At 43.6% G+C, this 144,179-nt stretch overlaps 2 protein-coding genes across 4 annotated transcripts; one reads left to right on the top strand and one right to left on the bottom strand.

The window, feature by feature from the left end:
• Window positions 1-63,201: 63,201 nt before the first annotated feature.
• LOC133967288 (eIF5-mimic protein 2-A-like) lies at window positions 63,202-71,665 on the bottom strand. The gene is made up of 12 exons (XM_062402644.1): window positions 71,548-71,665; window positions 70,897-70,970; window positions 69,299-69,475; window positions 68,193-68,287; window positions 68,029-68,094; window positions 67,742-67,877; window positions 66,349-66,458; window positions 65,621-65,791; window positions 65,150-65,296; window positions 64,406-64,544; window positions 64,079-64,201; window positions 63,202-63,919 (listed from the first exon to the last, which is right to left on the bottom strand). The coding sequence occupies exons 2-12, from the start codon at window positions 70,958-70,960 to the stop codon at window positions 63,888-63,890; spliced, it is 1,260 nt and encodes a 419-aa protein (XP_062258628.1). The 5' UTR covers window positions 70,961-70,970; window positions 71,548-71,665; the 3' UTR covers window positions 63,202-63,887.
• A 2,394-nt stretch (window positions 71,666-74,059) lies between these two features.
• myo1b (myosin IB) lies at window positions 74,060-133,505 on the top strand. 3 transcript variants are annotated; one of them, XM_062403000.1, is made up of 32 exons: window positions 74,060-74,376; window positions 81,840-81,986; window positions 85,035-85,150; window positions 98,398-98,492; window positions 101,498-101,602; window positions 103,317-103,363; window positions 105,322-105,385; window positions 107,780-107,878; window positions 109,268-109,371; window positions 111,664-111,811; window positions 112,700-112,818; window positions 113,386-113,472; window positions 113,600-113,665; window positions 117,945-118,049; window positions 120,036-120,098; window positions 120,196-120,396; window positions 120,509-120,735; window positions 121,090-121,290; window positions 122,194-122,287; window positions 123,157-123,306; window positions 123,419-123,487; window positions 123,591-123,677; window positions 124,078-124,164; window positions 125,187-125,273; window positions 126,146-126,232; window positions 127,919-127,993; window positions 128,100-128,234; window positions 128,936-129,042; window positions 129,202-129,334; window positions 130,016-130,168; window positions 131,036-131,166; window positions 131,259-133,505. In XM_062403000.1, exons 2-32 carry the CDS (start codon window positions 81,861-81,863, stop codon window positions 131,389-131,391), a joined length of 3,501 nt encoding a protein of 1,166 aa, XP_062258984.1. In that variant the 5' UTR covers window positions 74,060-74,376; window positions 81,840-81,860; the 3' UTR covers window positions 131,392-133,505. The 3 variants fall into 3 exon arrangements, with proteins under 3 accessions (XP_062258984.1, XP_062258986.1, XP_062258985.1); XM_062403001.1 differs by lacking the exons at window positions 124,078-124,164; window positions 125,187-125,273 and having other exon boundaries at window positions 74,062-74,376; XM_062403002.1 differs by lacking the exons at window positions 124,078-124,164; window positions 125,187-125,273; window positions 126,146-126,232 and having other exon boundaries at window positions 74,061-74,376.
• Window positions 133,506-144,179: the final 10,674 nt, after the last annotated feature.

The following is a 144,179-nucleotide window of genomic DNA, read 5'->3' as shown; positions in this document are numbered from 1 at the left end:
ATACGGTGGATTTTCATATGTTTTTAAATCATTGATTCATACTTTTTTAATTACACCTCGCTGGAGTCATACTGTTCTTCCATAGCTCATATAATACATATTACTTTTCCTCCACAGTGGGATTTAATGAGGTGAAAAGTAGAAGAAGGAGAGGAAAAATTGATTGATTGGGGCGACACAGAGGTGCGGTGGGTGTGAGCGCCGTCGACTCGGTCTTTCTGTGTGACCGAAGATTCCAATTTGTCCATAGGTGTGAGAGATTGTGTGTCTGTGTGCGTTGGCCCTGTGATACGCCGGTGACCCCGCCTCTCGCCTCATGGCAGCTGGGATTGGCTCCAGCTCTCCCCTTTGACCCGCAACAGATAAGCAGTATAAAAGTGATTGATGAGAAATTGGTTTATTATTATTAATTTGAAAGAAGAGTGTCTGCAGAACAAACAACGAGGAAGTGGATCCAACAAAATATAATAAAAGTCCCACGTTGGTGCAGTGTTTGTAATGTAAGTCAGACACATGTGATCAGAACAACTAATAAACAACTGGTGTCATGTAGTCACTCATTGCTTCGCTGAATTGGAAAATCCTTCCCTTTACATATAGTAACAGAAACTCTGTGTAAGAACTCAATGGGGGAATAAATGCAGCCGTTGTGTAGCAGATAATTATTATACATCTTGGAAAACATGGTAAGGAGAAAAGAAGGTGCCATGAACACTGAAGTATTGAAATGTACACGATGAGTGAAATAAAGATGTTTTTAAAAGAAGTCAGTGATTGTGTTAGAGAAGGAGAATTCAGATGGAGAAGATATTTGAAAAACCATAAAAAATAAATAAAATAAAAGCAGACAGGAAGAAAAAAATGCTGACAGCTTTGTAATAAAATCTGATGTTAATTGTTTAGAAAAGAGTAGGTGGGGGTGGGGGGGGGACGGGGACGAAGAGAGGCAAACTCCAAGTCACCTCAGGCAAACAGGGAAACAATAATGAGGCCTGGCAGTTGTTTAAAGGAGCTTAATTATTCAGAGCCATTAAAAGTTCCGACGAAAATCATTTTCAAGGAGCCTTCTAATAATTCCTCAACGTATTTGCAGCAGGTTGCATCAGGGCCCCGGGCGGCACCTGCGACATCGCTCTCACTCACCGCTCTCATTCCCAGAAGTCATTTGTCTCCAAAAAAAGCTTTGAGACGCATTAGTTCTATATATTTAGCCGGGGAATTTCGGAGACGTTAAAGACCGGCGGTGACGGCTCGGTCACTTTGTGTCCAACGCTCACACTGCATTAAAACTGGGATATTAATAATTGAGTCATACTTTATTGTGAATGACTCCTGAACAGCCCTGTACACCTCAGACGAAAATGTATTCAGTCCATCAGCGCACATCAATTTGACGCAACACCGCAGCAATCCTCCCTCGTTGACATTCCCGGAGTCGCACGGCTCCGTCTCGAACATCATCGGCTCTGACAGTTCAAACCTATTTCTGTAACAGATGACATCACATGACACAGATGACTTAATTCCCCCGGCTGTAGGGGGGAGTCGGGCTCAGTGCCGCCGCGCAAACACATTTACACCTGCAGTGTTAGCTTCCTTTCTGTCCATTCATTCCCACTGTGAATGTCCCGCTGTCCTACGGGGGTGTTATGGCCTGTCAGTCACAGTCTGGAATAGCCGCAAAGCCTCAAGGGAAATAAATGGGCTAATCTAAATGATTTAAGTCGTCATCAGCGCTGTCCAATGGCCGACAGAGGTACCTCGGAAGATGATTACGGGGTTTATTGACGGACTGAAGCCGGGGTTTCACATTGAACTAAAACAAATGCAGGATACAGGGCGATTTGTCACCCGACAACTGCCAGCATCATTTAGCAAAAATGCTTTCTCTTCTAATGGTCCCTCATTTATTTTAAATCATCCCCTGCACTAAAAGTTTTTCTGTATGATATATTTATTAGGTGGTTTCAGAAAATGCACTCTGCTCGAGAACCAGCGATGCTATGTTGTAGACAAGTTCCCGTGTAGCACTAGAGTGAGCTGAGTAGAGCTGTGTGAACAAACAGCTCTTTCCACTGACACGTCTGTGCATTTGATATTTTGATATATGTTGCAGGTTTACACTGGCAACCGAGTGCAGCTTGGGTAACAATCTTCTGTCCGAGTCTGACACACATTGTGTTTTTCTCCAAACCAAATGTTTTCCCAGAGTACAGACACAAAGTCCAGTAAACAAAGCAGCTATTGTGTCTGAACTGGACCCGAGGGTGTCTAGCAATATAATGAGATAACATTTAAAATCTTTTGTCCAAACCCACATGGACCAATGGGTTTGGGTTGGGTATCCAAACTCTAACTGGTAAGTACAACCATAGGGTCACACACAGATTCAGCAATATAAAAGCCTCCTCCCGCCTACTCGGTTGTTTCCAGAGTTTATGTAGAACTCATTTAAGTTCTGTACGACAAACTTTCGTCTGCTTTAGGGATTAAACCGGAACAGACTGATTCCCCTCAAGACTTTCCATAAACATGTGCACTCGCTGCTGACACCATGCCGTATTAAAAATCTCTCCAAACTCATTTCCTTGGCTAGTTATTGCTGTTGGCACTTTCCATACAGGCCAGGCTATAGCCTGCACCCGGAGGAGACAACTCTGCGACATTAACACCATAGTCAATTAGATGTAAGAATTGTGTCAAAGTGAAAGAATATCAGATTCCCAGAATTATTTACAGGTCCTTATAATTGAAAATCAGGTGAAGTAGCTTAAAGAATGACCATTCAAAGGCAAAGTTATCTCAGAGACTTTAGGAATCTACAGCTTCTTGTACGAGATACATCTTGTCCAAGTTTATTTAGTTATCAGCTCTACTAGATCTTGATTGTAGTTTTATATCAAAGTACTAACGAATTAAGCATGTCCCCAAAAAACATTTAAAACTCCCTTTAAATTAAACGTTGATGTAATTAAGATCTTCCCAAAGATGTTTGTACTTAATATTTGAATATGTTTTTGAGATAATTAAATTGTAGTCTCCTTAAAATCCTGCAGGAACCCTAAAGACAGAAAGTGGACTCTGTGTGTGGAGTCTTGTCACTGCACTCTGCTTGACAAGCAGCTTAGCCCTTACTGCCTGTGTCTGTAATTTGCATTTTGATATAAATACTTATTATCTTCAAATAAATGTCCTATTAACTGCCACTGCGATACAATACGCACAAATCACTTACATTATGACGGGCTTCACTGTTGTGGCTTATTGCTTTATCTTTGACTTAGTCGAGCCAGGATCTCTTTAAATATAATTGAAACTACAAATTAAGGTTTAAATGAAAAAAACTCAAGGATTAGAAGGAGCCGCAATGGAGACACAGCGATCAGCCACACCATTAAAACCAGTTATTATAATTGTTCTGTGTGGGTGATTGGTTTATATTGCAACACAACCTTTGACTTAGAGATAATGAAAGTTTAAATCAATACAGTTTTTATACCTAATTAACCGGTGGAAAAAATAACTATTAACTAAACTTCCACAAGTTATCAGCTCTATTTCATCTACAACTTCATATTTAGATGTGGATATCAGGACCTAGGTGAAGTGTGGATTGTCACTAATCCTCACCCCTACCACTTCCACGTCTTTTCATTTAATCAGTTACTCCCCCCCCCCCCCTCCCCTGTTTACTACGGCAACTCATAATTTTCCTTGTTAGTGCCCTTTTAATCATTCTGTCCTTGCAGCTATTACACAGTCGTTTCTGCTGCAGAAAGATTCATGTGAGAAGGGCTCCACCCCAACACCTCCTCCATTTGTTCTGTCCCGTTTCTCTTTCCTGTCACTGAGGGTCTGCAGTGACGTAGGCTTAATTTTTCAGACATGGGGTCACAGCTTTACACGTAGACTTTAAGTTCAATCAGGAAGACTTTCTCTGTGTGTCTCGTTCACTCAGTCCTCTCGCACTCCCCCTGCCTCCTCTAATCAGACGACTCGAGGATGTTTATAGAAATCCAATCGGATGTTGGCATGATCTCCGTCAGCCAATCACGTCACTGCTGTCAAACTTGAAATCGGTTCTCCTGTCTCTAGCTGTCATGTGTCATTTCAGTGATTTGCTCTGACCCCCCCCCCCCCCCCCCCCCCTTAACATGTTTATTGTACAACACCGAAACAGGTTTCCTTGCAAACAAATGTGATCCCGATTTAAGTTGTGAGGATCTATTGAAAAGGAGAGTTTGGGTTGTGTGGATGAATGCTGGATTCTCACCTTTACAAATTAATTTGTCACCCTAATGAGATGCAGTGGGAGCACATCATTGTGTTTTGTTGAGTCTAATTTTGAAAAGCGCACTCATTGTCTCCAGCTTAATTAGCTATGTTTGCTAAAAAAAAAATGATTTGAGTGGGACTAAGCAATCCAAATAATAATAGGACAAATATAAAAAGGAATATAAAAAAGACAGTTTTATACTGTGTACGGATTAGCTGAATCTGGTACTGACCTCAGAACTGCCTGACTACTTTCTGGATACACTACATTTCGAATACACGTATAGACACGTATGTCCTGTTCCAATTTAGCTGTGTTATCTCTCCAAAGGAGCACAGTAGAGTTCAAGCAGAGTTCTAGTTTAAACTGAGTCATGGTTTCAAATCGTCTCAGTCGCTGGGGTCTGGGTCGGGAGCCAGTGTGATACTGCAGGTTCTCAGGGTGGGAGCCGATCACACGGTGCATCATCAGGGGTAAGAGGAGTGTTTTGAGGCCGACTGAGAGCGTCAGCTGTGAAGTGAAAAACGACTGATATCACAGCTCTGTTTTTTTTTTTTTTTTCGTTTTTACCACTTTATTTTTCACCCACATCAACTGTCTGCCAACGCTGCAGCTTTCCCTCTCTCTCTATTTAGGTGTCTTCAGTGCAACAGTTCAAGTGTTGTTGTTTTCCGAGCACCTCTTATTGTCCTGTTTTCGATAAATGTATTTACCGTTTACTCTAGTCGTGGATCAGTCAACGTTTCCACTCTAATAAGCTAGCTCTTTAATGAGACGATGGGAGGCGGCTTTATTGTGAATTTGTTAATGGTTATTACTGGATTTGGCAAGCATTTTACCAAAACTATGTCGCCATGATTTCACCTTTGGGAAATGCTGTTGAGATGCAAGCCGGATCTGACGATGTGGCTGATTCATGCTTTGAGAAGATTTTTCAAATGGTTTGTAGAAAAGAAGAAAAAAACATATGTAACAGTGTTTCATGATTTTATAACATACATTATGTAAAATATATTCGAGAAATTATGAATCTTCCACAGATTCACCATGAAGATGTGGCCTTTAAAATAGAGAAGTATTGCTTGGTGCTGATGGGTCATGTCACACCCATCTTTGAAGTGTCAACCACAAACCTATCACAGTATCACAATGACAAAATCTGTCCACAGAGGGACTGACACACACAGACATGTAACCACCTGCCAAAATACTCTGTTTCCAGGACGAAATCTTGCCTTGATGACACACACAAACATACACACACACACACACACACACACACACACAGTAAAAACAATCCTGGTCACGGTGCGGCTGGCAAATATCTGACTGTGCCACCTTGAGCAAACCATGACAAATTGAGTTCAGGAAATGTTATTTTATTGATGTTCAATCACTATTAACTGTCACATGTCCTCCCAGCTGGGAAGTTTACAATACAGCAGCAAACACCAACTCCTTAATGAGCTGATTAGAATTGAGTGAATTCTAAATTGTGATTAATTGAAGATAATTTGTGTTATAACAGTCAAACTCACACTGCATTTAACTAAATCCTGAAACACAGTGTGTAATATGACAACCGAGGTCAAACTCACCTTTTTACAGAGATGATGAAATACAAACTGATATCAACTGTCACTTTAAAATGAAGCCGGAGAAGTCTTGATACATATCAATACGATAAAACTTTTTTATTTTTCTCTATAAATTAAAACACACACCCATGTATCTCATAGCCCGTCCACAGATTGCCTTATTCACTTATTGATCTCACCTACAGGGGCTTTTTTTTTTAAACAGCCCTGCACTGTGTAATTTCCTCTGAAGAAGAAGGCTGCAGATAGCCGTCCTTCTTACTGCCTGTCTAATCTCACCTCCATCTGAGGATCAGCTGCTCGTACGCACTCAGAGAGTCGCCGGCGTCCCTGAGCAGGCTGGAGATGCTAAAATGGAGGCGTAACAGTATCGAGCAGGCGGAAGGTGGCTCCTGACTCTCAGAGCAATCTGCCCCCACCAAGTCCCTGCAGCACAATTCAATTCCGTGTCACTGCAGGCCAGGGCACCCAGGACACAATCTGACAGCCATGAAGGGTTGGCAGGGGCAGCGAGCACGAGGACACTCCCTCACGTCCACCAAGTAAAGGCAAACCTCTGCATGGAGAGTCTCATAACATTTTATCGTTATTAATTATTATCTGCTGCGAGGAAATGACAAATCCAAGTCAATCTACCTGCTGATCTCATAAAATCTCTTTCTGTCAGTCCGTGTGGGGAATGCAAATCTTGTATCGACAACTTTGGTGTGATGTGGACACGTGACACGTTCAATGTTAACAGATTGAGAATAAACGGTTAGTCAGTAATTAACAGTCAGTCTGTGAAGAGAGTTGAACGTGTCCCTTTCTACGTCCTCAGATAAACTGCCTGGCAGCAAAGTCATCTATCGGTGAATTTGATTATATTTAATTAACCACGTCGGACTGACACTGACTGTCTCAGGTTGCTGTCGGGGGCTGATATCCGCCATGTCAACAACACTAACATAATCACTTCCTCTTTATCTACAAAGTAAAAACACAGTTTATGTTGTGCTGCTGCGATGCTTTCTATGGAGCTTAATTATGGTGCTTTTATTTTGAAAAGAAATCTGAAATAACCCAAATAAAATATATGTATCAGTAGTTAAGTTAATCTCACCACACATGTGAAAAGTAGGTAAGCAAATTCAGTTTGGGTTGACAACTTTTAAATCATGGAATTCGGTTGATCATGGTTTCAGCTCAGATGAACCAGGTAGGATGAACACACAGGTTTCTCACTCTGCACCACACACTGTTTATAAAAAAGCTCTGCACACAGCGTTCTGCATTCAAACAACAAAAAGTGACAGCATATTATAGAAGTGTTCAAAGGAGGACTCACTAATGACCTGGAATCATTCTGAAGCAGCTCTGGAGCATTAACACAGGTCAAAGGAACAGCCCATTCCAAACAGGCAGGTTTAGAACAGGCACTGCACTCTGCATTAAAAATGTGCAAGAATTTAACTAGGAAGTTGAGGAAAAACAAAAAGCCTGCATCAGGGTGTCTCTTTTTTTCCTCTCAACACAGCTGCTACTAGTCAAACCTCCTCAGGCAGGGCTTTCCCAGATGCTCTGACTGTCACAGCTCAGTCACCTCTGTGTTTCCTCTGGACTGGACTTGCCAGGAGCCGCCCTGAGGACTTGAGCTTGTGAGCCGGCTCATGATGTAACCGGGAGCTGCGACAGGCTCCAAACTATCCAGTGGAAAGAGCAGGAACATCAGAGGGACGGGGGATCATTCAGTTTTCTGCCTGTTTGAATGTAGTTGAAAGCCTGTTTTGGTGTTTTAGATGGGGAAAATAAATTAAATTGAATGATTCTTTCTCAGGATTCTCAGACTTTCTTTCTCCATTTCTTTCTCCTTAAAAGCACTTTTGCAGCAGCTGCAGGTGAAGAAGATCTTTGCTCTGGACCAGTGGAGAACACTTTGCTATTATCCTACCAAGAGGAGGTGAAGATAGAAAGGTATCGCAGTTCCCCTGAGGTCAGCCCAGGATAGAAAAGACACAATGTGGAGAAACTGTGACGTAAATAAAAGAAGCAAGGGCAGACTGCTGAGCTGGAAAGTGTGTGAGTGGCATTAGAGGCCTTTTCCAGCTCTTTACTAACAAAGTCGTCAAGCAGTGTATTTTGGCTAAACCTTCAAAGGATGATATAAAGAAATGTACAAATAACTGCGCATGATAGAGTTACTGATAAGCAAACATCTCAGGATGCTTCTGCTTTTGAGAATTACAATCATCCATCCATCTGTCTAGTATCTACACCGACATGACCGACATACGGAGACAAGCCACCAATCACACCTACGACTCGATTTAGAGTCTCCAATTAACCAACTCCCGTCTGGATGTGTCTGGACTGTGGGAGGAAACCAGATACCTTGAGAAAACCCACACAACCAAGTGGAGAACAAACAAGCTGGAGAACCTTCCTCTTACTGGGAGAGGACAGTGCCACACCACTGTGTCGCACAGAATAACAGTCATGTCTATGAATTCATTTCGGTTGTTTTAAAAGGATACAAAAGTATGAATAATATTCACATAGTATAATATTTACTAAGGTTAACGAAATATGAAGAGTTGCTGAGGATCGAACAGGGAAGACCAGTAATGAGCAGTTGTTGAATGATACGAGTGGAGCCCCACAGAGTAGATAATGATGAGTTACTCGAGAACAGATTGGTAGATGCTTTATTAATGCAATGAATACTTTATAATTGCCTGTGAGAGAGAAAAAAACAACCACTTACTTTTTGTGATGAATTTTTATACCAGCATGACTCATATTCATGATTTAATCATGACCTACTCCCTGTCTTCACCTCCAACTAAAGTCACACGTCACACAGAGGAGTTCCTGAGCAGCTCCTTAATTAGGTCATGATTGTCCCGACAGTTACCTACTGTTGTGTGCTTCCTACACACAGTAGGTATAGTGATTATAGAGTAGTTCCTTGTTATGTCATCTTTATCACAGTAAAGCAGAGGCAGCAGATTTCATGTTGATTATCAAATGTATCAAAGAAACCATCCCAGAAACCATTTTTAAAATGAAGTCCTGAGCAGAGAATGAAGTCACAGAGCGTCTCCTGTCTTGTTTTGGTGCATTCATGGAGGAGCATGTGCAGTTCAGTCCCTCGTCTGTGGTCCAACTCCAATCAGCACTGTTGTAAACATCACACCTATAGGTGGGCAAAACACTCAATTATCATGTAGGCAACTTCCTCGCTTAGAGCGTGAAGGGAAGAAAGGGCTGTGGACGAAAGGTGCAGCCATTAATGCAGAGGTGATATACTGAGAGGTATAATCCCTCAAATGGATTTGACATATATCCGTGTTCCTGATGAGAACCAGCTCTGTGTGATAACGGTTGTTTGCAAACTGAGAATGGAAACCTCCCAATGGCTTGAGGTGTTGAGTGGCATGTCAGCAAACCAGAAGAGAGCCAGTGAGGACTGTGGGAGGGAACCTCTCTGCTGTAACTTGCCAAGTGAAAACAACGATCTGCAGGAAGCCAACACAACAGCCATTAATTGTGTGTTTTGGCCAAAGCAACGTCTATTGACCGCGGTGTAGATCTACCCTCGGCCTTATTGGATGCTTGAGTTTTGACATTCCTACAAATTCCCAACATTAGAGAGCGGAGGCACGATGCCAACTTTCTGCCTAAATGAAATTTTCAGTAGAAGTATTTATTTCCCCCTCTGTATATTCTACCTTGAAGGTTTTTCTTTTAATGATATCCCCGATGTTCCCTCAAGAGAAACTCACAGGAATCTCTTTGATAGTTCGAGGTTCATGTGATGCCATCGCGCTTAATCATCTGAACCACACGTTTGAGAAATGGTTTCTAACTTTTCGCATAAAGTTAGAATGGAAATGGAAACAATGTTTAAAACAGCGATGAAAAACCACAATGATTTGACATTAATGCTAAAGTCAGCTTGCTAACATTCATAGTGACAATGAAATATATTGGGTATATATAAGCTTTACCAAATCCATCACATCCATCAAGGTCCCCACCAGGATTCATCCTCTGGGGACCGTGAATCTACCGTAAGAACCAATTTTCACTGCAGTGCATCCAGCTGCTGCACATTGGAGATTCGGCTGCACTAACAATGTCGCTCTCCGCTCCGAACAAGTGATAAAGAAGCAATAACAATTTGACTTTAAATAAATGAGTAATCCTGTTATTTTACTGGTGAGGGCGGGTTTCCAGTTTCACAAACAAAACAAATAAAGCAGCGGAGTTATATATAATGTGATCTGATCCAAGTCATAAAGCTGCTTTTCACATTATTTTGGGCTGACATAATACTTTTAGAATACCGAGCTGGATCAATACCTCAGCAGAATGTGTCTAATTCAAGGTCTAGTTCATGATAAAAGTGTTTGGCAGAATCATACATTATCAATATTCTTTCTGGGAAACACCGCCTGTTGTTATGAAAGCACACACACGCACACACACACACACTAGTGTTCTCAAATCACTTCCTCCCAGCTCAGTGTTGATCCTCTGGAACACAAGACACTTCATGAATCCGGAGGCCGCTGTTCGCTGGAATAACAAAGTCAGATTGTGTCTATTTTCATGGTTCATAGTTTGAACCACACAGGGCGAGAAGCACCTTAACAAGCAGCCGGCTGCTCCTGGGTCAGCCCGTACCGACTCATGCTGTGCAGCCTAATGTACGAACTCACACAATGTTATTTTAGTTGTAGATCCGGAAGTTTCAACAGAGAACAAATGTGTGAATTGGTTTGAAATTAGTCAACATCATTAAGTTTAAATGAAGAGCATGTACTGAATATCCTGTAAATAAAGGAAGTCTAGTAGGTAAGGGCTTTTACCAGCATGGGCCCATCACTGCTAAGAGCGACTACGCAGTTCTGCTTTTATTCCGGGAAACAATCTGCAAATGTCGCAATTTCTCTTTTCAAATGAATGAATTAGTCATCGCTTTATGAAAAAGTATTACAAGAATCATATATAATTATACTTTTAAAATAAAATAAATTGGTTTCCGATCATTTAACTGGCTTCGGACTTTCAGAGAGCTGCTCTGTCCACATTTGTTCGTCTGGAGGATTGCTGATACGCACAAGATCCCGAACTGTCAAAACTTTCTCTCTTTAGCAGAAGGACGATCTATTTCCACTCAGCACATTCCAATTTATATTTCTCCTGCACAACGTGTCGCGTCTCCCCTGCTGTCACTCCCCGATCCGTCTTGCAGTGCTTTCGAGCCACTCATCCCTACCATAATGACCTCCTCTGGGACCTGGAGGCGTCTGCAAAGCCCCAGCTGTTTGGTGAGGGACTCTGCCACTTCATGTGAGACAATAAAGAGCGGTGACAGAGCGTGGTGACTACTGCCCCCTTGTTAAAAAGCTCTGATGGCGAACGAGCATACACAACCTTCGCACTCAGATGAAAAGAGCCAGAAGTCACAAGGTGAATCCCTCCCTCTCGATACAAGGATTGTGTGGGACAGAGTGCGAAAAGCCTCATTGACAGAAAAATGTCCCCTTGTCCTCTAAATATTAATATGAATCACAATATGATGAAAAAATCCAGCTGAAAATACTGTTACACCATTATGAATATGTTTTATTCAAAGTAGAGATGTTTTGAGTCCATGGTCAACCAGAGTGGTTCTCAACCGAACACATACCTCCACCAAGGCTAAACAAAACTATATCTGTAATAGAAGGAAATAATCTGCACCAAACTGTACAAGACTTCAACAGCATAATTGATATTTCCCCCAAATTCTATACTTTATTGAGAAATAATGCTTTTACCTTTTCAACGAGTTGAAAAAACATTCCTGGATCAGCCTCTCGAGCTGAGAAGGGAAGTGACAAAGTGCAAGATACTTGTAATTGTACTTCTTTAAAGAAGTAGATTTTTTTTAGACAACTTTTTACTTCTACACCCTCACCTTTTCATAACGGGCTTGTTACTCTGGTTTTTTGCACAAGGAATTGTCATTTTTTTTTTCATTTTGCGTCGCATTCTGAACATCGAGGCAGATTTCAACCTGAACCATAAGACAATAAACGCATAAAAGAAGATTCCTTGTTGTTTCTCTATCATTGTATATTACATGCAACAGACGTTACACAATGTACACGAGGAAACAAACGAGAGAGGGAGACGCAGAGAGCAAACCCCGGCCCTCCTCCTTTTTAAATTAGAAAAACTGAATTCATTTCATTGTTCACAATTTCTCCAGTATATAGTTTTTTTCATTTGACGTAAGAGTGGTTTAAGGTAAATAGTCGTTGAAGTATATTCATGTGACATAAGTCTTAGTTTACTTTGCACAGGTACTCTAATGTTTTGAGTGCATTTCAGAGCCTGTACTTGTATCCTTATGAGTAAATTGAATCGGTTGAATCAGTACTTGTGCTCAAGTAGTTTTTAAAAGCAAGTATCTGTAGTTCTACTTGAGTAAATAAAGTGTGGACTTCTGCCACTCTGCTCTTTAACCAGGATCCACACCAGGATCTATTGGTTTCCCTCCTTGGCCCCTGCCCCTCCACCCGGTACAAATCAGCTCCGTTCCTTTGGTTAAATCCTGCTGACGAATAAACTAATGAACCAACAAACAAACAATTCATGCTTTTCTAATGCATCAAGTTGATAAGGTTTTAGATGTACATGACAAAAAGCCAGATCATATTAACTCTTAGGAATTCAGACAAATCAAAATCCTCCACTCGAGCACAATTTCACGAGACTGTTGTTTCGGTGATGCCGGCCTTGCACTCCGTGGAAAACACTAAAACATTACAAGTTGAGTTTATGCAAGAGTGGTTGAGCTGAAGTCTTTTCTATTCATCAACAAGTACCGTAACAGCTCTGGATGTGAATATTTCCCCGAGTCGGAGTCTTTGTCCTCAGCAGTGGCTCGACTTTCCTAAAAGATGCAACTCCACAGTGAGAAAAAGAAAAACCCACATTTGTTCCCTCTCATTCCCTCGCTGCAGTTCTGTGGCGATTATAATCCGAGAGAATCATTGAAATCAATTACAATCACTGTCGTCTGCCTGACATCTGCCCCCCCCCCCCCCCCTCCCAATGGCTTCAGCTCTGGTTTGACTGGGCTCTATTATGGTAATAAAACTGTCTATTTTGGGGAAAGGTTGTGACAGGAGCTGCTCATGCGATTCTGACATCAGTCGGCTGGTTCGGCATTAATCGGTCAGGGGAAACAACAAATGGATGCTCAGGCGTCTTCACGTCTTCAGGTATTGCCGGTGATGGCTGCCCCCTGTGGATGTGCCTATTTGCATTTGTATTTGACATATTTCAGGACGGCGCTGAAACGCAGGGTGACTTATGGGAGAACTGAAAGTCTGTTTACAGTTTGACATAAACACTGTTTAATGATCGTGTGAAAGGGCGCATTGTGTCACACTGTGCTCTAGAGCTACTTGCCCCTGCTGCAGCTCCTCTTTCCTGCCTCTGGGGGCGTGTCCGAATAATCACCAGGAGTTAAACTATTTTGCACAATCTAAGATCACAGCATCCTTTTACTTTACATAAATATTTTCCTAATTCCTATATTTTATTTGTGTTTTACTCCCTTAACTGGTTTTCCAATGGTTATACCGGTTTCTACTTTCAACAATTTTTACCCTTTTTTACTTTGGTCTTCATAATCTTTATAACTGCACCGTTTTGAATTTAGCTTTGTGACATGATTTCCTTCGGATTTGTCTCTCTGTTGTGTTTTATGTCCCTGTATCATCGTCCCTTAAATCCATCTCTGTGTATGAAATGGGCTTCATGACTTAAACTGCATTATTTTACCTAAAGTAAATGTGGGTCACTGTGATGTCACATGATATCATGGAAGTATCAGCCGGGCTACTGAAGAGGTGTTTCAGGAGCTGAACTGTAGACTTGAGGCCTTTTAAGTTTACAGACCTTTAAAACTACAAGAGGCCCTGGAGGAAGGAAACACTGAAAAGGCATAATACGTCTGCTGAAGAATGAAAAAAGGTGACGGGCAACGCTGTTGATGTTTCCATTAGGTGCTGTACTGAATTGTATGGGTCCCTTTGTAAGTGAGCTGCTGTTATTGTGTCGGCTGCGGGTGAATTATGACTCCGTGCAGTCCAATTAAAACACAATGTGCAGCTCTCTTAACATTGAACGCCTCTCGTTTTTGGTCAATCCACGTTGTGTGACGATATTCAGGAGACGGATTTCTACGATGAAGGTCTCCGAGCTGCGATCCAGATGTTTCTCTGCTCTTTCTGTGCTTGGAACAAAACAGAAGCCATGAATATGCATGAGAAGGCGGAGGAGAGCAACCCCTGCAGGCCTCGTAAAAAGCGGCATTAAGCTTCACTAATTAACTTAACTCTCCCCTGCCCAGCAGTCGGCTCCACTTCGGGGACGTGATTCAGCCTCTTCAGGTTCTCTGTCAGAGCACCGGCCTCGTGCCTCAGCTCCACCGGCTGCGACAATCAATGGAGAGTGACTTCATGAATAGACAATATTTTTTTCTCCATTATCAACAGATGCTATTTTAAACAGGCTGTCTGTAGCGGAAGGACACGACTTCTTGCAGCTGCTGGAAAGAGCAGGAGAGACAAAGCGAGCTGGAGGTTTCACTGTGGAGCCGAGAAGGCGACTTCACCGTCTGTGCCACTGAGCTGCTGCGAGGGACAAATTAAACTAAATTACGGTTAATGTGCCACATATGAAAAACACAACGCTCGGCAATAAGGTCACGTTTCAGGCTCCGTGGTCTAATCTGGGATTTATTGCATTAGATTATATTTATTTATTTGACACTTTTATCTAAAGTGTCCTGCAACATGGGAGCGACACCGAAGCTCCGCTACAGTGAGAGAGACGGTGTAACCAGTGATAGATATGTTCAATAACACTAAGTGCGGGAGATCAGGTAAAGAAATAAAAGCGAGTAAAGCATGTTAAAGTGTTGGACGTGCTGGGAGAGGAGCTGGTCTCTGAAGTCATCACTATAAACACGTTCTACGTGTGAATCTGCTGAATCTGTGGGCGAGGGACAAAAAGGGCCGGAAGCTTCTGGTTTCTGTTTGTAGGTTGATCAATCCCATGTGAGCAGGCTTTGGTTACCCGCAGGTAAAACGTGGGGGAGCAAAGAGACTTCTCAATTTATCTGTGTTTATATGTAGATATGTGTTAAAAGAGATTTTTTCCAAAATGTCGTTAAACGCCTACAAAAGAATATCGCTGTTTATATTTGGAGTGGAGAAATATACAAACTAGTTGGACTGTAAACACCATGAAACCCAGAATATTGGCCGCTGTGCCCTCAAGCCAATTCATCATCAGACAGGTGAGATTGTGAATGAAGGGACGACTCTTTAAGAGGTTCTTGTAGACGGAGCAGGACGCCTCTGTTCTGATAGCATTCAGCAGCTCACTACTTCACAGACTCTGGCTCCAAATAGACAAGATGTCAGTGTTCGTATCAGGGATATTTTGGCTTCATTTCTGGATAGTGGGGGGAAGCAGAGTTGTGTTTTCCTCTTAAATCCAGAGGATACAGTTTCACCAGTACGTTTGACCAGCAGCTACTGGTCATCTTGGCTGCAAATAAAACAAACAGTCCATAGAGTGCGAGGTCTAGGATCAAATGATCATTGTTCCGTTTAAACTTAGTACCTGCAGCCCCGTTGCATTTTCAAGAGAAGAGTCTAGACAGCAGTCAATCTTGAACACAACCTGCCTACGCTCAGTGCTGACCAGGGGCCGGGCCTACAAAAAAACATCGCTGTTTATATTTGGAGTGGAGAAACGTACGAACTAGTGGGACTGTAAACACCATGAAACCCAAAATATTGGCCTTTGCGCCCTCAAGCCAATTCCTCATCAGACAGGTGAGATTGGAATGAAAAGACGACTCTTTAAGAAGTTCTTGAAGATAGCAATCGTCAGCTCGCTCCACCGCAGAGGAACCAAAAGAGGGAAGAGGCTGGACTGTGATTGGCTTGTGTGCTGGCAAGGCTACACCCCCCGACACTCCCTGGAGGAACAGCGTGGCTGTGAAGGAGCGAACGCTTGAGCACATGCTCGTCAACTAGACGAGTGCAGAGTCGACCCAGAAGTCGTTCTGTAGACAAGCATTAGGGTCTTGAATTTGATTCAGGCAGCCATGGGTAGCAAGTGGAATAGATTCATTCTTTTATCTTTCTTGACTCTGTTGTGTTTCCGTCCCAGTGGAACTCATAATGTGGATCTGAACAAAGTGCTGGTGAAGCCAAAGTGCACAGAGGATCAGCAGCGAGGATCACAATGCGCCGAGTTTGAATGCTGATGAAACTTTCATTAGATTGCACCATTAGCTTTTGCTAGGGAAATAATCGCTGTGCTGATAGATCACAATTTACAGTTTTTTTTAGGAATAAAGGAAAATCTAACCCTGTTAGTATTCCTTGTTGTTCATAAAATAAAAAGGCACAGTGTCATGTTTCTCCAAATAATCCCTCAGACTTTTCAAAAAAAGTACACTAAATTCGTTTTTTGGGGGAAACAAAGCTTTCATCAGTTCAGAGCTTGCCATACAGCTACACACAGACACACACACACACACACACAGGATTATAGTAGCTAACGTCACTATATATTACACATTCATGACAAATTTACAATCGCTTGTAATGAAATGTTGAAGATCGCACAGACTAAAAAGACGACTGCAGGACAGGGAGCCCGAGTGTTTACATGATGACACTAATCGTGAAGACAGTGTCCATCCCGTCCAGCTGCCAGAGGCACCACTCGCTGTCTGTCACGCATGGCTGGTTTGTGTCTTTCATCGATGCACAAAAGACAAGAAACTAAACAAAAAATAGCATCATTCCCAGTCTTCAACTCTGCAGCCAATTGATAAAAAAAATATATTTGTTATATTCACAGCAACAAATAAAAGAGACAATTAAATGAATCACTTCATGGCTCCAACTAACTCGCACTTATCTTTCTTATGATTAACAATCATCATGTTTCTCTCATTTTAAATCAGTGTGATTTAACAACATTTAAATTGGCACCAATCCCTGTTGTTACTGTTCAGTTCTTGGTGAAAAAATAAGTAAATATATATCAATATTTTCCTTCCTAACAAATCCTGCGGTGGGAAATTACCACAGCACAGAGGCACCAGAGCGGCTTTAACAGGGAGCACAGGGACAGAGTGAGGCCTTGTTGCTCGTACACTCCAAACACTTATTAAACACAGGGACGGCAGCGCAGCAGAACCAAACCATCCAGTCTCACACCGTCACATCGTTCTTCAGACTCATCCCATCCACGTATTGATCCTTTTGCTTCATTTGCATGTGGAGCACTTTGCATTGTAACCCTGCATCAAGAGAGCTATAAATAAAGTAGGTTGACTTGACAGGAGACGACTCTACATCACGCGTCTGTGTACGTGTTGTAGCACAAAATATTTTCGGAGTTCTTCCCCTCGCTGTCCCTGCTGCAGCCGCTTCCCCCTGCTGACTTTATTGAAGTTTCAATAGGAGTTGCAATCACTGAAGCAAAACTTCTTCTCCATACTTTAGCTTCCAAACAAAGTGCAGCACTCGTCAGCACCGAGCGCAGGCAGGTTGTGTTCAAGTTTGACTGCTGTCTAGACTCTTCTCTTGAAAATGCAAAGGTACAATGATCATTTGATCCTAGACCTTGCACTCCATGGACTTTGTGGTTTGTTTGCAACCAAGATGACCAGTAGCTGCTGGTCAAAAGTACTGGTGCAACTGTATCCTCTGGCTGCGAGAGGAAAAGACATCTCTGCTTCCTCCCAATGTCCAGAAATGAAACGAAAATATCCCTGATACGAACACTGCCATCTTGTGTATTTGGAGCCAGAGTCTGTGAAGTAGTGATCTGCAGATGGAGAAATAATGATGATAATACATTTTATTTATCGGCGCATTACATGGCACTCGAGGTCACCTTACAAGGCGGAGATAAAAGCTGAGCAAAAAAACAAAGTATCAAAAAGATCAATAACATGAACAGTGAATAAAACATGTAGGTCGGCCAAATCGGAAACAAATAAACTGAATATGCCAGTTTAAAAAAAGATTGGTTTTGAGACAGGATTTGAAAATGTAGAGGGAGTCGATGTTAGGGCTGTCTGGTGGGGGGGTTGGTTCCAGAGGCCGGGAGCAGAGCGTCTGAATGCTGTGGATGCCATGGTGGTCAAGCGGGCAGGTGGTACAATGAGGTGGATGGCAGAGGAGTACGTGAGAGGGGGGGTCGATGTGAAGGACTTCAGAAAGTATAGAGGAGCGAGATTATGGGTGACCTTAAAGGTAACAATAGCGAAAGCCCGCCAATGCATGCGCTCGACCAATCATGAGTCAGTCTCAGCTGTCAATCACAAGGTTTTATATAACTTTATATATACAAGAGGATGCATCAAATTATCAGGAACATGAAAAGCAGCAGTGTGATAACTTACGACAAACACGACATAAACCATCTCTCATGTATATTGACTTTTCAGTTTTGTCCACGTCCCATCAACCAACATGGAGGAGATATATGGTTTATCAACTTTACTGCAGCCAGCCACTAGAGGGCGATTTAGACACTTTGGCTGTCATTTCATTTAATATCCCTTTCTTATGTTTGAAATTACAGAGAAATAATTCATTGGGATACAAATCTAAATGATATCTTCTGTATTCAGGATGCCATTGAGAGATTTCTCATTAAAACAGTGAGAGGTCAAACAACTGATGTTGAAGTGCTGCTGAAGCGTGAAGTTGGAGATCCTCACACAGCTGGAAATTATATCATTATCCATTCAGGTCAGTCCTCCTGTCACCAATGAAAAGATAGAAAAAGAGAAATGAATAACATTCAGTGTCTCTCTTTGTAACTTGAGGGCTGAAATGAGGAAATGTGTGAGTAGCCTCGGATGCAGTGGAGTTGTGGTGGAGACACAGCAGAGAGCGGCTCAGCTCCGACATAGAGACAGAAGACAAAAGGAAATTAAGAGTTTCTACAAACAAAACTGGCCGAGATCATTATGACTGATATTGATCCAACCCCCCCGAAGTCCTTTCTGTTTGGTCAGGTTTCTCCTCCGGCTCATAACCGCCTGCTGCGACTGTTTATCTTGCAACTTCCTCAACTATAATGACTGAATTTGGCCCAGACCTTGTGTTGAGGGACAGAATGAATGTTGTCCTTAAGCCTGAATATGCATTGGGACACACGGCATAGCCACCCCCCCCCCCCCCCATGTTCTGCAGCTTTCTTTAATATTCAAGCCTTTGTCTCACATCCTTCTCATCCTAATGGCCGACTCATCTTTTCCCTGCTCGCAGTTTGGTCCTCGAAGGTTTTCATAACACCGTATCTCTATGTTCTGCGTCTGATACCGTGACCTGGAGCTTTTCATTAGTCTGATCTACCCCAGGTCCCCCCTTCCCCCCTCCGGCACTGAAAAGACGAATGAAAGAAGATTCATGCTGAGATATCTCGGTATTATACTGACCAATTTTTCTTGCTTATTTTTCCTGTGTGCAGTGTGAGGAGCGCTCACTGCATAAAGAAGAAGAAGTTCAGTGGGGGAGAGCCGAGGGCATCACACCTGTGGGTGTTGTGGGTGTTGCAACACCTGCACTCTCATAGAAACATGAGCTTATTTCTCGTTGTCCCCCCCCCCCCCCTCCTGCCCGTTCTTTGGAGATGCTTTTCTTACACCTCCGGTTCACAGCGTCTCCTTTTTAGGAAGCTGCCAATTAGTATGCTATTCTCCTTTAGCAAACTGATGTTGAAATGTACCAATATGTGTTTGTGTTAGTTTTCTGGCAACATCCGATGATTACAATACACGTATGGGTGGATTGTCACAGAGAAAACTGCAGGCTTCTTCATGGTCATGTAAGAGGGGTTCATGGACCTTTGAATCTGGAAGATGGTGGAATTCATATCGGATAGTGGTGGGAAGTGGACATGCTTCATCCATCTTTATATACAGTCTATGATCTCATCCATAACACTGCGGTATTCTGCTACTATGGTGTGTAAATAGTCAATATTATCTGTATATGGTGATAACGTTGAAATGCTTGGCAATCATTTTGATTTGGCTTGTGGTAAGGACGGTGTACATCTGTGGAAAAAACACTTCTCAGCCCCTGGTTAGAGCAAAATCTGCTAAACCTGCATATTCAATGTTCATCACCCACACATTCCCAGCTGGATTTGCTTATCTTACCTTTTTCCCCCCATCTATCACCTGCCAACACCATTTCATTTTGAAGTGGGTATTCCAAACTATTCCCTTTGCCAATTATATAACTGGATGTTTATCTGAAAAATTTGAATTATTTTAGGAGTGTGATGCATAACATCAAGGTATTAATTCTCACCTACAATTATTTCTATGTGTGGAACCAGGTTCCCTCCTAATTAGGGCAGAATAATTACTTTGAAGAGTTATTTAGGTGTTGACGCTGGATCCATCTCCTGCACTCGGGCTTCATTAGGAACTCTGTGTCTGTGTGTGTGGAGAGAAACAATGAAACCTCACCGTGATCAAAACAAAGTAAGTGTGAAAACAGTTTTACTGTCTAACACTTTCAAAAGTCATAACTCAGAAGTCAGATAAAGTCAATATATTTCTATTCACTGTTGAATTGTTCTGTCCGAGCTGTTAGCCACTGACCAGAATGCATCTTAGTTACATAACCACATCTTCTACCACATTCATCTGCGGTTGTAACAATACTTTGTATGGCAATAGTTAACATCTACATACTTGTTCTCTCACATGTCTCCTTAGCAGAATTTAATCTAACTTTTTTAATAATCCAAGCAACTATAATCAGTATTTCTATATTCAGAACAAATGCAAATTGTGAAAGGTTCACAGCAAGCAGCTGCATCTGCTAAAAACCAGAAGTGTCATGCATTGCATAGAGTAGACAACGTGTATAAAGATGGATGACATGAAAGCTAAAAAAAAAAAAGTAAAGCCAAAGCATCAGTCCTGACTTCCTGCTATTACAAGAAGTTATCACTTTTACTCTGAGTAGCTGTCACTCAGAATCTGTTGAGCAGGAGCGTGACCATCATGAATGAGCATTTGCCCTCAGATATCGCCCTAGACTGAATTATCACGCAAATGTATGCAAATGCTGCACACCAGGACCAGTACTGTGTGAGGTGGCAGTGTTCATTACCAGGGCACTTTAGCTTATTTTTGCAACTTCAATGTTTACTATACTGGCCTTATATTTGTCAGTCGGGCAGGAACATTACAATAAATAAATGCTAATGTTTGTGTCTTTTTTAACTTATTGGGAAAACTTTAGTAAAACATTTGCCACAAAAACCTAGGAAGAGAATCATTGCATTATATTGTGTTTACAGCTTATCTCACTGTCCCCAAATGGCAAAACAAATATATGCACTTAGATCAGACAATACGATAACAGCAAATAGTACAAATAAATAAAAGAAAACAAGGAGAAAGGGTAAATGAATGGGAAATAATAAGAAGCCTCACTGTCGACAGCAGCTGAGAAGGTTATACGACAAACTTGTTCAAAGAAACGCTGAGGAGGAAGGATTTAAAGTTTATTTTTAACGATTTTCACATTTCAAGCTGCTCTCAGGTCCTCAGACTGTTCCACAGGCTCGGAGCACAACAGCTAAAAGCTTCCTCATCAAAGGTTTCAATTCTGCACTTTTAAACAACTACGTAACTTTGACGACCTGAAGTTCTGCTTCATGCTCTTGTGTAGGGACATACTGTATATGTTAGCGCATACACAAAGTTCTCTAAAGACAAGACTTTTCAAATCAATACGCTGGACTTTGTGTGTAATGTGTTTATCCTTTCTTTGGTTGCTAAGAACTCGGGTTAGAACTGTAAGTTCACATTTGAGTCAAAGACCAAACCAGGATTTTGTCCTTGTTGGCTTGACCTCCAATCAAGTTTAATATCGGAACCACTGTCTCTCTCAGCTTTGAAAACTATGAATTCATATCCATGTTTTCTTTGTCAAGCTGTAAAATGTTTGGTAAATGTTATAAGGTGAAAGTTTTGTGTCATCAGCATATTGGAGGAGATTCTATATCCCCTGATGACATCACAGAGATATAAATAAGAAATGGCCCAAAAATTCAAACTACTTACGTATACTGGGACTGCCTCAGTGCTACAATTAGCTTTGAAAACCAGAATGAATCATTAGCAACTTATTCTCTGAGTAAATACAATTGATTTTATAAAATGTGATCTACGTTTTTCCACAGTTTGACCTAAAAATGGAAGAGATTTGATCAAGGCAACAAGGCTACTTAATAAAACAGGCTGCTTTGCCGTCCTATCTGCACCTTATTGAACCGAATGAGTACAAATTGCTAAGACCTCCTCAGACACTGAGGTTGGAATCGGGTCAAGGAGACATGTGGAGTGTTTCAGTTCTGTTTCCCTCTGCCTGAGTATTACAGCATCAATCAGTCTTCAGGCTGAATGAAGTGTTAGAACTACTGAAGGGGTTCTACAAATGCATCATATTTAACCAAGAAGATGCTCATTATGGCTCTTTGATGGCATGTTCCTTTATGGAGCCGGTTTTCTAACAACACAACATCGAGGGCTGTAGCCGACTGATTGTGAAAAGCATCGTGTGTCGGCTGAGGAGGGAATGGATGGAATCTGATTGTCGGGTGATATGTGCTGAAATCTGAGGTCCCCCCATTTGTTTAATATGAAACAGGAGCGTAAAAAATGAAACATTAAACTATACAGTGATGGTCAGAGAAAGCCAAGTCAACAATAGACGAGACATTAACGTTTTAGCCATTATGAAATTACTAGATCCCAAGTGTGACCCAGATTATGAGTCGGCTAGTTAAAATCCACACACACTAATAAACTCCTCCACTATTTTATATGTCTTATTATAATGTGTAGACTATGATCACCACTTAAATGAAACTGTCATATTTACTGTGAATACATGTGAGGAATTCAGAGAGTGTTGTTACAGCATGTTGCTCAAAAGAAGAAAAGGTCGCTGGCTCTGCCCTTCAGAGATTCAGTATTCCAGCTGTTCTCCCCCCCCCCCCCCCCCCCCTCTTCTCCACAGGAACAGGAGAAAACACTATTGGGGCAATTTGGCAGTCAAACCTTCTATAGGTGTTTGTTTTGAATTTGCACTTTACCTGGTATTAATATTGCCATCACATTAATAACAGCCAAACTGACTTTGTATGTGCAATTTAAAAAAAGGTATTGACTTGATGTATGAAAGACGTATATCAAACTAGAGTCTATATTTCGCTAGGCATGCGTTTGGTCTGGTTATTACATTTTTACAAGAGAACACATCACCCCGGTTGAATTGATAAGATAAAGAAGAGGAACTCAAAGTGTATTGAGGCACCATTGCTCCCCCAGCCCCCAGCGCTCAAACAAAAAACATAAAGCAGCCGTTCTTGACCTTGAGGAAGATTCGGTCCAGTTAAGCCACAAAGCTTGTGTATCCATGACTCTGTATTTCTTTTATATTTAGTCCTTAAATCTTTCCTTTCATGTGAAATATTTTCCAGTCTGTCTTTTGAGGACAGCGTGTGCAGCGTGAAAGAATGTTGTTCGGAGAGAGATGAAGAGAGGGGGCGCCAGAGGCTACCTGCATGAATCTCTTCCTTGCATAAACAAAAGATGCCATGATATTTTCAATAGGGTGTCACAACGCACACAGCAACATGGCAACATTGACCTGTTTTTAAAAACGTCCTACTAACAGAACCACGGCCATTCTGCCCAAACCTCTTTATTGATAATCTTTATACAATAAGCTACAGCAGTGGGTCAATTCGCCGGTAGCTGGCTGGTGCTGATATTCATAATGGCAACAACATTCATAGAATCACTTCCTGTTTCGGCAATTTGTCTTCGTAGTAAAAGCACAATATTATATTTTGTTGCCTCACATTGAACTGATTGATATTGAGCTTTTATTTTGGAAAGTTGAGTGAACTCAGGTCTGAAGAATGTGTCAGTTCAATTGATTGTTTATTATAGAAGTTTTTGAGGACAACTCACTAATTACAAGGAGTCGTTCTGAAGTAGCTCTGGACCTTTAGTTGTGGCTCATATCTAAGTTGAAATAAATAAAAGATAAAAGATTAAATAAGCATTATAAATTAGTTTTATGACAATAATCAATAGTATGATTTTCTAACAGTTTGACACCAGCACATATGCCTGGCATTTGAAAATAGTAGGTTATTGCATAGTACAAAAATGCATCTGCTCAAAATAAAAGTTGTTCATTCAAACCATGTTTATGATGTTTTCAACACATCAACGGACAAACACTTCTGATGTACATTTATCATTGGTGTATTTCTGTGTGGACGGATAATCTATTGATAATCCTTAATTGATTTCCAAGGTAATACAGCAGCACAAGTGCAGAATAAATACAGGTAAAAAGAATAGAATAAAAAATCCAATCTATATAGGAACAATTAGGATAAAAAACACCAGTGACGTGCTTGTGGTGTAGACCATCTCACAGTGGCATGGATGACATGAATATATAAACAGTGGGGTGAAATGTGGTGATATAACATTATACGGTAAACAATATTTATTCCATGAATGGAGACCGAGACGTCTAACACAACCGCATTAACAGAAGACCTGAATGCAGAAGCCACAGCATAAACACAATCACAACTGAAGAGAGAGACAATGGATGTTGTGAGCAGAGCTACTTTCTGCAGTGAGGAGTCATTTGTAAAAACCCACTCAAGCCAGTCGCCACTTAAAATGTGATGCTTGTCTGTTTGAGGTGTGCTACAGGTGCTTGGAGCCTCCAATAATAACCGAATAGTAATAATAAATTGTGGTTATTTTCCAAAACTAGTTTGAAATTCACATTGTAGTCTGTGTTTGTTTGAAGTGTGTGCAGCCTCTCACCTGTGCCCACTCACGGCCATGATTTCCCTCACCTCCCTCATCAGACACTCTCTGTGGCGGCGGCTCTGTGAGACACTTTGTGTCAGACTCGTGGACCCGGTCGCACGTGTCCCTGTCTCTTTGCACATCCCGGGTAACATCTGTGACAGCTGGTTCACTCCCAGGTGAGCGGCACTATACCAGAAGCAATCTGTCCCAGCTATTACCCTCCAGGGCTGCAGATAGAGGGGCTCCTGCGCCAGGTGTAATTTGGCTCAGGTATATTTCGAGAGGCGCTGATGGGCAGAGGGAATTTCTTGGCTCCTCAAACAAACCAAAGAGCCACCCAGAAGAGAAACAGATCTGTGTGGTTCTTTGTTTTTGATGGTTTCATAGTTGATTGTGAATCCACTCTTTGCCCCCTGCGTCCAAATGTAAATGTAAATGTCCTCTAATTTGTCTGGGGTCATCTGATGCCCTTTGATTCACACATGGAGGTTTTCCTACTTCCAAAAGCTTTGTCTTTTTCCGATGACAATTAAGGAAAATGTGTTTGTCTTTGTGTTTTTTGAGTTTGTTACAATCTAAGATCAACAGACAAATGTATGAAGGACAATGACCCTGAGACCTCGAAGCAGAAAACAAGTTTTTTGCATCATGGGCAACAGCAAAAAAGTAATCAACCTGTCCTGGACCCGCTTGTTGTTTAGTGCTTTGGGACTTGGGATGATTAACTGGGACCAGGTTCATCACTGGAAACTCTCCCATCATCTGAGCCAATCGCAGCACATTCATTTTTCGCTTGTATGAGGAGCCGGGAGCGTTTCTGCTCTAAAAATAGTTTTTCTTCATTTGTTTGCAATTTGTCTATTTGCATGTTGACCTCTCACAGCAACCGTACAAGAGTAGAGAGTTGAACGCCTTCTCAAATAACCAGGTCAGAGATAGCTGTTGAATAATGGACTTTATGCTAAAGGCATGGCAACAACAAAAACACGAAGCCCAGGACACGCCTGGTATTATTGTGCCTGTGGGCTCAGTAAAAAGGGTCTGGGTGAATTAGTAGAATATCTGCTCATCATAATCCATGTCGGACAAACAAAGCTGAATCAAAGATAAACATTAGATTGACGAGCCACGATGATTTCTCCAATGCATCATCAGGTCAACAACTACTGAGGCCTCACCGGTCTGAGGCGTGTGGCATGTGGGACCACGGATCTTATTTCTAATAAAATGTAAACACAGTGTTTCGGAAATGGAACACCGCCTTCAACAAACACAGCAGGTATTAAACTTCAGGAGGAGGCTTTTCTATAGTATACAGGCTGTGGATAAGAGATATTATAAGATTCACTCACTCAACAACCAACAGTTTGCTGACTGTGATCCAGTGGATCACATCAAATGTACATTTTCAGGGTTATGAAGATTTCTCTGTAAGTATTCACTTGCTATTTGCTGATAGAATGACCAGAGGAGTGACAGCGGTGACAGACTCAGGGCCAGCGTTTATCAAACATCTCCGTGTCACTCCTTTATCAAACCAGCCACAGAGTAGAAACTCTCCCACCCCCCCCCTCCCCCCTCTAGAACCTCAGAGTGATCTATGAGGCATATTTCACTCCATTCCAGAGAGAGTGAAAGTTTTACTACGCTCCCAGGTCTTCTCTACCTTTTTTTTTTGCATCATTAAAGTGTCCACAAAAAGTGATCATTTAATCCAGTGGGTGTTGAGGTGTGTTTTTTATGTGACGTGGACTTCCTCCAGCCGAGGACTGTGGCCAAAGATAAAGTATTTGAAATGTTGTGATGACTGGGATGGACTTTTATTCCGGCTGCAGCCAGAAATCACTCACCTGCCTCCAGGTTGACGACACACTACGGTCCGTTGTACGCTTTGGGATTGAACTGTGATTTTTTGCCATTAACTTCTAAGGCTGGTCATGATCATGTTTCCAACTTGATATGTTAATCACCTGTGTACCAGACGGCGCAAAAACCCGATCTCGGAGCCCATTGGCTGTCACAGCTGCAGCTTTATCCAACCACGAATTAGCCTCCGGGAGCAACAGCCAATATTTCAGGGCTTTGTGGAAAGTGGATGTTCGGGGCCAAGACTCCGACAGTCTGACTGGTTTCCTTTATCACTTGAGTCGAACATTTCTCCACACAAAACACACACAGTGAAACCTTTTGCAGGTGTTTTTAGGTCCAAACGACATTTTGTTTAATCTCTGTAAACAGCACGATAGCAGATGCATTGCAGGCAATATCTTCCACCTGCTCAACACCGACTGTTTACCTGCTGGCAACCAAAAGCCTTCTCAAGGTTAGGCAAGCAGAAAACCAGAAAACCAGAGAAGCCTCTGTGACCGAAACCTTGTCCCTCGTCAACGGAGTCTGTGCATTCACATGCAAAACATAATTCATGACACAATCCGGCACGGACAAACAACGGTAACACTTGTTACATATGTGATGGCCCAAGGGCCTGGGCCAGGGTTGCTGTGTTATGCTGGGGTTGTGTGTTTGTGTGTGTGTTGCAGGTTCCTTGTTTTGGCTGATGGAGGCAGCGGGCTACTGCCTCCCAGATAGAATTTAAAAGACCTGCTCCTCCTGCCTTTCAGATTAGATCCCTCCTCTGCACCACACAGAGTTTAGTTTAGTGTTTACTGTCTTATTAATTAAATTAGCTATTTTGTTACCTTGGTTTAATAAAAATTACTTTTTGTTAAATCAATTTTTGCCTCTCTTCCCTTATTTGCTACGGTCTCAGAGCTGGAACACAACACACATACACACACACACACAATGGAACACACAACAGGCTCTATATAACCAGGGTTGATGAGCACACATCAAACTGTGGAGTTACATACACACAGAGACATTTAGCAGCATCCGTCTGAGATCACTCATCTCTCATGCCCTGTTAACTGACTGTAATAGTAATGCATAAAATATCCCGGCAGTCAGTGGCTCCTCAGTTCTTCATTAAAAATGTGATAATGGCTATGCTACCTTCAGCGGCGCCTCACACGGGGTAATAACAAATGGAGAATCTCCTCCAGCCTAACTTAAATGTTCATGTAAAATTAAAGTTGTAATGGTGGAAAAAAAACGTGAAGTGACTCCAGGTCTTTATAAGCAGCTGGATGTGGCCTCTGCAGATGCCCACATCATTTCCATAATTTCAATTTTATTCTGCTGAATTATGTACACACTGACCAGAGAGGGAAGTTGGAGGGAACTCTTATTGCACTTTCAGCATTACTCCCGTTTCAAATTGCGTGTGTCAGGTCGCTGCCCGGCTGTGGAGCATCCGTTTTTCCGCCGGTGATCAGTAGCACATTGGGATCTTTAAATCGACTTTAAATGTGAAACCCTGGAAGGAGCTGGTCTATCCTGCGCTCTGTGTGAGTACCCGTCATCCTGCGGTTGCTGGTTTTCACGACACTCCGGTCTCGACTCCCCAAAGACTAGAGGTGTGCCGTTAACGCGGAAGTGGAACTCTAAATCCTGCCGCTAATCCAACGTAATCCCACATCGTAATCAATACTGTGCCACCCGCTTGTTTACATGCAAATTCTCTCCCATTGTCTGATAATCTTTTAATACAGCTCCACTGTCTCAGCTGTGCACCTCCTTTCTTCTCGCCCATGTTGCCAAAGTGAGTCATAAACTTTTTAAGTTGCACATTAGCGAAGGTGGCCCCCGTGCTGCATTTCAGTGAACCGTTTAATGTACGAGTAATTGTCTGAAGCTTATTCTAATTACATCCTGGAGAAATGAAAAGAGGAGGCCTTAGTATAGGCGCAGCTATTGTATTTAAAATCTCAGGTATTCATGGTAAAATACACAGTGAGGTCTGCAGCATTTCAGTCTGAGCACCATTGTGAGGAAGAAGCTGTAAGCGGAGAGTTACCTCGACTAGTTCTGTGAGGATATCGCTGGCTGTTCCCCGGGGGCAGGCTGGCTCTGTACCGAGCACACAGGAAGCACAGCGCGCCATGTTCTCCCCGGGAAGTGACTCAGCATGACGGCGTGAAATCCACACAGCGACTTCTCTCGGCTGTGAAAGGGAAACAGAGGAAATATGTTATGAGAATGAACTACATGAAAGCGGGTCAGTTTGCTGATTTGCCTCGTAAAGCGATGCTGTGAAGCCTTTTCTGAAGAAAAAAAAAAGGAACAAGAAGTACAGATTTTAATAGGTTTAAAACAGATTCTTTGATTTTACTCACATAGGTTTTTATAGGTTTTAAATCATGTTTGGACTCAATGTTAACATTCTTACTCTGTTCAATTGAACATACAACACCCCCAAAACATTCTAAGGAGCGTTTCTCTTTGGAAATATGCGCCACCTTTAGTCAGTATTACATTTTTGGGGATTTTTCCAAAGCATTGCTTATAATTTTCTTCGCAATCAATCCAATTTCATCTGTATGGGCCCAAAACCCGACAATATCATTGAAAAACCCATCAGCTACTATCACTATTTATAACTGTATACATACAATATCCTTCAACACATTGTATTTATGTTTAAGGTCATTTTCAACAGCTTCTTACATCATCATATATTCGTTCTTCATATCCACATTCAACCTGGAAGCTTCTCTCGTCACAATCCGCCTGAACGACTTCACACTTGCAGCATTAGTGTTGTGATGCCCGTGATAAAGACTTTGCACGTCAGATCAATGACAAATGTGATCACACATTAAAGGCCCCGTCGATCAGGGATGTTTACACTGAGCTGTACAGGCGGAGACGACGATGATGTGTCGTTGGCATTCCATCTGAAGTCATTCTCACACCCTGTCTTGCAAAGGCCACCATGCATGTCAGAGCAGCATGTGAAGGTGACAGGACGCCTTGCTGTTCACCTGATTCACTCAGCCACAGTACGACTGCTGAGCCACGTTGCATACCTGACAGGTAATCTGCAAAATAGCTGTCCGACGAAACCCAAATTTAATTACGTTTAATTCCCTGGTACGGGCACAGCTTAGAATTAGAAGTGTGGGTGAATAAAGTGAGTATTTTTCACATCTAAATCATCTCTGATGCCTGGGCTGCTGCAAGGATTCATTTTATTGTGAAAGCCCAGGACAATAAACCTTTGACCACTTCACTTCCGCTCAAATTACCGTCACTGCAGACACACAAGTAGCTAGCACATCCAAATAGATCACTTAAAGACAAAAATAGCCTGTGGTAAATACGTTACCATCGACCTCACAACAGGAGGCCATGTGTGTTTATCACAGGTGGCGGGTCAGGTTGTGGGTCGACGTTTGGCGAGTTCAGGTTTGCAAAAGTGTGTCCGTGCAGGACTCTGCAAGAAACTGTAAAAGACACCTGACTCTTTGCAGTCGACTCTTTGTTCCCACCTCTAATCAGATTTGATTTCTTTAAACCTTGATCATGATCATCTGAGTTGTGCCTTATTGTTCTGTATTTCTGTCATTGCGGTTATTCACCGTCCCCCGAATGTTATCGAACGACACGCAGACAATCACCAATTACCTGCCGTTCACATTGATATCTACTTGGAGATGAACCCATCAATTACCCTCCGGTGGGTTTATACAGCTGAGAAGCTCCGGGTGCAAAAACAATCTGGTAATACAGAAGAATAAACTGAAACTGTACCGGCTAAGTCAGCCCCTGTGCATTGGTATGCATTGCATTGCAGACCCCACAGCAGCACTGGGGCATGGCGTGCTGCTGTTGACAAATAGTTAGTATGCACTGTGCCGTGCAGGCCCTCCGGCAAAAATTTTGCAGAGGACCCCAGAGAGTGGGAATTTGTCTCCACAGAGAACAGATTAAAACCATCAATCCCAGTTTACATCCCTCAATCAGCCCCCCTGCCTCATTTTTTCCCTTCTGCTCAAAATGATGCTTGTTCGCCGGCCCTTAAATGGACGGAAATGCCGTTATCACAAAACAAGGGCATTATTAGAGAATGGCTCGGGGGTGGGCAGCATGCTAAAGAGGCGACTGCGCAGAGCGGGGTGACTCAGTGTTCTGCTCTGTTCTGCACACAACCTCCTGTATTTGCATTCACGGTGGAGCCATTCCCTTGTCAACCGGCTCACACAGCCAGGCCAAGGTCAGGCGTTGTCCCGGTCAGACTTCCCAGGTCCGACCCCCCCACCCCTCATGCCAGAGTGCCTCCGCGGCTAAACGTCTCTGAACACCGCGGCCGCACCGGGCCCGTGACAAATCAACAAGTCTCGGCTGGGACGAGGGAAGTCGCCGAGCAGAGGTGGGGGGGGGGGAGAAAAATCTAAATTTCAGTCCGATTCTCTACATCCTGTTTACAGCACAGCCTTTATATACAATACCATTAAATCACGGGAGTGGCTGTCGGCACGCCGGAGAGGAACTTGCCCACATAAATAACTATAAATCCCCGTCTCTTTTATTGCTCTGGCAGTATAAAATAAGTAGCTTAGCAAATGAAGCCATCCGTTGGCAGCGTGTGGCAATTAGACTCCATCATGTCTTTGCAAGTAGCCGATCAGACGTTTTGCCAAGAGACGTCACCTCGCTGTGCTGGGGTCTGTTTTATTTCTCTGATACCTCCCGTCAACACTTTAGTAAAGTGACACGGCCAAAAGTTCCCAGAACGCGGCGGCAGAAACTTCACCATGACCTTTTCGGGGGGGGGTTGGGGTTGGGGTTGGGGGGGGGGGGGGAGCTTTACAAGGCATACTTTGTCAGGTAGGTTTCCCGTGGCATCTAAACGGCACATTTGCGGTGAATTAACGTCTTGAGCTGTTTTAATGTCTCATTTGCTTCGCCGTGACCTTGCATGAAACATTTTCCTTCTCTGCGCACTTTGATGATAGACCGCCGCATTTCTGCTTTATGAGGATTTAAAGCTCATTCCCCCCCCTCCTCCCCCCCCACCCCTCGTATGTTATACCAGGTGGCAATCTGACAACTCAACGATTTTATCCCCATTTTTCAGACGGGCCATCAGCCTAGGCTTTCTCCGGTGAGCACTCGCCAACATATTATCCCCCCCCCCTCTATAAAACTGCAATTGTTTTAACTTTTTTTTTTTTTTCATTTCGCAGACCTTCAGCGATAAGATTGACCCGTGGATAAAGTCGGGGGCTTGTGACGCAGTGACACACATGGACCTGCTTCTGTGCGAGTGTGTTGCAGTGGCATTTTACACACGGCTGGTTTGTGTGCTAGAACAGGCCAGATACTTTCAAATGAAATGAGCTGGTGATCCAGATGACTTTCAAAGTAAAACGGCAACAGAGGGATTGTCAGAGGCTTGGATGCAAATAATTCTGAAATGCAATATGCCTCTCACTCAACTGTTATGCCATCTGGAATTGTCTGGGGGGTGAAATGCTGCAAGGCGCATATTTTCAAAAGCACTAAGTGAAAATTAAAATGAAGTGTTTTTCATTGTGAGGTGTGCACTTCCTGTGTGTACTTCATGGAACTGTGTGCCCACACAGCACACGACGCACCTGCTTCCATGGTGTTCTGTCACACTTTCCTCTTTGAAAGGAATCTTATGTGTGTGGACGGCTGGTGGTTTCACTGCCGTTTCAATCGCTGCAAATACAGTGAATGTGAGTCGATTCCAGAGAAAGACAACAAAATCTGAATAATGTTGTTGTGGCTGGAATAAGAACAAACGGTCTTAACTTACTGGTTTGACAAATAAATAAACATTCTAGGGAAGCAGGCGTAATTCAGAGGAAAACTAAAACACTAGGAAACCCAGGAAAGAGCTGGATAATGATGATAGACTGATGAGAACAGATGAACTGACAAAGAGAAGAGAGACACACACTGACTGCAGGGAGGGGACACAGGTGGGACACATGGAGGGGCGGGTAATCAAGGAAGCAGGAAATACAAGAGGACGTGAAGTGACCACCATTAGGACACCGGAGAAACAGGAAGTGAAGTTCAAAATAAAGCAGGAAATCACAAAATTTCAACTTTGGGAAACAATTAAACACAGAATGAAAAACACAAATACAGAAAAGTAAAGTTCAGTCACAAGTCCATGGCTGCTACCGGACTCACCTACTGATTCACTTACCTCTACTTGACTATATAGGGTTTTCTATAATAGATCACTTTATAGTGAGCTCATCAGGAAGGAGAAAGTATTTTTCGTACATACTCTGTTAAAATGACTCACTAGTGATTAGTGAGCCCAACGAATGGGCACCAGTTATAAAGGTCCTCTCTGTGCAATGGCAGGAACCAAACCCTTATCTCAGTTCTCAAAAGTAAAATATTTAGATATTTCTTACCATTAAAAAATGAATCCTTTCATGGCACTAAAATGTCTTTGATGCAGTTCGACACCGCTGCCTCATTCAGTATTCACAGAGCTATGGATATGCAAATCAGCACCGCCCATGTATCCACCCACCATTTAACCGCTTGTTTGCCGGGGCACATGCTGATACAGTATGAGGGGTAACTCATGCAGACATCCCAGGACCAAGAGGAACTGAACCGGCTCACTCTTTTTGCCTGAATTACCTTGAAGCAGTGCAAAACATGTTTCCTAAATCCACATGCAAATTGGTCAATGTTTATCAATATTGAGTCCTTAATCAATATGCATTGTTTCCTTGTTTGCAGATGAACAACGAGGTGGAACAGACCGCCGGTGTAAACACTGTGAAACTTCTGACTAACAACAACCTTCAATCAATCAGTGGAGATGATTGTAAACACACAACGTGTGGGTCAGAGTTTAGTATTCGTTCTGCTTAAAGCTACTTTAGCCCAGTTGGCTTTCAAATTACCAATCATCTGCTACAGCATCTTCTCCTCTGTTATAGGACAAGCTCCGCCCCTCAACTTATCATGATTGACTACTTGGGTCTGATGGATGAAACCCCGGCGGTTGGAATCTGATTTAATTGACACTGTCATTGTTGAGGATGAACTCAGAGTTGACAGCTTATTTCACTCATGAAGTGTCTTGGATCATTAAAAACAATAATAATAAAGCCATATGGACATGTTAACAAAGTTAAAACACAGGATTTTCATTGGAGGGGGGAGGGGGGGGGGCTTTAAATATGCACCGAACCCACGCTGCTGTCAAGTGAAATGAAATTACAGTGGAGATTGTTCCATCATTATTCATCAGTTACTAAGCACAACAGCACAGGGTGACGCTCCCTGCATACTAATTGTAAAAAAAACTGCCTTGCAACTTTAATTGACTGCTAAAAAGACACCGAAGGATAAATTAAAGATCAGAAAACAGATATGGACAAAATGTGAAGCTCCGTCAATTCACTGTTGTGTCCTTTCAGTCTGGGGCTATTTCCCATTGACCACACTGGGAGGCCCGCAAAGTGCCTTGACCTTAACCCCCATTTAACAGCATTGGGATGAACTGAAATGCCAAGTGTGAGCTGCACCTTATCACCCAGCATCAGGGGGAGACAGCGCAGATGATAATTGTGGCTGAATGGGAGTAAATCCCTGTAGCCAGGCTTCAAAAAACTCCATCAATTGAAACAGACTGTGGGATCCAGCCACAGGTTCTGGAGGACACAATGGTGAAGGTAATGATCCATTATTTTAGATCAATTTATCGAATACAAAAGTTTTGCTTCAGGGACCAACACACTTGGATCAAAATATAACCATTGACAAAATATGTTAATTTGAATTATTGAGAGAATTATTATTCATTCAGCTCCAGCTTCATATTATGGTTTTCCTTTACATTGTGAATATCCTCATGCACTCCTGAACATCTTCCATGGTGCAGATACAACTGATGTTATTCTTACTGAGTTGCAATGCTGGGACTGCAGGTGCGAGTGATGAGCATGACATTATACTGCATGAAATTCCAATGATGCTGTGCAAGACCTTCAAAAATACAGAGTAACAGGCCCACGATGCATCGACTGGCTGAATCCAAGCTACATTATTCAGCCTCTAGGTTCAGACATACCGCTCTTTTGATAAACTGATCCAATAGGGCTTGAATAGCTGCAAATTGATGACAGTCATAAAGTTGGTTGGGATCCGACATGGCTTCGCAGCTGGTAACAACTTCTCCTTATTAGGGACATCCCCTGCAGAGGTTTTATTATATGTGCCTCTGTAATCTGTGATTCTCTTCCAGCCCAGGTCTCCAGAGTCTGCAGAGCCACCGGGGGCCAGACGCATGATGGTGTTTAATGTCACTGCTGCAACACAGACCTTATGACATGTATGTACATGCAGGGATGAGAAACACTTTATCAATCAAGCTATATTTGTATAATCCATATTCCCTCATAGGGTTTAACAAGGTGTGATATCCTCTGTCCTAAACCCTGAGGAAAAAACTACCATAAAACCTTCAACAGGGAAAAGTGTAGAAACCTCAGATAGAGCCACAAGTGACCTGTGTCATGTGAAACAGAGCACACAAGCTAAATAACAATATCGACAACACACATGAGAAAAGACAAGATTCTAACATGAATAGAGAAAAGTTTACACAAAAGAAAAGACAGTTGCAATTATATTGGTTTTGCCATATTGAGCTGTCACCAAAATACATGATAATGATCTGGAGTAAAAGTACAAAATAAAAGACAAAATGTAATTAATTATTTCTTTCCAATATACTTTCATTACTAAAACTAAAAGTACTTGCTGAATGTAGCCTATATTTGCTGATATATGTAGAGGAGTAAATAAATCTACACTTGTAAAGAACAGATACACAAAGTAAATTCACGGTGTTGCTTCCCGTCCCACGTGAACATGCACACTGCACACAGACACACAAACGCAACCCATCATTGAAATTGGGCTTTTACACCTCAAAGCTATCGACACTTCAACACAAAACACACCGTGTGCCTTGTTCTCAGCGACTCAATCACACATCCAGCTCAACAGGAACAAGTTCACACTCACAAACCATAAAAACAGATCCATCAGGAAACGACTTCTTAACCTGAAATTCATTTATCAAGGTTGCCGGCACCGCGGTGGACACAACCGACTGCAGTAATCAACGGGTTATTATTTCTCGTGTTCCTAAACAAGGCTCGGTCGACCTCTGCTGCGTCGTGCGTGGGAGGATGATGATGAGGACGCCTCGTGTTGAATGAAGACATCTTCCTCATTTCACAGTATCAATAACAACAGGGAGGGTCGAGTTCTGCTACCGGTGCAACTAAAAGCTTTACAGCCACAGGGACCGGGCGCTGTAATGTGCAGCTTACTTTAATTAAGAGCTAAATCCTGTTGGTCTCGCGGGCTTTTACATACCCCCCCCCCCCCCCGTCTTTAAGAGTCGGAGAAAACTGCACAATAAAAGGTCAGCATGTTTGAAGCTTCTAAATTTCACTCGTGTGTGTGTGTGTGTGTGTGTGTGGCTCCGAGAGTTGATTAAAAAACAAGCGTCGCACACACTCTCCGCGGGGGGTTCACCGCGATCGGTGGTTGTGGCATTTCGGGGGGGGGGGGGGGGGGGGGGTAACAGCCTGGGTAACAGGTCTCACTGCAAAATCATCTGTTTGCCAAACCTCACGTCCCGGAGTCGCAGACAAAGACAAATGGGACATTGAACTGGATAAAGTGTCTAAATATGGAAGCTCATTTATTCAGATGAAAGCTGCTTGCTGGGGGGGGGGGGTTGTGATGCTGGAAATTTGTTTCTACGGTTTTGCCAGGATGTGTTTGTAATAATCTTCAATAAATTCATAATCAAATAAAAAGAAAATGCTGTCGTGTAAATTAATCAAACCTCACGTTTCATTACTTCATACGTGATGATGTGTGTACATTGTAAAAAGAGTGCATCGCCCTATCACCCACATTGTTTAAATTACATATTATACAAAAAGTCAATCCAAACCGAACGGCGAGAGGAAAGTGGAGCTCCAACAGCAGAACCTTTTTAAGATGCTGCCGGCGCCCAGGTCGTCAGAGGAGCTCGGCTTTTATCTCCTTCTAGTGCCACTAAATGAAAGTGAACAACAGATAACAACGATCCCCGCAGATCAAAAGCCGAGGCGAGCCCTCTGAAGCCTCCTCCGTGTTTCCCCGCAGTCGCTCACCTTCGCTGTACTTGTCTCGCGCCGCAGCCAGAAGGGAAATTCATCACTAATTAACATGTCAGAGCTCGGCTGCCGCCATATGAGCTGCTACACGCTGATTGACTCGTGGCCTCGGGGCCTCTGACATGAACTATTCAGAAACGCTCTCCAGCACATCTCCAGGCACAGACAACGATGCCACAAGGGCTTATATACTATTTATACTACTTCTGCCAGCTCTGTGTGTTGTTGATGACTGGCCTTTCTGTGGATAAGATAAAAAAAAGAGAAGGATTACAGTATAAGTTGCAAGGTGATCCCAGCGGACATATGGCTCATGTGCACCTTTTTTGGTGGTGAACTTTCCCGAGACTCGAGTGGATTTAGCTCCACCCGCGCTTTTGCCTCGCTCCCGATGAAGCACGTGTGATGAGCCTCATCATTCTGCAAGCCCCCCCCCCGGATGGGACAGTTTTACACCAACGCCGCCCGAGTTTGTGTGAGCGAGCAAAAGTCCTCTCACCTCCCCCTGAGAGGAGCCGGCCAAATTAACAATGAGCAGGAGGCCTCGGCTGTTTGAATTGATTATGACATAAAGAACCGTAAAGCCATCACAGAAAACCAATAAAAAATATCCTATTGCTTAGCTGAATATTAAGTGTGCTGCAGGAGGTGGCTAAAAAAAAAAAAATTGCACAAACCTGTTTGGACTACGTGGTCTGGTCTGGCTGCCGGGACTCACACCCTCAAATTCTCTGTCTGCACAGAGCCCTGTGTTTATTTTTTTTATAATAATGAATTGTGCATGTGAATAACCATAATTTCTATGACAAACTACTAATGTGTACCCTCAAACAAATCATTTGTGTGAACAATTCATGCCCCCAAAGGCTGCACACTGCGCACCCTGCTGCTCAAGAGTACTGGCGCCTTGTTATTCAAATTCAAGCATGCACTTTGTTGCACTGAGGGCAAATACAAGAGCAAAAATAACCATAAAATAATTACCCCCTAGAGAAGAGTCTTTTTTTTCTACTGGTGGGAGGGAGAGAAAAAACTCAAACCAACAACAAAGGTGGAGAATACACACAACCATCTCATCTGTTAGACATGATGTAAGTATTCACACTCAACGAGCAGCAGCCGACACCATCTGCCGAAAGTCTGACACATCAAAGAGTCATTTTTTGATCAATACCAAGAATGTTCTTCAGCACCGATATGGAGCAAACTCAGAGTAGATGGTGGAACAGTGGAGCGGCGACATTAAGACTTAGCAGTATGCAGGGGGGGGGGGGGGGGGGTTTCAAACTTATAATTAATGGAACCTCAAGCAGTGCCGGCAACAAGCGCTGCATAAAAAAACCTAAAGCTGGGAAAATGGCCGGCAGCAGCAGAAGCCTTATCGTCTGTTTACCGACAATTAACGAGGTAAAGAGAAGATATCTCTAACAAAGCACGACGGCACATGAGCATATTAGTAATGTGACTGTGTCGTCCTGTTCAACATCATCACACCGACTGTGCTAGTATCTCAAACATATATCAGGGCGGTTGGTGGTTCCATCCCCGTCTCCTTCTATTCTGCCAGTGTCCTTTGGCAAGACACGGAACCCCAGTTGTGGTTCAGGTACATTTTCATCATCTGAAAGTGAAAAAACGATAACAACAAAACATTTCACTGAATAATGCTCACTCTGTTGTCAGGGCAAGCTGTGGCTGAGGAGGTAGAGCGGGTCATCCACTTACCAGAGGGGTCAGCGGTTCGATCCCTGGCTCCTTTCTGCATGTCGAAGTGTCCTTGGGCGGGACAGTGAACTCCGAACTGACGGCTGTGCTGGCTGTGTGTGAGTGATGTGTGATAGAGAAAGTGCTACAGAGATAAACTGTGTGAGAGTGTGTTTATATTTACTATAAACAGTGATTTCATCCCAAAATCATGTTATATTAATGCTTCTGTGGATTTGTCATCATATTGACTGAGTAATTGGAGAATACAAGGTCATCCCAAGAACACAACTGAAGGTACACATGCACATACCAACCCAGCCCTGCTGCTTATTTAATGGTTTTCCTGATCTGACTCATGATCCGTGTTGTACAGCATGCTGCATGTGGGCTGTACAAACACAACTCAAGTGAATGCATAGATTATTAATGGGGACAGCAGCCCATACATGTAAACGAACATGCTGTTACCCCACAGGTGAACACTTTGACACATGTCACCCAGCTGTTTGAATGGAAATGAATCAGGGATGAAGTGGGAAATAACATTCAAGTCGTTCAGCTGGGAGACATCTTGTAGAGTTTGTCAATATGTTTATGTATAAGTAGGTTCACTTAATTCTAATGAGATACTGAACAAATTCCAGGGTTATTTCATAACCAAGCAGCCAAAGGCAGTTTTTCACTTTCAACACGGAGCGCCTTGTGTGCCTGTCTCCGGGGTGTGTTGTTCTGCCAGTGTGTAACCCTTGTATCTTGTCTGACTCCAAAATCAGCAAGGGGCATTAAAAACAGACTTTTTGTCATTTCATTTTGTCCCAGACACAGTTTTTCAAGAGTCGGGACCTAATCAGACGCCACAGAACTAATTTCTGAAGCCCGTTAGCAATGGAAGTTGTTTTTTTTTGTTCTCCAAAGTTTCCCCTGTGAATCTGAAGCAACTGGAGCGAGACTCTGCGATGCATGTGAAGGTCGTGTGCTCGTATTAATCAGCCGCAGTCGTTGCTAATGGAGCAACGGTAATAAATATTGACACTATTGATCATTGCGACGAATCCCAGGTCTCACAGCAGCCGTGAAGCCGGGGTCAGGTTCCTTCTTTCTCCGTCTGTTATTTTTCCATCCTCTCTGTTTTGCCCTCCATTACAGCACGTCTGCCCGGGTCTGGCACGGCACACGAGAGAAGGCAGATCAATGTGCATCCGGTGTAATGGTGCACATTACACCATTATACCCCCCCCCCCGCGCCACCGTTCCTCAGCTTCACACTCCTGCAAACAGGCCTGGATACATGTTAGCCAATGAACACATAGCATACATTAAACATGTCGGAGAATCCATGTATTGAGAAATTAGCATACATCACAGCCAATTTGATTTCAATATCATTTGAGCATAACATCCATTTCAGAAATGATTTGCCAATAAAATATTTTGTACTAAAGGCCCGATGCTTATTTAAAGTTACTCGGTCAGAGCCGGTTCTAAACCTGCCTGTTTGGAAAGAAAGGACTGTTCTCTTCTCCTGTGATGATTTTCTCTAGCTACTTCAGAATTGTTCCTTGTCCTCAGTGACTCCTCCTCAAACAGTTCAACACTAAACTCACTTGTAATGGTTTGTGTGCTGGACGTTGAGTGCAGAGCTTTTTTATAAACTATGGTTGCAGAGTGAAGTTAGACTTTTGTGTTCTTCACCTGGTTTGTCTGTAGTGAAGATTTGATAGTCGATGTTTCTCATGAAATCAATTTGTATAAAACTGTGCACGTCTGTGGCTTATACATGAGTTTGAATGATTTACTGAAAAGCTCATTTGTTGCCTGTCGGCCATCTAGAGGTCTGATAGGCAGTCGGACACCACAAAGACAGCAGATTGTGTGTCTGCATGTCTCAGCGTGTGTCCGTGTGGCCGACCCACACCGCTGTAACAGTTTAGCTCATAACATCAGTGAAGGGGTTTTCTTTGATTAAGCCTGAGTAATGGACGAGACAGAAATGCATTGTGAAGCACTATGGTGTCAGCTCCTAATTGACTGATGACTTTAATTAAACTTCAGCCTCTTATTCTTAACTAATCACACAGCCTCACGGTTCCCAGCCCTCCTTTCAATGGCACTCGCGTGACTTTTTCTTTTTGTGCCGACGTCGGCGTTCTGTTAATAGGAGGCTCAGAGAGTGGCTCTTAAAACGGACCCACTCACTGTACACAGATGAAACCCACACGGACTCCAATGCAAGGATCTGTCGGTGGTACCGATGTTTCACAAATCAGCAAGAATTACACTGAATTTACCAAATGAAGTTTCAGTTAATTGCATTGAACTGTCACGCTATAAAACCTCCTGTGCAGAAGCAGCAGCAGCTTTCCTCTGAGAACTCTGCGACTCCCACAAAGTGCCACCAATCAGGCAAACAACTACATGTCTCACTACTGACGCTGTTTATACACATGGTCTGTATTTTTCGCTTTCATGATTCAGATGGAGGAAAAAAGAAAAGAAAATACAACAATGCTTTCTGCGGTTGCTGAAAGGAGAAGCTTTTATTTCCAGGGGTCCGGGAGTTAATGCCTTACTTATATATTTTCTAACCTTTAAAATGATGCCAGCTGTGTCAATATTCTGCCCACAAATTAATCTGCTCTGCCTCTAACCTTTAGAAAATTGCAGACTCTGGGCTGAAATAATTCATATTACTCATCAATAGTGTGGATATTATAATAAGTTTACTACGGGACGAAAACACACAAAGGAGAAAGAGGTGCATTATGAGGTGTGAAAAGCAGGTGGACAATTTACTGCACAATCATTTGCCTTTTTCAATTTCATGTACATTTTGCCTGATGTGCTTCACCCTCAAGACAAAATGGTTTACGGTGATGGAGAACAAAGTGAAATGTGTTGCAATTATTTAAGTTATTGTTACTTTCAGTTATAATGACTGTTATTAAATATAATGATTTAACAGGAAAGGCTACTTACATATACCTGCAGTCTCAGACTTTGAAAACCGGTGCACTCGAAACTGTCAGAGCTGAGTTTACACATTATTATCAGACTGGAGGAGGCGGAGATCACAAATAATCAACAAAATCCAGCCTGGTGTTCTCTTATGGTTCAAATCTAAATGAAAGACTGCAGTGAACAAAGCTCCTTAACGAGAGCAAATAACCTGTGAAGAGCTTCTTCTGTGTTTAATTGAAGGACTTGAGATGAATCCATGACAGACATCTTTAGTTTGGGGTTGATACGGTAAACAGATGCTTGAAACTAGCATGTTTCTGAAAGTACCAACAAATGAAGACTGTGTGACGGTGGCCTCGACACGGCAACTGCAGAATAACCCGTGCACATCTTCATCAGTTTGACACGACGTGCACCGCTAATAGAAAACACGCTGCAAATATTCACAACCTTCATCTGCTGTCAAATCGATGGAGATGTTTTCTCCATTTGCACGTGTTTATTTTTTAAATAACTAAATAAGGTGATACAGGTTATTTACTCTGGCATGGCAGCGACAGGCTTCTGTTGTACCCCGCCTCTTGCACAACAACGCCAGCTGGGATTCGCTCCAGCCCCCCCCCCCCCCCCCCCCCCCCTATGCCAACCTCAAAGGTAAAGCGGTATAGATAATGGATGGCTGGCTCAATGTGTACATTATCACCAGAGATGTTTCATTCTCCTGCGGCTCGGGCTAACCAGAGGGGTTGGCGGTTAGATCCCCTTCACCTCAAAGTCAGCACTCCGAAGTGGAGACTGAACAAGGGATTGCCTCTGACGGCTGTGGAGACATGTGTATGAATGGATTGTGAGATATGTGGGCTGTGTGTGGAAGCACTGCAGGAATGTGTGCGGGGACAGGTGAATGTGAATTGTGCTGTAAAGCTGATTCCTCCTTATATAATAAAATGATTTTCAGTTGATGTTTGTGTGAAGATGTGTCAAAGTGAAAGATGCGACTGAAGAGGATCAGTAGAATCAATGTCACTTCATTATAAGGTGATGGAAAGTGAGGCGAGCGTGAACCAAGAACCTAGAAATGTATATTAACCAGGCAGATGATTGTCTCAGGTTGAAGAACCATATGTCCTTCTCAAAGAAAACCCTGAGCTCAGGAGTCCGGATGCAGATGGAGGTGAAAGGAGATGTTGGAGGGTATCATCCCAGTTGAGGATGTACAGTGGAGACCAGTGTGGTTGTAGCTGAAGTGTCTTTTGTCTGCAAACAGACATCCAGCCCATTGATACAGATCAATATCCACCAGCTGAATGGTTCCGTGCACACAGGAGCATGTACAGTGGGTCAGATCAGATAGAGCGCGGTGATAAGGCTTTGTGCCGTGGCAGGACGTGAGAGCGCAAATGATGCTGTGACAGAGATGAGAGGAGAGAGAGAGAGAGAGACAGAGAGAGAGACAGAGAGAGAGAGAGCTCAGGAGAGGTAGAGAGAACTCACCAACAAATGGACGGGTGAGATGTGAAGGAGATCGTCAAACTCCAATTCGTCCCCCCCCCCGGCTTCACAGAAAGGCCAAGGGAATGTAAAGAGAGAAGATGAGTTGACCGAGAGTCTGAGAGAGAGAGAGAGAGAGAGAGAGAGAGAGAGAGAGAGAGAGAGAGAGAGAGATATTTGAGATAATGAGCCGAAGGGCTTCACCTCCTCCTGGAACAGACAGACTCTGACATGGAGACGAATTGGAAGCTTTGTCTCCGTGTTTGCAGGTCAAACAAAACTTTGCCCTGAGAAGAATCTTAAAACCAGTTTCCATCTTCTAAATGTCAAATGTTAGGCTTCTGTGTTTGTGTGTGTGTGTGTGTGTGTGTGTGTGTGTGTGTGTTTCTACAGCGTCTGTGTGTACTTAACTGGATGCGTTTTTTTTTAAATTATAGATATCAGAGAGCGCAGGCCACGACCTTATGAACTATAGATAAACACGACCAAGCTTTTTAACATGAAGTTCACGTTTTTACTTATCATGGAGTCAAACACACGGAGCAGTGTGTCCGAGCAGCTGGTCACGTTCACCCTGAGGCCGATAAGCTCCTCTGTGATGTTTGTCCCCGCGTCTCGTCAGTGCTGCTTCGCTCGGGCACATTTCCACGGTTCAAAGGGACATTTTCAAGTGATATGTTGGGAGCGTATTCATAATAGCAAGCGTGCCCTGCATCAAAATATTGCATCATTATTTTTTAATCACTTCTGCCACGATCAGCTTAAAGTTTGCAGATCACTGCCGAGGGGTCGGTAACAGGAAACAGGAAGTGATGTCGGTGTTCATGTTTTCTGTGTTGTTAGGTTCTCGTGGATCTTTCTGATTTGGATGAATACACTTTTCTGCAGAGAAACAAAGCAATCAAGCTTTTATTACAAATATTTCTTAATTATGATAAAACATGTAATTCATGTGGCATCAAGATTTTCTTGATTTGTCTTATTTTTATATAATTTCCACGAGACAGGGAGGAAATCTTTTTAAGATAATTGCTGCAACGCTGGAAAAAATTAAAAGCTATCGTTAGAACATAAAACTTATTTTTTAAGCATAAAACTTTTCACAACATAACGTATGACTTATCATATTATAAAGTGATTGAATGAAGATTCAAATGCTGCTGGTAAATAAAAGATAAAAACTGAAGTGATATGTTTTACATTATCACCTGAAGTTGTGTTTTAACAATAAGGTGTCACGTTATAACTTCATGGAATTTACGTTATAAGGCATTTAGTTTTATAAATGTCACATTATATCATGGTCAATTTTACATTATAACGGAAACATTTTGTGTTATAACAAGTTTTATGTATGGAGTAATATATAGTATAATAAAAAAAGCTATCACACCATAATGTGATATGCTTTACATTATAATGTGACACTTTTTTCTCTTTCTGATTCTCCCATAAAACCCCCCCCCCATCATTTGCTTTGGAGGCTTCTGGATTGCTCACAGGGTTTTTGCAATTGAGAAATATGTCTCAGGATTTACTGCTGTGTTTCTCCGCGGACACATGGCCGACAGTGGGAAAGTTAAAAGTCACATTTAGAAATGATGTAGAGTCAAACTTTTCATCGCCGCTCAGCAGAGGTTCTCTGTGATTGGGTCCCCGGAGGCGAACAGCAGCAGATCAGTGTGGAAGGTAAAAATGAGCATTTTCCAAAGCCAAGTGATTATTCTCTGCTAGCCAGTCATTACCAGTAGGTCCAGAGAACCATGAAGCACATTCATTATTTAGTGGCACCTCGCGGCTCCGAACCTCTTGGAGCAACATATCACATAAAGAACACACTGCTTAGCCTGCAGCTTGCATTGAACACCCTGCCAGAGCGGGCTGTCACTGTGGTGAATCTGGCAGACGATTCAGGGTTATTGACTTGAGGGGAGAGGTTTGGGTTGGAGAGATCCACAAGTGCCATCCGAGACCGAAGAATATCCCACAGCTCAACATCCAGAGGTTCACTAACTCCCTGAAACGTCCTGTGGTCTCTTCTCTGTTCTGACGGCAGCGTGCGGTATGAAAAATCCATAAAAAATACTTTTGGGGAAGATTTTAACGCTCCAATCGGGACTGAACAGTTTCGAAGGCGCAGACTTAATGAGCAGCCCAATAAAGAATAAAATATCATCGCATAATCAGACCTATTTTAATAGAACAAATCCAAATATTGTTGCACATCCTCTGCAGCAATATACAAACGGTTAAGGAGGTAAAAACGTATCACTCAGAGGAATGAGCCCAGTTTAAACATTTCATTAACCATTATGTATAAATGTGTTCTCAAAGAGATCGACACCACAAACATTGTCACCGACTCTCACACAAGCCAATATGACGCTCTTCATAATTCATGTTTGTCAGCTTTTCACCTCCGGCGGCTTCGGTCCATCTAAATCAAGACTATAAATAAATGTGGGATCATGACTCTGCTGTCACGCTCCATCGGGCTGATGTGTGGTCTATTGGCAGGTGAGAACCTCATTCCAGATGCCTTTGAGCTGCATATGCTTTCACACTGGGTCTCCTTTGGAAATGGTCCTCAATATCCATAGATCTTAATATGCAATAACACGCAAAAACATAAAATATGTAACAAAATACACATTGTATTCATTTTTAAAGGCCTCCCTTACACAATTTAACTTCAAATCAATCTCAGATCACAGTTCCCTTCATCGGATTTATGTTTATTCATCCACACACTCATACTGGATTCTCTGAGCAGCTGCCTCCTCTGTTCTTCAGGCTGAATCATCAACACTTTTCTTTTCACTTTGGAGCGCTGTTAAAATGAGGAGAACTGGAGCTGACAACCGACGGGGGGGGGGGGGGGGGGCTACCCTCAAAACATATAATGAGCCCACACACCGTCAGCGATGGCTGGTGTTGACACAAAGATGCACAAACACATGTCGTCAGGGTCCGTTAGTGGGGGGGGGGGGGGGGGGGGGGATTATTTGACAGGGCAGACGTTTCTCATCTGGTGGGACATAAACAGTGAGCTGTGGCACCCGGGTCTCACACGCCCCACATCAATCAAGATGGAGGCATCACAGTGGACGTGGTTAAGCTTTCATTTACATACGTGGCTCGTAAATAAAGTCTGCCGCTTCTCCGGCCTCGTTTATTCACCTGGCGCTAAAAAGAGATGGACTCCCGAAGGACGTTTGTTTGATTTAAGATGAGAGTATACGACTTTAGAAATGTCGGTGAACTCCGTCTCGTGCTGTTCGACTGAATCGTCCGAGGTGTGAAGCCGCGGCTGGAGATTGACGAGGCCACGCGCTGAACGATGGGATTGACTGACATGACCCGACCGCTCACACAGTGCTCGTCAGAGAAGAAGTTCAACTTTGTTTGCTGACAATGCTAAAAAGGAAGAAACATAAAAACTGCCTTGATCGTAAGTGTCATCGTGTGTGCTGCAACATCCCACCAAAAAAAGGGGTGGGGGGTGGCATATGGACACACAGGTGGCGTGAAAGACGTGAGCATTATGTTTTGGCTAGTATGCAGAAATAAAGAACACTAGTATTACTACAAATGTGAATTGATATTGCAGACAGGCTGATTAATGCATTGTAAGAATCTCATATTATCTCATACTTTTACTTTCTTACTGTGTAAATGCCTCCAGCCATAAACTACGTTTCCCACTGTTGTGTTTTTGCCGTTTCAGTGAGGGAAAAGATGCTGACTCTGGGGGAATCGACTCACAACTATACTTCTACTGTGCAAGACGGCCTATCAGAAATTCCTCGGGTCAGCTGATCGCTGCTCACAAGCCCCTGCTGGCAGCACGACAAACAACACACAACGAAGCTGAAGATCGGTCGGACTTGAGAGAAAGACATTTAATCAAAACCAGAATAAAACTGCACAGTGTATGTCCAGCTTTGGGTAAAGTAGTGGTTTGAAGTAGCCACCAATGAATCTCACCCTATGCACCGTGTGCCTTATGACTGCTCACTATGTTGTACTGTGTACTACGTTTGAGTACTTATTATACTGAGTACATATATGCTCTGTTTTTGTGTATTGCATGTTCTGTCTACTTATATGTTTACACCGGTGATCAGAGAGAAACGGTATTTCAATACCATCTATTTCCTGTACATATGGCAGAGTTGACAATGAAGCTGGATTTGACTTTGAATAAAAGGATTATAATTAGTTAATATTAGTAAAAACTGAAGTAGTATCAGTATTAGTATAAAACTGAAGTACAACTCAGATCAAATATTATTAATTATATGGTAATAAAATTCTTCATTAAACCAATTATCCATGACTGCATTTGTTGTCATTAATGTGGAAAGCGGCCCGGGGCTGATGTGACACAGGAATTCAAAACCTGTGGTCATCCAGCGCTGAGGCCTTTTCACCACATCGAGTTTTATTCTGCCGCTCTTTGAGTTTTGCTGCCACCCTCCTAGAAGAAACACTGGCTAACCTGATGGTGGTCCGCTTGTGGGCTTGATGTCACTGGCATCACGCTGTTTTAGATGATCACATGTTTGGCTGTGCCGCGGCCTCGCCGGCTGGGAGAGAGCGCCACGACGTGCTCCGGTGAAAGAGTGATAGTCTGAAAATATAAACAGGACTTGTGACGTTCCCCTGAGTTTATGAGACGAAGCTTTCAGCCGGGCGGTGCCAGCCGAGGCCCGGCGCTAAGAGGTTTAAAAAAACATAATAAAATTAAACCATAATGCTGTCAGAGGGGTGGACGGGAGGATATGAGCAGGTGGGGGAAAAAAGAGAAATAATGTCTCACTGAATTTATTTTGTTCTTACAGGAATAGTTAAAAATTAGCTTATTTATTTTAATCCCAGAGCGTGAGACAAGAAGATTCAAATGAATATCATGTCGGTGCATTAAGCTCTGAGCTGCTGTCTGGATTTAGCATGAAGACAGGAAGCAGCTCTCCTGCTCTCTCTGAAAAGAACAATGCCCTTCAACTCCCTCCACCAAGGAGGTTGTGTTTCCACCTGTGTGTGTGTCTGTGTGTGTCGGTTTGCAAAAGCTACACTAGACCCATTTCCAAACTGGGTGCAGGGATGTGACGCATTACATTTAGGTTTGGAAGTAGATTAGGATTCTTTAGGTTTATCAGAACAAAGGTGTGTTTTCATCTGGACCCAATGCAGCGCCCCCTGGTGGGGTCGGCCTCGTCAAGGGTAATAAGACTGACGCAGTAACTGAAACCAGTTATAACAACAGATCTAAATCCATTATGTGTAAATATTGAGGATAATTTAATACGTTTCGACAGAGAGGACATGATATTAATGCATTCTTCACATGTACTTATAATTCAACCACTTGTATCCTTCACAAACTAAAATCTTAAAAGCTCTACGTTGAAATCTAATTGAATATATAAAATATCCCCGTCTGAGCTTCAACAGTTCAAGTCTTTATTTAGTTTCTGTATATAAATGGCTTCCTCTATTATATGAATGTGTTTATAATTTATGTCTCTTCCTGTGAAATCCTCTATATCTTCTCTATGAGATTGTGCTCTGCCCCTTGGAAGCGATACATCCAGGCAGTCGGGGATCTCCGTGAGAGCAGCAGGTCCGTGGAACGCCGTATCAATATGTCTGTAATTACTCAACTTAATATCTGGTTTTTCTTAAGTGCAGCACCTTGAACCAGTGAAACACCAGCGTGATATATGAATTGATGCTGGTCCAAGTACACACTTTGGAGAGGGAACATTTCTCCAAATCGTGGCAACAGGAGCCGGCTGATGACCACATAAACACCATCTTTTTTCATACCCACCCATTTCATTCTTCCACTTCAGACCTGATATTTCCTCCTCTATTCATATCATCAACCTGCCAGGCGCTCAGGAAAACGACAACCTTTCTCCAGAGCTCACGATGACTTTGTTACCCAGGCGCTCACAGCAGGCTCACAATTAGCTCTTAGAACAGAGTTCACATTTTAACTCCTTGTACTTTCCTATTTATAAATGTATATAAATAAATGTACTTGTCCTTCAGTAGGCTCTCACAGTGTGGCTCCACCTGATGTATTAAAGTATAAGTGTCATTTTTTTGCAAGAACATAAATCAAACACACGTTTGCTTCACAACAACCACGTTAAGATGAGCTGCTCACCATGAGGGAAGCTCTGTTAATCTATATCATCACCTATGGGCTGCGCCTAGCACACGGGCGTATGTCTAACATCGCTGTGTTTTTAATTCAGTGGGTAGAAGTATTTCTGTTTGAATGGACAAAATGAAAGAACAAGTTCATTTCATACATTTTTCTAAAACTTTAATTGGATCATGGAATTGAGGCGCAGTACTTGACGATAGATCGGATGCACCAGATGAAGCATTCAATCGTCTCTGGCGGATAGTGCAATCAGTCCTGTGAGCTCGGTCAACTCCAATTCTCTCCTCTTTCTTCTCATTTATCAACAGTGGCAGAACATTCCTGCAAGTGGTTCCAAATTCTGAATGATCCAAAGAGACCTGTTATTTTGGTTCAGACTAAACTGGACTAAAAAAGTCCAGAGGTCCAGATCTAACAAGTTAGACATGAAAAACCTGTTTATAATCTGAAGCTCTTACAACTTGCTGCTGGATTCTTTTTGAAAAGAATACGAAGAGCACTAATTATTGCCTCTACAACTTGGTAATGAATAAGGATTTATTCTTTATATCTATATGCAACAAAATAAATGGGGCCCTAATAATGAACATATCAATATAGGCCAAAGTCAAATGATACAAGTTGATGTTTGATTGATTCCTTACTGGTAGTGAGGTGAAGTATGTGGATCAGAGTTAGCAGCTAATGGCAGAACGTCTATCTATCTATCTATCTATCTATCTATCTATCTATCTATCTATCTATCTATCTATCTATCTATCTATCTATCTATCTATCTATCTATCTATCTGTCTTCTCTGCTACGTCAATGTATGTGTCTGTGTGTTTGTTACAGTTCCAATGTTTTCTGTGTGTTTTCATTTCATTACAATTCAACTGTGTGTGTGTGACTCAGTCCCACTGTTCCCACTGTGCCAGCAGCTTGTTGGTTTCCTGCTGAGACCCTCCAAGCGTGTCTGTTATTCTGCTTCTCATGCATTTACCCTGTCTACAGGCTGCAGCCATTATTCTAATGCAAATCACTCATCCTATGGATGATCACACTGAAAAGCTTTTCGAGACATCTTTGTTTGGCTGCGTGGTCCCTCTGTGGTGCAGCTGATACGGGAAAAAAGACCTGAACCAAGTGTATTCAGGTAAAATACTCCAGTGGATAAATCCATGATTTTTCAGAAAACATCACACTGACGTGCTCCGTGGTATTAAAGTGACAATGAAGAGCAAATCACACTGTCAGGCAGCTTTACAGTATTTTCATATTTCAAATCCTCCATTAATTTCTATTTCAGTCTTTTCATTCAACCACTGTGCTTTCATACATGAGATACAATCAGTAATATTGCTGCTGCTTGATTGCACAAAAGGACAATAACACATCAGCAGGAGGATTTCAATCTTAAACCAGAACTCTGCTCGGGGCTCTTTTGTCTCGGTCGCAGCTCCAACCTGAAGCCTTCTGGGCCGTGTCCAAGTTATATTGTAAATTTGTGTTCTTAAATAATAAATGTAAGTGCATGAAGTTGATTCAAGTTTAATTGCATTCAGTCCGCGACAGCCAAAGTAATTTCTTACAACCAGCTTATGTGTACATTATACTGGAGTGTCCAGTAGTGATGGGCAGGAGTAGATAGGAAATATAATTACATCCAATGGTATTCTGGCAGTTTTAAAACCCCAACCTGAAATGGTTTAACGTACCATGCTACCATTTTGGGTTTTCTTTCTAATCTTGCAAACGTTACAACTCTTATTATTTAATTTGTTGTTTTTCTTGTCTTGGCACACAGAGCTCTGTACAGTACAGGTTTTTTCCCATTCACCCATTCACTTAAACATTCATACAGTGCAGCTATGATCAGCATTTTTCTACAGCCCGGCCATGAATCGAAAGAAGTTGGCGACTATCACATGTCGGAAGAAATGCTGTGGAAACTCAGATAGGATATTTTAAGGTAACTAAGACGTAAACTCTACATGATAGAACTTAACTCTGAATTCTCCACATGTCTTACTTTGATTATTGTTTATTCTGAGTGGGACCTTATTCAGAATCAGCTGTTTACATGACAGTGTCTTATTCTGATTCGTATAAATATTGGAATATTGGCGTCTATGTAAATGTGGTCGGCGTGATAACTCAAATGTGATTTACTTTTCCCTAAATTACTACTTACTTTGTACAGTATAAGTCTACTGTGAATAAGATCTCACCCAAGCTTTCCTTCATATCTGTGTTGATGTCAGTGTGATTTCACTGATTCCTGTGCTACCTCCCTCCAACCCCCCTCTGTTCTGAGGAAAGCTAACAGGCTGCTGCTGCTGCTGGTGGCTTTACCCTCCAGGCATCAGAGCTGTTTGATCCCATCTCACTCCAGCCCCAAAAAAGCCAATTACTGTCTTTTCCAAAAACGTCCAACTTTCCCTGTGAGGTGAGATTTTGTTCAGGTTAAAGTTTTTCGAGCCACACGTGACGAGGAAGGAGGACGCAGCGGCGAGGAGGATTCAAACAGGAAGTGCTCACAGGCGTTACAGGTGTCCCAGCTGGTGGACAGACAGATAGGTACACTCGGATGATTGACTGTAATACAAGGGGGCAGGGACATGAGGGAACAACGGGGAGCTAAACAGTGGAATCGACCGAGCTCACCCTGACCCACACACACTTATCACCCAAGGGAGGGAGGTGCAAATTGACACAGGCGAAACACATGAAGGGTGCGGACAATCGCAGGAAAAGTACACAAAGTCAGGAAAAAACAACCACACAACACACACACAGTATGTTTGTGAGTATCAAAATAAAACAAAAAATAATAGAAGACCAAAGAGTCTCTTTATGACAGCGGCCGGCTGTGCTCATACATAATGTATTCCCTTTAAATCTCTAAGAAAGGGGATGACACCTGTAACACACTGCTCACAGGCGCCGCTTCAGTGAAGGGTAGAAAAAAAAAAAGAAAAAGGATGCACCCATAATTGATGCAAGGTATCATGGGAATGAATAACTTGGATATATCTGCAGCGGATTTGGAAAAGTACAGACCTCCAGAACTGTAAATTCAACACACTGTATAATATAACCAATACATGATGGGATGCAAATGTGCTTTCCGACAGAGCTGCAGCTGCTGGACTAGCTGGCAAATTGGGGCTCTGTTGTAAAATTGCATGTTTGTGATCCAGTTATTAGCCAGTGGAATGGAAGGGGCCTGGAAAAGAGGGCAAGGAGGAGCTATACTGTAAATCTCAGGGATCATTTGGACCATCACATTTTAACCTATGATGTTTGGAGTTCCATACATCTGTTCATCCGATTCATAATGTGGACAGTACGGTTATAGATCCCATTTGTACCGTGCTCGCGGAGACATTAAAATCCATATTTCACATAACGACACAAGCATACAAAATGTACAAATGATTTAAAAAGAACTTTCCTCCATGAACTCTAAGTATAAAATATCCAAGTACCTGCAGCAACAGTTGCCAATGACCAGTGAATCTGAAAGTATGGACAGTTTAAATGTTTCAAATGTCACACTCATAAAAAGGTCTTCGCTGCACATTAAGTAAATGAATCAATATCTATTTATTTTAGTTAGATTTTGACTAAGTGGTTAAATGTCGGCTTATTTGGGCGTTGAAACTTCCTCCCACAGAATAATAAGATATCAGGTCCCGTGTAAAGCCAAACTGAAGTAGCATTTATCATGTGTGAAGTCAGAAATCATTTGTACGTCAGTGTCAGTTATCATTTTATTCTGAACCCGACAGGTGAACTCTGATGTGCCAGTGAAAGATCGAGCTAAGAGTTCAGAAGCTGAATAAAAAGTATAACGCTGATGTGTTTTCTGATGTGATTTAAAGATGGGTCGGGGAACCGCTGTGGTTCTGTCAGGGAACTCGGTCGGGACAGAACTACACAAGCTCAGGTGAGACGTGAAGAAGGCTCACAGCTGAGAGGTGGTTCAAACAGTGGAGAACACTACAGAGTTTCATACTTTTTACTTTTTCGGCCCTTTGCCCCAAAAATAGAAACATGCCTCTGCTGAAGATAAAAAAAACAATCGTCCACGCTTTGGTGAATTCGGTTGAATTTTTTATCTGGGATAGTAAGAATCTCTGGAACGGCAACAGTGGACAATTAAAGGTTCAGTGTGTAGGATTTGGGGGAATTCAGTGATAGAAGGGGAACATGATATTCATATCAGGCTTTCATTAATGAATTACCTGAAACTATAAGAAGCTTTGTGTTCTTATTGCCTAGTCCTCCTCCAGGTGGCGCTGTCAAGTTTATATCATAGCCAAGAATGGACAAAACCAATTAGGAAAGGGCCTTTCGTGTTTTCACGTTACCTGAAGCCCACAGTCGTTTCTCCTATTATCGGGGGTGGGTGTGTCAGTTTGTTGCAATATGCAGCTTCACCACCAGATGTCGCTAAATCCCACATTGCGCTCTTGAAACAACACTTTGAGCAGCAAGTTCTGAAGTAATTGTCAAAGAGATGTTTTGTTGTAGTAAGTAAATGATGTGCTGGTGATTGATGATTTCATGTTTATCAGTAAATATAGGTCATCAATTTAAACGGGAACTCAGAAGAGCTCCTTTCAATCTGTTGATTTTGTGCAACATGGCAGAAATCAATCAAACCTGAGGCGACTGCGACTCCGACGTGATTCATCTTTAACTTTTCAAAGGGGCCACATCTTTATGTGAAGCTGTCTCACTGCCAGAGACACTTTAAATACTAAATGCTGATTGAGGTTTCTGCATTCAGAACATATGGGCACCTCATAAATGATGATGCTTTGTTATGGATTAAACAATAACCAACAGAGAATACCAAAACAGCCAAAACAATTAAGATCGACTGAAATGATATGCAATCTACCTATTAAAATAATAGATTTAAAATGAAAAAATGCTGAATGTGAATGATTTGCTGTTAGATTAGATAATTATTTAAATAATATTTGTGATGGTTTTAAGGCGGGGTCTGTCCTTTGGACTTTTGTGTCACGTTTGGATCTGGATTATTGATAATTGATGGAATTTCTCACCATATTCTGGATATTTATCAACCAAGCCATCTTCCATTAATCGAAAAAATAAATAATCAGAGGATGAATCTATAATGAAAATAATCCTTTTTCAAAGTCCTACACAAAAGAATTAAAATGAGTTTCACTTCAACCTGCTCTGCTTCATAAGTAAAATAAAGTTTTTACATCAGAGGAAGAGTAAAATCATTTAATGATATAGTATATCATATATATCAGCTATAATAGTCATCGGGGCTATTTTGCTGCAGTGAGGGCTTTAACCTTTAGTGCATATATAACTGTATCCCAAACTAATCTGCCACTGGCGGTGAGAGCCTTGCTGAATTATGTTTTTGAGTACCTGTTTATATCCTGAGGGCCACTAACTATGAAGACCCTGATCTGCAGCATCTCCTCTGTGACCCCTGCCACATTGTTAAAGTATATGGATCCGAGGAAGGCCGGTGAGGTCAGATCGCTGTGAAATTAAACTCCTGCCTGTTCAACTCCACTCTCACCTGGACAACCCCGGGATAAACAAATATTAAAGGCAAAATGCATGCAACTGAAAATCTGCAGCCGGCTCCGTGTCCGGTAAAATTGAAATGCTTCAGTTTGACTGCTGTATTCTGCATAATTAATGACTTTGGATTCATGAAACATGTCTGCTCCGACATCCTGGATGTCAGCATGAAGTTGGTTTAATTGGAGCAGCTTTGACCTGTTTGCCCAGTGGTGTGCAATGATGCATTGATAATAGAGAGCCTACTGTATATATTTCATCCTTACTACAGGAGAAGCCCTGTGCAGATGTGCTACAATACCTTCATGTAATTGAGTAATGGCCTCTGATTCCAGCTCGAGATCACCAAGCTGGAGCTCAGCGAATAAAACCAGGACTCTGGTGTGAAATCAAAACCGGGTGAAGTACATTTTTATTCACTAAATGAAACCATCTATTGACTCATTTGATCAAGCAAAAAAAATGGTGCCCCTGTTTTTTATGTGCTGAGATGATGTGAATGCAGCCGTCATTACGGACGTGCTCCTGCTGTTGAACTGCAGACCACAATCCCACCTGTCTCTTTAAAATCTTCCTCCTCCTGGTTTATTCCTTTTCAACGCCTGCTTGAGAGGAGCAATCAATAAGGCATGATGTCTCTCACCTCTTCCATCTCGTCGGCGACAAAGACAAAATGTCCTTATTGTCTTCAGTCGGTGTGAAACAGCTTCACAAGACACCCAGCGTTAACACCCAATCTAGCAAAAGAATGCTTATGTAACAGAGAGTTGTAATATTATGTGTTTTCCTCACCATGCCAACACGTTCTGCTTTAGAAGAACTGTTAATTCTGTATCATTTGAATGAGCTGCGTTAAATATGTTATTTTACTTCCTTCATTTACCTTCATTCTCGAAGAATCTGAATCATTTATCCTGAAAATCCTGAAAATGATTGATACATTCCTCAATGATGTCCCCCTCTGGTACGGGTAGTTTGTCTCTGCGTATGACAACATGTCCACAAACACAACGTAAACACACTGCTAAACAAACAGGAACAACTTTGCACTGGTGCTTCATTTGCTTTACTGGTTTCAGGAGCTTAGTCCCAGCTTCCAAAGCGCAGACGAGCCTGGTTACATCTCAGATGAGACGGAAATGTATTTTTTTTATTTAGTGCAATAAACGATGTCACACATTCAGAGTATGATGAGGTGAAAAACATTCAAAGTTAACAGGGGAATCAGAGAATATATAATGTGCAGACATCCAGTATCTGCATGTGAGTCACTGTAGCTTCCTGCTCTGCAGATTTAAACAGATACAATAACAAGATATATTTCTGATATAACCAATTATTTTGTCTTTATCCATATTGTTCCATTGGAACAGGCAGCAGCCCTGTAAGCTATTTAATGGGGTCAGTCTGTTATTTTTCCGGTATAAGAAATCTTTCCAGACCTTGTGGGACGTCAGTGTTACAGTTAATCATTATTTTGTCTTCTCGCCATTTCCAAAGGTTCAGAGGTCAAGGTCAGTTTTACCCAATGGTGACGCGTCAGCAGAATATAAGAAAAAACTAATTTAAAACATCAATTTATTATGTCTGTGTAGAGATTTAAGAATGAGAAGTTCTGCTTTTCTCGATGAGACGACCGGTGCCATTCATCTCTGTGCTGTGAGCCGAGTCAGCTGTGCACCTGGGTTTGTCCAAAGGAAAGTGAATCTGCCTCTAAACATCATTAACACTCATTTAAACTTAGTTTTTTAACTTTTAAAAAACAATAGATATGCAAGTGTCGCCATCCCTAGGATTTTACTCTCAGCAACAAAGTGAACAATTATATCCAATTACACGTAGTCTGTCTTTTTTGTCTGTAAAGCACTGATTACTTTGTCCATAATGAGTTTAAATAGCAATGATGTTCACATGAAAACTGATCCTGTGGGCTTCACAGACTGAAACGTGAACGACAGATGCCACCTTAAAACCTGTAGAGAAACACAGTCACTTGATAAACACACGACAGATGTACAGTGGACAGAGGCTAAGAGCTGCTGAGTGTGAAGGAGACCAGTAACGTCTGGGAACCATCCCTCAGGTCATAAAACCACTGGGACTTCACTGGTCATGTTTCTGAAGCTTGGAAATCACAACTTTCCCCGTGAATGTCTCACTTCACACAGATTCATGCTTCACGACACAGACACGTCAACACACAGGTTCTCTGACACGCTACACTATCAACTGAACTCTGAAGTCCTCCCTCTGCCGTGTCTGGTACAAGTCGAGTTAACATCTAAACAGTTGTTAGAATAGTTATTAAAAAAACAATACGGTGCCCAGATTGAAGAATTTCTATGATAAAAAAAAAATAATGGAAGAAATTCCAACAGCTGAACTGATTTAAAAACCGTCAAACTGAATAAAAAAAGCTGATTACAAGCAATAATAATAGAATGAAAGCAATTTTTAAAACAACACGTTTGACAAACTAACTTCTGGATTAATCCATTTATAAATAATCAAAGCTGTGTGTGGTGTGCTAAATTAAATCATGATAGAGAAAAATAAAAGTAATAATAATAATAAAACTCCTTCTAGGTAAGTTGCTTGGCAGAATATCATTCATCAGGGTTTTTGACCGGAATTCGTTTTACATGATGTGGTTTAGCTACCACCATTTTATTGAAATATTTTGGTAAAAATCACAAAAGAGTTTGGCTGAATTTGATAAAAAAAAAGAAAGGACAGAATCTACTATATGCATTATGTATGTGGGGGGAGCATTGCAAATCAGGAAACTTCCATTTCAGTGTGGCTTGGATTTCTATCTCCTAAAAATCCTGACCATGAGTCTTTGACAGAAAACCAAAGTCCTAATTTGCTGGCCGCTCTTTTAAAAGCATCTCTTCCATGATCTGATTGAAACGTCCATACTGACCAAATTAAATAATCTTCATACTCGTGCATCCGCGAGTGATTAGATCAAAAACCCTCTGCAATTTCAAATCACCACACTGATTCACTGACTCTGTGCTGCCTCGTTAGGGTTGATCGCGAAAGAAGAAGTTCACCACAAACCGGAAAATGTCCGTTGAAAAAAAGAAACATGAGCTCATCACAGAAAGTATTACTCCCTTCATTATAGAGTCTTCAAAACAGCTTTTTCCTGCTCCTTCCCTCCTTCTGGCCCTCGGTGCGGCTCGGCTAATTACGTTTTTGAAAAAATGTCAATACCCCTTATTTTCATTGAATAATTGCTGGTTGAAAATGTAGTTATTTAATATTAAGTGGATCTCTCCCCCCCTGCTCTGCCATTCCTCACTAAAACAAACAGTTTTGTCGAGGCCTCTTCATGTCTCTACACAGCTTGTCTGAGTCCCCAGAGCCGCTGGTGCATAAACGGGCAAAAGCAAAGCTGAGAGTTGCGAGTAGACTGAGCACTCGTTCCCTCTCTCTCTCTCCCTCTCTCCCTCTACCTCTCTCCCTCTCTCCCTCTCTCCCTCTCCCTCTCTCCCTCTCTCCCTCCCTCTCCGCAGCAGAGTTACAGTCGTTCTGCCACACTTCAGGGAGACTCGTTAAAAACATTCTGGAGATGCATACTTTCATTCCGCTCGCGAGTTATCAGTGCGGTTTGTCACAGCCAAAGTGCTGTGATGTAGCTTTGGTGTTCCCATGAGGCCTCTGTCAAAGTGCCCCCCCCCCCCCCCCGTTCCCTCGCACTCCTCCTCATAGCGCGGCTCCGGCTGAACGCATCACGCCGGCAGTGGCCTGTAGATATCAGTGGAAACTCTTGAATGAGCGGCTGCGGGCTGAGGCAGGTGAGACGGTAATAACATCTTCTGCGCACGACACCCCCCCCCCCCCCCCCGAGTCAATCAGTCTCTATCAAACTAGGCCATCCGTCCTTTTTGTTCCCGGACGTTGGTACACAGCGATCAGAACCTGGGCCTCAGAAGAGGGGGGGGGAGGACAAGCCAAGAGAAAGTAATGATGTTTGTGATGAGCCTCAGTGTTGACTCAAGTCTAGCTGCTAAATCCCTGGACTCTCACAGCCAGGCCATTACACACACTCAATGTGGTCCCCGTAAGCCGGCGGAAGGGCTTACCGGGGACCACGGGATCCCGTCTGCACACCTCGCACTTTTCACCCTTTCAATTACTGCTCCTTTCGCCCCAGTTTTGTCGCGCTCACCTTTTTTTACGATTACAGTTTGCGTAGCTGCCATAGCTTGACATTATTTTTATAAGGACAGGCACAAGCAATGTTCTCGCCGCATCCCTCTGCCTTCGCCTCGCGGTGTTTAATGGCGTGTCCGTGACCTACTGGAGGAGCACAATTGCATCTGTCGGCTCATTGATTGTTGCAGATTTTCCTATTAATAGTCCATCCAAAGAAATGTATTCCTCCGGGCTCAGCCGATGGGTTTTTGGAGGATAGGAAAAGTGAAATGCAGATAAAAAAAAAAAAGCAACGTTGCAATCAATACTGTTCCCGCTGAGGTATTCAGGTGGCTGGAGGAAAAACCAGTAGCCTTGGCAATGTACCACAACACATCCACCCCTGCAGATGCCCCCTGCTGGGTGCCTCTCTGGCTCTCTGACACCTTCACCCTCCCTCTGCTGGCGTCGCCTGCCAAATCCTTCAAATACTCATGCGAGAGTTGATTTGATGATTCACTAATAGGGACTTGTTGGTGATGGAATAAAGGAGGGGGAAGGAATTAAGCTTTTCTGGAGACAAATGATGGAAGAAAGATTTAGATGCGTCAGGAGGACAAGGCTGATGAGCTGTATGGAAAGTTAACAGTTGTGGTCACATACTATTGGTCTTAATGTGGACAAATATCTGCCCTCTCACAGAAATATTGTTTCCTCACTCATCCTTTGGTCCCACGTCTGCAATGGAGTAAAAGGGACTTCCTGTTAAAACACAAATATGTAAAGACTATAATCTTCCTCTGACTCTACTAAATTAGACAATGCATTCGAAATGACCAAAATGGTTATAAACCCTTTAAACATTAGCTTGCTCTTATAATCAGAGTGAGAAGATTTAGCTGAATATTAGAACTTTAAAAATAAATTTACATAAGTAGACATATCCACTACACTGCCTGTACATTAGATACAATTATTCAGGAAGTAGTTGACATTCCATGAATAATACACCAGCTACTCTGTGTTGGTGTGGATACTCTTGTTTCCTCCCACAGTCTAAAGCCAGGCAGATTGGGGTTAAGCTAATTGGAAACCTTCGATTTACCTTAGGCGTGAATATTGAACGTCCGTTAAGTCTCTGTATGTCGGCCCTCTGATACGCCGGTGACATGTCCTGGGTGACCTCTGCCTCTTGCCCAATGTCAACTGGGAGGGCTGCCAATCCCCCCCCCCCACCACCACCACCACCCCAACTCAACCCTTAAAGGATAAACAGTGTAAATCATGAGTGCATGGAAAAAGAAGGGTCTGTTTTTGGTCACATTCTTTTCAAAATAAGGGTATGCGTTGGTTTTGGGTTCCACATATGATGACATTTACATCACGAGGACCATAGCAGAGCCCAGTAGACGGGCAGATATGGAATCTGTGAATTTTGCCTTTATGACACATTAGATCTACGAGAGAGGAAGGGATACAGAGACCGACCTCAAATGTAGCGTTCAGTACTTCTGCAGTCAGGGCGCAGCCACAGCGTAATAGGTTCAGACCAAGCAGTCACGTGTAATTAAGCTGCCTCGGAAACAAGAGTATTTTGCATGATGAATAACCTTGAGCATAATGGGGCACAACAAGGCAGCTACGTGCAGCCTTCCTCCCGGACACGGAGCTGGCGAGGATGGCGGCGACCAACACATGCAGGCCAAGTGGAGGCAGCTGACAGAGAACAGCAGCCGTCAGCCTATAACCCCGAAACACACTTCAGTCCTCTTGGTTTTAAGAGCTTAGCGGCAATATCCTGTCATAGAGGTGCTCAGTTGCTGCGCCGCTTTAGGATTTTTGGCAAAAGTGGATCCGAGGACAACCTGCCAGCGTTTCAGTGAGTCAACGAGTCATTTCCATTTCACCTGGCTGCTAAACCGAGCATTAGAGTGGTCTTTTGGTTGAATTAAAAAGCAGCACAGTAGAATAACTGGCCCGTAACACAATGCCGCTTGAAATGTGAAGCAAATACACACATCTCACTTACAATTGCCCAAAACACAAACACAGTGCTTCTATTGTGTTCCAACACATCACAGCACGGTCAGCGGGGAGAGAAGGGGGGGAGTGCAATATTTTATTTTTGTTTTAAAAAAAACAACCAAGCAATTATCTCAAATCTCTCTCCTCTCGTTCAAAAGAAGCACTGCCCTGTCCCCCTCTGCTTTGTGACAGCATTATTCAGATGAGTTCTGCAATGCAGCCTGAGCCATGTTTACTGACCAAAGCCGCAGTGTGAAATCCAGAATAATTGCTCTCTCTCTCTCTCTCTTCCCCCCCACCCCCACCCCCCGAACTCCCCTGGCATCCCCTGGCACATCGTGCCGCTCCGCTCGGCTCAAGCTGGAAATCCAACTGAGACAGAAATTTCCAGAAATAAATTAAATCTGTGTTTTGTTGCTTTTTCTTTTTTTCTGAGACATTTTAGTCATCCTTCAAAAAAGGTTACGACAAACTAAAATATGTGGTGCGGGGTATAGCTATGACAACATGTATAACACCAGTGCAAGCCTGTCATGTGCAGTATGTTTTACCTCCTACCACAAGATACACCAGTAAGCTACAACGGGTAAGCTTTGGGAGACCCCACAGCACATGTAATTGCCCTAAAAAAAAAAACGTCAGATAAGCAAAACAAACAGATGTGTCAGGTCACAGTGTGCAGGGCTCATTATACCAGAGCGCTCAGGATGTGCCACGCTCAGCGCCTGTGCAAAATGACACATAGGGAAGAGCCCTCTCTCTCTCTGTGTGGTGGGAAGTGAGGCAGCACTGGTGAAAGGCAGATAACAGTCCCAGCAAGATGGTAATGCCAGTGCTTTGCACACTAACAGGTGGGGTGAGGGTGGGGTCTCATTGCCATTCAGCACTGCACACTCCGGTGTTGCAAGCAGGCTCACACACTAATCCTAGGAGCAGCCATGTTCCCCCCCCCCTGCCGGCATGTCACTCTCCCCATACTGTGTCATGTTCTGCAGAGCAACTAAATAAAGCCAAAAGGCAAACAAATCCCCCTGAGACACAGAGGCAGAGAAAACACTATTGTCTGATACTTTGTAGTTTTAGCCCGTGTCTAATACTTCCTAGACTGGTTTCTTCAAAAATGTCATTTTCGGTTTGCCTATGCTCAGGGAAAAAGGCCTCAGTAAGAGGGGGGGGGGGAGCATCTCTTAAGGACTTACTGCCATCTGTTGGAACCGAGTGAAACTATCAGTCGTTGATGCTTGTTGAGCTCTGCCTTGACGTCCAGTGTGTTCCTGTGGAAGAAGCCGGCTCCTGTCAATCATCCATCCGGCTGAGGCCCTTCACACCCTCAAGACCTGGGTGACTGCACGGGAGCTGATGCTGTAATTTTCCTAAAGAATAAATTGTTTCTCTTGGTGAAATACCCCCAGCATGCATGGGTGGATCCTTCCTGTGCTGACTTGAGCTCAGGTCTGTAGATGTAGTATCAAATATGGGAATGTAGGATTGTTTTAATGATTTCAAAAACTAACTTGGCTGACGGTTTGATAATCACTGGAAAAGAACGGGGTCAAAATCCTGAAAATTGTCTCTGGAAAAAAACAATGACACTCACACACTTTGTAGAACGACTTGTCCTAATGAATGTGCATGGACCCTCACGTTTCCAAACATCTTGAATCACCATCTCACTCTCATTTCTGCATGCTTGACTGAGCCATAATTACCATTTAAAGTGGGATAGGAGTGAAGTGAATGAGATCCTTGTTTGCACCTCAGGTCACGCATGCCCGGCTGCCTTCCTTGATTACTTGATTAGGTGAGGCGGGAGACGAGCCAATGGACATTTTCCAGGGAGCATAGTTTGATCTGTGATGTTCTAAAATGTAATTCCTTGTTCTCTCCACATCATATAATATACATATATGAACACATATACACTCATCTCAAAAACAAGTACATTGCGAAAAATGTTCAACTCTTTTTCAACAGATACCACAATATCCTAGACTATTATACGCAAAAGCAAAATACTTCAACCATTTTATTTCAATATCGATAAGTCTACAGCTCAAAAAAAGTATCTCGACATATTCGAATACTTCATTTTAAGTCAGAGTACATTTTTAATATTTCACATAACGTGTAAATAATCTAGTTTCGAATAAAATCTATGAAGGTTCACTTTTTAAATTGAGAAAGAATACAGCAGATATGAAAACCATGAGTATCCATTTATTTTTAAAAAGTCAAAAGGGTATCGTAAAGGTGAAATAATAATAATAAATGGTTCTGGTGCATAAGGTTTATGAAATTTCCTTGTATGGCCGATTGTCGCCATCGCTGTGTTGAAACAGTCCAGCTCCATCAGCAACAACGGAGACAGAATCCAAAAACTGGCAATAAATTCAAAGTTGTCAAATAATTGGCAAAGACGTATAATGATTGGTACAAAACCAGTTTGCCTTTCAGGAGGATCAGGATATCATGGCTGCACAGATAGACCTCTGGCAAATAAGAGCTTCATGATTAAATACAGTAGCCGAGAAATATGCCTTCAAACTGGCTCATTTTAAAAGGGAAGTATCTTTCCAAAAAAAATCCCCCTTTATTACATGAAACGGGCTTTCAATCCATTTAGTTAAACTGTGGCACTGTGACTGCTTCCTGGAGAGTTAAAAGGAGAGTTTAAGTATTGATTCAGACAGAAAACATGGTGGAAATAAAAGCAGTATTAAAGCCCTTACATTACGTTTAAACTAGATACAAGGAGGTAGAGAATAGAAAAGGAAAATAAAGAAAGAAACATAGACAGGCTTCTGATAGAATCCTCCTAATGCATCTGGTGCTGTTTTTACGTCCAAAAACAAATCAAGATGGTGGCTATGTAGAGAGTGGTCCTCAGTCGGTCTCCTCCTCCTCAGACTCAGACTCTGGAAGACAAGAAAACATCAGTCATCAACTTTGAAAATAGAGGCGATACATCAGTTACATCACTTCTTTAAGATACTTCACAAATCACTGCCTCCAGCTGTGAGAGGTAGAGCGTCTGAAAGAAAACACAGAAAAGACGACAAACTGAAGGACTCTACCTTCCTCTGCGAACTTCAGCCACTCGACGAACTTTTTCATCTGCTCAAGGAAGACGCTCTTTCCTTTGGTCAGGTGGGCGTCGTGGTACCACTTCAGAATTGCCTCCTCGCTCAAGACATCCGCTTTAAAAGAGCAAAATAAATATAAGATTCTGTTAAAAATGATGCCAAGATCACAGATGCGTCTGCAGGTGGTAGAGAAACAAAATGTCGCCAGGCAGGTTGATGACATCAATCAACACAAACTTTTGTCTTTCATCTCAGGCCACCTGGCTTCATTCATTTACGCCTGTAGAGTGTTGTTTCCCACTATGAAATGAGACTTACCTTTGTAGAGCAGTACAACGATTTTCTGAAAGGCTTTCATGAAATGAATGTTGTCATAACAGTACTCCTGGATCTTCACCAGCAGAGTCAGTTCAGAGAGGCCCTGGGAGGTAAAAGCCTTCAACATTGGGCTGTATTGCTGAGGATGTAAGAGAGGGGAAATTCATATAAGTAGCGAAAGGGAGGTTGGGAGGGAGGCTCGGGATATGTTTAGGATATTTTTTTACATTACTGCCATAACTAGTGGGATGGCTTTGGGTTATTAAATCAATTATCTTCTCTGCCAAGTTCAAAGCAGCCAGGAACATCTCAGAGGCACAATTTGTTTGTACTGAAATGCAATAAGGCACTGGTTCCTACACGGCCGATATGCTTACAGGCAACATAAACATCACAGCATTTCCTTAAGAATTAATTCAATCTATGGTGTAACTGCGGTGCGTGATCTTCATTTACTTTCATGCGTGACGGATCCCGAGTGACAGGTACACAGACTAAAGAGTGAAAGATAAGTTCATGCATGAAAGAACTACATTGCAACTGCAGCTGGAACTATGAGACCTGACTGTCAGCAAGTGGCATCGTCAAATTATCGACTGCCATTTTGTGCTTTTTGAAAAGAATAGAGTATAAAACTAGTATCTGCCTCAGAAAAAAACCAAACCACACCCAACGCTATTTTAAAGTATGTTGACGTGAATGCCAGAGTCGAGAAACAGTGGAGCTTCATAAAGGAGGTGTCACCTTTAGAAGTTTGATGGCTTGTTCTGTCACTAGCTCCTCCTTCTTGTTCCACTCCACGGAGCTCATTAAGCTAGCCCAGATTAGTCCAATCATCGTCTGCTCAGCGATGTTGTTCTTCTTTAATTCCTCTCGCAAGAAGGCGATGATCTGAAAGTCCCAAGACCAGAGATGTAACACAAGTTATTAACGAAGCAGACAAACCACGGCCAGCACATGCCGAGACTTATTGCTCATCAAGAGCAGCAGAGGTGGCAGGTATGAGAGCCCTGGCAGGATACGTGGGCTTGCGGCAGCAGATAATATGTTCAGGTTGAGTGGATATCTTCAACTTGTCACTGATTAACTGCAGCCTGTATCGTCAATGCTTCTTAAGACAAAATTGGGCAGAGATTAAGAGAGAAGCAATGTTAAGTGTTGTCATACGACGAGGGTCTAGGTGTAAGAAGAAGCACGACATCCAATGAGGCTTACGTCTTTAAGGGGGTCCCCACGTGACATCTGCTCCAGGAGCTCTTTCTGCACCTCCTTACGTGCACCTAAGGACTGCTGGTTTCTGACTAAGTCCGAAAGCTCCTTGAGCCCAGCGTCAGTGAAGTACTTGGAGAAGTGCTCGCAACTGCGCTTGTTGGCAGGGAACAGCTCCTGAGAAGGAACGGACACACACAAATCAGCACGCACGCACAAACACACACTCAAAAATTCAGTGGCAGACCTTTATTTAGCAGAGAAGCCTTGTTCAGCATTTAAGAAGCTCTTGTTCCCTAATTATTGCAGTACTGGATAAAACAATAACCTTAAACTCTGGTCAATTTAAGATGATTATTAATCGACAATCTTAATTTCAAGTGTACAGTCACCCATCAACAATTTATGCTTCACCCAGGGGCAGATCTAGGAATTTTCTACATTAGGGGCAATTAAGTGGATCTCAATTTTTAGTCCTATTACATGACCAACACCCATGCACATATTAGTAAGGTGCACATTTAAGTCATTCCTTGAGTCGAATTGGCTCCATAGCTTTGATTCAAAACCACACAACTTGGACAATACTTTTTGAAATTTGCTCCTTACTTAGTCATATTTATTAATATTGTTAGTAACTGAACATTTAAAAATTAATAAAATCAGGGCATTTCAGAGGCGGAATATAAATCAAATTCTTCTGGAGATTTTGTCATTTAAAAAGTCGTTCTCACCATGAGCCTGTTGTCCATGCCAACCTTTCTGAGATTGCCAGCGACGGAGCTGATGTCCTTCTCGGAAAGCCAGGATTTGAAGAGTTTTACAGCGAAGCACGCTGAGACACCTGAACAAATGCAGGAAATTGAGAGTCAGCTGTTGGTAACAGACCTGCCAGGATGAAGTTAAAGCAAGTAACACAGTGGCAAACACAACTCAGCAGGATGCGATTAGACAGGTTTTCAATGGATCAATTCCACCGACAAAAATCAGGCTCTTAACTAAATAGGTTTGAACTACAGGTTTATTAAAATGAATATCTGTCTAAACAAAATACATAATTTCGGTGATGGCTGTATAATGTGATACAGGCATCTACTCCAATATGGCTATCATCTGTTATAAGACCTTGATACATCAAGCTGGGTAATAATCATCATCTTTCTTTCACAAGCAACAGACAACTGTCTGACAACACAAGGTCAAAGTAAAGCAAAACATCTCTTTTCAGACATTATTCATTCATAATTCATGTATCGGGACCCTTTTCACATTATTCACACAATGGAAAAATTCATTTCAACCCATTAATGCTTGATAACGAATGCAGACTGATAATTAATTATTTGCTCTCCTGCAGTGAGTAAAGTTTTTGTGAAAATCAGCTGTCAGCTTAAGTCTGCTGGATTCCAATAAAGAAAAATTCTGGCATTGGGCAATATAAATATATTTCACTGATGTTAGCATGAGCACATTTAAGCAGAGAAGTATTGAGAAGCTGCAGTAAAGATACAGAGAAAAGGTCTTAGGATTGAGAACCACATTGTATTTGCATGGACTTATGTGATTGTCAGTTGTTCTAACACTTAAGCCCCCCCCCCCCCCCCCCCCCCCTTCCAATGATCAAAAAACCTGCTAACATCTGGCTTTAGTCTGCCGTGGGAGTGGATACAATCTGCATCATCTCCTAAGTCAAATGACTCTGCAGTAGACACAGTTTTATTCGGCTTCGATCAGCAGTGATGGAAACGTGAAACCAGAGTGAACGCGCTAATTGACAGGACAGTGAGGCGAGAGAGTGCATCTGTGGAATCGAACATGATGCATCAGGGGAAAATAAACAGCAAGGCAGACTCCTCAACTGGCAACGAAGGAGGAGTCTATCGGCTTTTTGAGTGATTAATCCACATTTAAAAAACCTGCCTATACCCTCAAATCTTTGTGTAAAAGAGATATTATAGACAAATAACTGAAAAGGATATTCATTACGTTGAATATTTGTCAGAAGGAGGGTGGCACAAGATGATTCTCTCCTCTATTTATCTCTCAACCACTTCTCCCTGTGGATCCTATCTGGTAAACAACCAAAGAACACAACTAGGCGCGCCTGCAAGGCAGAGAAGCATGTACCGTCTTTAACCACGTTCTCGTTGAACAGGCTGCTCAGGATGGATGCGGAGATATTGCCGTTAGCCAGCAGGATTCCTGTTAGCATGGCCAGCTTGTTGCGCTCAGACTCTGTGAAGCCCTTGAGAAACAGCAGCAGCTGCCATAGAGCAAACAGAGAAACACAATACTTTAGGCTGAATTATTGGTCAGATGCATATATTTTTAATACTGGATTGGAACAACATGGTAATGAATTCAGAAACTTGACATACATTAGTCAGGTATTACATGTTCCTGTAAAGACAAACCTTTTTTATCTCCTCCTCGAATCCCTTTTCCAAGTATTTGTAACGCCTGATGAGCTTGTTAAAGACCTGGAAGGAAACACAGAACAGGCTGTATAATGTGTACTACCTGAAAATTGATTTATATATTTCCTGTAATACACGGCAAAAGGAGCTTTGGTATTTACCTGTGCATAAGCCTGCATTGTCTCCATGTCCTCCTGTGCCTTGAAGAGACAGAAGTCGGTGCACGTCATGTCATCTGCCATTGTGCCCCCCGGGGCTGAGAAGAAACAGGTTCAATTTAGAGAAACATTCTCTTTAAAAGTCTGATGAGCTCAGACTGTCGCAGATTGCTATTACAATGGTTGATTTGCAAGGTTGTAAGACAGAACACTTCTGATTGATGAAATGAAGTAGCCAGGGTCATCGATCATTACTGCTGCCCATCCATTGCGTGGGTAGCAATCAGTGTACGCACATTGCACATTTTACTATCTTGATAACGCATCCCTAAAATAACAGTGACATACTGTGCTGTTGACTTCAAACCAGTTTTTTGTTGTTCAACAGCTCAATCGCTTTCCACTGCGTCAAGATAGCAATGTGCCAACATGCCCGGGGGGGGCCCACATGGGTTGAAAAGTTGGCACTGTGCGGGGGAAAAACAACTGCTTAAAGATGCTTGGTGCGGCGTTGCACTGGGTGTAAACCTGTTGGTATGCTTGACAGATTTGTCATGGCACTCCCCAAATGAGAACGACTTGTTCGCTCTATAATCATCCCTCACGCTTCTTTGCCTTGACAAACTGGTTGCAGAATATTTTTTTCCATTGTTTCCTGCAGAATGCCTCGTCTTTCAACTAAAGTCTCTCTACATTTTCCCTCCTAGAGCCATCTGAGAATATCCATGCTACCTCATCAATTACTTTATCGTGGGAATATAGAGATATCTGCAAAGATGGACCTGGTTGCAGTCTCAATCAAAACTATGCTGTATGTGCTGTGTGCCAAGTAAAAAAATGTGGGTGTGTCTCCACCAGTCGAAACGGGCCTTTGCAATGGAACATATCAACAGAGATTGTCATATTGTGCATGCAAGGACGGAAACGTGAGCATTAACTTGGCTTAAGACAATGCCCTAAAAGTGTAGAGTTGCATAAAGCTTTCTATTAATGTTTCCATTGTGGTCGCCACTGTTTTGTATCAAACCCTTGTTTGCTCTCATCGTAGGTAAGATTGTAACAATTACTTTTAGGATGTTTTTAAACTCTGAAAGTGTCCTGCGACTTACCCAGCATCCCGCCGGCCACCAGGATGTCGAACAGAGTCTCAGCATAGCGACGATAGTCAAGTTTGGCACCAGAGGAATCAAGGAACTTTGCGACGGCGTCCAAGTCAGTGCCAGTTTGGTTCAGACCTTGTACGATGCTCTCCTGAAAATGGGTAGGGTCAAATCTCTCCTTTTCATCTGTTGAAAAGACGGCCACACGTTTCAGTTTGTTCATAATCCTTACTTATGATGTTATGATGTTATGATGTCAAACTTAACAGTGATAAAACCGAAATCCTTTTAGTCGGTAATAAATCCACTCTACTCAAAGTTGACAGTTTTTCCCTCTCAATTGACAGCTCCATAGTTTCCCCCTCCCCCCAGGTAAAGAGTCTGGGTGTCATCGTCGACGGCTCACTCTCCTTCAAATCTCATATCAACATCACCACCCGCACCGCCTACTTCCATCTCCGTAACATAAATCGCCTCCATCCCTCCCTCACCCCCCATACCACCTCTATTCTTGTACATAGCCTTGTCACCTCCCGTATCGACTACTGTAATTCTCTCCTCTTTGGTCTCCCCCAGAAATCCCTCCATAAGCTCCAACTGGTCCAGAACTCAGCTGCCCGTATCATCTCCCTCACCCCCTCTTTCCACCACATTACCCCCATCCTACAGCAACTCCACTGGCTTCCAATTCACATCCGTATCAACTTTAAAATTCTTCTTCATACTTTTAAAGCCATCCACAACCTTGCCCCTCCTTGCCTGTCTGACCTCCTTCACACTGCCACCTCCACCCGCTCCCTCAGATCCTCCTCTTCCATCCATCTAACTGTCCCCTCTGCCCGGCTTACCACCATGGGGAGCAGAGCTTTCAGCCGCTCTGCTCCCAAACTCTGGAACTCACTCCCACCTGACATCCGAAACATTGACTCCATCCCTCAGTTCAAATCCTCTCTCAAAACCCACCTTTTCAGGATTGCATTCTCACTGTAGTTGCCATGCTGTTTTTACTTGCACTTTTAATTTTAATTGTTTTGTTATTTGTTTGCTCCTGTTTTAAATTGTAAAGCGTCCTTGAGTGACATGAAAGGCGCTGTGAAATAAAATGTATTATTATAAGGACAAATACAATGACATACTCATAAACATACATCAGGTATGGCTTATACACAGACACCTTTTATTGTACTGTGTGAGTCTATTCTTCAGTGGCTGTGAAATAAACAATATTCATTAATGTGCATGTATTTGCCACACATCTTCCTTTAGTGTTCAAAGGGTCCATGAGGATATTATGAATATCAAGTCAGTTACATAAGAGTGTGTATATAAGGGATCAAACCTTGTTGTCATTTCCCTGTGTGTGTCATTGTTTGCAGGCAGATGAGTTGTTTAAATGAAGTGTGATGAAGACTCAGTGTTGTGTGCAAAACTAATTCCCTGGTGACGTGTCCAGGCAACCCTGCTTCTAATGTCAGCTGGGATCAGCTCTAACCCCTGCAACCCTCAAAGGATAAGCAGTACAGACACTAGATGGAAGGACTGATGGACTGATGGACTGATGGATGGACTGATGGGCAGAACTATACAATTTCCTTCAAGCATCTCACCTCTTTTCCTGGTTTTGAAGCGCTGGCCTGTTAGCGTAGGCTTCTGCTGCTTTTGATTATTCATAAAAGACACCCTGGGAAAACAAGAGGAAGGGAAATAATGACAGGATTAGGATATTACATTGAAAAATCATTTCCCACATCATTTTCTCCTACACCCCTGAACTCCCGACTCTAGAACGATTGTGTGTGTGTATAATAACAGATGCGGTTCAAACCATAGACTGTATATATATATAAATAATACAATTTTCCAACCAGGGGGGCGAGTAGTGACCGCAGCTGAGTGTAACCCTTCACGTGTTATTCACGTCAGTTGCGTAGCTACGTGAGATCTGTTGTATTCACAGCGCCTGACGTGGACGTGAGTTTCTCTCCCAGTGTTCACCGTTAAAACACGCCGCTAGCAGACGTTATGTCAACGCCGCTGATTGTACTGGTTAAACACAATCTGACGACATGTCCAGACTGATGAAGACAGGCTTGTAATGGCGGAGATCACCCGGAAGTCCGAGTCCAGCCCTGGGATAGCTTAAAGCTAGCCCCCGTGCGCCATAGCTTATCCTCCTACCTCCTCCATGACGCAGGGCCGCAGTGAGCTGGAACATATGGCAACAAACACTCGAGTAAACAAAACAAACAACGACTCACCGAAATCCTCTTGATGAGCAAAAACTGTACGTGAAATAAAAACTGACACCGTTATAGTCCAGTCGTTACACTTCCGGTGAATGCGGAAATTAAGGTGGATGGAGCATGCGCGGTAACAATAAATCTGGATCACTGCACTTGTGTGCGTGTGTGGGGGGGAGTAAAGAGCTCGTAAACTGTTTATAACGAAGGAATTGAAGTCTAGGCACTGGAGTTATTATACTAGTAAATAACATATTTAATACAAAATATATTTACATTCATCCGTAGACTTATTAACGACAACCGTTGCGAGTTACACCCCCATTCCTACCGGGAAGTTTGATGTCGTCTAAATCAGGGTTTCCCAAACCTCTCATCCCCGCGACCCCTCAAAATAACGGTGAGCATGTACTGTGAGTATGAACAGGTGCACAGGTGATGTCTGTGCGCGTTGTATGCATAACGAGCATCAGACACCTTATAGCTGCCATGTGCAAACACTTTAGGGTTATTTATTTTAACCTAAACATAACTTTTATTTCTTAAACTCACTTATGAATGAGATAGGTGGGCACTATCTGTGAAGCAGAGCAAGTCCATTCTGGGCTTTATTTAGGAGACTCTGTCTACATATTCTTACACTCATAGTATATTATATTATCTATTGTATAGTCAAATACTTATATTTATACCTCTACTATATATCATATCGTATTATATCATACTCATTGTATATTCTTTGTATATATAAGTCTGTATACACATATTTATACATGTGTACATGTTATTATTATTATTATATTTACTATTATTATTATATATACTGTTGCTGCTATATACTGCTATTATATTGTTATAATTACTATGATATATAAATATATATTATGTTATATTATATTATATACTATATATACTGTACTATTTTTATATACTGTCTAACAATAACATTACCATCATATCATCAGTACTTTTACTATCATCTTGCCACTGCACCTTATCTACCTATTTATCTGGTGTTTCTGTTTTTATTCTTTCTACCTACCTCAATATTTTTATTTTTTATTGTATTCTATTGTATTGTATTTTATTGTATTCAAATATACCAGCTGCTATGACGACTTAATTTCCCTTCCGGGATGAATAAAGTAATCTATCTATAGATCTATCTATAGAGGCGGCCCAGCACATCTCCCCGCAAGAGCAAGTCTGATATTGAGTGGACGTGTTTTTATGCAGTTACCACTTTTCATCGCAATGTCAAGAATATGTTTTTAGCTCTGGTTCAAGTGTTCTGATTGCAAGAGGTTCCCTTTGAATAATACAGTGCGTGAAATGTAAGTCTGGCGCCACTTGTAAGACACTTCCACTCTCACTTGTCCCTACAGGCACCAATACTGAATACTTTCAACTCATATTTATGTATATATTTATACAAATTTAAATGAATTTAAAATTTGTTTTTGGATGGCAACTCACGACCCCCCAGGGGGTGGGTACCCCCACTTTGGGAACCTTGGTCAAGATAACGAGTAGCTGGAGAGAAGAAATAAATAATAAATAAAATGAAACTTTAAAAAGCTCAGTTTCCTAATGGATGAAATTATATATTCAACATTTTATATAAGTACAAAAAACTCGAGCCAGAGCCATCGAGTTTCATTGGAGGATCGTAGGACAAGCGGCTGCTGTCTGGGATGGAGACACAGGAGGGGGGTGTTGTGCTGTCGGGGGGGATGTGATCTGTCTGTGGGATGAAGGGAAACCTTTAGTGATGCGTTAACACTCACCTCGTAAATCTTATTTCAACTTCTTTCAACAGTTTTTAGTTCTATTAATTTCAAGAATAGCCAGTATTGTTCAACCCTTGAAAGTACCAACTATAAAATACACTTTACTACATTTTTAACTAAATATTGAACTTTTATTTAAATTTATTCCTACTGTCCTCATAATGTTACACCAAATATATTTAAATTATCCCTTAACATTTAACTTAATAACAAGTTAATCGTTTATTCATGCTTTTTCATAAGAATTTTAGTTTTCATACTGATATGTACCCACAAGTCTGAAATTGTACCTTAACTGAACTGAACTGAACTTAAAGGTTCAGTGTGTAGTATTTCGTGGCATCCAGCTGAATGCATTTCATCCCGTAGACAGGATCTGCACCAGATGTAACTAAGTAAGAATATAAATAAATATCAAGGGCCCATTCTGGGGTAATGAAAACGACGAATCGTGCATTGAGATTAAACAAACTAATGACAACAAAACTGGGATTATTTTATTTAAAAATTCTGCCGATTCACCACTTCATCTTAACACACTGGACCTTTAACATAACTTGTGATCCTGCATGTTTAATGAAATATTCGTGTCCCTTAGGAAGTTTTCGGGAAGTGCACACCATGTGGACAAAAACGAATGAATCTCTAAAACTCCGACAGCCCATGAAGGCATCCCCCCCCCCCCCCCCCGCTCTACGGGAGGTGATTAGGGAGGGGGGGGGGACGCTGCCGCCGGACGAGCCCAGTGACGCCGCTCCGCTGCAGCCGCTCCCCACGCCCGGTGGACCCTTCCCTCTCCAGTCCACCCTCCCACCCACACGGCTCCCATCCACAGTGCTGCTGCTGAGCCCCGGGTGAGAGCCACAGCGCGTCCAGCCTCGTCCAGCTCCTCCGCGGGACACGAGTTTCAGCACGAAGCCGAGCGGGGAACAGGGCTTCTCTTTCTGTGTTAGCACCAGGGAGCCGCTCCGGACCTGGAGGATCGTCCCGGGACTCTGAGTGGATTTAGGACCAAAAACACAACAACAAGGGAGCAACTCGTGCAGAGATAAAAGAGGCAAGTTCGGCGGCTTCTCGTGGTTTTTTGCTTTGACGCGCGACTTTTCTCTGTGTCCGCTCCACACCACTCGAGGAGGATCTTCTTCCCCCTGCAACTTTTTCCTCTTTCTCTCGAAGTTAACTTTGCAGACTAGAGCGTCCGCTTCCCCAGCTCATTCATTCCTCCTCACTTCTTCCAGCAGGAGGAGGAAGAGGAAGAGGAGGAGGAGGAGGAGGGGGGGGGTTGGGTTTTTTCCTTCTTTTTCTTTGTGAGCGAGTTTCTTATGTTTGGATGTTTAGAAACTGGCAGGGACTGGGGACATCTGTGCGTCCCAGTGTAGTCGCGCTGGTTGCACGGTTCCTTAAAACCACAACCAGAGCGTCTTTAGTAATGAGAATCAGAAAAAGCCCAGTGATGGCTAATTGGCTACATCTGCGTGCTTTGTCATGCAGGAGTCAAACCGCTGCAGGAGAAGACAGCAGCAGATCTTTAACTCCAGTCCTCTGATCTGCTGCGTTTATCAAAGTGCAAACAACAAATGGCCCCATCATCGATACGTCCTCTCCACTTTGGTGTCATCAGAAAAAAACTTTCTTTAGCATTTAACTCACTATCCTTAGAGTGTCCTGAGATGGGATCTGTACGCACACACCCTGGAACTACACAGTGAGGAGGAACAGTGTAGACGTTTTAGATGTTGCTCAAGGTCCCTGATTTAAAAATTACTCATAATGCTGCTGCTGACTGGAATAAATGAGTTCTCAGCAGGGACTGCATGGATGAAACTATTCACCTCTGTGAGAAACCCCCCCCTCCTGGTCTGGACCTGTGTGGCTCTCTTTCTGCTGGGGTTCTCCTCCCAATAGTTCTGGGAAGACAAAAAGTACAGTAGTGTTTTTTTCAAAAGAGTAACAGCCACTGAATTAGATTAAAGGATTCTGAAAAACGGTCAGAGATTGTTTAAAAGTTGTTTTGGAGGATAAGCTCTGGTTTTACTGGACATGAATGTAGATGCATAAATTAAATGGATCTGCTTTTCTAAGTCAGAAGTCCACAGCCGTAACTGAAGCCATACACCGAGTCGGTGGAAACGTGACTGACTCTCCGACTGGTTCTGCTTCAAACGCTGCGTCTGCGGCTCGACTGCCATGCGATGGTTTTCTTCTTCTGTACGCTGCAGCCTTCCAACTTCTAATTCCATTTGTGAACTTTAAATCCCGAGAGGATCAGATAAGACCCCTTCTCTTTTTTTTTTTTAAAGGACTGTGTCTTTTTCTCTGTGGTTTTCCACTAAAAACGACCCCCCCCCCCCCCCCCCTCCCTCTCCTCTCCTCTCCTCTCCCAAACTCTCAGCCCTGAGTCCCAGTCAGGGAAACCAGATGAGAACTTTATTGCCCGTCCTGATCAAACAAACGGTGATGTCAGATGACTGGGAAAGGTGGAGTGTGTGGTGAAGCACAGAGACTCCTGGAAAAAAGTAACAACCGTTTAGCGCGTTGGCAGCTCGTGGCGACTGTTGGCCACTGGACCGGCTCCACTCAGTGGGAGCTCACTGGTTGTTCAAGTCGTGACTGCTCTTTCCTGAGGTGCCAAAGGCCTCTTCATGAACACAGCAGGGTCGAGATGCTATGGCTTAATGTGTGTGTAGAGGACCAAAGTCCCCCCGGCCGGGGCCACGGTGATGAATGGTGTTTGCACTTGTCTGCCCAGTACAGCTTAGTGTAGTGAGGCGTGTGTCTTGTGTTAAAACCTGCATCAACTGAGACAGACACACAAACACACACACAAACACAAACACATGTCACTGACTGGACCTTTAAAAGCCTTCAGCAGACTCTCTTACAGGAGGATTTTCTTGTCTGACTGATCCTCTGTTTCCTTTTCAAAGCAGATCTCAATCCCCTCCTGTTGCTCTGGAGTTGTAAAAGTAAAGCTCCCACATTATTTTCAAATTCACCATCCTAACGAAGCTTCACCAGTGCCATTTGACTCTGATCATTTCCCCAAACCAGTTCTACTTAGTAGCTTAGACTTTATATCCTTTGTCTGCCATGCAGCTGGGCTAATAATGATTGTGAGTCACTTCACTGTTGCTTTGTTAAGTGCGGCAGCTGCTTTCTCCATTGGCTTGTGTGAAACCAAGCCAGGCCGAGGGTTTCGCTAACTGGCTGGAACACTTTGAGCGTGTTCATGTTATGTGGTGAAAAAAATTGTTCAGTGTGCGTTTACTTTACAGCCGATAAGCGGTCGAGTTATTTCAAAGCTGCTGTTGTTACTGATGACGTTCAGCATTGTGAAACCTGAGTATCAGGGTGTTGATCATGTCAATAGTGAAAACTAGTTTTTCTTTTTAAAAGTAGAACTCCAGCCTGAAGTAAGTGTCCGATTGCAGCAGCGAGTGTGTGTGTGTGTGTGTGTGTGTGTCCCAGTGTTTAGATCTTTGAGCTCTAATGGTTTCAGTGCATCACATTCCGACTGTGTTGATAGATGGGCACATGATTGGTGTTCTGCAGTTAATGGAGCATTGCTTCACACTGCCAGTGAGATAGTGGCCCATTTCCTACTACCTTGTCTGACCGTTGTGTATTTTAATGCGTTCACATAATCTGATGGATTCACACCAACGCCACCTCAGGCTGGAACTTCTCACGTCAGCGAAAAGTGTTTGTACAGAAGACGGCAAGTTGCTGACATCAGCACTTCTAAACCGATGAACATCATTTTACAAAATAGACTCTAAACTTATAAACGGCATGTCCATCTCTCACAAGCGCCTAACACCATCACTTTTTGGGCAATGCAGATGTTTTTATGATTATCATGAATTTCTAGATTATTTGTTGTGTCGTGCAAAACAAATTATAGAAAGGGCTGTCAAAGTGTTTTTTAAACCAAATTAATAAATTCATCACAAATGCCAATATAAGCACACTGTAATAAAACTAACAACCTGATCAGTGTGAAACTTACAACTGATATTCTACACACACCCCTTTAACTCAGAAGTTAACGCAATACACTTTGTGTTATAATGTGGAAAAGACAGATGTTGTCCGTCCTTTTCACTTCCTGGTGGGAAATCAAAATGTCAGCTGTTTTTTGAAAGATCACATTTTAAGGCATATGAAGCCAAAACCTAACTGGAGCAGCTTTTAACCCGGCTTGGCCCCTCCTACTTCAAATCAATGACCAGTGCAGCCAAAGAAGCCAGAAACCTCACGTCACGTTACTCGAGCTGCTCCGAGCGTGGCAGGTTATTTTTTTGCGATCGTGTAGAATGTCATCTCTCCAAGTTAGAATCTCATCTGAATGAATGTTGACAGGGTCTAATAAGCTGGCACATCGAACAGTCACTCTTGTCACTCATCTTGTTTGCGTGTGCTCACTGGATTCATTACGTGGCTCTTCAATCCGCTGACGTCCCGGCTGCCGGCTGTAGACTCTGGGTTTTGAATATCTACCGGAGTTTGTTTGGGTGACAGGTTGATGTTTAACCAGGCTGCCATGAAAACTCAAATCCACTCTGAACCAACGACAAAACGTTTGTGTGGTCTTGACCTCATGGCAGTGTGTGTGTGTCTAAATTCAAAGTGGTCGGACGCAGGCAGTTCTGAGTGCAGACACGTCATCAGTTCACAAGTCAAGATGTTCAAAAACTTCCTTGGCGTGTTCGCTCAGTCGGCGTGCCAGCGAGCGTGTTCATCTGCCAGCCCTTTGACTGGCACAGATCTGGAGCTGTGTGGAGGACGGTGGGTTCCAGGTCACTTTCCCAGGCAGCTGCTCGCTCCCTGCCCCTCTGCACCGCTGTCCACCCCCGTCCCTGGCTGCTCTGGCAGAGCCCCATGGCCCCCGCGGCTGCTCCATTAGGGAGGGCCTTTAATCTGCGTCACTGCCAGCAGCCTGCGATGTTGTGACTCCTCTGCCCCGGTGACAAGGCCGGCCCGGCCTGCGGCGACTTTACAGACGATTACGCTGCATAATAGATTTTTTTTATTATGGTTTGTTTGCACATAGACGCCACAGTGTTCTCCAACAGCTGCTCCCAAGGTAGAAGGACAGCGATCATCTCTCAGGGCGGCTCGCACGACGCCCATTTGCCTTCCCTCAAACCACATGTCACTTTCGATCGCCAGCTTGTTTTGTCAACCACGATGCAAATTCTGACCATTTAGAAATTGATGACCCCCCCCCCCCCCCCCCCCCCCCCGGTAGCTTGTTTGCCTTTTAATCACGCACACGCATCCTGACACACAACTGCTGATTTGTTTGGCTCGTTCGCCGCTTGCATGCGAGTGCTCGCACGGCTGTTGACCTTTTGGTTTAGCTCTCTCCTCAGTGAAGGAAGGAGGAGAACACGAAGCCTCAGTCAAGGCCTTTTAAATAATATATGTACATTTAATGGTGTTATTTTCTTTTTCACATTTCGCCCCCCCCCCCCCCAGCCCTTTTAATCCTCGGGAATTATAGATGAAATTGCAATTTTCAAAATGTAATGACGTGACCTATACCCTGTGTCCTCGCATGCTCTGCCTGATCAGAATGCTCCACATACTCTGCATAAACCAATGGGAGGGCGGCCCTGCTTAGTTAAGTGCCAGTGGCAGGTATTCATGTGGGTGATGGCTGAAGAATAACGGCAGGTAGCTGTTCCAGGAAGTCCTACTGAATTAAACGTTCAGCCATTAAAGAACAATGAAGAGTTGCGCGGCACAGTCAAACCCAGGCCCAGCCATGTGTAAGATCTGTTGCTTTTAATCTCTTTTGGTCCTTTTGTAACATTAAGTCAGGATTTACTGTGCCACATTTTAAATGCCACACATAGCTCCACCTTGCCAGTCCGGTTTGGAGAGCACACTGTGGTGAAGGTGGCATCCAGGCTGAGGGCATTTGGCCATACGTTTTGCCACATCACTGCTTCACGAGATTTAGATTTGAGATTAATAGCAGCTAAACCATGTGGGCGGACGTGATGCTTACCTCCTGAACATTCATCAGAGAGATTGATTAAATCTCTCTGATGCAAAATGCATCAAAGAGATTGATAAAGTGGGGCACTTTTAATCCACTTCCTGATTCATCCACCAGAGGTTTATACAAGGGTCACTTTGATTTAGACTGATAGAATTTGAGTTTTTCTCTGTTATATAAAAAGCAAATGTTGTGATATTTTGTTTTTCTTCATGTAGCATCACAAAAAGGTTCTTTTGACATTTACCAATGAGTGGCAGAGTCGTTACATTCGTCATCACCACCACTCAGCAGTGAGGATAATCCCCTGAGTTTAATCAAGGCTGCAAGGTTTCCTCTTATTCCCCCACTTTGGATTTGGCACCACAGTCAGCAGCAGGCGGCGACTCTTATTAAAGGGATTGTGTCACTGGCTGCCTGGAAGCCAGTTCCAGATCTAGGGTAGTGGGTTATCAGCAGACGAGCTGAGAGCACATCCGGCATCCAGGCTGCAGACAGATGCAATATGTCGCTGCTCAGGATGGCACAGTGTTCTCCCCCAGGTCAGCGAGAGGCTTCGGCATCTGCTTTCTGTTTTAAACTCTTGTTTGTTCATACCAGAGAGACTAGACTCAGCACTTTCAGGGTTGCGTGTCTGTGCACTAACTGCAAGGCAGCGAGTTCGCAGTAGCTGGGTAGTTAATGACTTTATTGTAATTCACTTGACCAATATTGATTGTGGCTGGCGAGTACAAACATCATTCCCAACAGTTGGTGACTTTGAGTTTGAGTCACTTCCAGCACATTGTAAGTTTTCAGTTCTATCCATGCAATGTATGGATGAATGCTTCAGTTTAATAATAAAAAGACAAAGAAACTCGGTGCTGCTGGGATCAGTGAAGGAATCCAGAATGCTGGAGCAAAGCATCAGCGTTATGAAGCTCTAGAGAAAGATGTAGACATATGGCTTGAGATCACAGAGCAGGTGATTCCCGTTTCATCTGACCATGCTAAAAGGAAATGACTTGATTTTAAAACGGCACCGCAGACAAGAGAGGCAGCTGGTAGACATGAGCCGTCACTGGGAATGTTTTGGCACAGAGCCAAAGTGCTCCAGACAGTCGGCACAAAGTAACGGGCCCCGCTGGCATTTTCAGAGGAACACTAATACTGTTGCAACGTTGTTCTTGACCTTTTAAATGTTTGGTGATAGAACCTGGAAATGCCTTTATGGGCCAATAACACTGGGCCCACAGAGGTCAGAGAAAAAGGGGGAAAGGGTTACACTGGGAATCCCATTTTTGTTCAGGAATACCATTTTGTATGTTGATCTAGAATTCTGAATCTGCTTGATTTCACTCGCTGAGCCAGCTATTTAATCCCAAAACATCAACCCTGTCACATCTGTCTGATATTATTATTATTAATCTAATGTGGGAAATGTTTTTGTCGGCGTTAGACACATGTTCCTAACTCCGCTAAAGGAGACGTACTGTATGTGCTACAGGAGCCGTGAACAATAGCCGGCTGCGTGGCCTCATCCACTGGCTCGGTGCGGACGCTCTGTCACAACACCACACATTAGGGGTTTTGGTGCAGCAAATCCCTGAATCAAGGCCCTGAATGTGTCCCAGGCCCCTCTTTTATCTGCAGCCCTATAGCATTGGGATTACTGGTCCCAAAAGAGAGGGGCGGGCAACACTAGACTGAAAAAACTGCCACCCCCAGCACTGTGTTTGTCCCAGCGCTCTGTCGTCCACCACCAAATATTATAATCGCTTGTGAAGGGGGGGAGGACTGGTGTTGTTGGTGGTGGTGGTGGGGGGGCATTCCTCTTGATTTATAAGGAGGATTTATAAGGAGCCCTGAAACGGGAGCCAGTTCCAGCCGGGCAGACAGTCAGAGGTTAAGAGTAAAGTTCGTCAGTTATGTAATTGCCTGTGGGATGTTCTCACATGCCAGAGGAGAGGAGTGAGGAGCCAACCAGAAGCCCCCCCCCCCCCCCCCCCCCCGGAGTCAAACCACCGCTGTACAAACATGTCCACCCCGGGAGTTTATTTGCATTTGCTAAGTTTAGGACCGTTTATTTTCTGATCAGAGGATGCCTCCGAAGACATTTTGCCAGAGGGCCTCGAGAATAACGGAGAACGAGAATAAAACAATGAACCTCATAGGTGTAATAAAGTGATACACTTCTGGAAGTAGTGTTCCTCACCATGTTTGTGTGTATCCCCGGGGTCTAACAAATATGTTAAGTGTGTTCTTCTCAAGCAAAACAAACAAAAACAAGTACACACACACACAGAGCCACACAGAAAACTGTTTTAGATTGTTTTTGGTTCACAGCCGTATTTGCTCTCCAGCAGTTTTTCTTCGTCACTGACTTTTCTGGCTCACTCTGACACGATCAAAACAGAACAGCGGCCCACTCATAAACATCTCTCCTTAGCGCCACGGGCTAAGAGCTCCACAGGATGCCTGTTTAATTCGCTCAATGTGTCTGATGTGTCCCTCCTTCCTGTTTCTCTGCGCAGGGGGGGAAACCGGCAGCCAACATGGAGGTGAAGACGTCACTTCTGGACAACATGATCGGGGTGGGGGACATGGTCCTCCTCGAGCCCCTGTCCGAAGACTCGTTCATCGAGAACCTGAAGAACCGCTTCGAGCACAATGAGATCTACGTGAGTTCACCGTTGTACCTGCAGATAATAACTGTGTTAGAGTGAATGCTAAAGGAGATGTTCCCAGACAATTTCCCCCTTAACAGTACTGACAATTTTCATTTTATCTGGGTGAAACTATTATACTTTCAAGATTTGATATTGGATTGGTACATATATATTTGCGTACTTGCTGATGCGCGATCTTTTCGATGTTATTTTGCTGTTATCAGAACATCTCTAAATGGTGTCTCAGTCTGAGTGTGTAAGTATTGTGTTGTCTTAAACTGTTATGTCTGTCCCTGCTTCCACACAGTTATAGATGTCTTTACTTAGAAAACCATGCAGATATCGTTTGCTCCATTGTTCCTCCATTCATTCCTCCACTCATTTTAGTCATGGCTACATAAGTGGCACCTATACAGAGACCACACTCACCAGCCAATCAATAAATCACATCAGTGAGGAATGTAGATGATGCCCTTAAATGAGGCATGAAATCCAGAGCACAGAAACCAGGAGAGGCTGGCCGCCTGTCTGCCTGTTTATCTGGACAAACACCAGGGCTTGTTAAACTGTTATCTCCACATCACACACTTCTGGGTCTGGAGCTGCGGCTCTCTGTGATTCCTCTGCTCTGCCGGCCGGCTGGTGCTGTAGATGACAGTCAAGACGATTGCTGCTCAGCTCGGGCCGCTGTTGGCTCAAAGGGCCCCGGGGATGATGTCACCTCATTTAACAATGACTGCCTTCGTGGTGTGCTAGATTTTTTTGTTGGGATGCAGCTCGCATCCTGCCGAGGATTGTGGAATGGGGTTTTCACTGAGAGGTGTTGTTTTACTGTGTGTGTGTGGTGCTGACCTTGATGTTGTGGAAGGAGTTAAAATAACAAATGTCTTAATTATGGTGAAAAACCTTCCCCTGTTACTTTAGTACCGCCTGCACAGGTCCACGTGGAAAGCTAAATCACACAAGTCCATAATGGAAGCTTTTTGGTAGCATTAACTTCAGGACTGACGGCCGGGACAAGTTCTGAATCCTGTATTTATCCAATAAATCTGTGGTGCATGGTCCTTGCATGTGAATGGATTTTTCCCTGTGTGGCATCATCCCCTTACAAATGGACCCTGCCCCCACCCCCGAGCTATCATATGACGGCTAACAGCAGAAGAGGCATGGCTTTGTTTTCCAGAGGGACGACACATCATGTCTCCAATAAGTCAGTGGAAAATCAAAGAGACTGAAAATCACCCTGTTAATCTGTTCATGTCTGACCGAGTTAAAGGAATCACTGAGAATCTCAGTGTTTCTCAAAGTTTATCTCCTAAAGCTTTCTCCATTTTTAACAACCGAATGTGTGATATGTGAAGTGTGATTGGCCGCATTTGATCTCTGTGGCAGGAGGACCGGCCCAGTCTCATTCATTGGCATTTGCACTTTCTTTAAATATAAGACTTAATGAATGTCTTGACATTTTATAAAAAGGGTTAGGGTTAAAAAACCGATGTGTCTACCCTTCACATCTCTTATTAACCGTGACTCCAGACTCCACTTGTCTTGTCCTGAACTCGTGTTGTTGCGTGTTCTGTGGTTTCGACAATCGAGCGACAAAGAAAACACAGACATGAATTCATGTTTTTGCTTATGATGTGTCATCTGAGCAGCTGTACACTTGGTTCGGACAGATGGACTTTTAACACGCACGAAGGCAGGTGCAGAAAGACAAAATAAAGAAAACGTACAGCTGTATTGGTCCGTGCCGATGTGACACAACACTCCCTTTAGCCCTCTGTGTGTGTATGGATCTAGGGGTTTTGGTTATAGAGCACAGCAGCACAGTTTCACTTTATTTTGCTTTTGAATCTGAAATAATGCATGATTATCACGCTTTTAAGTTTAACTTTTGAAAACCGCCATAAAAATATCTTCGGATCTGGTGTGAAATGCTTAAAAGCCCTCAGGTCATAGTTATCTGAGCCTTTTTGACACCAGCTTTATGATCTGTGAGAGGACTCATGAAATACACACAAATCTCTGTTGATTATCTTAACGATAAGCACGAGAAAAACATCTAGATTTTCTTGTGTGTCTCTTCTGGTCAAGAGCGCCCCCTCATTAACACATGATACTGTGTTTACATGGCGCACACACTCTCTCCCTTTGTGCCCGTCCACTGCACTTGAAAAGGCCTCTTTCTGCCTCCAGTGGGCTATTGAACGAGAGGCAGTGGGAGGCTGTGGTGTTGCCACAGGGAAGGCCACGCTCCGCTCTCGCCAGAGTGGGTTATGCAACAGCCATAACCATGGAGAGCAAAGAAAAAAAGTGTTTCAGGTTGATGTTTGAAAGTGCTATCTGGACTGTGTTGTGCACGTGGGAGGATGTTGAGGATGATTGCCGGTTACATGTGCTCGGAAGAGGGCTATCAGCTGAACGAGCGCTGCATGAATCTTACATAAAGGTGTTCTTTTGTTTGATAACGTGAAATGGAGGAGGCGGTGCTTTGTAGCTTTTTGATTAAAACCCCGATGCTGACGTTTTAATTACATCTGTTGTGTAATTGACTGGTGTAACAATGATATTTTAATGGGAAACACTCGTGCCCAATGGATTGTTTTTTAAAAAGATCTTAATTTTTCATGCAGATGTGTGTCTTTGTTCACACCAATTTGTAACATCCAGCCATCTATTGGTTTTATGTTTGCACACACACACACACACACACACACACACACACACACACACACACACACACTCGCACACATGAACTTACTGCCCTCTTTTAGCAGCATGACCTCTTTCCAGTGTTCACTTCCCAGGCCACAGATTCCATAAGCTTTTCATTTCAGTGTCTCCAGTTTCACTCCAGGCGTTGCAGGTCTCAACAGTGAATCAGGAATAACCAGCTGAGGACAAAAAAGACATGAGCAGAATCTTCCCCCCCCCCACCTCCACTTTAAACAATTAACCCCAAAATGGAGAAAAAGTTGTCTGCATTAAAACTGAATAAATGCCATGTGGGTTCTCACTTAACGTTTCTGTATTTTCTTCTTCTTCTTCTTCTTCCTCCAGACCTACATTGGCAGTGTGGTGATCTCCATGAACCCCTACAGGACCCTGCCCATCTTCACACCTGACAAAGTGGAGGAGTATCGCAACAGAAACTTCTACGAGCTCAGTCCACACATGTGAGTCACACTTTTCAGGTCCTATTTTACGTCCTGTGCCCCCAAGAAAGCCTGGAGCGCTGTTTGACTGCGGGGTTTTTAAATTTGATCCCCCCCTTTTAATGTGGAATCTTTTTTAACAAAGAAGTTGAGGATGGCACGAGTGGTTTTGTTAGTTTTGAATGTGTGGAATGGGGCTGTCATCTGTGTGTTGAAGATAAAGCATATTGCAAAACCTCTGTAAGGATTATCAATGTGGCCCAGTGACTAATGCGGATGGCTGTGGTGGTGGAGGAGGGGGGGGGGGGGGGGTTGGCTGAGATCAGAGGGACACTAGCTCTTGTGTGGCGAGCTGGGCCGCAGCTTCTGTCGGCCATTCAGCACCGCGGCGTGCCATCTGTCCACTGGCAACATTAAGTAAGCATTGCTGCGAGGCTGCCAAGATAAAACAAAGCCCAACGCTCGTCAATTAGCCTGCTGTGTCTCCCTGGGGGGGGGCAGGCAGAGACCCCTCCGAGACACCGGCTGAGAGAGTGAGAGTGTCCTCGTCGCGGAACAGACACACACCCTCCAGACAAAAGCAACCTCCCTGCCAGCCACACAAAAGTGACCTGACACAGTTCCAGGCTGGTGTACTTCACCTTTCCTCTTTGTACTTCACTGCCCGACTCTTCCATCTTTTCTTGTGTAGGTAAGGACTTTGAGTTTTTCTCATTGTCAGTAGACCCAGTATGCTGTTTTAAAGGGAATTTTGAAGGTTGTCCTATAATTTACCTTTTGAGTGATGAGAACTTAAATTGAACACAACAGATCCTGCGCTCAGAGGAAAAGCTCTGTGCTTTTATTGGCTTGTGGCTCAAACTGAGCATTGACCAGTAACGTGGCGTCCCTCCATCGTGAATGCCTGTTCCAGGTTCACTCATGTTTAACTGCGGTTTCTATCACTCTCCGTTTCCTTTGCCCGCTTTGCCTCCTCTGACAACGTGGCTCTTTTTGCCCTTTTTGCCTGGTAGTGTTTCCACACGGTGGTTTTCTCTACCTGGGGAAAGCTACCGAGCTGCAGGCGGAAAACAACAGCTTGATCCTCTTTCTGTTTGGGTTATGCAGTGGTGGACATGAGTTCTTGGCGCCCAAAATCAAATTCATTTTGCCACGAAATATCATGGCTGCTGGGAGACAGAATTGAGTAGGGGAAAGCAAGGCGTAATAGGAAACAAAGTGCAGATGGTGGCAATCAACATTAACTTCAGTATGATAAAATAAAGCAAAAAACTCCTTACTAGAGGAAAGCCAAAAAATGGTGCATGTCCCCAACCGATTATTCTACTTCTGCAAACATTTGTATGGAATCTCAATTATCAATTTACAGTACTCATCATTAAACTCCGTCAATAAACTAACTTGTACATTGCCTGGGGGATGATGTATGATCTTAGGACATTTAGGGGAATTTAAAAATGTTGTTTGGCAGCAGACCAGCTGCATTACCACAAAACGATTTGGGTGGTTGGCAAGAGCGTTTTCATACCACACTGACATGAACTTACCCTGGTGCCTGCCTTTAAAAGGGCAGTCATGTAAAGAAACGAGGAATTTGTATGACATGTTTTGGGAAGATAGGTTTTTGGCATTTGCACTAGACTTCATCGCTTCTCTTCTTGCTCAGACTACTAAAAGGAATTTGTCTGAATCCAAAGAGCCTGCGGTAGAGGGAGATGTATAAACCAAAGAGGCTAAGAGGTGAAGCTTTGACCTGGGTTCAAACTGAACTGAACGTCCTCTTCGTTACACATCACCTCATCGTTAGTTTTAAGTAAAGCAGATTAAGCCCAGTTTAATAGGACGGCCGTTTCTACAGGACTTGAAATGCCAGTCAAAGGCCGATTGGTTCAACATGCTACATGAATTCATCTTAATCCCCCCACCCCCCCCCCACCCCTGGTCTGACCATCTGGACCAAGCTTTGTGGCTTTGCATTGATCTTCCTCAAGTAATGTAAAACCACAAGATCTGGTCAAATGCTCATGCTCATTTCACATGATCCCATTTGGTGTTATTTAAATATTTTATTTTGATTAATCTACAGGTAACCCTTATTTTTTTAACTTAATGTTAAGAAGAGCAATAACATTTGATCCCTTTGCTTTTATTGCCACAACAGTGCAAAGTATATAGGGGTTACAAACCTGTTTTTTCAGGTATTGTCCAACAATGTCATGTACCCCGATGACATTGTTGGACATGTTTAAAAGTTACAAAAACATATCTTAGTTGTTTTTAACAAAGACGGAATAGAAATATTTAGACCATATGAAAGACAATGATCTGCTCTACCGCTGGTTTAGAAGCAAAGTAGATCATTCACCCCATATATTTTAATCTTGATTGGTTATCACTACAGGTAATTAAATGTACTGTTAATTATGCTTTAAACACAAACATTTTCCACTTCAGATCTTTCTCTTCTCGTCACATAAATGTAAAGTGTGAAGATGCAAAAGGAAAAGTACGTACATGCATGTGACAAGTTCACCAGAGTTCTGTAATTCCATTTCATTCATCCATGGATGATGATGCAGAAGCTTGATGGCTCCCAATTCCACCAAACTACAAAAGGCTGCTGTTTTTCGTGACCCTGTGTTTTGCACGACTGAGCCTCATCAGGCTGAGCCATGTCATCGCCACATTGACTGACCAATGCCGAAGGGGGGGATCAGTGCTGGCCTTTAATTAAGGTAACAGCGGGGGGTCCGAGGAATCTTCTTCTTCCTGTCTCTTATCCTCATGTTGTGTATTTGTAGCCTTATTGACCTGTTGCTGTGTGAGACACTAACTCCTCTGCATTGTACAATTGTAGGTAATTGAATGCATGAACAGTTTTATACATGAAGGGTGTTGAAGGCAGAAAGCTCGATGCAAATGATAAATTAGCATGAAGCTGATGGCTGGGTTGAATTTCTCACCTCACCGTCGCTGCAGAACAAACGACAGGCAGCAGATAACCGCTGGAGCCCTCGACCCCCCCCCCCCACACTCCTGCACACCCACACACACGCTGGAAATAACACCACCGTGTCAGTCAGCCGCACCTGTTTGGACTTTAAGGGTTTAAGATCGGGAGTGTCAGAATGCCACAAATCAGTTTTCTGTGACTTCCTGGTCCGAACAATGTGCCTATATATTCAGACCCACTGGAAAAAGTCAGTGACAACATGTCAGCTGTGAGTGTCAAACACAAGCACATTGTCGAACCCGATGTTGTGTGTATGATTTAGGATGTTTTAGGTTAATTATTAAGGAAGGGGACGTCTTTGTTCGCCATAACCCTTTGCTTTTGTTTGATGTTGCGTCATTATTGCCTCAGTGTATGTGTGTGTGTGTGTGTGTGTGCGTTTGCATCTCCAAGGATGACTAAAATACCTTGTGTATGTGTGGAAGCGCTCATGTGTTCTCTCTATGAGTAACCGTGAACATATGCAGGTGCTCATGTAATTCACACCTGCTATTGTACTCCCCAGACAAATAGAGGTAGGTGTGTGTGTTTGTGTGTGTTTGCATGTGTGTTCATCAGCTGGAGGAAGAGCTGCAGCTGGTGGCCTGTCTGTAAAGTTGTTGGGAGACTAATTGCCTGTTAGGTTCCATTTTAATTAAAGGTATTAGAAACAGTGGCTGATTCTCAGGCCAGAAACCAGTACAGGAACAAAATCCATCAGTGCAGTTTAGAAAAAGTTGGGGAACTGTTGGTGATATATGTGTGTGTGTGTGTGTTCAACATGAAAGATGTGGTTCTGGTACATCTTCATCATTCTGCTTATAGGAAAGACAAACAAAATAAATGCATCCACTGTGAATGTGTGTGTCTGTGTGTGTGAATTGCAAAACTACACATAAAGTGCTTTGAGTGGCCATCAAGACTAGAAAAGCGCTGTGTAAATACAGCCCATTAACCATTTCTATCAGCTACACATCACGCCACCGTGACAGCAAGCTTGTATTATAAATACACCAATGTAATCCAATTTGTACAGACTGTGACGGATGTATTATACCAAGAACATTGAACAATATCCAGAGCTGTTTCTCTTTTAAATCATGCAAGGCATTTCATCCGTCCATTATCTACCCCGCTGATCCTTTAGGGGGCCACAGGGGGGCTGGACCCGATCCCAGCTGGCAGAGGGAAAGGGGGGCGGGGTCCAACACCCGGACAGGTTGAGTGCCAGGCAATTTCACCACTAATCGAGCCAGTCCAAAGATTTTTACATATTGAAAATGTAAGAATCCTTTTTTTCCCCTCCCCTGCACAGCCACACCCATCTCCAATCATCCATCCATCATGTCCTCCGCCGGGCAATTTAGCAAAACGCTCTCTATCCAGATGAGGCTTCTCATAATGAACTGGCAGGTGTTTCCCCTCCCTTCCACACACATTCTGAGCATAAGTGATGAACTAACCGGAACCCATACATGCAGCAGCCCTGCAGATGGCCCAGAGTCGTGCGTTACTGTGGCCCAAGCTGCCCAGGCCGGACACAGATTGAGAGGTGTTTTTGTGTGTGTGTGTGTTTGTGGACAGGCAGCGTGCCCCAGCGTCTCTGGGGTAAGATCATATTCCCCAATGTTTAATGAGGTATTGAGACCCTTAATGCTCTCAGCGCTCGATACTTAGTGCCTCTGTGGAGCCCTGGTTACAGGGGAGCCACATATGTCCGGACTTTCAGCTGCTTTATAACAGCCTGACTATGAGATGTGCTTCTGTTAGAGTTTGGACGTCCAAGCAGCTTGTATGATGGGGACTTTTCTGAAATGTCCTTGCACTGCCTTATCATGTATGCCCTGTGATAACAACTCTAGTGTGTGTGTGTGTGTGTGTATATCCACATCCTTGTCTAAAAACAACAATCACTGATTACAATAAATACTGAATTGCTGAAACTGCAGTTTCCAGGGAGAGGTCGGTGCCCTTCATGTAAAAGCCTCCGATGAGAGATCACATGTGGGAGGAAGCTCATTTGACTGAGTGCCTGCTTGACGAGTGTCACACCGGAGCCTGCTCCTACGTTATGACCATGTGATGGTCCTTATCCTTATGTTATCACGTTGTTTGTTTATGTTTCCCCCTCAGTAGTTATGTGTGTAGCTTCAAAACATTGCTATGAATAGTTAGTTGTTAAGTGAATCGGTGGTCTAGTGGCAGAAACTTGGACTATGGGCAGAGAAGGTCTCTGGTTCGTCTCTGGTTCAACTCCACGGAGAGACAACAAAAGACGAACCTGGATTGATCTGTCCAAAAATCCAAGAGTCTCCCTACCCTGTCTAGTGCCCCTGAGCAAGGCACCTTACTCCCCCAACATCTGCTCCCGAGCGCCGTACATGGTCGCTCATTGCTCTGTGTGTCCTGCACCAGATGGGTTAAATGCAGAGGTTAAATTTACCTACCATTGCATGAGTGTGTTGTGCATGTCTGTGCATGTGTTTGGTATAAATAAACATAACTTAATCTTAATCTTAATCTTGTTTGTCAAATTTCTGGCCTTTGTTGTCATTGGCATCAGATTGCGTCAAAACCTCTAAGGATGAACTGAAGCACTGTAACCCGACTCAAAACTCCCATCGGCCTTTTTTTTAAAGATTAATTTTGACTGATCTTTAAACAGGATGACTGTTTTATATGTCGAATGTCTACTTACTGATACTTCGGGGGGGGTATAACAGCATCATGGACTTTGGAGCCATTCACTGCTTCCTGGTATCACATCCGTGTTTGTCTTTCCGCTGTTGTCAGCTGGAACACTCTGATCGAAAGGCAATAAGGCCACGTTGTAAATTTACTGTGACTAGGATTTATTAGGGTGTTACGTCCAACATCAGGTCTAGGATCATCCTATCTCGATGTCAAGGAAAGGATATGAAACACGGATCGTATCACGGAACGCCATCTTAGAAACAGTCGTCATTATACCTGCTCTGTTTATTCTGTCTGTATTTAATCTGTTCCAGCTGCAGCTACTTGCTATGCTGATGCCATGTGCTCATGTTTTTGCTATTATATAAAACAGACCTGTGTTCAAGGATCCCCAGATGAGTTGCAGCACAGAAACTACGTAGGTAGATTCAAGTGGGCACTTGATGAAATGGCATTTTGACTCAGGTGGGCAGAGTGAGTCCTCTGCAGCATGTGTGTTGGCGTAATGCTCAGTTCAGTAAGCCTAGAGAGAGATGACAGGGAAAGTGTGTGTGTGTTTGTGTGTGTGTTCATTTTTCCACCCACTTCTTCACCCAGGAAATAAAATCCACACGTATGTAATTTATTAATGCGACCATCTATAATCAGTTTGTTCGTTTAGTAGCATTCTCATACCTGCTTCAAACCTGTTTCGAAAAACACAGAGCATCTCTATAGATTCACATACACAGACAGTCTGTATGATAATATATAGCATTATCATATACAGTGCATTTTAATTTTTCTGGCATTTTGCCTTTAATTCAAAGAAACAATGATAAATCCTTAAGATAATAGTTTTATAATAATAAAAGCTCCACCCTTATTAATGCTCATTTAATTTCCACTTCAGTGTTTGTGTCATATTGAATTTCTCCTACTGGGCAAACAGTTTGTGAGCGGTATCGGAGATCACTAAGCACACTGGCAATAATTGATGGAGAATATCTCAGAGATAATACATCTACCTGACTGATTAAACAGTGCGTGCAGTCATTTCTTTGGGTCAGTGAGCACAATATTATATTTTATAGGTTCTCTGTGGCCGTCCAAAAAGCCATTGTAAACCCTGCCTCTTTTATAGTCGGAACAATGGGCATTTAGCTGTTTATCTGTGTCCACAGCTTGCATAACAACCTGTGAGAAGCATACCAAAGTGGAGGCAAAGAGATAAGAGCCGTATCAGCGGTGGCAAATGTTGTTAACCCCATGGGACTTTATACCTTTAATAAGATGGTGATTTACCTATTTCTTTAATTTGTTTTAGTGGTAACCATCAAGAGGCCGATTCACGTTCATCGGTTCTTTGTAGCTGCCACGTTTGAGAGCTGCTGTTTTTACTGTGTACCTGTTGTGTAGCCACGGAGGGCCAGCATGTGGCTGTTCATATGAATCAAACAAGCTTGGATCATTTTCAGGAATGTTTATATATAGCAATGTGCATTGATGAATTAATGCAAAGCGAACGTATAGCTTGCTTGATCCTTGTCATCGTCTGAGCTCTTCTTTCGCTGAAGCCTGTTTTTTTTTCTTCTGTTTGGATGAAAGTCATTTTGTGTTGGAGGTCTTCGTTTTGCTTCTGCTCTAAAATGCTGTTGGAAACTCCCTGTGTGAAGTCAGTACTTTGATTTGCTGTTGCATTAACCCAGTTGCAGGAAGCCAGAGACTTTGATCCTGCTCGTATCTGAGTTACATGCAACATGTCATTGATCATTGGCGAAGCTCCATGCAACCCTGAAGAATCACCAGTTTACACATGTTTTTATCAGCCCACAATTCATGAGCCACTTAATATTATCTGTAATATTCCATTGTGAACAGTTTGTTTTGGCTCTGGAGGCGGAATATTTGTCAGTTTTGGTTATCTCCTTCTCAAACTCGGCTTTTGGCTTCCTCGATTTGGAGCATGAGAGGGTTTCCCCCACCAGTGTGGTGCTGGTGTGGGACAGACATCACACTACATGTCAGACAGACAATGATTGCTGTTGTCTGAATGAGATCAGTGGGTCACATGGTTGCCCTGAGGCCTTTGCTTCTCAGAAGACGTGCCCGCCAAGTGATCGTGTAGTAAAATTAGACCTTACAGTTAATACTCTTCCTTTGTGTCGGCGTGTACTGTGGATGTTACAAACTCAAAGGCTATGAAATCTTTTATTAAATCAACTATACAGTAGATATCTTTCACTTTTCAGACCTGTCATAGTTCGTCCACAAAGGTATAATGCATTGATTTTAACTCTGCGCGTAGAGTGGCTGGAGAGTAGGGTGGCTTTCTATGATTCTTGATAATAAGGGGGGGGGTGCATAGAGATTCCCAGATGGCCCCTGAAAAGAGTTTGAGTTCAGAGTTTTAAGACTGTTGGTAATACCGAGGCATTCTGGTGGATAGTATGCAAAAGCATCTACGTCCAGTTTGTGAAGTCAAAGAAGTTTGTATGCATTGTATTTATTCTTCTTTCGCCCTTTTCCTGTTGTGTAGTTGTATTTTTTTCTCAGTGGTGACCCCTATTGTCTAAGAGAAGACTGCAGCAAGTCTCTTTGCCTCACGTACGAGAATGAAAGTGAAAGCCGTTGTGTTGGCGCACATTGACCAATCCGTCAAGCCCAACTGCATCTGTACGCTGCAGATAGCTGAGTTAGACATACGAGCAATTATCCACAATCTTCTTCATTTTGTCAGCTTTGTGGTAGATATCAAAACGTTGGTGTCGGTAATTAGAATCAGAGAAAGGCCTTCTATCCAGACTCATTTCATGTACCGATGTTGAGGGTAGTGGAAGGCTGAGGTCCTGGAGAGCAGGGACTAGGAGAGGAAGTCCTCAGATCTTGAGAGTTGGTGCTTTAGCTGCTATAAAAAGACGTCTTGTTCTTCTTTTTCCATCATCCTGTCTGCGGCTTTGTACTTGTGGCTATATTTTTCTTTTCCTGAAGTGCATTATCTTTGTCCTGTAGTCAAAGACACAGACACATCATATCTTCCATGTCTTCGGTAATTTGTATGCATTGTATGAAAAGGCGTGGCTCGGTCAATCTGATCAAATCGTTAAGCCCCCATGTCTTTTTCTTTTATAATGATTCTCAATAGGGACTCTCACGAACTTGCTGAAAGAGCCACTGAAGGGTCTTTGTTTGAGAACTCCTGCTTTGAGGATCTTTCTCCACTTTACTCAGCGTGCTGATTTCCTGCTTTTTCAAGGATCACACAAACAACTTGGACCTGTGTTCTTCCCCTGCTGTGGAACACCAAATTGCTGTGCAGTTAAGTAAATTAAAGCCCTGGACCCCCCTCAAAGTCTGATGCTGGCGTTTGGGGAGTATCAATGAGCAACTTAACAGACAACCTCCAGTGAGTGGTGCATAAATTAGAGGTGTGTGTGGAGGCAGCTTTTCACTCCAAGCTTTTAATTTGGAGATTCAGAGGCGTTCTTTATTGCACCTTGTAAGTTGCACTTTGAGAATCAGCTGAAGACGAGATGTTTATCACGGCCCCGTGTCTCATTTGTGGGCGCTGCTCTTTTTCCTCGCCACCGCCTCACAGCCACACGTTGTCAAAACCAATCCACACATGGACCACATCTGTCACACCCCTCTTTTGTGTCCGTGTGTATCCGCATCAGCAGGTCGGTCATCAATCTCTGAACAAATGACTGAACGCCTGCCACTGTAAGTGTGTGTGTTTCTGTGTGTGTTTGTGTGTGTTTCTTGCACCAGCCACCCACTCTTCCACCTGGTCATAAGCCACCAGGAAAACGCTGCTTCCTCGGCTGCTCCATCAGAGCCAAGCGGATTTCCTGAGGCCTTCGGAGGAGCCAGATCACACTGAGATCACAGGCTTCTGTTTCGGCCCCTCGATGCACACACGGGCGTGACAGACACACACGCTGAATTTAGCATCAGAGGAGTGAACGGGGGTTATCCCGTTTAGTTTGAGAAAAAAAGGGCCTGTCATCTGCCAGCAGCCGGGTGGGCATTGCTCCAAACCCATACATTACAGCTTCATTATCATCCACAGATCAGGTCTTTAGAGCGTGCTGAGTCTCCCCTCAAAGCAATCCACCGGTTTTAAGATTCAGGTCACACGCTGCAGGCCCATCATCCCCTCCAGCGCCCCAGTTACCAGTGGTCGGTAGTAAAAAGAACTGACTAGACTATTTTCTACCGCTTACCTCATGCCAGTGTGGCTTTGTGTTCACCGCTGCCACGTGCACGTCCAAATTACAGCCTGCAGGCAGATGTGAAGGGGAGGTGCCAGGCAGTTATATGTCCAAGGCCTTATCCCAGCCTAACCCTCACACACACACACACACAGACACACACACACACACACACCCAGCGCCACACACTGATCACGGAGGCCTTCGGGATCCCGGTGCCTCACTTCACTGCTTCCTCTGGCTTTGATGGTGACCTTGGTGCTTCCTAGTCAATTTGACTTCCACATTTGTGAAGTGGCGTGGCCAGTCGCTGTTCAGACTGCCTCCATGCTCCTCATTCTGCGGCCACACGGGCGTATTTTATTTCTAATTCTGCCTTTGTCATTTCCTGCACGTGTGTTCAGGGATGGAGTAAAAATAAATATTAAACTTGTGTGTGTGTGTGTGCGCGAGGTGGTGAATCTTCTTTGTGTGTCATCCGCGCTTGCACAGTTTTAAGGTGTGGCCTCTTGCTTCTGCTAACCCCCATTCATATCCATAAGGCTTGCTCTGTGTGTGCGTCTCTCTCATTTGGGGAAAGTTCCTGGTAAAAAGACCTCCCACTCCCTTTTTCCACCCCCCACCATTGCCCTCCCCTGGTACAGTCCCCAAGCCGGCCTCCTCTTGGGGGGGGGGGATAATTGTGTGATGTTTTGCTCATTGTCAGGATCAGGTCAGGCAACAGGAGTGTTTTCACAAAAGCAGACATCTGCGCTGCTCGGCCCCTTTCAGCAGTGACGCAATGTCCCGTGGTGAGTCTCGTGCACACAAAAGTGGTTCAGCCGCGATCACAGACTTTTTGGGGAGGTGGAGACTCGGCCTGTGCTTGGATGGACAGAAAAATAGAGTTGGTGCAGCTGATTACACCTAAACTTGGTCTTTAAAGATTTTCCAGGAACACGTTTTACATTCGTTGTTTCTCAAAAGCACTCGTTTTGTTTTTCCTCGAGGCCCAATAAACACGCGGGATTCGTTTCGTTCCTTGTAAACATTTGAGTTTTATTCCTTTATTTATTTAGCATCTTGAAATCTGCTGTGTTGACATCCACGTGAACAGAGGTTTGCAGCTCTCACGCCTGCATTTTGTTGGGGCCACATTTAGTTGTTTGACTTGTTATTAAGCGAAAACACTGAGGAACATCATGTAATTTTTCTCTTTACAGTCCTATAATATGCCTCAATAAAGAATACCTCTAAATCTCTTCGCCAGCTTCCCTCAGGGGCATTTTTATGGAGTGAAATGCTGCATTAGCGTACCCCCCCCCTTCACTTCAGGGTACTGTGCGCGGGGCTGCGCTGGCTCTGCTCCCAACCAGCGTGTGATGGTGCAGAACCCTGAGCTCCATTAGTCTGCCTGAGCTCCAACTTTGTATTGTGGCCTGGGATTCATTCATCTGGCGGTCCAGATCCAGATCTCTGCCCTCTCTCTGTCATGGCTTCTTGCAAGCAATCAGCTACTTTTCAAATTGGAGGTCAGTGTTAGTTCAGCGTGTGATTAGACGCTCCCCCTCCTGGTCCTCGCCACACTGACTCCACTAATACTGGGCCCAAAATTAGATTTGGGCATTTTTATCCCTAACCCTTTACTTTGAGTTATTTTCCACATCCTGGTAGGTTTCCTGGAAGATGGTGTAGATAATGAAGAAATGACAGAATGATGCCGTAGAAGCCTTCAGTGTGTTCTCCAGTCTGAACACCCCCCCCATTAGATTTCACGTTGAACCCTTTCCAACCTCTTTTATAGCCTTCTGGGTGCTGCCGCTCTATATTTTAATGTGCAGTTTGGAGGTTGAGTTTCTACCTTTTTCAAGTAAATGAAACCTCACACAACTCTGACTTACATTTTCCACTTCAGAACGAGCTTGGTAGAGCTGTATGGAAATCCCTGTCTGCATCTGTGGGTGTCAGACATCCCCCCCACCCCTGCATTCTTGTCTCACTTAGTTCTTATAGATAATATGTATTACTCAGACCCAGGGGATGCAAAACATCAGACGCACTGACGCTCATCTCAGGGTGATGTTTAAAGGGGAGATTACACCCTTGATGGTTTAAAGGTAATGTCATTGAGCTAAATTGCTATTTAACACACATGTAGATCTCCCGGTGATTCATCATATTGCTCAGGGGCACTTCAGCAGGGTGGATACATCCTTCTTCAAACAGACCAATAACATGTTCACCTTTGCACCCCTCCCATAACAGTTAATCATTACACATGGTCTCAAAGAGCTAATCATGGAGATCCTGACCAGTATTAAATCTTAGTTCAATATTCCAAATCCACTGGACTAAGTCTCAAACCAGCTCACAGAACTTCTCAACAGCGCATGTTTGGGTAACTCATAAAGGGGAATGCTACATGCAACATCCCCCCGGAGGAGAAAGCTGGAACTCGTTCCCCGGCAGCCTTGGTACCGTCTTGTTTGTTTGCCAAATAGAAGCTGTAAAAAAAGATATGGCCGCTGCCTCGCCCATTAGTGTTTCTTCTCCGTGGGGGTGTAGTATCACATTGAAATTACAGATGACAAGCTTGTCATTGTGACATGGCCCCTCACCCCATCCACACCCTGCTCTAAAAACCATCATACAGGACTGTCTGCATAAAGAGAACAAGTAATATATTGTTGTGGAATTTGGTGGTGGTGGTGGTGGTGGGGGAGAGGGGGGTGAAACCGCAACCCTCAGCCCCACTTTTCCATTGTATCGCTGTCCTGGAATGTGTGACAATAGGCTTAATTTCATAATTGGTGCTGCCCTTTTATCATTCAGGCTTTTTTTTTTTTTTTTTTACTTCCTCATTGACCAACTTATTCTTTGAAACAACTGTCAGAGTATGTTTAAAAATAGCTGGAATTTCATATTTACTGTTTTTTTTTTTTTTTTATGGTAAAGTGATTATTGGACAGTTAAACAGTCGGTTTATATAAGAAACCACCGGCCTCAGAGCTTCCTTCTTCTCTCTTTTCTTTTCCTTTGGTGCTTTTTAAACGGCAGCATCAGTGCAGTAGGACAATTTCGGGAAAAGCAGCAGGAAACGGTCAAATATCAAAGCCAAATCCCAAAACATAAACCAGCCAGTGTTACTAAATAAAGCCAAATCGCTCCGGTGCCGCGGCTGCCCTGCAGATGCGACCTCATTTCCAATGAAGCCACATGCTGTTGATTAGACTAGACCCGTGTAGCCTGACGGAGACGTGCACCGTTTCCCCGACCTCACTTTACCCCACTGCATCGCCCTGCAATATATATCACTGAAGAATACTTGAGAAACGAGTGTGTAATGGAAGCTGAGGGGGCAATTCATTATAACACGAGAGCTCATGCCTTTGTTGCTTCTTATCTTCCAGCTATGCTTTGGCAGATGAGGCCTACCGGTCACTGAGGGACCAGGACAAGGACCAGTGCATCCTCATCACTGGGGAGAGTGGGGCGGGGAAAACCGGTAAGTGGCCGAAATCCTCTCTCTTTTTTTCTTTTATTTTATTTTCATTTCAGTGTCAATCCGCTCCAGCAGCACCAGCACATTGGAGCATTGGATCTCCTCGGTACAATCATCTATTCATCCATCTGTCTTATCTTTCTAATGATTCCATAAATCTCTCTATGTGGAACGCGGGGACGGTTCCATCTTATCGCCATGTAAATTGTTAAGGGCCCAAGAAAGTGCAGTGTCAAATTCTGTGTGATAAGATAGATAAGTTCAATATGAATAAACTTTGAATAACCAGGCGGGCCAGGACAGCCACTGCGATAGTTTACCTAAAGACTCTTGATATGAGCAACACTGTTCCAACCATGAACACGATAAGTTCTTCATTCATTAAAGGTCAAGGGGTCACTTGGTAGTTAGATCCCTGGAGAGTTAAAATGCACCATCATATCTACTCATCTCTTTTTGTTTGCTGTCATTTATAATCCAAACTCTATAATTCTCAAGGCGACTGGAAGATGAGGGTTGATATGTATAAAGGCGTCGTGCAGATTTAGATCAGATCTGGCTTTTTGATCTTCAGAGAACATCAAGTTGGTACATGAGACGTGACTGTTACCACTTTCCGACCTGTACATGGAGTGTGTGTAAAGATGGAGATCAAAGACGAGCAGCAGACAGATGGTGTTCTCCTTTGACGCCTGCTCCCAACATCCAAATGAACCAGTTGGGGAAACTTCAAATTTGTCTCAACTAGAAATACTAAACACAACCTGTGTTAGAGCTGCTTTTTACACCCATGGCCCTTTTTTTTAGGTTTTATAATAGTGCGGCCGTGTACTGGAGCGGATTCACATACCTTACAGAAATCCAAGGGGAATGGAATTTCCTGCTCTCTGCTGGCAGTGCCCTATCACAGGTCTCTGTTGCCTGCGCTGTAAACGCAGGTAAAAGCCACATTGAGTTGGCTGAGCACAGACTGTGGGGAAAGTACGTCCTCCCACTCTACTCATTAAATCCCTTCCTGTAGTCGGGGAGACACAGATATACATTCACACTTGTAATTGTAAATCTTGAGTTTAAAGCTACTGGCTCACAGCATTTCGGCTTTAGAAACTATTAAATGAATGTTTGCTTTTATCACCGAAAGCCTTTATGGCGCTGCGTTAGTGTGTAGACTTGATGTCTGAGGGGCTTTCGCTGTCAGCAAATTGCAATCTGCCACAGCTACACGTGCATGTGTTTGACTGAAGCGTGGGACCGATCCGTAACCACACCGTCCATTTGGCTGCCATTAAAACTCACCATCGAGCTTTAATCAGGGGTTAGGCAATGGGAGAAGAATTATTAGATCAGCAGTAACCGGTATCTTCACCGCATTATTTCTAGGCTTGAATATTTACTCAAACCCCCGAATATTATGTGGCACCAAGTTAAAACAGGCTCATCTGACTGGGAGCTTTTTGATTTGATATCCAAGAAATATGTTCTTACATGAAGCTTGTATAACAGTCTTTGGTAAAGCCATATTTATGAGTAATATAGGCATGAGAAATGATCTAAGACACCTAAGTTAAGACAAAAATTATATTGTTGCGATATATGATTTTATAAGGAAATGACAAAAGATGATATTGATCTATCATCATATTCAGGCAAGCTACGTTTTATTTAATTTGTCAGGCAGCCGAGAAGTGCTGCAGCAGCGATCCCTCATCAAAGCCTGTATTGATCATTGGACTTTCTGTTTTCAAACTGTTAATGGTTTTGGGTTGTTGGTACATTGATCTCTGGCTGAACACCAGAATCAACAACTTGAATTTTGGCTGCAAACATCCAGAACCATGAAGCCACGCAGTCATTTCAATGAGAGCCACTGCCAACACTCTGTTATTCATGATAATAAAACGATAATTTCGACAGTGAAAAGAACGATACGCTAATAAAACAGACCTGGGACAAAAAGCAACGGGGAAAAGTACAAGGTGACAGATCTTGTTTTGCATAATGCACCCGCCTTTGATTGGAGTGTTCTCGACCTCTCGTGGAAATTAAAGGTCTCCACTCCAAGGAGCCGCTCAGTTGAGTTGAGGAGATGAATTTGGATTTCGGTAATCTCCTCAGCCCCCGGAGCTTTGAGGTGGAGTAAGGCCGTCGCAAATCCCCTATCGATACGGGTCGGCCGGCGAGCACGTCTGGGAAGGGTGTGTTCTCTGACAAACTATCAGATGCCACTGAGGCGTAAAGGAGACATAACAAAGTTCCACTAGGAGCGGCGACAGGGGAGGTTTGTTTGTCTAACCAGTGCGATACAAATCTGCAGGTGAAATAATGCATACCTTGTTCCTCAACAAAGACTGTTGCTCCACCGTCCTCCACCTGAGGACAGAAATGTGCGAGGGGTTTGTTTGCCAGGCTCATCAGCAGTTTGCACCAGCAACGGCTGTCAAGCTCTTTCTCTATCCTCCCTTGGCACCACTACAAACACCATCAGTTCTGGGTCACTGTCATTTCACTGGACTGGAGAGATGACTCCCGATGCCAGCAGTTATCCTACAAGCCCGGTCGCTTGTTCCAGACGGCTCCCGAGGCCTGTTTAGCCCCTTGTCCTGTTCCTCAACGCAGAAAAATAATAATTTCCGGGAACAGGCTTCACTCATAACACGGCGTCAGAGCATCTTCAATCAGTTTCTGACAGGACAAGTGGATAAAGAGGGATAATCTCAGCAGAGTTGCGTTTCTTCGCTGCGTCCCCTTCGGTTCCAGACGCAATCAGTCGTCTGAATGATGACAACATGATGCAATAAATGTCACGTAATTAAACAAAAGTGAATCTCTGTAATGGGCCCGACTCCTGACTGATCACACCCTGTCCTGGTGGGTGTCAGGGGAGATGATGTAAGGGGGGGTTTACCGGGCATGGTGAAATGGCTGAACTTGCTCTTCAGTCATGTCTAGTAAAGACATTAACCTAATGTGTATGTGTGTGTGTGTGTCTGTTTGTGTGTGTGTTCCAGAGGCCAGTAAGCTGGTGATGTCATATGTGGCAGCGGTGTGTGGGAAGGGCCAGGAGGTGAACAAGGTCAAGGAACAGCTGCTGCAGTCCAATCCCGTGCTGGAGGGTGAGTGAAGCATCGTGCACCCGTTTCAGGGGCCGGGTGGTCTGGAGTTCAGGTTCAGAGACTGGATCTTGTGTTAACAGGTCGACGGGTCTGTTCCTATAAGACTCCTTTCTGAGGCAGCCTTCTGACAAAATTAGGAAAACAAACAGTGTACAGTATATTATCATATTATCATTGTAAAACTTATAACTGGTTATCCGACACTTATAATCCCTAAACTTGTAGATATAGCACAAAGATTCTGATAGACACATGAACCCTTCAAAGCCTAAATAGATAAGCAGGAAATGTTTTCACCCCTTGATCTAGCTGTAGGAAGCTTCTGGCGCAGAAATTAAAGTTTATTTTAATGTTTTATATATTTCACTGAGTTTTTAGGGAACTAATGTTGCAGCGTTAGCCCTGGTTGGCAGCAGAATGTCTGTTTTGTCTAAATCAGTCCAGTAAAAATAGACGATGAGCTCGAAGGAGAGATCACAAGCTGCAAGAGGCTCAGAAAAATACATATTTATTATCCAACAGCATTATGATGCTAATCAAGAATAAGACCTCAATGTGGTCCTACTTTAGATGTCTAAAAGTTTGCACGTTTGCAACTCTGGGCTTTGCATGGAAAATGTTGTCACAGACTAGGAAAGCTGTAAATACTGTTACACACACACACACACAGAAACACACACAGAAACACACACAGAAACATACACAGAAACACACACAGACACTACTCAATGCTGGCACAGTAACAGCTGTATTTTAATTGGGGGCAGTGGACAGGAAATGCCCGGGAATGATGAAGCTGCTCGCCCCGGTTGGGTCCCGGCAGAAACCCGACACATCTGTAACCGTTTAACTTCTGCCTATCTAATTGCCCTAATGCTAAAAAGGAGGCGAGCACATTATGCCCCTTCACACAGTGTGTCCGTGTCTCACTCGTTCTTTCCTCGTTGGCCTCCCTTGCAGAATCTTTATTGGTTTCATTCTCTTCACCCTCCGTTTCGTTTCAGCCCTCGCTCCGTTTCCCCCTTTATTCTCTTTTGCAGTCTGATCTTTTCTCCGTCTCTCTTCTTCTCCGCCCTCCTTGCCCTCCAGCTGATATTGTCACGGAGCGGCGGCGCACACGTTCACATTAACCCGCGCATTAATCAGCTGTTATCAGCAATTAAGCAGTTAGGCTAAAAGCGCCGCGATGCATGACACATTAATGACATTTTAATGTAGAAATTCGGTTAGAAGCATATGTGCCCTGGATTTTGAAACCCTGTAACACATGGGTCTCTCACACGAGGCCTTGTGTAGAAACGTTACTCGCCTGTGAAACAACTGCCGTCCTTTTACGCACAAAACTTGACACCACAACAACTTTGTCCGAACACCGTGTTTATTATTGTTTATTTTTTTTGCCCTGGCACAAATTGAAGCACTTTCCTATTTGGATGTGGCGTGACAGTGAGGTTTAGTCCTTCCTAAGCCTGGGAAGCTCCCGGTGCTTTGGTTAATCCATACAGAATTATGGGGCCTCATCAGTTCAAATGGCTCTGACATCAAGCCCCAATATATGATTGACAGCTAGCTGGAGGGGAGGGTACAATGGTGAGGATCATTTTACAAGATTTGGATGATTAGTAAACTGTATTGCCTATGAATATGTTCTTGATGAATGAGCATCAATGTTTGCAATAATCATGTCTGGATTGTTTGTTTTTTTTTCTTACAGCTTTTGGGAATGCCAAAACAGTGAGGAATGATAACTCATCCAGATTTGTAAGTATCCTCTCCAGAGGGATTACCAATACACAACGTTAATATTGTGTGGGTAGATAATTAACATGCACAGATTGGATGTTTCATTCAGGCTCTACATGTGTGTGGATCTGTTTTCCTTTCAAAATAAGACCCCTGGGTTTCTTGGCTCCCTGCAGTTTCTGTCCTCATCTGTTTCTATTTTCATAATTTCTACAACATTACTCGATCATTACAATTCTTGCATCAGTTCGGCTGAGCAGGACCACACCTCTGTTTTAATACAGAGGTCAAAGGGACTCAGGTCATAATTTCCTTAATTCATTACAAATCTAAAGAACTGAAATATAATGAATGAGTATAATAACTGAATTATAGAAAAAGACCAATGTAAAAAGATAAAAACACCTCCTCACCTTCTTTTCTTTAATTGAGATTAGACTTGGATACATGTGCTGCTGTCACATGTGATGATGGATCTCCACTGGTTTGAGTCTCACATGAAGTTTGATTCCCGTGGACACGAACCCTCTGTGAATGATGCAAAACAGAAGTTAACATCATCATCATGGTCTTAATTCTGGGGGGTCGTTTGTTAGGTGCATGTCCATCTACCTCTCTAATGTAATTTGAAGGCCAGATATTGGATCTGTGCAGCATCACAGCCTTCACACCGCCCCGGCTCCAGCAGGCCCTCCATGACTTCATGTATTCCACTCACACATGTCAAACAGTCTCAGTAAATGCTCTGGACTCTGACCCACACTGCTGTTCGTCAACTATGTGACTGTGTAATGGATGCCAGTGCAGAAAAAAGCACATCGGACTGTCGGCTTGTCCCATTGTAGAATTTTCCCTAACCCTATCCTTTTAAATATTTACTTATTTTGGAAATCAAGTTCATTTCATAAGGTTGATGGATGGCCCTCATGACCTGCAGGAAGCTGGAGGAATCTGGTGCTAATCTTCACAGATGTAATCACGGGAATGATTCAGTGGCGGATGAGGCAATTGTTGTTTGGTCACAAATCCAGAAAGTGATTGAACATGTCCAGACAGCGGCAGAACGAGAGGAGACGGTTGGGTTGTTAGTTTTGGTTTCGCCAGATGGAATTCTCTGATTTTCTGGATCAGTATTTTGAAGCAGCAGCAGCTTCAGTTTCCGCCCTCATGACATGATATTTCATCACATCTCTTTATCGCAGTGTAACACTGAATATACAAAATCTCAGAGAAATGAGTCCTTCTACATGAAGAACTTCCCGCTAATCAATGATGCGATGCCACAGGACCGTGGGTTTGTTTAGTCTGAATGTCTCAGGCCAACACTATAATGGAAACTGGTTATTAAAGTCAATAGCAGCTCGGAGGCTCGCTGCCAATGTGCTTTTTCCTGCCCTAATTTTAGATGTTCCACTATATTCACTCTCCTACCTACACTGGCACGTACACCCCCGATGCCAGCGCCCGGGACGTGCAGTTGTAAGAGGGAGTATTAAACAGGATTAAGCTCCTGATCTGTTTATGTTTATGTGACCTTGGCCCAAACCCGCCAGACAAGGACCTCAGGCCGTCCCAACCAGACACCAGTTCATCAGCGCTCCATCAGTTTATCAGAAAACTATAAATCAAAGTGTCACTTCATTTTACTGAGTGCAGCGGGCTTATTGAGTTTGGCTGGAGCCCTCTTACCAGAGGAGCTTGGCCTGTTCTGAGGATCTGTCTGCTATTAATATTTCAGATGAGGAGGGGGGGAATGAAACACACTGTGCTCTCTGTTCAAACTTTCAAATTTCGGTCGGAGCGGGGGGGGGTAGGATGGGGGTGGTGGTGGGGGGGCCGTTATGCTTATGACCAGCAACAAGCTGACTCACAAAGTGTTTCCCAAAGCAAGGACACTGGCTGAAAAGGACAGATTATATATTTGAATTAAATGCTGTGTAATTTTCAGCGGTGACTCCTTGTGCTCTGATCCACAGGGGAAGTACATGGACATCGAGTTTGACTTCAAGGGAGATCCTCTGGGTGGAGTCATCAGCAACTGTGAGTATTGAAAGGAACAGGCCTTTAGAATAAAAGGTGAATGCAGGAGTTATGGTACATACATGACATCATGCGTTCTCCTAATCACATCATTATAATTCTGGTCTGACCCGTCCTACATCAACCTGATAATTATGCTGTCTCCCAAGAACACAGTTAATTTAGTTAAACATCCAAGCATCAGGTATCCCAGTAGGAAGATGGCTTGTTACTGACACTATATAAATACTACAATGTACAATAATCTGCACGTGTCAGTCATTGCAAGGAGAATAAAGACAATATACTATATTTTTATTTCATAATTATCTATTTGTGAAAGAAGGATAGTGCACTTTAAATAAATCCATGTATTTTCAGTGTCGGTTGTTAAGCTCTGCTGTGAATTCATTAGATAATCAATTTTACACGTAGCGCACACATTACACACCACACATTACACACCACGCATTAAAACACCACACATAACAGACCACACATTACACACCACACATTACACACCACTGATTACAATGGGGGTTTATTTTACGATCTGCACATCATATGATTCCTCTGTCCTGAGACAGGAAGTCAGGAAATTCCCCTAAATAATACTACTCAACTGGGAAACGTGTTATTAATCTCTGTAAGAGGAAGGGACCATCTCCGGTAAAGATGGGGACTTTATTGGAACGTACATATTTGATTATGATACTGCAGGTAATTAGCTCACACTCACACGGTTCTTCCTTTTATTAAAGCCCTCAAGACTCCTTTTATTTCCCTGATGAAACCCAGATTGTCCGTTCTCAGCCTGAGGCACCTCTCAACAGAGTCCTCCTCTCTATGCTGAAGCTCTTCTCTCTGTTTTGGTTCGATCTCGCCTCTGTTCACATTGTTGTGTCTGCGCTGGCTCCTCCGCCAGAGGTCACAGAAACAAAGAGAGGAGCTGATGGCGGCGGCACAAATAAACCTCTGTGCGTTGGCCTGAGTCAGGCCGACACAAGGGGCTGTCTGTGGAGGAGGAGAAGAAGAAGAAGAAGCGTCATGTGACTGCCTCACACGGAGCTGGCTGGATGGACTGATGGACGAGGTGGTCCTGGATGGATCTCTCCTCACTGCTCAGCTCGTTATTTCCATCCTAGCCGAACATCCTCAGATTCCTCAGACCTTCCTACAACAAAACAATGTCTCTAAAGTCAAATCTCAGTAGCTGTGGTAACTATAACACATTTTTGGCAGCCTCACAGCCAAAGCCATTCAGTCAAAACACAACAGGATATTGTCCCCACATTGACACTTTAATGTGTGTTTGCATATCTGAAGCAGATAGAACATGTTGTGAACTGAGCACGCAATGAATGCCATCCCAGATGCTTCCCATCTTAGAAACCGTGGCCCTGAAGAAGCAAATGCAAGACGACTGAATGGTTTGGTTGGACATGAGGTGTAAGGTTACTCTCCCCACCCCCCCCCCCCCCCCCCCTTCAGGAAGACACCAATCTGAGTCTCCTCATCGCCCCACCTCTCGGGCTTCTGACAGAACGGTGTCAAAACACAATCTATCTACATGCAGGGAAGAAGGAGATAAAGGAAAACTGCTCCTCTGAGGTATTCTCCTTTTCCCTCTCTCTGATCACAGCTCTGCATTGCAGCTGTCAGCCACTCAGTCATGGACGTTGTATTATTGATGCGTTTGCTCTTATAGAGCCACTTCTGTGATTCATGGCCGGTGGGTGTCACAGATTCACATTCATCCACCTCTACCTCTGACAACCTGAGGTCTCTGTCGAGGGCCCTCCAGCCAGGTGCTCGCGGTGCAGCCACAGATACCGCTGAGTGCTTCTGTCCTCTCTGAGTCAGCCTAAATGATTGACAGCCGGCTTGGAATGGGATCGTGGCTTTAATGGAAGTTCGTGTGGATGTTATTCCTAAAATGTTCACTTTTGACTACAAAGTCAATCCAGTCAGGCTGGCAGGGAAGATCTCAAGTGGCCTCAGATGCTGCAGAGCTCCGCAGTAGGTCTTTAATTAAATTATACTCAGCCTAATGCGGTGAGTGGCTGATGGGTCCCCTTTTAATCAGGTAGCGTTGCACTTGGTCGGTAGCCCGGGAGAGAAAAAGGGCTGACGCTTGGTATCCATGTGTGGTTTGTTCTCTGGGCACTTCCTGTGGTGTTCAGACTCACAACAAGGGCCCGGTCACTGTAGCAACTCGAACACATCATCCAGACCCAGTTGAGCTGCACATAGACGCAGGCGAGGCAACTCTTAATACCTGCAGGTCAGCCCCATGTTCACCACTGCAGGACACCTCTGTGAAATACTTCTTCCAGAGACTATTCTTAGCATATGACTGTTGTCACCATGTGTCATCGTTCCCTTTTTTTGTTTGTTCTTTACTCTTTTTTTTAGATCTGCTGGAGAAGTCCCGTGTGGTGAAACAGCCACGAGGAGAGAGGAACTTCCACGTCTTCTATCAGCTTCTGTCTGGAGCCTCCGACGAATCACTCAGTACGTCGCACCAATGCTGAAAATGGGATTTAGGCCTCATCCACACTGCTACAGCTTCATTTGACACTATTCCAGAGGTTCATTTTGGAAACACTCCGTTTTAGTTTGAACACTGAAAGGGAGATGTTTGGAAATTCCGACGTAGACACACTAGCTGCTGATTGGGTCTTTCCTGATTCGTCAGCCTCCTATCACATGACCCTACTCCGGTAGAAAACAACCGCTGCTAGCCTCGAGTACCAGTGATGTGTTGCTGACTCTTTTGTCTTTGTCAACAGCTGTTGTGCAGTTAAATTCTGCATTTTACATTAAATTTCATTGTAATCTGGATGTAGCCTTAAATGGAAGTGTCAGTGTATTTTTAATGTTTCCTTTTCATCTGAAAGGAAGTGCAGTTAAAATTGGGAACATTTAAAACTCAAATTTACCTTTCTTATAACATCAAATCTCAAGCTGGGGTTGTTATATGTGTAGCCTGTTTTTCTAGAATAATTGCGGCGCTCTGTGTCCACACGTCTCTGCTCAGGTGAGTTGATGAATCAAACCTCATCGTGGCCAGTGGGCAGTTCTGACCATTGTTGGACCTTCTGCCACGCTGTTTGGATTTAATCATCCTCCAGCCAGACTGGGGTTGGAAAACATGATCAAGGAAATTGTGTTCCCAAATTTCTTAAATTTGAATATCACACTTTTAAATTCGTCTTTCCTGTCATCTGGAATTGGCAGCGTTCCAGTCCTTTAGTTAACATCTTATGCAATACATTTTTCAGCAGGGTTTCAGCTGCACAAACACATGGCTTATACATTAAAGACCGAGCCTTCCTGCCTCGCAAACACTCCAGAGAACAAAGAGCGCAGGACCTGGTCCCTCTGCTTGCCTCTCCGCGGACAGAGGCCATTGTTTTATGTCCCGAACGCAGCAGAACAATATAACGGTCATTGACTTCAGAGCGCACGCATCACAGGGGCTTGATTTAGCTGTAGTTAATGTGAGGGCTAATGAAATCTGACACGTGCTCCCACGAGAGGAATAGATTTCTCTGCTACAAGATAGGAGGGCTTTTAAGAGGGCTGTTTGATCTCCCAGAATAATGTTCACGGCAGTAAGTCGGCTGAGCGCGCACCGTGTAGAAGTCGTGTCTGCAGCCTGGAGGTCGGGCAAATTTGTTTGTAAGGCAGCGGCGTCACCCATTTGAATTTTGCACCATCACATTGAGTGCCGCACAAGCATTATTATAAGACTGTGGTTCATTCTATCAGGCACCTCCACGGTGTGAGTGCATGTGTGTTACCTGCGTTTGATGTAAATCAGGCCTCATTTGTCTTTTGACTAAGCAGTTTTAAACGAGCACACTTTGAATAGCAGACCACATGCTTTGTGTGTCACAGAGAAGCTGAAGCTGCACCGGGACTTCAGCAAGTACAACTACCTGAGTCTGGACTCGGCTGCGGTCAACGGGCTGGACGATGCAGCCAACTTCCGGACAGTCCGAGTGAGTAGTGCTCACACACATGTGTCTGTCTTCATCGTGTTACACATTATCCTGACGGAATCTTAGTTTGCTTAGTTTAAAGGAAATGCCCCCTAAATCCTAAGAGACTGAAATAAATGATCTCACTTTGTTAATTCTCTTGATAATGATTTTAATCTTTTCTATTTTGCATTTCAAGAATGAAGTTGAAATGTTGAGAATAAACATGACATTTCCAGATTCCAGGTTTAACTTTTAAGAATATATCAAGCTACTAATGTTAGCACATCTGAATGAAAAATATTGGTATAAATATATATTGGTGAAATTGTTCTAAAATATACAAAACTTACTCAAATCTTTTTTTCATAATAAGGAAATTCCTCACTGTTGTGGGTCACATAGCTGTCAGTTGCTCCTGGATTTGTCTTTCAATTTATCCTCAACAATTCAAGTTTCGTCTTAAGATTTCAACTTTATTCTTACTTTATTTTGACTTAATCTCCACATTTCAACTTTATTCCTGAATACATAAACAATCTAACTCTGATTTGGTTTGACTTTATTCTTGGCAGTTCCTTTTTATTTATTATTCTTGTGCCTGTACTTTCTGCTGTTGCATCATGTGCAGTGGATCTAAATCCTGTACAGAGGGTAGAGTCAGTCAGACTTCTTATCTCCTGCCCGTAACAAACCAACAGTTTGTGTAGGTTATGAAAGTTGTGAAAAGGCTCCACTCCAGATTCCCCGCCCACCTGTTGCAAAACCAGGTGAACTTTGAACTGAGCCTGAACTTGAAAGTGAACTTAAACATGAGCCGACCACGTTTCTATTGATTTAAAGACGTGAAACTCCACACGTGGACCAGTTAACAAAAATCATTTCAACAATGGTTCAGCTCGTAAACCAGCACAGTGGCAGCAGCAGCAGCAGCAGTAGCAGCTCTGTGGAAAACCCCAGGAGAAGGGGCAGCTGCTTCCTTTTATTTGAATGTGCTGCAGGATCTTGTGTGCATGTGCAGTGACACCACGTTGTGTCCTTACTGATGGTGACACACAGGATGTTGTGTCTGTGAGGCACCATTGTTATCAGTCATGCTGCAGCGTGCTCGACTCTCTGCTCCTCGGTTTATTCTGTCACACTCTGCTGTTCACATCCTGCTTTAACCCTGCTCCCGTCCCAGCTGCATTTCTCCACCGGAAACACCAGAGCACATCGGCACCAAACAATGAGTCCGTCCCTGTGGCCGTCCCTGTGACCAGCACAGTAATAAGTTTAATTCCAACAAAGGCTATTAAGGTTATAACAAGATCGTTTCCACCACACACAAGAAACATAAAGTTAGGGGAGGGTTTATAATGTGGTACTCAGCTTTCAGACCCGCACTGAGCTGAGGAGACTCTCTGGTGGGGCTGTGGGTGAGAATGCAAACTGAACTTTCACTGCAGTTTCCAAGGCCAGCCCCTGAATAAAAACTGGATACTGTGAGAGAGAGAGCTCATGTGAGGATACAGCAGGAGTCGCCTTGTTGCTGTTGTGTGTGTATTATATTTCCTACACGCAGCACACGCAAAAATACAAAACTCCAAAAAGAATACTAACAGCTCATGATGATCAGGTGTGGTTCACTTAGGAGACAGAGATGTCAGCAGAACTTTTGGTGACGCAAACAAAAACCATGTGATCTCTGCAGCAGAACCTCCTGATGTGTTATTCATGAGTGACAGTCTGGACATTCTCCAGAGGTCAAGTCTGAAAACATCCTGAGTTACATTTTTTCATTTTGGCTCCTCGTTGAATTCAGTTAAAAAGATGTTCCTCTTTTTCTCTTTTTGGATATGCTGAACTATGTAAAATTAATATATGCTTTGTTTGGCCTGAACTCCCTTTAAGAGAAATCTCTGTCTTCAGAAACTGTCTTGGAGAATTAAAGGTTAAAATCACTGTTATCTGGTTGAAAGAGCTTCTTGAAATCGGCTGCAGATCTCCATCCTCTATGTTCATCCTCTCTGCTCTGTTTGGAGCTGACGTCTAAAATAAGATTGCAGGAGACATTTGTGTTGGAAACGTACAAACTCATATGTTACATCCATTTTCATGATAACACTTGTTCCAGTGCTGGCAGGCTGCGGCAATGATATTTCAGTCTTTGTGAATTGATGTTTGCACAATCACACACTGTCACATTAGACTGCATTTACAGCTTCGTTCCCACAGAAATCTGACAATATTAGTTGATTTATGACTCTCTCTCTCTCTCTCTCTCTCTCTCTCTCTCTCTCTCTCTCTCTCTGCCCACGTTCGCCCTCCCAGAATGCCATGCAGATCGTGGGGTTCATGGAGGACGAGGTGCAGTCGGTGCTGGAGCTGGTGGCGGCCGTGCTGAAGCTCGGCAACATCGAGTTCAAGCCGGACTCGCGCAGCAACGGCAGCGACGAGAGCCGCATCAAAGACAAGAACGGTGGGTGGACCAACAGGAGGCAGGGAATCTTCTCTTTGCCTGAAACCTCCAGTTTATTGATTCTGCTGGACAGTGTGGCTGGTGACAATCAGATCAATATCACGCGCGTGGATTAAATAGATTTGTTTTCTTGTGTTTTCACACTTAGAATTTTCTGGTATGAATTTGTACACTGTTTCCATAACCAGAACAAACACATCTAGCCCCCTATTGGCTGCTTTCCTCCGTTTCCCATCTGTGTTTTAATAGTTTGCGTGACAGGAGCCTTGTGTGTGTGTGTGTGTGTGTGTCTGTGTGTGTGTCTGTCTGTGTGTTTTCACTCCCGCAGCTGTTTTCTTTCAGCAAATATCCCATTTACAGTCGACCATCCATGACAGAGGCTCGATCCATCTTACTGCCACTGCGGCCGTATGAATCAAAGACCGGCTTGTTGCGACCATATTGCAATATGTTGCTCTTATCTGAGCCGTGTTTTCATAACCACTTTTAAAGCAGCCCCTCCATATCTACAGGCGTGACTCTATCCTTACAGCCAAATAGAAGTACGATAAGCTTGATGTTTTCATATTGCTCTTGAAGTGTTCTTACACAGGAACATTTTGTGAGATGAGAAGAATAAGAGAATGTTTGATGTTAAGTTTTCGGGCAAGATGTTTGAAATTACAGCATAGCAACAGTAAAACATCACGTTACCAGCCTCAAGAAACACAGACCAGGAAATTACAGTGAGCTTTGCAAGTGGTGATTTAAATCCTCAAAAGCACGTCTGATTATAAACTTAATCTAATCTGAGAAGGAAGTGGCTGACGGGGAAAAGGTGACGTCTTCTTTGTGAAGCCACCCTGATCGTTTATTGACTGTGTGTTTTGCCCCTCGTCCACTTTGCAGACTTGAAGGAGATGTGCGAGCTGCTGGGAATCGAACAGTCGGTGCTCGAGAGGGCGTTCAGCTACCGTACGGTCGAAGCTAAGAGTGAGAAAGTCTCCACCACCCTGAACGTGGCCCAGGTCAGAGGAATCTGTTACCAAACTGCCTAGCACCATTTACACCACTGCATTTCCCTGCCCTAGTTGTATTGACATTAACACACACACACTCACACACACACACACACACTCTCATAAAATGATAATGGGCCATTTCTTCCCCTTGACTTGCTCCACTGGCTGCCGCCTCTGATCCAAGTCAACGCCATGTGAAAAGCTCTCAGTTATACATGAGCAATATTCCTCCTGGAAATTCAAATGTAGGTCATATTTTGAGAGGTTAGTGAGTTCACCCACACTGCCCCTATAACAGGGATGCTCCAAACACGGGTCACTGTGTCCAAAAGCCTAACCCGAAAAATGTTTATGAAAATTAGCCTGACCTCAGAATAATGGAACCAGCCGGCCTGGGTTAGACGTTTCCTTTTTTTAGTGTTCTGTATTTTTAATGTTCTATGTGTGTCCACGGTTTTCCCTGAGAGACAGAGGCTCGTAGGATTTCATCAGAAGATGTTTAGCTTCTGCAGAATTGGAGTTGAAATCAATTCATCGTCACCTGATCACCAACAACGTGTTATTTATTAACAGGCCTACTACGCCAGAGACGCCCTTGCCAAAAACCTCTACAGCCGTCTGTTTAGTTGGCTCGTTACTAGGATCAATGAAAGCATTAAAGTAAGTGATGCTTTATTTCTTTTATTTCACTCAATTGAATCAAATATGATACGTTTTCATGCCCTGAACCGACAGAACACCTCTGTGGCTCTGTTTTTCTAATATTGACAATATTGTCCCCCTGCAGGCACAAGGTAAAACTCGACACAAGGTCATGGGTGTGCTGGACATCTATGGCTTTGAGATATTTGAGGTAAGAGATGCAGCAGATTGAACCCCCCCCCCCCCCCCCCTTGTTTTCCGATCAGCCACGAGGACAGAATCTGACCACACCGGCGTTGCATTGCATTTCAAAAGGATTTTTGCCCCCGGGCAGCCTGTGAGAAGATTATCAACGATAACTGAGGCTTGCTAAAAACCCACATTCAGATGCGATCAGCTCAGCTCTGTTGCTCCCGGGGGTGAAATGTTTGTCGTGCTCCGTGCACAGGAAACGCGAATCCTCAAAAAAGAATATGTAACCATCACAGTGACCATGTTTTCATTCACACCAATATTCCAACTTATGACCTCATTCATAATAAGTAACTTTTTTGAGGATGATTTCTACATAATGGAACATAACATTCATTCACAGCACATGTACTCTGATTATGACTCTGTCATTAAGATTCAAGATTCAAGATTCAAGATTCAATTGTCAAATGCACATCAATAACATTAAGCAGTCGCTGGCAGTGAAATGCTGGAGTCTCAGGCTCTCTTCTAACAATGCTCAAGTAATTACAACCTATACAATAAAATAAAATAGAAATAGTATAAAATAGAATAAAATAGAATATCAAAATAATTGTTTAAAATAAAACAACAATAGTGCAAATATGCTAATATGTCACGGAGAGGAGTTTAAAAGTCTTATGGCCTCGGGGATGAAACTGTCTCTGAGCCTGGTGGTGTGGGCCTGGATGCTGTGGTAACGCACCGTCATGGCCGACACTATCCCACCAGTTTCAAAACCATAACCTGAAATAGTTTAATGTCCGATGCTACCAGTTTGGGTGAATTGCCGTATGTCTCGAAATGTAGAAAAAATTCCGATGGGATGTTATGTACGTATTAAGATGTCCTTATTGCTTGTTCAGAGTATGAACACGTTGGGTTAAGGGAATCAGAAAATGCTGTTTACGTGGCGGCGTCTTATTCAGAGTATTGAAATGTTCGTGTCCATTTAAACTTCGTCCTTGTCAAAGGTCAACACAAAGTGTTTTATCAGTGTGCATGTAAATATTTGCTTGCAAACACCAGTGCCGGACTATTTGAATGCTCTGTACAGTTAAAGTGAAATGGCGTAAAATGTACCTTGCACTGTTGCCTGATGCTTCCACCCCCCCACACACACACACACCACCCCCCATTTGTTCTTGTCTTTCTCATGTCCCTGCCTGTTCACCCCACTCACTCTCAAGTCCTTCCTCTCCCTCTGACTGTTGTGTTGTATCTGGTTCACCAGGATGGAGTAAGTAACACCTGCACCGGCCGGTTTGCTGTGCCAGTGTGCATGCCGTGATCTCCACCTCCCCCCCCCCCCCCCTCCCCCCCTTAATTCAGTGCCGCATCCTAATTCAGATGACTGTAGCGCTTCTCGTGTGCAGCCACAGCCACAAGACGGAAATGCTAAAGAAGCCTTTGCATTGTTTGGGTCATGATACACTCAGCTGCCACTTTATTCAATGTTACCTACAGAAAACGAATGCAGTCTCATACAAAGGAGCTGAACAGGCTGGTTCCAGAAGTAAATATCCCATTCGTTTCCTCAATGGAGGTTTTCCTTATCAACCGTAATGTTTTAACCATCCGAGGTAGATTTACCACGAGCTGTGAGATTGTGCGACGATGTTAAATGCTCCTGTAGAAGTCCGTATGATATCCACAATGTTTAGCACAACCATGACAAATCCTATTGCTCTATAGCTCTACCATTTACCCTTCTGTATTATAACACCCATGTTGCCGAGAGGTGTTGATTCTGATCTGATTATTTCGGAAGCTACAGTTTTTGCTTCTGCCAAACTGTATGATAGTGAGATTTGCATTTAGTAGTTTGTTCATGTTGGCCTGTTGTACAGGACTGCATTGCTTTTAACTAGATGCACCGAATAAATTGGCAACTAAATGTATTGAATTTGAGTGTCTACACCATTTTGGGATTTATGCTCGGAAACTTTATCTTTCCGAGAGTAAGATTGTTAAGAGATTGACTCTCAAGTCGTCCCCTAGTGGCCCCCTAACTGAGTTCAGCACAAAGAGGAGGAGCCCACGCTAACTGCTGATCTCTGCCCTACGGTGAAATGGAACATTTCTTAGTTGGCAGTGGTAACTGGAGTCTTTACGCTGCCAGGACGCCGCGAGGGAGTTACTGCTCCCGGCCAAGAAGGAGTCCAGCTTGTACAGTTAACTGTCATAGAAGTACAACACATTTGTTTATGTAGCATTGGAATAAAAACACTAATGTTTAAGTTAGTACAATGTTAAAGGTTTACTTTGTGGTTTTATGATGAGTTAAAAGTGTCTTAGCTGCAGCTTAACTATTAACTTACAGACCTGAGAGTTGTATCAATCTTTTCTTTTAACTCTCTGAAAGAAAAAGAGTTTAAGCATATTAGCCAGTTTTGAACTCTTCCTTTAGCAAATACAGGTTAGATAAGGCTTTTCTGTGTTTAAGTCGTCTCTAGGTATTAATTTACCTCGGCAAATTGGTGTATGGCAACTTTATTATCTCAGAATTTCTCCCGTAAAAGACATGGAATGTTTAACATTAGAAATACCGATGAGATTTAAATAACATCTGCTAAACATTTAAAGTCAGTGCTTCCCGTAACTACCCCCCCCCCATACTATTTAATTTTGATCACATAATATTAAATGAAGGTACAGTCGACTTCCTGCAGGCAAGTAAAGAAACACCTGAGTAATGAGCCCATTGATTTTTCCCCTGCTATAAACAGCTTGTCATAAAACACGAGATTTGCAGCTGAAATATTTTAGAGTTACAGTAGAAGTCATATTTCAGCATGGTGTCTGCTGGCACTAGGGTGTAAACATGCATGTGTGTGTGTGTGTGTGTGTGTGTGTGTGTGTGTGTGTGTGTGTGTGTGTGTACATGGTAAATACAACCTTTCGGTTTCTCAGTAAAAAAGAAAATGGAGTCTTAACATGAACAACCGGTCTCCATGTTGCTGTGTGTGTCACATGATCCTGATCACTGAGAAATCCGGCTGTGTCCTTCGCTGAGCTTAACAACTACACATGCTTCTCTAACTGCTGTTGTGAGAAATCAGTTCCAAACTAACCCGCACAACAAAGGCTGTCCGCCACAAGCATGACTCATCGCTCATAACCGACAGCAATAATAGCTGAGTAATTCAGAAAGTGAAAAAAATGGTTGAGGCCTTTTTTTAATGTTTAATGTTTAATGTTGTCAATGTTTAATGAAGTCAATGACGATTTACAGGAAGTTTATCTGATCAGGTTTTATCATCTAAAGGTGCAAGTTCAATATTTATCAGTTGCTCACGTCCCCGGGTTCATGACACTTTTAATGATTGTGATGAGGCAGCGAATCATTGAGTGGAAAGATAGAGCTGCAGGTTAGAGTTAGTTCAAGATGGAGCTGGTAACCTTTCACATGTAAGATGGTTTTAGTTGGGAAGTCTAGATACTTTAGACATTTTACTATACTGATTCATAGCCAAGTTAAATTCCCAGTTTTTAATTTGCACGTTTTTAAATTTGTCCAGAAGTGTTGTCCAGTGACTTCACTGTCGCCCTTTTCTACCAAGGTCAAACTGGTGCTCGGGCTGTGCTGGAAGTTGAGCTGGTTTGAAGCTGGTTTGAAGCTGGTTCAACTAGTTTTCCATGGGCCAGAGCCACCACACATTCACACCATCACATCACTGTAAAAGTCTCTGATTTCCCAGCAGCACCAGAACACACTACCAGCACAACATCAACAATGGTGGACCACAGCAATTTGTTTCCTCCACGGACCACTGCTGCTGAGCTTTGGCCTCCAGAGTAAAACATATTCAATCTTCTTTGCCGACTACACATGACACTAGCTCTTAAGTTGTTTTTTTAAATGGCGATCACAGTATTGGTCCTGTGGGTCACGATAGCTCCGCCCCCAGACCCTGACATAGGCGAGTGTCGAATTAGGCTCCAGCTCCAAACTGGCCCTTGAACTGCCTTGGTGGAAAAGAGCTGATTGTGGATCTAGATCTTAGTATAAACTTCAACCCTGAATCTGATAATATTGAATCAAGCAAAATGTGTCAGAACTCAGATTAGACTTCTCATCAATACGTGTTATTAAGTATTAATACATATTTTTGAGGAAAACGTTCAGAGTTAAAATGGAAAAAAATGCTTTATTGATTATAACATCAAATGAATTTGAGCTAAGGCACCTTTAGGATTCAGCGTTTGAATTATCATCTGGAGGTATTGACATTTGACCTGTTACCGTTCTACAGGACAACAGCTTTGAGCAGTTCATCATCAACTACTGCAACGAGAAGCTGCAGCAGATCTTCATCGAGCTGACCCTGCGTGAGGAGCAGGAGGAGTACATCAGAGAGGCGAGTTTACACACAAACACACACACACACACACACACACGCACACACACATGGATAAATGACCTATCAAGCCCGTGGCCCTGGTCGCCCTCTCTCACCTGCAGCTGTACATTTACATTGTTCAACATGTCAGCGGCCAATTTGTTTGTTTGTCCCACAGCAACATGTCGACCTGGTCACGTCCCTCCTCTCTTGAACCTCTCGTGTTATTTCAGCTCAATCTGAATTCTTGCCCTTGACCCTGATGCATTAACTGCTTCGCTTATGTCTCAGTCGTCCGTCACCCTCTCCGTTTACTCTCTGCCCGTTCTCAACTCGGCCGCCTCCCTGGGAAGGAAGTGATCCCTCACTCCAGTGAGAGTAAACACTCCCTGCTGTGGGCCTTTAAGCTCTGTTTGTTTTCAAAGCTCTACGGATGTGAGCGCTGACCCCCCCCCCCCACCCCCCTCCACAAACTCCTTCCCCCAGCAGCAGCAGCAGCACCACCGCCACCAATGATATTCCACTCCTGGGCTCTGTCCAGCATACTGCATGGGAAAATACCAAAGCACTGGGAAAAATTGGGAGGTCCACCAATCAGGAATTCAGCCAGTCACCCGTCATTTTAGGCCACGCCTTCTTTTGCTCCCTCCCCTCCGCGAAATATCCGTCACATTGCTTACATCAGCCGGAGCTGTGTTCCCAACCCATTAGGAGCTGTGAATTAGACGTGGGTTGTTCAGGGGCCAGTGGCCTCCTCCACAGAGCAAGATGGAAAATGTTTCCCTGTCGCTCTGCAGAAAGACTTTGTGCTCTTCTCTTACTCCGACGATTGGAAGAATGAGTCGGAGATGGAGCTGGAGAGAACTGCGAGGAAAGATGTGGTTATAAAGACAGATGTATGGACATTTTGCACAAAAGATATGAAAGAATGCTTAAATTAGGAAAAAGGACAGTAACTTTAAAGGGGCCCTGCCCATTTCTCTTTTCCCCCCAGGACTTGTTCCCATTAGGGCTCAGCTTCCCCTTGTAAATATTAAGTGTTACAGTCTGTGTCTACATGTAGTTTAACCTCAGTTTATGACAAAGTGAAAATGTAAGGTTTCGGGTCAGAGAGACACAGCGTGCAGATGCGTGAAGTACTCTCCTCCTTTTTGTCTTAATGAATTAAAACTGTATTTTGAAAGAGCCTTGAGAAAAGCAGCTTACTGCAGAGCTGCTTTCAGATGCTTTTTGGTTTTGATCTGATCACAAGTAGACATCTCTGGGTGCAGGTGTGAACTCACTCAGCTCAGATAGCGATCCGATCACGCCAGACCACTTTTTTAAGTTGTCTGGGAAAATGTGTGTGAAAGCAAATCCGTCCTGAGCCACATATGAATGACCTGACGTCCTCTGACCCTCTACCATGAACTGAAGCTGTCTTCAGTCTGTGGCCATACGCTGATAAGATTCTGGCCAAAATATCAACACTGACCACAACCTCATGACCGATGCTTTTCTTAAACTCTTTACTGCAGATGCACGAGATTCATTCAGCGCCTTCTGACTCCTCCCTCTCTCTCTCTGTCATGCCGACACACACAAACAGTGACATCGCACACAACTGTAATCTCAGACTGGGTCAAAACAACATACTTTGGTCTGAACTCACAAAAATGAGTGTGAAAGTGTTCACATTACTTTTGGCAGTGAAGTCAGATGCCAGTGTTGATGTGCTGGAAACTGAAACACGTGATTTCAGCAGAGGAATTCATGCATCATCTCCTGCCTCCTGCATAATCCAGTGCATCCTCACCTGGATGCTGTTGTTGTTGTGGACGTGTCCGACCTGAACAATCTCCTGCTGCTGAGTTTACTTTATTCAATGTTGTTTTTTTACCCATCACCAGAACAGAAATACAAAAGAATGTTGTGAGTCTTTCTCCACGTTCATGTGTCTTCAGCAACTGAGACGGTCAACCGTATTTCTTGCTCTATCTTAAATTGTCCTATGTTCTATCGCAGGGCATCGAGTGGACCAATATTGAGTATTTCAACAACGCCGTTATCTGCGACCTCATTGAGAATGTAAGTCCATCTCCTCCTCCTCAGAGACCAAAACAATTGTGTTATTTAACATGTTATATGCATGAACCTCTATCTCTTCTCATCTTGTGATGCTCAGAACAAAAACGGCATCTTGGCCATGTTGGACGAGGAGTGCCTGAGGCCGGGGACGGTCACCGACGAGACCTTCCTGGACAAGCTGAGCACAATCTGTGCCGAGCACCTTCACTTTGAGAGTCGTCTCAGCAAGAATTCCAAGTTTCTCACGGACCACAGCCTGCCTCACAATTGTTTCCGGATCCAGCACTATGCCGGCAAGGTACCATAACTTATTCGGCGCACAGAACAACAAGAGATGTGCAGATAAAATCGACAGGACGTGTGTTGAAGTGCTGAAAGAGAATTGTTGAAAACACTTTTTTGTTATCCAGGTGCTGTACCGGGCCGAGGGATTTGTGGACAAGAACAACGACCTGTTGTACCGAGACCTCTCGCAGGCCATGTACAAGGCCAACCACAGCCTCATCAAACAGCTGTTCCCTGAGGGCAACCCTGCCAAGGTCAACCTGAAGAGACCCCCGACCGCTGGGTTCCAGTTCAAAGCATCCGTGGGCACGCTGATGAGGAACCTGCAGACCAAAAACCCAAACTACATCCGGTAACTGCTGGTTTTTATTCAGGAGACATAAGTTGTTCCTCAGTCACAGATAATAGCTCGATATCTTGGAATATTGTTTTTTAATTGGCCTGATGGAATTGCTTAAAAATAACCTAGCCAATTTGATTTAATTGCCCAAATCAACATTCTTGAAACTGCGGCTTCTAATGTTGTATAAAACTAAATCTCCCGAGCCTATTTGTTAAATGGATGGATGGGTGGATGGATGGAATTTGATTCCTCATATCACAGCTTGTCAAAACAGTCCATATCCGATTTGTCTAAAAGGGTGATATCTGCTCCACACTTTATTCCAGCTCTCGTTTGAACAAGCCTCTCCTCTTGCTTCCACAGGTGCATCAAGCCCAACGACAAGAAAGCCTCCCACATCTTCACCGACTCCCTGGTGCGCCATCAGGTGCGCTACCTGGGCCTGATGGAGAACGTCCGGGTCAGGAGGGCGGGCTACGCCTTCCGCCAGCCCTACGAGCCCTGCCTGGAGCGCTACAAGATGCTCTGCAAGCGCACCTGGCCCCACTGGCAAGGGCCCGCCAGGTAACTCCTGAAGCAGTGACTAATAGAGGGGGGGGCAGGTGAAGAAGGGGATTAAAGAAAGGGCAAGGGGGGGGGGGGATTGTGGCTGGACACATGCCAGAATAAATGGCTCCAAGGTTTGTGTGAGTGTGGGAACTGGGAAACGCTCCGATGGGGTTTTTTAACTAAGGAACTGAGCCCGGGACTGCTCCCAGTGGAGTGACTGTGACCAGTGGTAATAGATTGGAGTTGGAGTGGTCAGCTGGCAGGTGGGACCACAGAGCCGTGTGAATGTGAAGCAGGTTAGTGCTGGAATAAAAAAAGGGCTCGGGTGACTTTCCCTGGATTAAAGGCTCAAAAGAGGGGGACATAATACAGTAAGCTGAATTTAATAACACGTTACCCGACAGAGTGGAATTCTTCTATAAGCTTATTGAACGTATTCTCAGTGTGAACACCAGACTTGCTTTATGATTACAGACGGTTGTGTTCTTCCATTGCCATCCCACTGTCTGCCGTCTTGTCACGAACCAGTTGTTCCACTGTTTCACCGGGGAAAGAGAAATGAGCCATTCCCCCTCAGAGCCACAACATGTTGAGACGTTTCAACCTTATCTGTCTCCTCCGCTCCACGCCAGCCAGTGTAGCGTGTTCTCCTCCACTGTGCTGGCACAAGCACTGATTCTTATCCGACCTGCCACACATCACAGCCAGTCCCCTCAGTGCTTTGTGTGGTTGTGTTTCATTCTCCTTTAATCATTCCTTCTCCCTCTAACTACAGCATTCCTCTCTCTTTCTCTATCCTCCTCCTCCCCCCCCCCCCCCCCCCCATTCGAGGTCCAGTTCCTCTCGATGTTGCTTTTAAGGTTGTGTGCATGTTGTGTGAATTTAGTTTTTGAGGATGACTCCTCTGGCTCTCCACAGGGAAGGAGTGGAGGTGATGATGAGCGCCCTCCCGGTTCAAGCAGAAGAGTTCTCGTACGGCCGCTCCAAGATCTTCATCAGGAACCCAAGAACGGTACCAAACACACACTGAAGCACATTTACCTTGAGCCCCTTGGACTTCTTTACTCCAGCTCGTGCTCGGCACCCTGTTTTCTCACAGTTAGATGTTTGCTAAGCAGGGTGGGCTGCGCTCGGAGCCCCCACTCCGGCAATTAGCCTCCAACCACCGCTCTGCGAACACATGGCTTCACTTAGCCGTCCCATCGAACATGGGAAATGAACGTCTTTACTCCGTGCTCGCAGGCTCCTCGCCTGTTCAAGCCTGCAGCCATTTGAATATAGCCCCCCCCCAAATCCCCCCACTCGGCTCTGACCAAACAAAGCTTGGAATAACATGATCTCACACTACGGGAATTTTTTATTTTTCTCCTATAATCGCTTTGTCCATCGGATCAACTTATCTCCCTCATATATCTGCAGCTGTGAAATCACTTGGGGTTTAGAGTCGAGTTAATCGGATCGGGATCAAAGTTTCCAGAAAATATTTAACCGTAGCCGCAACCCCCGAGCTTTAATTGTTACTTAGGTTTGGATAAATCTTTGTTATGAGCCATTAAATAAAGTTCTGAGTGAGAGACATTAAAACCAGGATAGATGCACTGGCTTTACTGGGACAATAAAGTGTTGTTCATACATCACTGATGACCTGAGGTTGTTTCCCACAGGTCATTCTTTTTATTATAATACTGCACTTTGTCCTCGATATCACCGAATCACTATTTGCTTTGATAAAATGACCTGTAAATGTTTTTTTTTATTGATCTCTGTCAATGTTAAAAAGATTGTGCATCTTCTCGAATATAAACAGAAAAGACCCACACGTCATGTAAGTGGTTTCTGTTGTCTCTGCCGTGCTCAGTTCATTCTTCTCTCTTCCTGCAGCTCTTCTTCTTGGAGGAGAGGAGGAGGCAATGCCTGCAGGACCTGGCCACGCTCATCCAGAAGATCTACCGGGGCTGGAAGTGCCGCACTCACTTCCTGCTGCTGAAGAAGAGTCAGATAGTGGTGTCGGCCTGGTACCGCCGATACGCGGTGAGCCCCCCGTTCCAAGGAATCAAAGAAATCCATACACAAAGCACAAACACCCGATTGGCGTTGATGCGTTAGGTGTTTTTTTATAATCGTCTCCTTTTCTATCCCACAGCAACAAAAGAAATACCAGAAGATCAAGAGCGCCACCACCGTGGTGCAGTCCTACACCCGGGGATGGCAGGTGAGCACCTCTCCGTACAACTCGCTGTTCAGACTGAATCGGAGCGGAGAGCGATGCAGGAACAACATTAACCAACTGCTCGCTTGTTATTTTCTTCCACCAGGCCCGCAAACTCCTGAGAGAGCTGAAGCATCAGAAGAGATGTGAAGAGGCGGTCACCACCATCTCAGCGTTCTGGCACGGCACCCAGGTACTGATGCATTGAAGTGCAGGGGGATATCAGAGAGCGGGGGGGGGTTTACCTCCACAGAAACACAGCCGGGGGTTTGATGCAGACTGTTGTCCGTGGTGGAGAAGGCGACTCTGGACAACTTAACAGCTCTTGTTTCTCATCATATGCAGCGTTCCTGCCTAATGGCCTCACAGTGTAACAGAAGAAAGTCTATTCTTTAACAAAGCTCTCCTTGATGTCACTGCTGCTGTTTCCCTTTAATCCTGCTTCTCTTCCTGATCACACGAAACTGCAACTTCTCCTGTGTTTTTTCTTTTGTTTCCCTCCCAATCCTCCTTCACCTCCCTCTTCTTGTGATGATTCTTTGCCTTCTCACATCCTCCACCCGTCTTTCCTCACGCCCACCGCGTCCCACCAGGCTCGGATGGAGCTGAGGCGTCTCAAACAAGAAGTGCGGAATAAACATGCTGTGACAGTAATTTGGGCATACTGGCAGGGAACCAAGGTATTTCCACCCAGCCGTAGTGTGTCGCTGTCCCGGCTGTCTTGTCACCCTCCTGTTCACCACATCCCATCCCATCCCATGCTCACCTAATAGAGAAGCAGCAGCTGAACCCGGTCCCTTCTGTCGTCCAATGGCCTGATTAATGTGCCTTATTGTTGTTTGTCCTCCTGTTACATGTAGGTTTAACCGGACATGATTCATAGTTTTTATCATTAAATTACAGATTTAAAAAAACTAGATTTCTAAACTGATAAACACCAAACGTATCTTTCTGAACGAGTCGCACTCGGATCCTTAAAAGTAGCTCGTGTGTGTTTTTAAAATTCCGTTTTGGTTTGGTGTCTATCCAGTCTGGTGTTTTCATGCAATCTAATAATTACTCCAGCCCCTCAGTGCCCCCCCCCGCCCACGATTTTCTCACTGCGCTTTTTTAATTCCGGCCCCTGCTGTGAAGCCTAATTTGAATATACTGATGTGCCGACAGCGAAGCAGCAGGAAGCTCTTTACGCATAAACATGGAATTATTTCAGTGTGATGACACTTAGAAAAAAGCCTCAGTGAGGGAAATCACAGCCACTGGGCAGATTTCAGAGTCTGCATGATCAGTACCATTATCTTATCAGTATACACTCACCTCAGATATTCTTAGTTGTTAATGATCAATATTTTATTTCAAGGCCTCTGTTGATAACGATTAATACCGACTCCTGATTCGCTGTCAACGATTATTCCGTGTCTGGGAACATGGCGGCTTCTTATTTCGTTGGAAGCAACAGATAACACAGAGTGGACTCTCCCATTGTGGCAACATGGCTCCATTTTAAAATCAGTCACATGACCATGAACATCGCCCATTGCTTTTCATGCATGTTGACGTTGTCCCGCCGACTGTCTCGTCTGTGGACGTCCTCTGTTGTCTCTCGTCCGTGTCGCTCACCGACTCATTGCCTCCCCTGAGACCATCTCAGTTGTGACTGTCCCTGAAATTAACCTCCTCCACCACTGCCCCTGCTTTTCATCAGGCCCGGAGAGAGCTGCGGCAGCTGAAGGAGGCGGCGAGGAATAAACACGCTGTGTCGGTCATTTGGGCCGGCTGGCAGGGCACCAAGGTATTTGGGAAGCCTGTCGTTTTTTTGTTTTTTGACTTTGCCGTGACTCCGTGACTTGCTGCCTCCGTCAACCCCGTCACCAGCTCCCCATTCTCCCCAGAAAACCCTCATCATATGCATTGAGTCTACATTGAGTACACAAGGCAGTTTACCACCATACACCATACACCACACACACACACTCACACACAAACTGTTGTCCACTGGATGTGGGAGTCAAAGAAGTTGTCTTGCTAACTTGCTGTTATTCTCAAAGACTGTCTTTGCAGCTCTGTCTACAAATATTGTAATTCTGTTTATGTAAATACAAGTTAGTGACTCACCGTTACGTGGGCAACGCCATCCCATGGAAGATGCAGTCGCACACACACACACAAACACACACACAAGGACAGATGACACTGCACGCCGCCTGCTCTTCCTGCACGACTTCTTCCATCTTGTGTAGCTGCTGCATGTTGACCCTTTGCCTTGCAGTGCTGTTTGTCTTTTGGATGGATGTGTTTGGATTGTTTGAGGTGACCTCTGCTGCCTGAGCTGTGACTTTTGCTCTTCGCCTTTTTTCTCTTTTTTCGTTTTAAAGCCCCGACTCTGTTTCCCTTCCAGAAGTTTCCCTACTAACAGTTGATTTGACCTGCAGAGCCGTATTCCTCCTGCGGAGCCTGGAGCAGTGGAGCTGTACTGTAACAGTCTCTTCACGGTCACACAGGGCTCGTGTGGAGTGTGTGCGAGCGTGTTTGTGTATGTGATGCCTGCTGACCTGAGGGGCAAAAACAGTAGTTCTCTCTCTCTCTCTCTCTTCCCTCTATTGTCTCTTGCTTCATTTGTTGCCGCTCTCTTTCTCCCCCTCGCCCGCCCCCCCCTCTGAACAGGCTCGCAGGGAGCTGAGGAGACTGAAGGAAGAGGCCCGGCGTAAGCACGCTGTCGCCGTGATCTGGGCGTACTGGCAGGGACTCAAGGTACCTACCCCCCCGGTGGCACAGCTCCTCATCAAGTCCTCCACCTAACCACCGCCCCCGACCCAACTCCTCCTCATCTAACCCTATCTGTCTTCAGGAAGCCAGTGTCTGCCAAGCGTTCGGTTCATTAGCCTGTTGTTTCAAAGGGACCTGAGTAATTATGTGCTAATAGGGCCGATGTATTAAAGAAGATTGATTTGCGAAGTAGCTTAATGTTTCCACCACTGCTCTACACAAATCGGCTTTGAACCACCTAATTGCACCGACTTCTATACGACCAGAACAAAGTCATCGTTTACGTTTTCCTCTTAACTCGGTTTGCAGAGTCCCCCTTCCCCCACATCCACAGTGATCTCATCTTAAAGGAGAGGTTCCCCCAAAATCAGAACACAAACAATTTGCTGTTTACCACAGTGGTTTCCAGACATTGTTTCATCTTAGTCTTCTCCCAACACTGACATGAAAGTGAATGGGGTTTTCATTGAGATTCTTAAATCACCGGGAGAACTCATATTTTTGAAAAACTGCAAACCGAGCCCTCGGTTTCTCGAAATAATCCCGCAGCCTTCAAAGCAGCAGTTTTCAATCGGAACAATTTCTCTGGTAGGAAATAGCGAAGATGTGACGAGCTAGCTTTGGTTAAAAAATTTAACAGAGCCTGACAGATGTGGCAGACGCTGTGTTTCTCTCTCTCTCTCTCTCTCTCTCTCTCTCTCTCTCTCTCTCTCTCTCTCTCTCTCTCTCTCTCTCTCTCTCTCCTCAACATCTTTCTCAGTGTGCTTCTTCTCTACCTGTGAAACTAACCCCCCATCCACAGCAGCACTGTTTTTTTGTCTAACAGTTTTTGTCCCACCTGTTCTTCCTTTGTCTTTAGGTGTGTGCTTCTCTCTCTCTCTCTCTCTCTCTCTCTCTCTCTCTCTCTCTCTCTCTCTCTCTCTCTCTCTCTCTCTCCTCAACATCTTTCTCAGTGTGCTTCTTCTCTACCTGTGAAACTAACCCCCCATCCACAGCAGCACTGTTTTGTTGTCTAACAGTTTTTGTCCCACCTGTTCTTCCTTTGTCTTTAGGTGTGTGCTTCTCTCTCTCTCTCTCTCTCTCTCTCTCTCTCTCTCTCTCTCTCTCTCTCTCTCTCTCTCTCTCTCTTCTCAACATCTTTCTCAGTGTGCTTCTTCTCTATCTGTGAAACTAACCCCCCATCCACAGCAGCACTGTTTTGTTGTCTAACAGTTTTTGTCCCACCTGTTCTTTCTTTGTCTTCAGGTGTGTGTGTGTGTGTGTGTGTGTGTGTGTGTGTCCTCAGTTTTAGTGATTATCTGTGATGTGTTCTGTTCGGTTTCATCACTTTGTCGTCGTTGCAGCTTTAAACTGTGTAACTGTGTTAATTTAACTGCTTCGCACCTCGTAATGCACAACGCAGCTGTTCACGTCTCTGTTTGCACAGTCAAGGTCGGCATGAAGGTCGGTTTCATAACCATCATCCACTTGTCAGCTCGGAGTTAACTTTGTGTCTGTTCACGTTGGTCATCGTTTTTTTGTGACTAACGAAGTGTCTGTTTGTTTTTTTAGTCTGTGCTGCCATCCTCCTGTCACTGTTGTCTTATTCTTCCCTGCTTCACGTCAAACTAACCGTTGGAAAAGGGCGACTGGAGGTTTATTTAGTTTGTTTAACTTTTTCTGCTCTAACAGATCCGCAGAGAATACAGAAAGTTCTTCAGGGCGAACGCAGGCAGGAAGATCTACGACTTCACCATCCAGAGGATTGTAAGTAGTGCTTGAATGTTTACCTTGAATAAATGATAGCGGAGAATGTAACACAACAAACAGTATTTCCTTGCCTCACGATTCTCGTTTTTCTCCATTTGTCCAGATGCAAAAGTACTTCCTGGGTCTGAAGAGCACCATGCCCTCCATGTCGCCCATAGACAAGAACTGGCCTGCAAGACCCTATCTCTTCCTGGGTGGAGTCCACTCTGAACTCCGGAGGATCTTCCATCTTTGGAGGGTCGGTTAAACAAAATCCAGATCCAGTGATTTCATGATGATGATGATATAGCAGCTTAACATTGGAGCCACAAGACAGTAGTGATTAAAGTGTCAGATTACAATATCACACAATCCAGAGAATCAGTAGAAACAAAGAAATGTGAATTATTGGACATGCATTACAGAGCAAAAAGTTCTTTCTAAGTATTAGAGCCCACAATGCAAATCAGAAACTTTATAGAAACTTTACAGTTATTTCAGCTTTCAATGAACAAAAGTGACTGAATAGGTCCAGGACTTTTTTAATCTGCAGACAGATGAACAACATGGGGGTCAGTGGTTGAATTTCACCACCAGGGGTCTGTACCACGAAGCAAGCTCCACGTATCTCGGATATTTTTCCGAAATCCGGCTTGCACATAAAAGAGGCCGTTTGACAAAGCTTCACCTCTTAGCGTGATCTTTTGTATCAGCCCATGTGCAAACACCCTGCTATGTAGCCAGCCTCCACACCACATCTGTCAGGTGGAGACGTGATCAGTAACTCGGATTTAAACGAACGTGAACCGAGTTTGAGAGACAAAAGCCTTTTTGTGTATTTTATTTCAACAAGAACTGTTACACAAAAAAGGCAGCTAAGATCATCAAAATATAAATGTTGCTATATTATTGTTTTTTTCGACATTGAGTTTTTAACGTCTCTTGTGTTTGTGTGTTCAGTGCAAGAAATACAGGAGCAAGTTCACAGAGGAGAAGAAGGCAGTGTATGAAGAGAAGCTGGAGGCGAGTGAGATCTTCAAGGATAAAAAGGCTCTCTACCCGAGCAGGTACCCGGGATTCACTGGAGCCGAGTGCTGTTTGTTTCACGCTGTGCAAAAGAATATCTCTTGACACTTATACCTTTTTTGATAGATAAGTACTTTAGTGACAGACATGTTGCGTGTCGCACACCTTGGGAACAACTGTGTCTCTGTGTTCTGTCTCAGTGTGAGTCAGCCCTTCAAAGGAGACTACCTGGAGATCAACAAGAACCCCAAGTACCAGAAGCTCAGCATAGCGATGGAGGACAAGGTTCTGCTGGCGGACGTGGTTAACAAGATCAACAGAGCAAATGGAAAGGTGAGAAAGACGACTTTATCCAAGATATATCTTCTTTCTTTTATCACACTGTGGCCTGCTACCTTTCCCATACAGGTCTAGTACGATACAAAACTATGAATCTGTTTTTTGGGGGGGGGGGGGGGGGTTTCATCGCTCTGTGCAGCAACCTGCTGCGTTCGACAGTTCAACAACCTGCATTGTTGTTGTTCCAGCAGGTAGCAGACGTGTCCGGGCTTGTTCACAGTGTTTCACTCTTTACCCCGACTCGCATCATGAGACACAACAACAACACAAAACACTTGTTTCACCGTCTGTGTCTGCCGATGTCGTCATTTTGACATGTTGCACAAAGTTAGAAAGACATAAGAGACGTTTACACGGACATATCTATTCTGATATTTACCTGAATAAGACACTGCCATGTAAACAGCATTTTCTGATTTACTTTAACCCAAATGAGGTCATGAGTCTGATTATTTACACACTTATTATCATTATAGCGTTGAAGCGATTTAATATTGAAGTGAGTTAAATTCAGACTCTGCTCTGTAACTTGTAAACGGGGAATATGAATCTAATAATGATGTTTACATGATTTGCTAGTTGAATAAAATCTTAATGAATGAGATCAAAAGACAAAATGTCGCTCTACATGCAGACCCACTCATTGTGTTGACCCGTCTCTGCTCTGGTTCTCAGGGAACGGCTCGGCTCTTCCTGCTGACTAAGAACAGCGTGGTCCTGGCCGACCAGAAGACGGGCCAGGTGAAGGCCAGCGTCCCCCTGCCGGACCTCAGCAGCGTGTCGGTCAGCACACAGAGCGACGGCTTCTTCGCTCTCAAGCTCAAAGAGGTGAGAGGAGCACAATCAGGATTCCCTTCTGTTTTGGTTTCCAAAGTTTAGAAATTTAGCCATTTTCTCGTCTAACTCTCGGCAAGAAAGCAAATCAAAATGTCCCTTAATTGTTGAACTGTTCCTTTAAATCCTGCTGTGACACTGCAGTTTAACAGTGTTTCTCTGGTGCAGGAGAGCTGTGAGGTTATGGACGCTAAACCGAGAAGTTCGACTACATTTGTGTAGCCTGCAGTAATCCAGCTTCCACTAACTGATATAGATTTGCTCCATTTGCCAGAATGAAATTGTACTGTTGGTTTAAATGCTCGTGGGAAATCTCTCACCTCAGTTAGTGCTGATTCCAAACTTTTTTTTTTGCGTCGAGTGCTTTTATTTTTTTATTGAATTTGAGGAACACAACAAGTAAACATTTTGCAGGAGTTAAGTTTTTCCTGTTAAACCAAACCCCAGGTCCCCCGACTGACACAAACCACACACAGACACACAACACACACACACACACACAGAGAAAGGTAAAATAACAAAACTAAGGTTATTAATGAATATAGAGAAGCTGTAACACAACGAGCAAATGTTAGAATAAAGTGATTAAATTGACAAAATAAATCAACAAATGAGAGAAAACAGTGGCCTCAATGAAAGTAATGGAAATAACACTAGTGCAATGCCACTTCTATTCATGTCTTTCTGGAATAAGCTGTGTGCTTGGCCTGTGGGGATGCTGTTACAATACACATGCCAAGAGGAAGGGTTCTCGAGAAATGCGAGTCACAGACGGAGAGATAGAGAAATCTGGAAGTAGTAGAAAAATGGATGATCACATGAGATGGAGCCCATCATGACTGTGTAATTGTTTTACTTCAGGGCTCAGCCTCGGCCGTCAAAGGCGATTTCTTACTCAGCAGTGAGCACCTGATCGAGATCATCACCAAAATCCACCGTATGGGCACCAGGGCTGCCGACCGGGAGCAGCTGGACATCGACATCTCAGACGAGTAAGGGAGCTCATTGAGGTCCGAGGCTGTGACTCAGCATGTTGTGCGTCTGGCTCGTGTGTAATGACGCGGCTGTTCTGTCTCTGCCGCAGGTTCCTGGTGCAGTTCAAGCACGACAAAGTGTGTGTGAAGTTCATCCCGGGAGTCCCCAAGAACGGCAACAGCGTGTCCTGCAAGCGCAAGAACAACCGCCTGCTGGAGGTGTCGGTGCCCTCAACGGCATAGTGCAGCCCCCCCCACCCCACCCCACCCCACCCCAGCCCATCATCCACCTCCTCCCTGCTTCCAGTGCTGCTCCACAGGGCCTCAGACTGGGGGGGGGGGAACACAGAACCACCGCCCACTCCGAAAGAACCATCACCCCGTTGCCCACCCCTCCCCCCCCCACCAAAATAATGACAGTGCAGTAATTTGGCTTGTTGTGTTGTTGCTTTCCCCTTCAGTCTCTTCCTATCAGAGTTACTCTGGCACCACTTTCACTGTAATCATGTGCCACTTTCTTTAGGCAGTGAAAACCGGGTTGCATGCCACCGAAATCTGGTATTCAAAAAAAAAATGTTCACTGGTGTTTTTGTGTAAAACTGGGGTCGAGAGTTGAAGGAAAAAAGAGATCTTGGTGGAGACTTCAGTGTCCCAGCGGTGACGTGGAGGATTGTTCTGCCTGCACGCTGAGTCGCCCTTCAGAGGAACATGTCATCCTTCTCTGAGCCCGGGACCTCGAGCGGCTCGGCCTGCTTCTTTAGAGTTTAGCTTCTCTGATGATGATGAAAGTAAAAAAAAAAATACTGCACTTGTTCTTCACCTCGGTGTAACCAAAAGAGGATGAGCGGGGAAGTGAATTTGATTGTATTGATGTATTATTTTCTATATATATATTTTCTCTCTCTCTCTCTCTGACAAACAGAAATAGCACAGCGGGCAGATGAGACTTTTTTTTTTTTTTCTCGATTATCGTGAAACCACTTTTTTTTTTTTCTATCAATAATTCCTACGTGCCATTGAACAGGTCCCACGACTTGTCACACTAACCACACAGGTGATCGACCCCATTCACTTCCTAGTATTGATCCAATCAAGGCCAAAACCAGTTGAACACGGGGTCGAATCAAGCTTTGGTGGTCGATTTATATTTCGATCTCCATTCCCTCGACAAGCACAAGCTTCACTTCACCTGCAGAGTGATTTCATATCCTTCACACTCAGAACGTCTCGTCTGACTCAAACAACATCCGCTCATTTTTTTTTTTTTTATGTGGGACTTAATTAAAGATGCTGAAAAGGGCAATATAGACATTCCAGTGGAAAATGAAAAAAACCCTTGATACTGATGTTATTTTTTTTTTGTGTGCAATAAATTAAAACGCTTTTTACTCAATTATTCTCCAAGAGGCAGTAGTAAGAGCCCATAGCAGTCGCCCTCACTGTACCATAGCTGTACATAGGCTCTTAAGGTCGTGGCCCCTGGCATGGACAAAGGGTTTCTCTAGTATCCTCATATTAATTGCTGTGTTTGTGAAACGGCTGTTTTGTGTTGCTTTTTACTTCTTCTCGCCGCCGCAGCTTTGACGTGTTGTCGTGCTCGATTCACTCGGATGTGTCTTTTCAAGACCCCCCCCCCCCCCCCAAAAAAAAAAAAAACGACATGCACATGACCATTGATTCTCGCTGTATCAAACCAGTTTAAACTTTTACAACTTTCTAGCGCGCTGACATGCAAGAAGGAGAAAAAAAAAAAAACTGGTACGCATACATTTACACACAAGCCAAATATGAGTATCAAAGAAGCGGGAGGGCTCTATTTTCAGGTATGTTTGATTATAATCATCTGTATTTTGGATGTACTGGGTGTGAGTTTTGTACCGACGGTTCCTAAGTCAACCAGCCAAACTTGGTCTAGTGTTTAGTTTTGTAATCCAGAGTATCTTGGTTCGTATGTTCCTTGTATGTTTTTAACAACACACACACACACACACACACACACACACAGACACACACACACACACAGAAATCACTTGTTGCGGTCCCACGCGTGGGGACGTTTGAGCCAGTGTTGACGTGTTTGTTCTTCGGGCTCCGCACTGTTTCCACGCAGCTTCGCTAAAGTGATGTCTCCTCCTCACCCCCCCCCCCCCCCCCCCCCATTCTCCCTCTCGCTCTTATCTTGTCTCGTATTTGAACAATGGCTAGAGCTGCAAAAATGGTCGTCTGCATTCTTGTGTGCCTAATGTTAACCTATGCTGAGACATGCAACATGGGAATGTTTCAGTGGAAGTCGATGTAACATTTGCAAGTTATCTCTTTTTTTAAATTAAATAAAAATCAGTAATGAATAAATGTTACTCTGTGAGTCGGTGGCCTTCTTTGCATTGTTAATTTTCTTATGTATAGTCATTTATTAAAGAGGTGCCTGTATTTCTGCAAGTCATCCACGTCTAGCTGTGAAGAAAACCTCTGACTAAATCAATATTAAATGAGGGGAGCAGAATGATTCAGGGCTGTTTTCCATGCAGCCCACAGTCTGCAGGCGATATTCAAAACCAGACATCGTTGCATCAGATGATTAAATCTCACATTAATTTAAAGGTTGCTGTTTATCAGCAGTACCAGCAGGGTGTTGGCTGGGTTCTGTGGGCTGGTAGCATGGGGGGGGGGGGACTACAGCCTGGGCCTTGTAGTCAAGCAGCTGGCCAGATGTTTTCCATCACATCTGGGGAGAGAGCTGTCCTGGGGTTAAATTCCGCGGCTTGGGGAAAGCTGCCGGCAACAGGTCTCCGGGGAGCAGCCCTCAGATTGAGCGCAGAGTGGTATAAATAGCAAAAACCATTTTGGGCTGCCCAGTACCCGGTTCCCACCGCTCAGCAGGCTGGGAAAGGAAGGAGGAGTCCCGGCCTCCCTGTGGATACTCAACACACAGTGGGAGTGCAAAGGAACGGTACAGCACACACTCCCATCTCCTGCGAGGCCTGTAGAATCCAATCAGTGGGGCACATCTGCATCAAACCAGCACAGCAGGAGGCGACTGGGGACGAGTTGTGTGGTTGTAGCAGCAGATCTATGGAGCACAAACATGGCAACGTGTGATCAAATATCTTGAACCAAACAATAACAGTTAATCAAATATGCCTTGTTCGTCTCTGATTTGATAGAAACTGAGATTACACTTGATTTTAACTGTTAAAAGATCATTATGCCATTAGTGCTGCTAGGCTCCCAGAGTGGGGGATAATTACACTGCAGAGACTGAGCAGTCTTTGGTGACCTCTTGTGGAATTTAGATGGTACTACGGTAAAAAAAAATATATATATATATATAAGAGTAGAAAAGTAAAAACATTGGTTTCAGGTCTTTACAGTGCATGCCTTGTTATTAGAAGACACAATTAAATGCTTATGATTTAATTTGTATAATAATAGGTCTAAATTATAAACTACTGTTTTTGTTATAATATTTGTAATCACAACTTGGTGCAAACAACATTCTTAAATTTGAGTTTTTGTGCTTTGCAACAGACAATCAGTGTTTCAAATATAGAAAGAAGTAGATAATTAATAATGGTAATAATGATAATGGAGATAAAGGACCAACAGTAACCTTGCACCTCAAGTAAACTCTTTAACTCTAAAGTATGTGTCTTTATATGCTGCGATGGTGACGGTGCTTGTGAACTGCTAATGTGTTCTGCAAATATGAGATAACACCACACCGTGTTGTTGCTGCAGCGTCTGATCCGCCTCCAGCTCCTCATCACACACTGTGTAGTGAGCGTGGGGATGAAGCACAGCGGCCAACACATCACTCCAAGTCTTCGAAAGTGGACTAAAGAGTCTGATTCACCAACTCCTCCTCGTTCTGGTGAAGTGCTTTCACACTTCAGGCCTCTGCACCTGCCTCTCACACACACTCACACACTCACACACTCACTCACACAAACTCACGCACACACACACACACTCAGGTAACGTCTCCAGTTTGTTCTTCATGAAATCACTTGTGTCATGGGGGTGCAAGTGGACATTGTTTGAGCTCTCTCTCTCTCTCTCTCTGTCTCTGTCTCTCTCTCCCTCTCTCTTCTCTCTCTCTCTCTCTCTCTCTCTCTCTCTCTCTCTCTCAAGAGCTGTGTCTGAAAAGTTGTTTGTGCCTTGATGCTGCAATGGGGCTTATACCTGGTGTTTGCAGTCAAACAGTGGCCTGCAGGAGTGTGTCCAGGGACAGAGACGTTTCTCTTCCCCCGGCTCATTGATATCTTCGTGGCCGACTTAACAGTTATGCAAAGTGACCTCAGGTGGAGCGTACAAGCTGCCAAGCCTCCAACAGGAACACTTTAAGATGGGCAAGGGGCGTCCATATAGCAGGAGGAAACCAGAAGCTGGATTCTTTACTATCAGCCAAAAGATATTTTATTTTAAATCATAAATAATAATGACAAATTATATTAAAACCAGCATTAATGTATTTTATCAGATATGGTTATCAATTAAGTAATAGCTCAAATAACACATTTAAGTGTGCAGTATCTTTATAAGATTATAATTTTGGAACCATGCAATGATTTCTTTAATGTTACAAACTCAAATTTAGTGTCAGTGAAGTTTATTTATTTTCAGAACAACTGAAGTTTACCACAGGTTCTCTCTCATGTTTGGAAGGGGAGGGTAAGGTGAAGGGTGTTCAGCTGCAACATGCTACTTCACCACTAGATGTCACTAAATTGTACATATGAGGCTTTAAAGGAGCAGTAGATGATTAGTGTACAAGCAGGAAATCCCAGTCAGGAAGCTCATACTACTGATGTCAAAGTCATTTAAATGTGTTTAATGTTGATGTGAGGATTAAAAATGCACATATCGAATTCATTAATAACGCGTCATTTAGTGACTCATCAAGTTTCACCGCATCCGCATCTCACATCCTCTGAGGAGGCTTTCAAATTTGCATGCTTTCCCCAAATAAACCCAAACACTCAGGAAACTGTCATTTTTTAATACCTTTAGGTTCAGACTGGGCTTCTCCACCTCCTGAATTTACTGCCACTCACAGTCAATAACATCAGAGTGAACCAATGACTCTCTAAATTCAACATGCACCCCCCCCCCCCCCCCCCACACACACACACCACCCCACCCCTCTCCATCCTGCATAAAGAATTGGAAATTTAGATATTGTGTCGTCTGTTGTAATTTAATCAAGATATTGCCTCATGGAAATACTTTTGCTGTGACACACACACAGACACAGACACACACACACACACACACGCACACGCACACACACACACACACACATATTATATGCTGGTGACTGCAATAGCACCGGCTCCTCACCAGCAGGAGCTATAGTGTCATCGGTTTTCAATGATATTCTCATTGAATAAAATCACATCTCTTAAACTGCACCGTCAATTATCGCTGAAAACACAAGTATTCACTCACACATGAGGTTTTTTATTCGGTGAGTGTGCTGGGAGTTAGTTAACAGTATCGACTGTATTGAGCTGTCACAGTGTCAAGGCTGATTTCATTATTGACTGAGGGAGTTTGGGATGGAGACGTCGACACGTTGTGCGCCAGCCCGCTGATTTACTCTGGCATCAATCTATTCTGTGATTTAAATGAAAAGAGTTGATAAAAAGACACAAAGTGTAATTCAGAGGTAAAACTCATTTCCTTCACCTTTGATGTTTGAACTAATGCGGCTTATTTTTAGATTTGTGAAGCATTTCTTTCCTGTTCTTCTCAATTTCTTTGTTGAATGCCTCATCTTGCTCGTATTTTTTTTTCCAATGCTTGATTTGTCATGATAATGTTGCAGGGGGGGGGGCAGCTGAATTCTGCATGGCCCCTAAAATGCCCCTGTCCTTTCAGTAGCCTTTAAAGAAACAAAACTAATCACTAACTCACAATGCAGGCGATAAATAATATAATTTTAAGGTTTTTTTAACATTCACAATGTGCTTAAACAGTTTTCTAAATGTATTTAATGATATGTGGCTATTGAGCTAGCCACATGTTATTAAATATATCGAGCTAACGGCAAACCAGGAATAACTTAAATGTGCACCTTACTAAATGAGGAATTGTGTATGGATTTCTTGGCCCTCTGTGTGAATTGTGGCTCCTTTTATGGCCCTTAAATTAGAAAAATCCTAAACTCGCCACAGGCCTGGTCTTTATCTTTAAAACAAACCATACACACACACAGTCGTATGAAAACAAAGATAAGGTTCAAATAAAGACAGACAGGGGCTGGACACTGGAAGACGGGGGGGACAGACACACACACAGAGTATTGCATTACGGCCCCTGGCAGTGTGTCGGCCCGTCTGGAGGGAGGGGACAGGGGGCTGGAAGAGGGTCTGATTAATGGGTGTTACTGGGTGGTGGAGAGTTGGTGTCCCCACTCACCCTCGTGTCACCGGCGCACTCAATGGCTTCACCAGTTTGTCACCATTATCACGTCAATGGGCAAGAATGGAGGGGGGAGGAGGGGAGTTAAAGGATTGAGGCTGGAAATGGGCTTCTGCCACGCCATCTGTGAATAGCTGCACACGGAGCGGAGCAGGAGCTAATCACGTTATTCATCCGCCACATCCACAAATTAGACGCACATTAGGCTTATCGCTAATAGGTTACATATTTTACTGCGTGTTCTATTCAAATTTAAAACATTAAATTGCCGCTTGCACATTTTACACTGCTACCTGCCAAAAGAGGCAGATTCCACCTGATGGACTGCCTAACACCTACGTGTAATTAATGTCCTGCTTACAGCGCTCACTGGGAGTTTGATGGGAACGTGAATTGCTTTGCATTTGCATTATCTTGACCCGATGATGGTGCTATGAAAACTTCATTAAAGGGATCACTGTGATTCAGCCTGGTGGTTAAATTGCATCAATTTCACACTCTAGATATTTCATATTTCAGGAGCTTTCCTCTAAATACTAATGTTTAAACGTCATGGAAGTATCACAGAAGAGTCTTGGGGATTGTTTAGGTCGGGGGGGGGGCCTTCTCACAGATATAGAAATATAATCAGTGAATTAAACAGAAACTACCTGTTGAAGCTGCCACTTTGCTCATGTTTCTCTCCCTTGCCTCTGTCTTTGTGAAGAAGACTTCTCGAGTTTTTAGCGAGGGGAACAATCAATCAACCATCACTATCTCCTCGCTCATTCGTCACTGCCCCCACCAACGTCAACATGTCTGTGTGTATACGTTCATGTCTGTGAACACATGCAGCTGTGGCACTGATAAGCAAATAGCTGCACACACATCGTTAGGCGCTCGTTTGCAGACATTAGGGCGAGAGCGCAGGCAGCTGAAGGAACAGTCGAGGATCCTGAGATACCTTCACACTCAACACCTGGTTAGGCTTCCTTCTTGTGCTCAAGCGAAAAAAGAGTCTTGGAAAAACTGATAAAGTATTTATAGCCTTTATAACTCTTGCCATTTCTCTTTATCAACTTTGAGATGCTACTACGTTTGCCTGTGGGTGAATTCAATAGTTTGGACATGATTTGGAAAGGTTGACACGGGGCTCTGTAAGATCTCACTGACAGGAGGTCGGGTCGAGTGCAGAGATGTGGAGCTCGGAGACGGGATCGTGTCGAGAAACTGTTCTGAGGAAAAGATATAAAGACGTTTTGCTGTGTTGAAGGTTCCACAGAGCTCAGTCTCTTCCATCTAACTATAGATGAAGTAATGTCTGTCTACGTGTCGGTTCTTGTCAAGCCGTACATTCCTCAAACTTGGCAGGTGGATTGTAGACAAAGTTTTTTCGGCAAAGCGAATCACAGAGATTCCTTTTGAAACTCTGAGCTGCAGCTGCTCTCTCAACGAGAACCATGTTTTATTTTGATTTGAGACGCGACCCTCACGATGTCGCTGAAAGGCCGCGCTCCAGTTTGACGGGCGCTTCACTCGTACTTCTCAAATACAAGATGCTTGGAACAACAGAGCAGTGACAGTTCTCAGCCGAGACGGATCCCAGTCCCAGTCAGAGTCCTGACTCGAACCCAAGGGTACAGCTATTGATAAACCCTGACAATGGCTGGTCAACTGGTGGCCCCACTCAATCCCACTCAACCCCGACAGAGGGTGAGAAGCACAGCGTCAGAAAATCCCCAAATCCAGTGTTTAAAGCTTTTCACATCATACAAGAGAAGACATGAAGCAGATATCTCTGTCAAAGGTGATTCAACTGAGTCTTTTGGTCTCTCCTTCAAAATAAATGAGCAAAATCTCTCAAATTCAGTTCATGCTTTGTCTTTATCGGGCATAGAGTGTAGATTAATGAGGGAAAAAACATGATTTCAATGTAAGACTATATGAAAAAGGTTGCAGCTGTGTGAACACTTTGTGAACGCTGCATCATTTGCTTTACAGGCCTGTGAATTGGAGAAATTAAAGTAGATTCTTGGAATGCGAACTGGAATAAAAAGCTCCTTGTTGAACAAACTCTTTCTTATCTGTGGCTTCCGCTGAGGCGGCTCAAAGTTAAACAGTGAGGATAATGATTCATCAAGGAGCTGATGACTCTAATGGGAAGAACACCTGGTTTTTCATCGCATATTACTGTAACTAATTAAATTGTTCAGACTGCCATTAGACAAGCAACATGTGGGGGGGCAGAGAAAGAGGCAACAGCAGGGTGGAACCCGAGGAGACCGTGGCAGAAGGGAGGGCGAAAACAATCACGGGAGAAGGTGTAAAGTGAGGGCACGGGGGTGGATCAATTAGGGAAATGAAATCTCCTCTTCACTGTGGGACGACATACATCAAGACGTGACAGCCCCTCCCCTAAGCCTGTCAGTCCCGCCTCTGTCGAAACAGCTATTTAGAGCAAAGCTAATTTCCCCGTTAACCTCCAGATAGCCTCTGTGGACACGTCTTCCTGCTGGACACAAGAGCTCAGCCACTGGTCTCCATTCTGTGTGGATCCGTGCATTTGTCACACAGGATTACAAATGTGTTGTTTTTGTTTTTGGACGTGCACCCTGAACATATAGAGCAGAGACTATTTCCATTTTCATGAACATAACTTACATTCAGACGTTGTCTCTTGTGTTTGTGCTGCTGACTGGTCTCGTGACACATGCAGAATCCAGCTGTTTACCATGCATTTTTCATTTAGGTAGTTGAGTCTGTGATTTGATATAAACAGAACTAAAACTAAATGAAATCCATGTATATCAATGTAGCGGCCACATGTGACAAATATAAAGATTAGAGTAGCACACGAGCGCAGAAGAACCAGTCATCAGTTAACAGTCAATCAAGATCCATGCACGATTCCTGGGAACTTGATGAAAACGCCTCGTCCCAGTAGTCTCTGTGTAATGTTGAAACAGACAAATATAAAACTGAAATGAAAATATAACGAATATGCACTAGCTCTTTAAAGGGCATTTATGTTACCATCATTTTACTATTGCTACATCCCTCCCGTTCTCTCTCTGACGTTTTTCTTTAGATATAGTCGAGAGTTAAGGACAGAGTACCTTGTTAAGCCCCAGGAGGCAAACTATAAATATGTTTTTACTTGATTTGAACCAGATAATCTTGATCCATTTCATTATGTTTTTGATCGTGAGACACTGCAGCATCGGTCTGCCCTGAAGACGTAGTTCTGATCGGCGGGCAGATTTAATCCTCTTGTCTTGTCAACTGACATCCAGCTACATTCGACATCCAGCTACATTCGAGAAAACTCATATGCAACACATCGAGCTACACAAAAACTAGAGAAACCAGTAACCTACACACGTTCGCCTTTATTTTCCATCTTGCCTGATTATAAAGGTGTGTTTCATCAAATTTTGTGATGAGCTGCAAGAGAGAGGAAATAAAAAAACAGGAAAGATGAGACGGCAGTGTCAGGTGTGGTGGTTATAAAGAATTATGTGTGTCTCTTTATCACCAATACCCTAAACCTCACACACACGCACAAACACACACATACACACATATACACACACGCAGACACATACACGCAACTGTTCTGATTAAACCCCTGCAAACATGGATTGGTGGGAGTGTCCGTGGCCCACCAGGCTAATTGAACTGTCTCGGCTCTGAAAGGATGGGTATGGAGAGAATGATGAGGACTAGATTAAACAAGCAGAGGTAATAGTTATTAAAAGATACACAAGAATCTAATCCAAGGGGACTCAGAAGGTAAACACAGCATATTGAGCAACATTCTAGTGAATCAGGACGTCCAGATGCAGGTTACAGGTCAAATCTTCCTGAAAAGTGAAGGAATAAGAACCCTAACCCTGCTCCGGTTGTTCTTTAAATCGACATACTTTTCAATATGATGTTATATCTTCATTTAAAACAACAGGGAAGACGGCCCTAAATTGTTTTATCAGCCCTATACGTCCTTTATTGGACTAATCTGACTACAAAAATGACAATCACAGCACTAACATCCACACCAAGCCCATTAGCAGAGTGTCTTGCACGTTGAGATTCAGTCAGATCTTGGAGAAGTAATTTCTTTACATCTATTCTTGTAGTATCTTGAGGAGAGATCCTTCCAGATGGTGTACAGATCTGGAACGTGTCTCCCCTCTCTACACACAGATGATTGAGATTTTCTTGATGAAACAGTTTTCCGACCTGATTAAATTATATTTTGATGGAGACCCTCATTTAATAATGAAAAGAAAATGGAGTTACAAGACTTATTGGTAGTTCACAGCCTTTCCTGTTTTTGTGCTAAAGGGAGAGCATGTTTGGGAGATGAGTATTTTGGGAACCTGACCCTCCAGAGCAGCCTGTGTGTCCCACAGAGCAACAGATGTTTAACTGCTCTGCGCAGCCAGCACTCCGCCGCCCCGTCGCTGCCCCTCCCATTGTGTGTTAACCAGCTCTACGTGTGTCTGACTCCTCCTGTCATTCACTCACTTCTGTCCGGGACTAATTAGCAGCGAGCCCCCCCCCCCCCCCCCCCCCACCCCTCCTCTCTCCCTCCACTTCTGCCCCGACACCTCATCTCATTCTTCTGCCATCTCACTGTTTACTGTTCTACGTAATAATCATCCAATCTCAACTCCACTCCTCCCACCTCCCCTTCTCTGCCTCCTCTCCTCCTCCTCTGCTCCTCCCTCCCGTCCTCCTCATTATGTCCCGGTCTGAGTTGTGACGGCCGCCATTAATCAACTGGTTTTTGGACGACGTTGAACCTTGCAACCCTCGACACCCACCCCCTGCTCAACCAGGAAGTGTTCTATCCCCACGGCCCATTAGGCCCAACAGGGCGAAACTGGGCAATGACAATAGATGCAACAATGGAAACCACAGCAGATATTAGACCAGATTCCACAATGGGACACAGACGGAGGGAGAACAACAGCCCTTGTTATCCTCTATCTGTTGGGGATTTGGGAAGAATTTCCCTTTTGCCTCAAGGTCTCCTGGGAGGCATTGTCATGTTCTGCATTACTCTTGCACTGGCCCTTGTTATCTGCATCGAGTTGAAAACAAACCCCTCAAACAATATAAATAACACAGAGTACATTCCACTGCCAAGGCCCAATAGCCTCTTATGAAATCACATTTAAATGAACCAGACCTGGATTATTATTTGGATCTGCATCAATCTGAACACTCTCATAGATATTAGTCTCCTAAACATGCTTGGTTTGTTTCATAAAGTTCCACAGAAATGTTGAAAAATCTCACAATGTAGAGAAAGTGAATAAAAGAGACGAATATCCTTCCAGCAAATATCATTGAAATCGGTCGAGTTGTTTTTCCGAATTTTTGTTTTTTCCTTCTGAGTAGAAAACAAACAAATGACTCTCGACCACAGCCAAGGTCCAACAGTCCCTAAGATTTCATCAAGCTGCACCATATTGCACACACTCATAAATTTCAGTTCTCTAAATATGTCTCATGTTGTTCATTAAGATCCACTGATTATTTTCTTGGAAAACTGTGACAACGCTCCATCTCACAATGTTAAAGACAATGAAAGAAATATCCTGGATCTCCAGGGTTAGGGTTACTCACCCTTTCATTTAATTTCAATCTATTCAGTAGGTTTTGTGTAATTTTACAAACAGGAGAGACTGCTTTTGGAAATTGCCCTTGCATCAACAGTAAATAAAAACTTCTAATTGATTTAAAATCTACCTTAATACCCCTGTGTGCACAATGCTGGAGTGGAATCAACCTTTTCACCCCCTAACTGTGGTGGGCTGACAGACGTCGCCCACTGGCTTAACCTCTTTTACATTTGTGTATGAATAGAGGCAACATGAATGGTTCTTTTACAGCTCAGGGGAGAGAGGAGCGAGGGCCTTGTTCTGTGTCTCCCAGACTAACTCTCGTCTGTGGGCCTGTTTCAGGGCCGTGCATACTTTTGTGTCTTAGGTAGCTTAAACCGGAAACTTGCGATCACAGAATACTGGAGACTCATCTCTCTCCCGCAGCATCCACGATGTAATAAACTGCATTCTTGTTCAGTTTGTTTCTTCCACATGTTAATGGGGGGGGGGGGGGGGGGGGGGGGTCTTTCCCATGCTCCCAGGGTCCTTCCTTAGATTTATATGTCACATACGGGAACACGATAAAGGCTCCTGTGTTCCCCAGCTCTGTTTAGCACATGAAGGGAACCCGAGTTGAAACGCTGCTCTGTATTCGTGTAATATGACGTGTTGTTGTGGGAACTCATCAAAGGGGGTTTCTGGTCCCCAGTGACTCTCAATACAGTAGACCTACACCTGAGATTCCTTATCAAACAGGTTGGGGTAAGGAGTTGCAGGTTAGACGGTGACGGTGTGCTTATCTATTTTAATCATTTCATAATGTTTTATCTCATCTTGTTCTCACTCTTTTCTCATCTTCTTCATTTCTGTGTCCTTGCTCCCTTGCTGTATGATCTTCAATCTTCTTTTTTAATTGTTTCCTGGGCATCTTGTTACTGTGTTTTAAAAGGTGCTACATAGAAAAAGTTTATCAATATTAATAATGATGTATGAAATGTAGCTCTGCACCCTCCCGGT

Source organism: Platichthys flesus, chromosome 13 (assembly GCF_949316205.1).
Source record: "Platichthys flesus chromosome 13, fPlaFle2.1, whole genome shotgun sequence".
Lineage (NCBI taxonomy): Eukaryota > Metazoa > Chordata > Actinopteri > Pleuronectiformes > Pleuronectidae > Platichthys > Platichthys flesus.
This window is presented reverse-complemented; position numbering and strand designations above follow the sequence as displayed.

What these genes read in the sequence shown, in the direction of transcription:
- LOC133967288 (XM_062402644.1), bottom strand. Translation starts at nt 70,960, where the DNA reads ATGAATAATCAAAAGCAGCAGAAGCCTACGCTAACAGGCCAGCGCTTC. An exon ending in GGTGGCCGGCGGGATGCTGG is followed by an intron (nt 68,288 to 69,298) that starts GTAAGTCGCAGG and finishes GTTTCTTCTCAG; the next exon opens with CCCCGGGGGGCACAATGGCA. An exon ending in CGAGAACGTGGTTAAAGACG is followed by an intron (nt 66,459 to 67,741) that starts GTACATGCTTCT and finishes GCATTTGTTCAG; the next exon opens with GTGTCTCAGCGTGCTTCGCT.
- myo1b (XM_062403000.1), top strand. Translation starts at nt 81,861, where the DNA reads ATGGAGGTGAAGACGTCACTTCTGGACAACATGATCGGGGTGGGGGAC. An exon ending in CCAACTTCCGGACAGTCCGA is followed by an intron (nt 109,372 to 111,663) that starts GTGAGTAGTGCT and finishes TCGCCCTCCCAG; the next exon opens with AATGCCATGCAGATCGTGGG. An exon ending in GGATCTTCCATCTTTGGAGG is followed by an intron (nt 128,235 to 128,935) that starts GTCGGTTAAACA and finishes TTGTGTGTTCAG; the next exon opens with TGCAAGAAATACAGGAGCAA.